General features: G+C 32.0%; 2 protein-coding genes across 8 annotated transcripts; both read right to left on the reverse strand.

Annotated features, from left to right (window-relative positions):
• Positions 1-9217: 9217 nt before the first annotated feature.
• Positions 9218-100257, reverse strand: LOC146538156 (uncharacterized). Of its 7 annotated transcripts, none has more exons than XM_085186435.1 (14): positions 99735-100256; positions 31396-31647; positions 30974-31134; positions 23285-23331; positions 22934-23073; positions 22736-22762; positions 18580-18738; positions 17386-17442; positions 15172-15238; positions 13577-14100; positions 13272-13467; positions 12815-12936; positions 12178-12547; positions 9218-11914 (listed from the first exon to the last, which is right to left on the reverse strand). In XM_085186435.1, the coding sequence occupies exons 1-14, from the start codon at positions 100182-100184 to the stop codon at positions 11454-11456; spliced, it is 3033 nt and encodes a 1010-aa protein (XP_085042561.1). In that variant the 5' UTR covers positions 100185-100256; the 3' UTR covers positions 9218-11453. The 7 variants fall into 7 exon arrangements, with proteins under 7 accessions (XP_085042561.1, XP_085042559.1, XP_085042560.1 ...); XM_085186433.1 differs by having other exon boundaries at positions 12815-12987; XM_085186439.1 differs by having other exon boundaries at positions 11791-11932; positions 12815-12987; positions 99735-100257.
• A 12859-nt stretch (positions 100258-113116) lies between these two features.
• Positions 113117-117517, reverse strand: LOC146538157 (clotting factor G beta subunit-like). Its single transcript, XM_085186623.1, has 7 exons — positions 117293-117517; positions 116568-116747; positions 115930-116158; positions 115504-115616; positions 114911-115072; positions 114160-114322; positions 113117-113846 (listed from the first exon to the last, which is right to left on the reverse strand). The coding sequence occupies exons 1-7, from the start codon at positions 117515-117517 to the stop codon at positions 113617-113619; spliced, it is 1302 nt and encodes a 433-aa protein (XP_085042749.1). The 3' UTR covers positions 113117-113616.
• Between the last annotated feature and the right edge of the window lie 26662 nt (positions 117518-144179).

Consider the following 144179-nt stretch of genomic DNA (forward strand, 5'->3'; position numbering starts at 1 on the left):
AAACGTCCACCTTTATGCTAATAACCGTATAATGAGTGGAATAAATAATAATTTCGTGTAGTGTTGTGCACTGTGTCGTTAGTGCGGTGCGTGATGCGTAACTGTTTTTGATATTTCGTGACGAACGTGTATGTATTGTTTAATTTATCAAACAAATGCCCTGCCTTCCTTATTCAAGCTTTCACGTTCATTTTCTGTCTTTGTATTTTTTTTATTTTAAAGTTCATAATACTTAATTTATAAATAAACAAAATTACACATAAGATAAGATAAATGGAACGTCGAGTGCAGTCACTTAACAAGAACAGTGTTGCATCACATTTTTTTACTAAATACTCATGGATAAAGACAGAATGAAAGAGTAGTTTTTTATCCTCTCTTTTTTCGCAAAGTAAGGTTGGTACTAAAACGAGACACTATATTCTCCGTTTTCTGAATAAACTTAACATTGCATGCATTGTGTGGTGGAATATAAAATATTGAACTTCCGGAATTTGAAATCGTTCAATTCTCTAATAATTCCTCCGAATGGGAATCGAATGGGAACCCACAACTATCGCGAATAAATATTTTGAGCTATCTTCATAAATTATAATGCTTTAAATTTAAATAAATATTAAATTTCCATTTCATTAATAAACCTTGTACAGTGTACATAAAACTCGCAAAGTTTTAACAACATATTTTGATATCATCCTCTTTCTACTATCTAAGCAGAAGTTTAATTAATATTGTAGTTTTAGCCTAGATTTTGTAAGCTTATAAGCTCGTATAACTGACAATATACAACCTTATTTGGTTAAATTGTAAATTCTAACACTATATAACAAAAAAAACATTAAATCAGCTTCACATTGCATCCCGCAGGCATTTGGCGGAATTCAACGCCGCTTTGCTGACGAAGAAATTTTTTTTTATAAATGTAGCTTGCAAATTAATATTTTACTAAAAGTATTGGTATAAAACTTTTCTAGGCGGACATGCCGATGATTCCATGTTTCAATTTGTGAACGATTTTATTGGAACTCTGCCCGAGCCCTGTCTGCTTTAGTTTTGGGATTGTATTTTTATAAATGTAATAATTGGCACAAAAATTTGTAAACTACACGTATTTCTCATAACTATAATATTTTCAGGATAAAGAACTCTCTAGTATTGATACTAGTCTATTTCTACTTATCCTGCTGTGGGGAATAAATAGTGACGCTAATAAAACTATATATGTAAAAAAAAATCAGCTTCACGCTGTATCCCGCACACAGCAGGGTAGGCAGAGGGAGCATAGTGTTAAGACACCCAGCTCCCCACTTTCTGCCAGATTCTGGAGGCACTCGTGTTGAATGGCAGAACTCAACGCCGCGCTTTGCCTCGACACCAGAGCGAAGAAATGTGTAAACAATTTGAAAATCTTTCTAAGGCCGTCGTGGTGCAGTGGCACAAGCGTGAGGAACGCGAACTCAAATATGAGGGTAGTGGGTTCGATTTAGACTCGAGAAATAAATATGTCGCATATGATTATTACTTAGGTAACGGTTGTGGTGATGTACTGCTTTTATCGTTAATATGACTACTTATTTTAGTATGTAGTATGATTATTAGAGTTTTTATGTTATTTATTACGATATTTTCTTTTGTGCCGCCTAGCCGATCGTCTATAGTCACTGTATGTAAAACTTGTAGGTAGGTTTATATTTCCTCATTTTAAGTGTAAGTAAATCCTACAGTAATTACAAATGTAGTATAGTGATTCAAACGAGAATATAAATTTAAATATAACAAACACCTTAATAAGAAACAATAACTTAATAAAAGTAACCACAAAAATAATAACAAAAGAAGAATAGTCACTTGTGAACAACAAAATTGAATAGAAAAGAAAATATACTATATATAACACTTACCTTCAGTCTCTAATGGGCGTTTCTCCGTCCAGTATTCCGCTTCTGAAGTGAAAGAAAGCTCTCCTCACTGGGTAGATCTATTATAAACGTTCACTCTTTAAATCGCTTCACTATGAACACTTTCTACTTAATACTGACACTTAAACACTTGGCACTTAAACTATCACTTAATAATTTTTGCTCGGAGCCTACTGGCAATAGTACAACGTTAGGAAGACTGCACTCAATTTTGCTTTCATGGTGTCAAACTAAGCATACCGGATGTAACTTACATTCATAAGGAAAATTTCAGTGCTGCCATCACTTATAACATATTTCATATTAAAAATATTTATTTGCTCCGAAATTAATCTTATTAACAATATTTATGTAAAAATTATAATATATATAGGTATATTAACAAAAGTATTCCATTTATATTTTTTTATCTACCCATACCAATATCATAACAACTTCTCTTTATTTAACACAAATTATTCAAATGTAGTACTCATATTAATATTTCTTTTACTATAAACTCATAATGAATACTACCGCTAACAACTGTCATAATATATTCGTACCATACACACATACCTCGTGTGATTTATTAAGTAGTTTCATATAAACAAACAGATAAAACCTTCGTAAGGCAATGATCGATAATGCCGCATTCGTATGGAAATAAAAATAAAGAAATCAATATCGCATTGCAGGTAAATATATCTTGGTTCACTTTATGTGGACATTAATGAGGGGACTAATGACAAAATGTATTAGTGCACAATATTTTATTAAATATATTTCGCACACTATAGGATAGGCAGAGGTAACCTAGTGGTAAGAGTTCCCCATTTTCCACCGAATCCTGAAAGTATTCCGTGTTGAGTGGCAGAACTTAACGCCGCGCTTCATTTTGACATCAGGGCGCAGAAATTAAGTTATTTGAATTCCTCGAGTGGAAATCGAACTCACAACCAGTCGTATTTACAGTCACACACTTGTCACACACACCACGACTGGCCTCTCATATTTCATATATCAGATTTCAGAACCTATTAAATTTGTATTTAAGTAAATTTCAAAAGATTACTTTATTATTAACAAAATAATTTAAATCGTTTTACTAAGTAGTATCAGTTACATTTAAAATTAGCCAGCAATCTATAAAATTAAAATCGTTAAGGCCAATTTATTATTCAATCTAAAATGGCGGGAGTAAAATCTTAGTCACTTCCATTTTCCTAAATTACCAATAGGAAATTGAAATGAATTACACGAAACCAATGTTTGAAGGCAAATAATACATCAAACGGTATACTCTGATTTAACACTGATCTATAGAGAGACTTCCAAATGAAATTAATGAAATTACAGCTAAGCGAAAAGTAAAGTTTACGTTGTAGATAATAAAAGCTTATATTAAATAAGGGTTCTTCAATTACAGAAGGTCGGAGGCGAGGCGGAGAAAGAAGCTGGCTATAGAACTAAGGACGAACGCTACAAGTGCAGGTGACATTGATTAATCTTACTTTTCAAGTCATTTTTTACTCATTGTTTTGATTTTCTGTTATTTTTAGAGTTCTGTTTTTTAAAACGATAAAACGTAACCCTTATAGGATCACTTTATTGTCGGTCTGTCCGTCTGTCAAGAGCATTTATCTCGGGATCCCGTGAAGTTATCAAGCTCAAATTAACATCAAATATTCTAGACGACGACGGTTCCTCCTGGAGCACAGAAAAAACAACTTCAACGCAAATTGTAGGTATATTAGGTATTACAGCACAGTATTTTGCCTATAAAAATACATTTGGCTTGGCAAACAAAATTTTGGCAACCTATATGATGCCACAAGGCGAAAATTGTGAATTATATAATAAGCTTACCATATGATTATTGTAATATCCAAAATGAAAATATTTTAGTATAATATAAGTTTTTATAAAAACATTAACTAAAGGCAGCGCAATAGACGGCGCGGCGGTGAGTTTCACCATTCGATGAAAAGCGCGGAAATGTAGTGTCTTAATGGGAACGGAATGTCTTGCCGCGTTTTACGAAAGCGAGAAAATGAAAATTTAAAATCCTTAATTTCTTCAAATAGGAATCGAACTCACAACCTGTCCTTTACATTCACATGGTACCCCTGCGACTAGGCTCAATAATGAAAAATATTCCATAATAATTCTACAGACAATCAATTTGAAGTCCAACCAGACTCAATGCAAGCGTCAGCCCTCCAATACGCGTTGACAGTTGTTCGATAATCGAACTGGGAACAATTAGCCATCAAGTGGGTAATATCCGTGGCACTGTCACCATTGCAATTCAACGGACACTCGTCGTCGTCGAGTGAAAATCAATTTTCCTGAAGAGAGTAGGTGGAAGCGTGATGTTAATTTTTTTTATATTTGATAATTCTGACGCTATTGTTGAATATTATACTACTCTATGAACAGGATTTTGATTTTATTAATGTTAAAATTAATTGAGAATTTTTGACAAAAAAAGCCGTCTTCAAACTATGCAAATTTAAGATTAACTAGGCCAAATTAAAATGTGACCACACGGAAAGCAACAACTTTTATACAAAAAGAATCATCAAAATCGGTCCACCCAGTCAAAAGGTCTGAGGTAGCTAGCTTAAAAAATACAATCGACTTGAAAACCTCCTTTTACAGAAGTCGGTTAAAATTTTTTTCGTGCTTTTTGTTTTCTCTTTAACTCTGCATGTAACGACTATGGGTAATGGTATATGGGTAAATAGTATGTGGTATATATAGTTGTCATGTGTTATACAGTCGAATTCTATAACCTCACTGTATTTGAAATTAGCTATAACAATGATTTACAATATAGACGTTACCATATTCAGCACCAGAGTAAGAGACAAACTTCTGCATTTTTGTACATCACCATATGATTTACCATATTGACCCGCTTGTAACCCAGCCAGGGAACCCTTTTTCATTTAATTTTACGAGCAGAGCGGCACGAAAACGTTCGTCTCGTATCTTTCGCAAGGTTTTTATTGTTTGTATTTTTTCACAACTCTACGGTATTCACGGTAAAAAGAGGAACGCCTATTGTTATCGTTTCGTACGTGGAGTCTCGTCCGTAATCCTTTAGTTTCCCGGGACGCAGATGTTCTCAACGTTTTAGATGTTTATCCGTTGCAGGCTTTAATAGTATTCATTCTTTAAGGAGCGCGCTTCTGTTATTTTGTTAGTCGTGTTGTAATTATTTTGTCTAAAACCTGGTTTATCCTTCATGTAAATGTTAGAGTTCATTTAAAATTAAATGTGTTTTGGTGTGAATAAGATTTTAAGACCCTTAAAGTACACAAATCATAAGTTTACTTTTCTTTCAATGTCTATAAAATAGCTAGAGACACTGCGTTTGGAGAACCACATTTTCTTTAGCCTATCTCTATATGTATAGCTTTATCTATAGCATTTTTTAATGGTCAGTCGGCCGCGGTAGGATATACTAACAATATTACTAAAAAAATAAAGAAAATATTGTATAATACCAAATTTATGTAAGTTAGAGAATAAATTATTGTAGGTATTTATTATTAAAATTATTAAAAGCACGTTGTGATTGTAAATTCATATGAAATTTTGAAACTCCGCTCGCCACTGCCATAGAATTTTCGAGACATTAAGTGGCAAAACTCAAACACCTTAACAAACTCAACGCCACGCTTTGCCTAGAACAATGAAAATATTAAATAATTCGTATTCTAGAGAGAGAATCAAATATAGTATTTTTATGTATTGTAAAAATATAAAAAAAAACCCACAACAGTGTTTACAGCTATTACGAGTCTCTCGCCTACTGTAATAGCAATCGATGCATTCTTGTATATCTAATTCCTACCGCGAGTGAGAACCTGGCGATTAGTAACCCGAGCTTACGAGCTCAGCACAAGCGTCAGTCTCACATAAAAATATTTAAAAAAGTAAATATTTTTTTATATAGAAATATAAAAAATATATATACCAAAATTTTAACATAAATCAATTTTTTGTATACTTATTCTATTTACTGAGAAATTAATTATTTTATTATAATTGTAAGTAAAAGACGTTCAATATAAAATCTATTTGTAAAAGTAAAATATAATCTATAGGTACAGAAATCTCTCTTATCTTTAAATATATCCTTTCTTAAAGAAGCACTTTACGATTTTGCTTTTTACTAGAAACAATTTCAACGTCGTCGTTAAAACATTGGTTATTAAGATCTTGAACTAAAATTATGGCACTCAGTAGAGTAAAATTTCTCGAGACCACCTGCGAAGAAACGCGAGAATACGCAATTACCTTCCTAGCGATGAATTTAATTTGTTACTCTGTCCTTAAGACAAAGCTAGGACCTTCAATAATTAGGATTTGTCTTAAAATATATTATATTGTCGACTTTGTATTAAAATTTTATTATGAGAGTGTAGTATTTTTTTTACTTATCGCTATAGGTACATCCAGCATTATACTGGGTAGGTTGAGGGAACCTAGCGTTAAGACACTTTGTTCTCGTTAAGACATATCCGTTCCCCACTTTCTGCGAAATCCTAGAGGCATTACATGTTGAGTGGTTAAAATCGACGTCGTGCTTGGCAAGAACGAGAAAATGTAAATATTAAATATTCAAGTGGGAATCGAACCTACAACCTATCGCTTTTACAGTCACACATTTGTGCAACTGCGCTACGACTGGACTTGTGTTTTATATTGAGAAAAATATATACATACTAGCGGCCCGCCCGCGGCTTCGCCTGCGTAAACTTCGTTATTATTAATTTCTGTCTCCATGAGTACCTACGTCCTATAAGTGACGTCCATGCAAAGTTTGAGACTCCTAGCATTTGTATTAACGAAGTTTCATACAAACTTTCAACCCCCCAAAACAACCCCTTAAAAGTCGAATATTGCAAATTCCCGTCTTAGCAAGTACCTACGTCCTATAAGTAACTCCTATGCAAAATTTGAGAGTCCTAGCACATGTAGTTTCTGAGATTTCGTGATGAGTGAGTGACCTTTCGATTTTATATATATAGATGTACAAATACGAAATTCTTACAAGAAGCTTAATTTAATTGACTTAAGAAATACCGAAAACAGTCTTTCAGTTAATGAGCTTGTCAATAATACTTTTAGGAAGTTAATATTAAGCATGTTTTCTCTACAAATATGTTTATTTATTTAATATTATTCGAGAACCTAAGCTTTCGGCAACTTCCAGGAAAGGCGTAAAATTAATATATTTTTTATTGTATACACATTTAATTTCTAAGCTGTCAACATTCAGCATAAATAAGAAAATGTACTAATAAATTCAGAACGAATCCAAGTAGGTATTAATTTCAAATTCAAATTATTCTAAACAAAATGTTTTTACACCAAAGAAGGTACTAAACTCTAACCAAAAGACGAACGTGCTGACTTCCCAATTCTGTATAAAGAAACTTAATGAAAGGAAATTAATAAAGTTTATATCTCTTTCCCATTCAACATCTCTTGTATTGTAAATCCAGTAAACTGTTATCTCCTGTTTAACGCCGTTCGCTATTTCAGAATAAAATGCCTAGAACGATAATATCGTCTTAACGACGTTTCGTTAAAGATCATTGCTGTTTACATAAAGGAAGTCTTACTCCTTTGTTGGGAAACAATATAGAGAAAGTATGTCGTAATACGAATTACTTTGTAGAACTATTAACATTTTCCGTTTAAAGTTGTTTCTTAAGGAATTTTAGTTGTCACTTAGTGTTAGCTCGTGGCTTGAAGCGGTGTTAGGTTCATTAAATATAACTATGTAACTATTGTATTACCATTGACTGCCACTCGTATGCCATCTCATATTTTGCATAGGAGTTACTTATAGGACGTAGGTGCTCGCTAAGACGGGAATTTGCAATATTCGACTTCTAAGGGGTTATTTTTGGGGTCGAAAGTTTGTATGAAACTTCGTTACTACAAATGCTAGGAGTCTCAAATTTTGCATAGACGTCACTAGGACGTAGTCATGGAGACAGAAATTAATAATAACATAGTTCACGCGGGTGTAACCGCGATCGGGCCGCTAGTTTTAATATATATTCCAAAGCTGTGGCATATAGAATCGTTAAATATTCTATTTAACTACTTCTAATCTTTACACATGTAAAAGTTCATCAACGATACACATCAGTACTTAAATATAATTTTATTTATACAAAGTAAGCCATCAAATCTGTGGGAAAGCGATAGCAGGAAAATGAAATGTTAATTATTGTACACGGTGTAAGTAAACAAGGCGGACACCCGCGTCGAGGTTTCTACGTATATTTATTTCTAGGTATTGATCTTCCAGCGTGCATCAGCGTCATGCGAACGTGGCATTTTTGAGTGATTTCATAATTACTGTGTTTTGTAAGGTATGCTGTGTGGCGCTAAACATCGTATTTAACCTAAGACCAAAGAAAAATATATGTAGGTTTTATTAATATTAATATTGTAAGTGTTTAACACTTTTTCCGCTTTCCGCCGTATTTTTTGATACATGAGTGGTGGCACTTAACGCTGCAGTTAACCTTGTTACCTGTGCCAGATCGAGGAAATGAAAATATTAAATGATGATTCAATCCCTTGAATGAGAATCGAATCAGCAATTATCGCCTATACAGTCACAAGCTGTGCTTCTGCACCACGACAGGGATAGACTAGAATTTAATTTATGTATTTTTATTTTGCCGTAGATTGTCTTAACTTTATTAGAATTCGAGTTTGAATCTTTTTTCATATTTGACGTACCGTCACAAAAAGAACATAAGGAAGTGGCTTTATAAACAATTTAGATGAAATTGAAGACTTACTTTGAAATTTATTCTTGGCTCCAAGTTAAATATTTTGGTTTAATATTGAACAATATACCGAAGTCGTAAAACTTATTACCTCTCAACATAAACACTCGAAGGCTGCGGTCGCGAGGTTGGGGCTATTTATATCATTAATGTCAAAAATGTATTAAAATATCACAACTTTTAGAAGGAACTTTTATAAACTATAAGCTTATAGTATCAAATAAACATATTTATTGAGTTACTAATATTAGGTACTTAAATAAATGATTTAAGTTATTTTTTAATTTTTATTAACAAAATGAATTGTATTTATGTATTTATATTCTCGTATAGTACTTAATTATTGTTAGCTATTATTAGAGAGAGCAAAGTCCATTTTCTTTTATATATGAAAAAAACTTTATTTTTAACGTTATATTTTACTAAGTTCATATCGTAGGTGAATAGATGGAATAGTTTTAAATGGAAAAATAAATGAAACTACAAACACACATTAATTTCGGATTTATTTATTTAGAATCCACGTTTGTAAAGTTCCAAACTTACACATAATGTTTGTTTAAAAAAATATAAATATGGCTAAAAAAGGACAGTCCTGCACATTGTGGCTAAAATTAAGAAAATTAAACTGTAGTTAAAGTTAAGTATCGCAATCACATATTCTTATAACAGTAAAAATTCACAAATCCATAAAAACATTCTACCTGAGCGTGTTAAACGTAATTTCACTATAAATAATAACGTTAACATTAATTTTAATAAAGAATGAAAATACTAAATATACAATAATTGTCAAAAGAATAATATTCTATCTACAATATACAGGTAACAAACATTTATCTATGTACATTTTATTCGGACTAGTACACGGTCGCAATCGAAGAGATTTTTAATAAATTTTTTTTACAAATTTCTTTACAAAAGTGAACACCGATGATCGCATTTTATTAATTAAAAAAAAAAACATCTGTTAAACAGAATAAAAATAGTAAAATATTATTTAAAATTTTCAAGCTTTCGTATTTTTAAATCGACTGTCATAAGTATGAAACATAATGTGTTGACTCGGCGCCAGGTGCCGCGCGTCTACAGTAAAATCTCTCTAATGTATGCAATAGAGATGCTGTAACACTATCCGCCTTAATGTTTTATAGATTTAAATTGCTTCCTTCATAAGAGATACGGACCATGAATTTTAATAAATAGCATTTGTTACCTCCCACAGTACCGAAAAATAATAATATGATAATTTGTTATTATTGCATCAGATTATTCTATTAGAAATTTATTTTTTTGAGTTATTATTGAAATAATTGAAGTTATTAATGCGAAATATATGAGGAGTTCACTTTTATATATAATTGCAAGTGAAATTCAAAATTTCACGTGTTACGTCACCTACACACTAACCGTTTATGTACATGCGGCATACCGCATAAAGCTCTCTTAAAAAGTTACAAAATTTTTTTAACATATAATAATTAACCTATCTATTTGTTTATATACAATTATTGCTATGAAAAATTGCGCTCAAAACGCATCAAACACCATCAAGTGGCTTATTGCCGATACTTATAAAATACAAATTAAATGCAACATTCAACATTTATACTCTGTTTAAGGGAATGTCAAAGTGACATATTGAAATAGTTGGCGGCATTTTTTTAATATATGCAAAAAATTATAAAAAACGTCAAATCTCTAATAAATTCATATATTTTCCAAATCAATATTATAATTATTTGTCTATTAATAAAAAGTAATCGGTATTTAATAAAAAATATATTATTATTTCGTTAAACAGAGAATAAATTGAAAGTATTAGCAACTAATACTATAACATGATTGGTTTTAACCATGATATGCTTTCATAATTGATGAAAGTGTCTACAAAGCTGAACAATGTTAGGTTAAACTAAATATTCACATGTTCAATTATCAAAATTCGATAAAAAAAACTTTGATATTAAGTTAGTAAAAAGCCTTAATAAATAAAAAAAAAGACAAATATGAATTTGTATAGGCCATAATATTACTTATTAGGTATAGTTATAGACACATTTGTTCAAAAGATTATCTTATTAAAGTCGAGGCTCTCTTACGTAGTACTAATACGTTTTAAAAAGTGAACTTTATATTAGCAGTAAATGCACATTACAGTAGCGTAACTTAAAAGTGATATTATTCTGATAATTCAGTCGTGTAGTGTATAAACTGATTGCTATTAAAATTGTATCTATTTAGTAATATATTAAAAGACATGAATTCAACTATAAAAATAAAATATAAAGCTGATCAGACGTTTATCTCAGTCTTATCTCTAAAAGTATTAATGTCGTAAATATTTAGGACACCTATTGGAGTTTCACCATTTATATTGGCAAATTATATATTTAACTATAGACTAAAATATCTATTCAAATATTAAATACATTTTACTTTAACGACAAAAAGATCCGTATAAAATTAAAGGAAAAGAAAAACGGCAGTCGAGTTGTATCACTAAATATTTAGGCCTTTCAAAAAAGTTCTGTAAATTAAAAATTACGAAAGGGTATTTAACTATATAGTTAATATATTCCCAGTAACATTTAGAATACTCTTCCACAGTTCACAAGGTGTTCTGATCAGAAGGTTCGTAGTCAGTGGAGGAGGCGGGCGACGGCGGCTGGTACGCGCGCGCCCGCGCTAGCGTCTATGCCAGCGCGGGCGCGGCGGCCCTCGCTCAGGGACGGTGTGGGTGTGCTGAGCTCAAAGAAGAGCTGCTGACACCAGAATCGCTGCTCTTTTCGGATGCACAAGGTTCGCCTCCAGCAACAAATTTAACAACATTTAATTTGTGGTCAGACTCACAAGTGTCGTCCCTCGCACCTCCTGGGAGCCCCCCGCTGCGCACGTTGGCTTTCTCTCCGACTGTGCCAGGATATCGCTCAATTCTGTCACATTCAGCGTCATCAGGCTGTCGACGTCTAATAGACCGTTTCGCTGTTGGAGCCGGCTCGGGTGGTCGGTGGGACGGTTCGTCAGTCCTGTGGACGAGTGGTGAAGTACGAACACGGACTCCACCTACGCCTACTCCCGCTTCGTAGCAACCAGAATCTCGAGGAAATTGACGTCGACCAAACGGTGAATCACCTCCCTCCGAGCTGGAGCCACCGCCCTCTCCTTCACCTTCGCCTTCGCCACCTAATTTTATAATTTACACTACTTTATTTATTAATAATGTAAATTTTGATTTAAGGCAAATATTAATAATTTAATTTTGGTAAAAGATATACAGAGCAGTTTGCAACTTTATAATCATAATTTATGTACTCGTAAAATGATAAGTACCAATGGTTTTAACATTAATTTATATTTTTTAATCATATTATACATAAATCGCAGTTTACAATTATAAAGTAAGGTTTATCACTTTAACAAAAGAAAAATCTATATTTTAAACTCACATTCAAGCTGGTGCAGCAATTGTACAGCGGCAAGGATACGCGTACGATGGTCAGGTGTCATGATCCCCAAATAGTCCAAGTCAGAAGGTTCAATTTCTTTAAATAACTCTATATCTTCGTAGCCATTACGCGAGAAAGCAACCATATACTCAGGTAAATCTATTCTTCTTAGCAGTTCTTCGACTGTTCTTGGTCTTGTTTCCCAAAGTCTTTCACGACTCTTGCACCATTTAGATGATCTTGACCTCATAGTATCTCTTTCAGATAGCACCTCAACATGTGCAAATTTGAAATTTCCAACTTTATTATTCAAAACACCACGCCAAATTCCGGAAGCGTTCATATTGATTACTTCTATAATATCTCCTTTCTGTTAACAAAATAAATAATAAATAGTTTAGTTAAAATTTCATAAGTAATTTAACTTGACTTTATTCGAAAGTTCAATTACTTTAAAGCAAACATTTCATGCGTGTTAAATGAAACTTATAACGCTTGACCGATTTAGATATTACCTATTATTTCTAGAAACATGAATTATTTTAATATGTACCTAAGTATTTTTAATTCTTTAGTGTATTTATTGTCTCGAATCTAATTATAAAATATTTGAAAAGAAAAGTTAATAAATGGCTACCTTATATTTCAAGGCATCCTTCTCATAAATGTTGGGCATGTAATCCACGAGTGCTCGAGCGCGGCACAGCATTTGCGGTACGAGCAGACTCCGCCCCGCCGGACTTAATTCTATGTTTTCTTCTGCCGAGAGAGACGAATGATTACTACCGGCACGAACCAATGCCTGGGTGCCTGTACATAAATATGAGTTTGCTTAGAGGCCTAAATAACAAGTTACATCTAGCCAAAATGATCAATGAAATTTAAATACCTGAAGTCACACATTAACTCTGCTATTCTTGCTGTTATTTAAAGCTTATTAATTAGTAGGAAATTCAAGATTAGCTGTAGGGGAACAATATATACATGAGATCTGTGACATAAATAATGGGCATTATGGTACATAGAAAGGAAAGACAAACTTATTTACAAATATTTTTATATTACACAGACAAAAACTTAATAAATCCACTCACTACTGCCTGAGCCGCTGGGAAGACTTTCAAAAGAACTATTAGAACATGGAAACGCTTGATCGCCACTTGTGCGTCGGTCGGGGGGTACGTCTGGCCCCCTTTCCTGTCTTAATCTTGATATTTTCCTTTGAACATCTTGCCGGAGCCCTCTTACTTTGCCCGCTAAATTTGAAACTCCTTCACATTCTTCGGCTGACTGGAATTATGTAGAAAACACATTAGACAGGAAGTGAAATCAAATGCAGCTGGATGTTTTTAAATTTTATTAAGGTAATGATCCCAAAGTTAAGGTAATTTACTGTTACCTTATGTACAGTTGCTATATGTTGTGAATCTGTTTCGCTTTCTTGATCTTCATAATCCGAGGACGCCGGTGATAAGGGATCGATGCCTATCCGATAGCCCGACATTTGCCTGTAACCTCTTCTACAGTCTCGTTCCGATCGGCTCGACTCTAGCGATATGGCGGATAACCGCGAGCCTATAGATTGTATATCGGACGCGGCGTAATCCCCGCTTTCCCTATCTCGCGCCGTCCGCAAGGGTATCACAGTGGTGGGGTAGGGGCCGCTTTGTGGAATTATTAATCCTCTCCGCGGGGCCCTCGCTAAACTTATATCTCCAGCGGTTCTTAACGATATAACTCCTTCGCCTCTCGGCTCGTTTCTCAGATTTAGGGTAAAACACACACGTCCATTTTGAAAAGAAGCGGCTGGAGCACCTCCACCCATTAGGAAATCTTCAGGATCGCTTTCGTATGGCGGTTCGTCATACCAATGCCCCCTACCAGAGAGACCTCTTGCTTCGTCGTCATACATGTACGTGTCGTCTGTAAACGAGTCCTCAATTAGGCTTGGAAGGCGCATAATTTAAAAGTGCAAAATAAAATATACGTGCTAACATAATATTGAAAAAAAGTTTACCGGTTAATCCCTCCTACAAAGTGGCGCTCTCACTGACAACACTGCGGGTAAGCTGTTTACGAACATCGTTAAGCCGTGCGTGGTTGATGCAAAATATTTTAAAACAACATGCATAACAGCATTTTGTCGCAAATTAAACATATTTTGTTGTTGGATGAAGATGATCTCACTAGCGTTTGCCGTTTACAATATGCAACACGTGTTTATGGGCAATCACTTGGTATATGAGAAACGAGTTTTCTCTCTTTTGTTTTCTTATTTGCATAAACAATTATAACATGACTGATGGAAGATGCACATCGAAAGCAGACCGAATGAATGATGCCGGACGATAAATCAATACACATTATCAATAATAAGCATTCCGCAACGATGACCAATAAATTAAGTGTCAAAACATAGTGCAAGCAACATGCTGTCATTATTCTCATCTAGAAGCTTCAATATTTTGACTTCTTCATATACATATATACATAAGAAGTAGTTGCTAGTAAAAAAGCGCCGAAAACAAATAAAAATAGCTCTTTGAAAAATAAAAACATGAATAAGTCAAAATATTACAAGTCTTCTAAATATACAATTTGTTCTAAAATAGTAATAATATTAACAATAATGTCATAATAATTGTAACTGTTTCATATTTTATTGCTAAAGATATTGCTCATAAAAGAAAAGATGGCTTTTAATAGAACATAAAATTTGATATTTTGTAGCTTCTATTAACTTTTGTTCATATTCTCGTATATAAAATACAAATTGAATCATTTTATTAAGCGACTACTGAAGTTGAGTTATTTATACTCGAATCTGTAGTTGTTTTTATAAAAAAAATATCTTAAAAAAATATCGAGTATTATAGCTTTTTTGTTGTTCCTTATAATTTAAGCTTTATTGAAATTAAATTTAATATTTAATGGTAATTACAAAATAACAACTTCAATGAGACTTAATAAATAAATAGTCAAAGCGATCGATACCTCCGAACGGGCCGCGTACTCCATCTCGTCCCATGTTCATAAGACCGTGTCTAATATCTCGTAAAATCTGAAACAAATACGATTATTTTACTTACAGCTCCTAAAATGGCCGCTCCTAAAATTAAATAAAAATATTTTTTCAATCCCAATTTGTATTCTTAGTCTTACAAAAAATATTTCAGAATCCCGCATATAGCAAGATAGACTGAGAGAACATATTGTTAAGGCACTCCGTTCCACACTTTCTGCAGAATTTTAGAAGCATTGCGTATTGAGTGGCAGAACTTAACGCAGAGCATTGCCTTGTTACCAGAGCGAAGTATTAAAAATACGAGTCAGAATAAAACGTCGCGCTGTGCCACGAAGGTATCACATTGCATTTAATTTCAGATATTATTAAAGTAAAATATTCCGAAAATTTTTTAAAACCCCTAAACACAAAAAACGTCGACATTATGATTTAGGCGTTAACTCTACTATATTTCTCGGTAATGAGATTATAATTTTAGGCCAAAGTAAGGTATCTGATTTGCATAATCACTGAACGTTGAAGCTCAAGCGATCATTGAGTTTATTTGCCGGAATTTATAATAAAAGGGGTAAATATTCAAGGCTTTACGAACCATAATTTCATTTTCAACCGTTAATGATCAATATATAAATATAATATTTATATATATGCATATAACGAAGATTTCATAGAAATGTTGATTATATCTATCTGCCTTTGATGAAAACCAATCATTTGCTTCTTCAATCTTTTAATATTCTACTTAAAAAAGATTGCAAGGGAGATTTAATTATTTAAATAAAATATTTATATTAGCTTGAATTCTATTTAATATATTTCTATAATTATCTATGCAAGTATTACTATGTTATAGAAAATGTAAGAACACTATTTAAAGGAGAACATATCTTTATAATATCTTTGCTCAGTTAATGTACTGTAAAAAATATAGATAAGAAATTAATAATTGAGGCCGCAGCAACACACGAGACGGTTGTGCGTTCGATTCCCACCCGGGGGAAATAATTTTTTTTTGAAGAAAAAACTTTAACAATTCAAACATTGAGACAACTACCAATGTGTTTTCTTCATTGTATTTGTGAACACGGATATAAATATTCAGAAGCTGTAATAAAAACGACCACTTTCACGTAAGTAGAAAAGTATTGAACGTTAAGTTAATTTATGCACGTTCTGCCAGAGCCGACACGCCAAGCAAATGGGGGGATTTGCGAGGTTCGAGCAAATGAGAATTCATGTCAGGGAATAGAATAGGATTTTGTAATCATTATATCAAATTAATGTTCAGTTTTAAAAACCGTATCCAAAGTTGTGCAGCCGTTTTCAAAAGGGTTATTACATTAACATGTAATTTTTGGTTGCGTTCTTTAAAGAACGGTTCATAATTGATATTTAAATAACGTGTATATTGTTGTTTTTGCATATTTTACCAAATACTTGGTAACGAAATTAATAGGAAAATTTGTTGATGCAGTCAGCTTTCGATAACCTAAAGAAAGATAGATAGATATATTGGATTTCTATTTAACTACGAGTACATATTGTTAATATTATAACATTAAATTACAATTAAATTTTATTATAAAGTAAGTATTTTTTTATTTAGTAGTTTAACTAAAGCAATTTCCTTATTATTATTATTTGAAGCTAAGCTTACTTGTATTTGAGGTCACTGTAACTAGGCAAAATTGTTTATTACCTCTATAAAATTTCAATGATCGACTTCAATGATGAGTTTCATTTTCATTTCAAATGAACGACAATTACAGGAAAATGAATTTTAAGCAGACATATTAAAGTCGAAATTCAAGAGAAATCTAAAATATTTAAGTCCATTTAATATTCACGAACCGTAGATTTACGAGCGAAACGTACTCGGTGAAGGGCTTCCAAAGTTTTGTATGGAAGCGATACAACTGCCTTTAATAAGCTTAGCTTAAGATTAGGGCATGATTACCCGAAGGCTCGGCGCACGCCCAACGAAATCACAGGATTAAAGACTCTTTTACACTACGTTAATTATTCTAATGTGAGTGCTAAATCACTAAGTTTGCATGTTTTCGCGTGAAAAATGTTCTAAATTGCTAAATCGATTGTGATAAGATTTGTGATAGATAAATACGTGCGTCAGCGTGTATAATAAGGGAGTTTTTAAATTGCGCTGGAATCTTATAAAGTATTACCTCTTCCTGTTCCCTCGCTAATTTATCTTTTTTCTTCATAGCTTCCTGAACTTTTAACTGGAACAAACACAAGCTCATTAATCATTTAGCTGCTCTGGCTACTTCTACAAATTACATGGAAACTAAACGTTTGAGTGAGGTCACTCAGAAAAACAATCGAGAAACTTCTCATTTATATACACATAATACGTATGTACATAGCCTAATTAATGCGTTCTACGTGATAATTAGCATTTTCTAGTAAACTAACGTTTAACCAAAATTAGAATTAAAACATTGTTAATTATATTATGATTATAAATAATGTTTCTACCGTTATATATAACGAATTGTTAAATATCTGGCGTAGCTAAATGCAAATACTATTTAATAGCAATTGCAAATGACACAAACTAACGAATTACGTACAAAAATGCATATAAATATATTTGAACAACACAAAATTTAAAAAAAAACAATCATGCTGACATAAAAAAATGGCATGCCGAAAAACTGTTCGTGCAAATTCGTGCATTTCAAACGCTACAGACATGTGCAATGCGTGCTGTCAGTTTTTTATAATACAAAATACATTTTTTTATACGATTACATTTAGATATTAAAATAGGCAAATTATATATGAATTGTAAATAGATCCACCTCCTTTCTTTGAGCATACCAAATGGAAACCAAAAATGTAGGCAATGTAGGAATTTTGAATTTTGAATTCTGTTACAACTCTGTTGGCAAACGTAGTGTAAATGATTAAACATAGTCCGGTAAAAATAGAAAAAAAAAACTATTAAAATTGATATTATCATTTTTGTACCTATCATGAAAAAGACTGCAGTCTTATATAAAGATATGTATTTCAACACTAAATTGATGAAAATATATATTCAACCCCATAATAATAAAACTTATTTACTTAATAAAATATAGGCGAACGTATACTGTGAAAAATTTAAGAAGTTTGCCGTCCAGAGCGTAACAGAAAGTTTTCCTGCGCTGATGGTTTGAGAGATACTGTGTAGTTGATATAAAATTCACCTAACGAGGCCATAAATTGTATAGTAAGTTGGCTAGTTTTCAATGACAAAATAAACATATTACCCCCAATTCAATTAGAAAAGTTTCTTTAACTTTTCTTATCAACTTTTTGAATTGACACAGATTCTCTCAAATATATTTCATTGCAGGAAAACGCTGGCTCACCCTATGTATAGTTTCTTCGAAGGTGTTTGGTTGGGCGGCACTCATTTGAAAGAAGCGGAGGCGATCATAGTCTCTGGGGTCAACCATGGACCTCAAAACGGTATCTGGGCCAGGGCCGAGGCCCAAGCCACTTTGTAGCACGCTGTCCGGTGTGTCAACCTGGAGGAAAGGTAAATATTATCACACAAGTCCCCTATCGGGTGACTCCAGTACGTAGAATATTAAATGAACTTATTATGTAACATTTTCGAACACAGAATTACAAGAATTTATGCTTTAAATCTTCTAACTACGCAAACTAGATACCTTCTAAATTAATTGCTTAAATTACCTACTGATGTTTATCTATTTAATCTAGCTTCTGTAATCTAAAACACAAAGATAAACAATTTAGCTGAGCCTTGGAAATTTTTAAACTGTTAAATCATAGTGATTTTTTCAAAGTAAATATAAGTTTCAGTAATTTATCAATAACAGTTAGGTATTTTTCTTGCTAGCTCTACCCTCAATATAGTTAACGGAGTTAACTTTGCAGCAGCAAAACTTTTACACAAATCACGGCCTCGCCGTTGTATGATAAATTATGCAAAATTACAGAGATTGTGGATTATTAATTGTGCTTTTTGTATTTATTTTATGGAAATATTATTTATATCCGCTTAAACATAATTGATTCGAAACCTGAACGCAAATATTTAATGTATTGTGTTACTAACAAACTAGATGAATTAACGAAGCTGAGGTAATCATATTAAATGATTATAAATATTTTAATAGCATTTCACATCATAACATTTTTTTTCAGCTTCACGCTAAATCCCCTAAATACGAGGATAGACAGGGGGAATCTAGTGTTAAAACTCTCCGTTCCAACTTTCCCGCTCGAAGCACTACACTCTCATTTTTACATACAATTTAAGTTTAGCTAAGAAAACAATTTAAAAATACAGTACCATAAAGCAAAAATAGATAAGGTAAAGATATCCACAATGTTATGAGCGTAATGACAATGTATGTGAAAATGATAGGACTATAAATTTCCAACGAGTCCGAATACGGTTCCGGGTCCGTATAGGAACGGTCTTTGTCGCCGTCACATTATTCCCTTATCAAGTGCGAAGCTAATGGGCGAGCTTTGTACGACCTATGATTAATCGATCTACGCCTATAAAACCTCATTGTGATGCAGATATCCTCAACGTTTTTCGCTAAGTGAGAATGATTTATGATTTACCTACATTGTAAATATTGTTCTCAATATTATAAATTTAAGGAAATTATGATGGCCAGTCGTGGGGCAGGCACTAGCGTGTGACTGTAAGCGCGACAGGTTGTAAGTTCGATTTCCACTCGAGGAAATCTATATATATATCAAATCGAAAGGTCACTCACTCATCACGAAATATCAGAAACTACATACGCTAGAAATCTCAAATTTTGCATAGGAGTTACTTATAGGACGTAGGTGCTCGCTAAGACGGGAATTTGCAATATTCGACTTCTGTTTTTGTGGCCGAAAGGTTGTATGAAAAAACGTTACTACAAATGCTAGGAGTCTCAAATTTGCATAGACGTCACTAAGACGTAGTCATGGAGGCAGAAATTAATAATAACATAGTTTAAGCGGGTAAAACCGCAAGCGGGCCGCTAGTTAAGTATATAGCGTCGAGTCAAAGTTAATAAATATCTATTTTAATATTTTCTTTCAATATGAATCACAATCCATAACGCAAATGTAATTGGACCACACTTTGAGTTTTCGAATTATTCCCTACACAACAAAGGATATCTGGACAAAGTGAAGCCTTTAAAGTTGCGCAACTACAAAAGTTATTCCTTGGGGCGCATTTATCACGTTTACTGTAGTCATATTTTCAAAGCTATGCCACTGACATAGATTATTTTCTTTGTACGTTAGCTATGTGAGCTTATTTGGGTTTGTTTTACATTCATATTAAAACTTGAGTCTTATTTGAACGTTGCCAGGTCAAGTCCAGTGAATGTAATTAAAATATGGAACAAACTGAATATGAATACTTTGATGTGAATATGAGGAACGTTTTTTACAAAAAATTTCGGGTAAACTTAAAGGGTAACATTAAAAAGGTGTGCCAAAATATTAATGAAAATATATTTTTCTTTTCATTTAGCTATACGTTGTATCCCGCATGTACTAGGGTAGGCAGAGGGAGTCTAGTGTTAAGATACCCTTTGAGCGCTCCCCATTTTCCACCAAATTCTGGAAGCATTGTGTGTTGAGTGGCGTAATTTAACGCCGTCCTAGGTGCTAGGTCTCAGAGCTAAGTTTAATGACTAAATATTTTCTTGATAACGAAGCTCCTAATTTCGTTCTCCATTTACAAAAAACCGTCACCGACCACCGTAAATATTTGATAAACCTAAAGCAAATCGTCATAATCCGTCTCAGAAAATTCCAGCAGCAATCCATAAAGTATTCCCCTAATCCTCTAATCACAGCTGGACAAAGCCCCAGAACCCCAGAATAGTCGAAAAAAGCAACTTCTGACAGGACTAATCCTAAGTGCAACTTGCCCGATAAGGATTATACTCGCGCCCTAATGGCCTCCATCCCTTCTGCCAACAAACGGCTATAACTCAGGCGCCGTCTTGGCTCAACCGACTTAACTTTGGCAGCCGTCATTTCTCAACGGCGCGCGGTGACGTGCCCTTACGTCTCGAGATTAATAAATATGGGAGAACGTGGAAAAATGTAGCACTTAATTCGGTCGGGATGAGTTGCGTGTTCGGGAGTTCATGAAGTTGGTAGTTTGATGAGACGCGTGTGAAATTTTTTTAAGAGGTAAGAAATAATGATATCTTATCCGTTTTCATTCATAGATATCATTTATGAAAGAAAACGGCATCTCAAGATCGATCTCAGACTTGAGAACGGTTTAAAAATGAAGTTTAAATTACACACGAAGAAAAAAGTTATCGTAAAGTAAAGGTCGTGCAGCGTTGGGTTCCACGAATCATGATGCAATCACGTCCCACTCAATAGAGACAGCATAACGTATTCTGTCTACTCTATCGCGGAAGTTGCATAAATATAAAAAACTAAATTTTAAAGCGTTGGATTTGAAAGAAAATATTCAGTATATATGTATATTGCATATTCTTACAAGTACTGACTATACAAACACACCTCCACACTCCACGCACACTCCTAACAAGCAGACAGACAGACTCAAAGTTGTAATAATCACCACTTAGACAAACTATTCCCCAACTCCTCGCTCAGCCTAAAAAAGCTGGTCATGTCAGCAACGCATACAAATGGTTCCACGTCGCGTCATACTAATTGCTGCGAGTGCATGTCAAAGAAGGACCGGCGTCGCGCCGGATCGACATAATGGCGGATGGGGGAAGAGAATGTATGGAAAAAAGGAAGGCAGACGCCGAGCGAACATACTTTCGCTAAGATTCGGTTACGTTACCGTTGAGGACCTTTTGTTTCCATGAAGATATCGAGGTACTTCCCGTCCCGTTATTGTTTCATTTTTGTGGGGAACTTCGTTCTTTTTGTGTGTTAATGGAAGACGATGATATATCGGTGATGTGTTTTTTTGTCTAAGGTGTCTAAGGATGTTATAATATTGTGTTGATAATGGTCTGGATACTCGTTTGTTTTTCTATCAAAGAATCATAAAAAACCTAATTGATTACAAATTCATATAACACTTTAAAAAAGCTAATACTATTTATAGACTAATCGTACTATGAGAAAATTACAATCGTTAGTTTAAAAAAAAACAAATTATCAAACTATTCATTAAATGTCATCTAAGCTTTTCATCTTCTTATTTCTTCTTGATTTATTTCACTATAAATGTAAAAAATACTTCTTAACAGCTATTTCAAATAAATATATATAAATTTCACACACTTAATATAATTCTATTGAACTATTTTCCAGAACAATGGCGGGCAAAGCTAGCCATATACAAATACAACTATCACTCATTTGAACACGCCGAAGGCTTTCGTCCTTTGAGGCCTTTGCAGTCTAAGACCAAAACTTCGGGACATGCTATATTATTCATGGGTGGACCATGCACAAGTTTAGCATTAGTAGCTCTATTTTCTTCACACTCGTTCTAACTATATAATAATTGTACATAATATGTATTTTTACCTGACTCAAAGTTCTTTCAGATAAGACCTTAAAATGATTCAAAATGGTTTTCGTAAGATGAATTTAGTGAAATTCTATAGATTTGGGTAACAGTATTGAATGTTACACTCATATGGGTATGTATATTTCTAGGAAGCATGCATGTTTTTGCTTTTTAACCAAACGTGAAAACTAAACAAATATATAAACTTTTCTTACCCTCTGTGGTGGCAGTTGTCTTGGACTGTGAGAATGTTTGGGCGAACAGGAACCGTGTTTTTCTTTCCTATGAGATTTTAGGCCTCGTAATAGTCTTGAAAAAGTTGTTACTTTCTTCTTAGCCGTACCAAGGCAATTGTCTAATGAATCAGATTAGTTTACATTTAATGTTTTAATAAAATTTGTGAGAAAAGAAATTAAAGAAAAATTTAAATAATGTTTAAATATGAAAAATATTTGGAAAGGTAATTTTACTATGAACCCTAAATCTCTAAATGTCACTAGATTTACATTAACTTGATTAAGAAATCTCTAGACAATTGAGGCTGTAGGCTGTTTTTCATTACTCACCGCTAGGAGGGAACTCGTAAAAATACGCAGAACGGGGGCTGAGACAGCTGTAACAAAAACATATATATTTTTAATTTCACGCTTAAATATTACTATACGTTGAATTTTCATACGAGTGATTTTGAAAAATATAAAAGAAGAAGTACATAGTATTTCTTTTAATATTCATCTAAATAATCTTATGATTATTGATGATGATCCTTTCATCACGTTTACTCACATTATGGCTTTGCAAACAATTACAATGATTTTGGTCCATTTTAAATACATTTCATTAATATGATGCAGTTAATACTGCTGACAGCAAATGTCTAACTGGCCACTTCCTCTAATATTCTAGATGTAAAAATGGCCTTAATTAGAATGGCATCCTTAACAAATTACTTTAAGTCAGATACATTTCAATATTCATCTCATCTTCACATAAGAAAACAGAGACAGCGTAGTGTCAAGACACTCCGTTCCCCGCTCACCACACTGTGTCTTACCAGCTCAGGGGAAACAAAATAACTTTAATATAAACATTCACTGAGTAGAAACGATTCACCTAACAGCGCTTGCAGTCGTGCTATATGGTCTATAGTACTTATAATAACTATAGTTTCAACATTTATGATAAATCTCTCTCAAGGTAGATGAAAAGCAGTAAAAACTAAGGGTTACGCCCTTCGTCACTTTTTCATATTCATCACCGCTCTCTATCATCAATCTATCTACAAAGGAAGTCACCTACCTAGCGAGTTTGCATTTTTTTTGTAAAATATTAGACTAGCACCCCGCCCGCGTCTTTGACTTCTTACAATTATTTAATCGCAAATCTGGATTCTCTACTTTCGTTATCTAATAATATTATCAGTTTTGTAATTTTTTTTTATTAATATTACTTTTTTATTTACAATTCTATTTAAATAAAACAAATACAAAATGTTAATGTTTCTGCCTATGTCTTCCATGCACAGACTCGATCAGTTACAATTTTATTATATATACAGTTAATAAATTCTTAACAAGCTAGGTATATGTTTGTAATTATTTTTATTAAAGAAAATTTTAACGGAAATGACTAATTTTATATAATCTGTTTTACGCAATTCAAAGTGGATTTAATTTTGGGTTAATACCACTTTTTGCATAATTTTTTTACATTATATACAAGCTTAGGTTTTTTCTAAGATAAAAATTTGGTGTAAGTTAATAAATTACAAGATATGACTAATATAATTCTTTTTCCTTTTAAAATTGAAAAAAAATTCCCTAGGTAAAATTGAAATATTCGTAAATATATGTATCTACAATATACGTAAGTGCCTCATTTAGATTTTTTTTTGTGGGAAATTAGTTAATATTTTTTTTCAATTTCACGCTGTATCCCGCAAACCTGCAGGCAGGGTAGGCAGAGGAAACTGGGAACCTAGAGCTCCACTTCTGTTCCCCATTTTCCACTGAATTCTGGAGCCATTGCCTCTTGGGTGACGGAACTCAACGCCGCGCTTAACCTCGTTATTAGAGCGAGGAAGTAAAAATATTAGATATTTCTTTTCCTCTAATGAGAATCAAACTCACAACTTATCGTGTTTACAATCACGCTCTTGCCCCTGCACCACGACTGGCCTCATAATCCAATTAATACCTATAATGAATACGGGTGATATGCACTTTACATAACATTATCATTGGCTACCAACAAGCTAACGGCCTCTATACACAAAGGAACAACCTGAACATGTGCTGTACATATTAATTTAAGTAAAGGACACACAAAGTTGATTTAGAGCTCAAAGCATATGGAAATGATTCAGAGCAGAATGAGCATGAGCAGGTATAAGGCATTATAACCATTTATCGTACAACCACTACCACCACGGGACCCACAAAGGACAACAAATCAACACGGACCCTGTCGTATTGGTACCTATATGAAGTGATGCAATAAATATTGATTTTCGGTCCAATTGACTTCGCCGAATATAAATTTACGTGGGCAATCACATTTGCGAATATCAGCGCGTACGGTTCCGAGCGAAACGAATGAATGCGACGTAAAAGGCGAAAATTAAAAAAAATATGCCAAGCGAAAGCGAAGCTCACCACAGCCGCTAATTCCTTTGATTGAGTAAATCTATGATCGGATTTATTAATAAATATGTAATATATTCCATTACATATTGGAATGTCCTACGGTGTATATACACTCCTTATTTTTTTTAGCTTACCGCTGTATCCTGTAAACAGAAGAGTAGGCAGAGGAAACCTAGTGTTAAGACACTCCGTTCCAGATTTTCGGCCAAATTCTAGAGGTATTGTGTGTTGAGTGGCGGAACTCGACACCAGAGCGAAGAAATGAAGTTATTAAATATTTAATTTGATCAAATGGGGATCGAACTCACTACCTATAGCGTACAGTAGAGCCACGACTGGCCTCACACAGGTAAATATATTACTAACGAAATAAATATTAATCTGATTGAAGCTTACATTAATCTTAATTGCATCGCGTCGTTCACGGTTTTAATGCAAAATGAGGTAAAGATTGATGGTCTGTGTCAACGTTCAATTTTATTTTATGCACAAAATTGCTTTGCGTTAGTAATTACAGCCGTTTGATGTAATACACATATGGGGCGAAAAAAGTATAACAAGCTATAGTTAAATTACTTTTAAATTAAATATCCTGTGTGTTGAAGTTTAACACCGTCGCTTCTGGTGATTGCAGGTTCAAATTCTACACTAATATTTTAAATCTCGCTGGTTGGAGTTGAGAATTTGTGGCAACAGAACCGCGAAATTGTTTTTTCCTTCTAAGGAGAAGGCATAAACATTAAGCATTTTAATTAATAACAAGATAAGTCAGTATATACAGAAAAAATAAAAAATCTTAGATATAGCATTTCATAAATAAATATTTCTATGGGAAAATAAATACAATTTACAGTATTAGTTGAAACACGCTTGCATATAACATTCTTATCCCACCCATATAAGAAACGTGTTAACCTTCTCCAACATTGTCGGTCGGGTAATTGCTTTTAAAACAAGCAAGTAAGTATAACCGGTTCCAATTTGAGCCACCGACGAGCCATAGCCTATAGAAATAGATAGATACTTAAATTGGACTTTATAACTATCATCTTCGTATAATATTTGCAGACTTTTAAGTAACGTATATATATATATTAAACTTTGTAATTTTTTTTAAGTGCTAAATACGCTTCTCTAGAAATGCATGAACGTAATATGTAGATAGATATACCTATTAAATTAATATACTGTTTGAAATAGCTTATTTTATATTTTTTTCTAATAATGACGATATCTAGAAGTGATCTCTTCAAAAGGACAAAGTTAAAAATGTGATAAAGTTAAACTGCCAAATCAGTGTCGGAGTCGCTCACCGATGGTTCCGTATTACTTTCAGGATTGTAGCTCCATGGAAAGTACAACTTATAAAAGTTGACAAACTTAAGTTTCGGGCGTTTGAAATGAATGAAGAAGTACCATAATAATTTTACTGCAAATTCTCATCTATTTCTTTCTAAGAAGAGAAGAGAAAATCTCTTCTCTTTTTTTAAAATTTAAAACACTCAAAAAACCTTTAAATAAACAAACACCTATACGAAGCCGTTTCACATTATATGCTATGACGAAAGGAAACCCAACGGGTAGCAGATAGCACGAACGTAACGAAGCATTGCGCATTTATGCAGGCACTTAGATAAATCCAGGACTGTTGGAGCTTTTTCATGTTGATAGAAACAAGCTTAATTACTGATGATGCAACAAGCTTTATAGTGTCCAATAAAGATTAATGTGGACAGATTTACATATATTTGTATTCAAATAATGATTGGTTAAATAATTATTTACTAGGTATACTTCTCTGCGAAGTTAAGAGGTCACTCGTGGCGCAGGCGGCAGAAGCATGTAACTGTACATTCGACAGGTTGTGGGTTCGATTCCCAGTAGAGAAAATATTTAAATTTCCATTTCGTCGCTCTGGTTTTGGGGCAAATGCCTTCCAGAAATATAAACAAAAAAAAAATATATTTATATCCTAATATTTTTTTATAAAATCAATTATTTTAGTATCCACACTCATAAAATACGCAAATATAATAATTATAAATGTCCTTCATCTTGTTCTAGTTTCCTATTCAAAGTTTGAAAATGTCCACAGCAGCATAAGTAATCGAATTTGCAGATATGCCACTTCCTCACACCCGTTTTATAATTGGTCCGACTGCTATATTCGGTTTCTAATATCGGACGTCAGCAGTTTAGCTTTGTAAGCGCTTTAAAACTTAGACACAATTGACAGGACAGAAAGTTATAGAAACTTACTAGTATAGAAAAATAAAATATTATTTTTTGATGATTCTGCTTTTCTATTTGCAAGGATATTAAGAGATACAATAAAAACAATACATACCTAATACATATATTAATTCATTGGCAACAAAAAATCAATTGAAATGTGAAAAATAAATGGAAAAATTAAATAGGTCCGTAAATAAATAGCAAAGACTGGATATCGTTAATCAAAATACTATTAAGTTTCTACCTATTACTTCTTAAATAAAACTTTAGAAGATATATCTCATAGTACATACATACAGGAAACAAAAAATTGAGAAGTATTCTTACAATGTAAGGCAAATCCCAAAGCCCCACTAGTTGTTTTTCGCCGTTGAAGCGCTATCTCTCTTAGCTTGTTAGTTGGATCCAGCGTAGTGTTAATTGACAGCTACTATTTCATATATCCCAAGACACGAATATGTGTTTTACTTCGTACATATATTACATTGCTGTTTTCGTTTTTATAGGGAATTGTATGAAGAAGAAATTTAATATTATATTAAATGCATTTAGTTAGATGTTAGTATGGTAGTTAGATAAAAATAAAAATATATATTAATATTTTATTAAAAATAAATAAAAAAACTGTTTATACCTTTCATACAATAGCGTCCAAACCTACCTACACATCAGTTTATACGACACCCACCAATCGTTCAAGAACATTGTTCAGATGAAGTACTTTTGATATTACTGTTTATTTACGACACATACGACGCCCACTTAAATAAAAATACTCAAAGCCAGAAGCTATAAGTTAAAAAGTTTAATCTTAACATTTGTAATTTACTAGCAGCAAGTTAACTAAAGATTTCTTCTTTTCTTATCTAGACTCTCATTATCTTGTTTGTTTGACATTGTGACAAATAATGAAATAAACAAGTTAGGTGAAGTTATATTCTATTTCTAGAACTCATTCTTCTCCTATAAATAGTCTTTAACAAGAAAATTTAACGAAAATTTATTGTTTTATAGTTTCACTTCCCGCACAAAAAAAGATAGACAGGGGGAACTTGTGAACCTAGTGTTAAGACACTCCCTTCCTATACACCTGCTGCCCCTACGCCACGACTGGCCTCTAAAAGTTGGAGAATATAGAAAAAGTGTTATTTATTTAATTTGATCATTAATTTATTTGGCAAACCATTTTATTTGACCTAATCATAGACCACTAGCCTCATAAACTTGTCGCCGCCTTTTAAATAATTCAAATTATTATAAAACGTTGGAAATAACTAATACAAAGAGGAAACTGTTAACATAAATTAGAGATAAAATAAAACGTATTTCGAAGCAAAATATCAATTTACTCGTAATCTATATAAAATGAAAGCACGCCACAGATTTTACGAGGTAATTCATTAGCCGGGCCAACTTGTAGCGGACCTAATTAGCATCAAACAACTCAGAGGAGGATGCGTAGGCGCAGTGACAAGGTAAGCTTTGCCTGATTTTCTGCATATAAATTTATGGACATTGATTTTGTTTTTGAAACAAAATCGTTATACGTTGTACGTATCTTATAACGCGAGTTTCACGCTTTATCCCGCATTTAGGCCGAGAAAACTTTTGATATTATTTTGCGTGTGAGTGCCAGAATTCAATTTCATAATTTGTTTCACCATAGTAGGGGAATCAAAATGATTTAAATATGAATATATCCTCGATTGGAGGTCGAACTCCTCAACCTACAGTCAGATGCTATCTTTTTTTGCCTTTAAATTGCCTCTAACAAAAGTAATAACTAAAGTGTACGAAATATTAGATTGTAATAATCAAAAATTGCAAATTTTACCCATTTTAGCAAGTAAAGTCAAAAATAGGTTTTACACGTCCAAATACATCACTAACATTATATACATAACTAAATGTATTATTTAGTTAATTAGGCTTGACTGATATAATTAAGAGTAATTATAAATGTAAATGACACCTAAATGCTGTGATATATTAAATGAGCATAAATATCAATCACAATCATCATGCAGTATGTCAAACAGACTATAATAAACGATATTTCATATGTATTTATCTCTAATTGAACCCCGATATAGATTTCGCGTGAGCGTATTCGCCTTGCAAAATATTACCAATACTTAAATGAATCATAGAACTTTTATCTATTTCCTACAAATATATGACATAGATAAGCAAGATATTCCTTATTTAACATATATTGAAATATTTATTATCGATTTTACTTATTAATTTGATATTAATAAATCCGTTGACGTTATCTTGTATCTAATCGACACATATAGAGTTTCAGTTAAATAATTACTGCAATATCTTCTTCTTCGAACAAATATCTTGGAGTGTTAATTTAAATTTATTTTACCGTTACGAAGAGATAATTAAAAGACCGAACGGGTTTCCTCTTGTAACATACGACCGAGAATACAATGTGCTAACATTTTTAAATCGAAGTGCACGATTTCTTTGAAATTCCTGGTAATAACTAAAATATTTAATATCAATAACAATTTCCGTGAATTTGAATTATTTCTTAATACGTCTATGCATGTTAAGTTAATATTACACCTATTTCTGTATCGAAATTCAATTCAATTCAATTTAATTTTTGTATTAATCTTTATTTCCCTAAAGCTTTAGTTTACATTTGTAATGTAACGAAGATAACAAAGCTGAACTTCCATTGAAACTATTATATAATTTAATCCATTTAATCAAAAATAGCTTTTGAAAAATATTCATATTATTAAACATAAAAATTCAATAGAAGATTTTTCACAATCTGGCGGCACACTATAATTCTCCGTCTTAGCTTCTGCTGTCGCCATTCGAACGTCTGATTTCAATTTAGATTAGGCTTTAAACATGCATCGTAAAAGCTTATCTAATAAGTACACCTGTTCAGTCAAAATATAAAACATAATATATTTCTATTTCTGTTTACGGATATTCTATTATGTAATGTTGCTTGTCACGTACTTTACACGTAGTAAAAAGAAACTAAATTCAAATTTAAAGGGCTAAGTTAAATATATTTTTGCAAAGTGTTTCGGAGAGAAAGTGAACTTTTGATTGCTTAGGATTTAGTGACAACTCACTTTGTCTTCTAGTCTCTGCTAAATTTAGAAATATTATATAAGATCGATAAAATATCTACATTATACTCACAAGTACATATTTTCAAACGAGATTTCCACCATAAATTCAACCCGTCTTCCTCCTACATACATCCTAAGACTTAATAAACGAACTTAGTGCTTATTTTGCAAATTGTACTCGCTAAGTATAAATTAGGTTCAAACTTAATAATACTATAGACGTAGAATAATAGACGAGGTGGGCTTGTATTTTGTGTTGACTTACCTCTGGTAATTGTGTTGTTGGTTGTGCATCAGGGGCTGCGTGGGCTGCGCCAGTAGAAGCTGTTTTTGCTGTTGCTGCCTCTGCAACATTTGTTTTCCGAATACACCGTATCCAAATCCGTAAATCTCATCCTCTTCCTTGTCTGTTAGACAGCTCGAAGGCTGTAAACAAATAGTTTTATACTATAATCAATTTACTTTTTCGTTTTAGATATTGAAATTTACAATTTTTTTAAGTTTTATATTTGCTTTATTATTTATTCGTATTGTTTCGAAAAAATACCATTTATTCTAACAGAATTTTGCAAGTGTTTTGAATATAATTATACATATATATTTATATAATGTCTAATATATGAAGATTTCAAATTGAACGTAAAAGTTAATAACAAGTCAGTTCATCATAAACATTTTTTTTCTTACCGAATATTTTCCAGGCACATAAATTGGTTGAGAATGGGATGTTGTCAAGTTGTTCAAGGCTAATGTTCCAGGGCTGGCTGACGGAGGTGTTTGAGGAGTACCATTGCCCCCTAGCACTCTCATCCTGGGAGACATTTCATCCCATTCATGCCTTCTCAACTCCTCGAGATGGTCCAGAACATCTCCGTAATGTGTGGAGAATAAATCGGCGTAACGTGATGCTAATCCTTCAAGGTAGCCTCGATCTCCATCCTAAACAAAAAAAATGGAAATTAATAAGAATAGTAGACAAGAGGGCTTCCGACCCCGCAAGCATTAATTGTTTTTGATTTATCTATTTATGTCACTGTTACGCTTGTCATAGATTGATAACATTTTATTATGATACTAACGGAATCCAAATACACAAATATAGTTATTAATTTTCTACTTGCTCATTCTTGTCATAACTCTCATACAAATATAAATAAACAATAATAATAGGTAATCATAAATTTTATATAACTCCAAGAAACCAGTGTAAATTACTATAATTTACAACCATTTCTTTCAAACAATTGCGCATGTTTATTAGGGGGTAAAAACTTGTTATCCCATACAGAGAGCTCGTAAAGAATTTGAAGCGCGTACTATTACTGGTTTTAAAAGTAACATTCTGCTAATTACATTGCCTATTAAAGCCTGAACGCGGGTGAAGTATAAAAAACCGTAATTATCTGGCGCCTAGAGACCTATTTGCTTGGAGGTTGCTTCCTTCCACGCAATTTCCGCCAAACCCCAAAAAAGAAAAAAAACAGGAGAGTAATACTGAACAATTAAATACTGGGGGTCTAAATTATAGAAGGAAATTTAAATTAGCCATGCTAAAAAGATTCCTTAAATGAGGGTAATTAATTAAAAGTTTCATTATGGCGCTGGCGGCGTAGTAAGATGTTGGCTTAAGTAAAATATTTACACATGCGTAATATTTTGTTTGTTAAAATGAGGGTACTTTATCAATTATACTCTACGGACTGATTATATATAAGACATTATATTAAGGTATTAGTCATATTTAATAAAGTTATAAATTTTATTTAGTATTAATATAAACAAAAAAATATGTACGCAAAAATAACCTTTTTCCCTGATAAATTTTATGAGCTTCGTCATTAGATAAAAACAGAATTTTATAAATTGTAAAACGTATGATATTGAAAATTAAATTTATCTTAAAGATAAAAATTTTAAGATAGCCTAATAAGAATAAATGATAAGTAAACATATGATTGCAAAAAAATTGTACCGCACTGATGTTTAGACGTACTCAACTGTAAGCAAAGATTAGCATATCCTGCGCAGTTTCAGACGATAAATATTATCTTAACGGAACTACACAAGGTATTTAAACAAGACGATGTTGGTATGCGGGATCGAAGTTAATAGCACGAAGAAAGTTTAATCGACTGGCGTTGTGAACCAGGTAAGAAAATAAACGAAACGCCCACCCCAGTAGCCAAAGCCATTTCATTATGACTTACATACAACTAACATAAACGTTCGATGGGATGTTTCCATCTTTTCTACTTTCTAACAACTATATATGAAATTATAAATAAAAATAAAATTTTCCATTAAATTTTATAGTGAAAAATTTACAGCAATGTTAAAACAGAAAGGTAGTTTACAAAACAACATAAAATATCCTTCACCACACTTTCTTGGCAAAATAACAATTTGCCAGAAAATATATTGGCAACGTCCTCGTTCAGTCATTGTGAAAATATGGATGGAGATTAAGTGCACCACAATAAAGACAGTACTGCCATGCCAAATATCTGAAATGGACAATAAATATAAATAGAACAAAATCAATCAATACGCTTGAAGGGTAGTCAATACAGCTAAATGAAGATAGCTTGGAAGCTTAGACGTCGAACAGGATGCTATCCATCAATACAAAAAGAATCAGCAGCTAGCCACTGGAGAAACGTACTTAGAATTCAACCAGTCGCGCGTCGAGTCAAAGATGGCCGAGGGTTTATTTCCATTTTTAAATGAGAGCGGCTGAGAGCTTTGTCGGCACCGAGTTTGTGCTTCGCGTTTTAAGTGGATTAAATCGCTCTACGCTCGTAAAACCGACAAGTGGTTCAGCTAAGAATTCAAGTAACCGTTCGACTTTTGCATGAGAAAGTGCTCGCGGGGCCTCGCTTCGCACTTACTCTGAGCAATTTGATGCGACCACAGTTTGTTTATTTTTTTTTTACTGTGCAAATCGTGGCCGATTCACAGCGCTTCTAAGCGGGCTGCCGGTGCTTTGTGAATACTCAATGAAAGAAATTCATTACCGCTATCTCCCGATGAAGCTCTTTCGGGATTAACAGCCTGTCTGTCTGATCTTTAAGGATTATGTTATTTACACGTAATTGTGTAACATTTTATGTGGGTTGTTTTGTATATTTACTGGGTAATTTACTGAAATTAATAGTACTAACAGATGGTAGATTTTTGAAGACTTTACAAAAGTTGAATTGTATATTTTTCATATTGAAGATTTTTAACATTTTATATTTGTTTGAAAAAGTTCAATTTTTTTGCATGTCGTGATGATCGCGTCTGAATCACATTGAAGTATTACTACTAGGGGAGATACGTATCGTAAAAAAATTAAAATAAAATGGAAAATATAAAAGAGGCAGAAAAAGAACCTTATATCTTTCTTTATGGCTTCACGCTGTTTTCAGCAGGCAGAGGGAACCTAGAATCAAGACACTCAGTACCCATCAAAACACTTCCGTTCCGATACTTAATTTTTTAAATAAATACTGACAACTAATAAGTGCTACACATATATATAACCATAAAAAGAAATCGCATAATTTTCCATTTTTATGCATTTCTGCAAAACAATTCATTTCCATTTAGAATCAAAAATAGGTAGATATAGTACACATGAATGAAACTGAGTTAGATTTAGCGAAATAAGGGGCAGGTGATACCGCACATAAATCCTCTTTGGACGTCGCCTTTGCTCGGCACGCGGAACATTGTCTTATTGTGCTACCGTCTCTTGTTTTGTTCGTCGACTGCGTTATTTCGGATTTGCAATCTCTTTATAGGACCAGTACCACTTCTCTGCTTCTCCGATTGGAGAAGTGGTTTTCGTTTTGCTTATCTCTAAATTATTGATTGGATTATGAGGAATATTTGTATTTCGTTAATATGATGCTTAATTAAAATTATAAATTTTATTTTGATAATGTTATAAGTTGTTAAAATTATAGCAAAATCATTTTGGAGAAAAAATTAAAACTAATATCGGAACTAAATGCTCTATATTCAGTGGAAAATGGCGAAGTATCTGAATGGGAACGGAATGTCTCAACACAAAATTCCTAGGTTCCCTCTGCCTACCGTGCTACGTATGGAAAACATGGAGAAGCTAAAAGAAAATAAATTTAAAAAGTTCAATAATAATATAAACAATATTCTTAGTACGTACAAAAGATCAATGAGCCTGAGAAGCGTTGCTACGGCTTACCAATTCAAGTAGCTTCTATATTCTCCATTCATTTCCTTACTTTTTATTTTTTGCTCTTCGCCAATGGCGTGCAATGCTATTTTAGCTTTGTGATATCTTAATAGCGTTCGCAAGTTCGATCACTAAATAAACTTGGCTTAATGTATCGTTTTGTGAGATAATCATTTCTGACTATTAGTTAAAAATTTTGAGGCCGTAATGGCGCAGTGCCCAAAGCGTCAGTAAAGGGTTCAATTCCCACGAGGGAGAATAAATTACTATTTAATGTTTTTATATGCCATATGAGAATAGGAGCCATGATAACAATTATAAAGATTTATTTTTATTATATTATTTCATTCACATATTTTAGGTATCTACATCTTTATAAGAAATATTGTAGATATATATATATACATATACTTAATATACATTTAATTTTTATAAGGTTTTTAATTATAATCAATTGCACTATGACATTGCATGTATGTAAATATTTGAATGTTAAACAAAAGAATAAGGAGTTCCAACCATATCCCTTCAATAATAGGGAATAAATTTAATTGTATCATTCAAAATAAATTATAGTAGCCATTGAGGGCATCGAACCTAATGGTATAAGAACTGTTAATAATAAAGGGGAATGTATCATACGTTGTTTTGAAAACATAAATATGTCGCCGTGCGTGTTTATAATAGGTATCTACGTGGATTTACTTTGTTCTTATTAGAAAATACTTAGAAAATAACTTGAGGTTGAAGACCGTCTTGGCGCAGTGGCATAAGAATGCAACTATAAACATGATTGGTTGTGGGTTCGATTCCCATCTGGTTGAATGAAATATTTAACATTTTCATTTCCGCTCTCTTATAATCGCCACTATAGAATTGGGTGGAAATTGAGGAACGGAAGTGTTTTAATGGAAACGAAGTGTCTTAACATTAGATTCCCAGGTTGCCTCTGCCTACCCTGCTATGTAGAACTGCTGCTGTTTTACAGCGTGAAACAAAAAAAAAGAAAATAACTAAATTAACCTTTTCTTCTGTATTCTTAAAAGGAACATGTATATTTTCAAGAATAACATACATAAGTTTTTTTACAAAGCATTTTATTATAATTTAAACTATAGGTGTCATCGCTATCGATTTTGGATCTCCACCTCGAACTGCTTTCACATCATGAAATCTCATAATGACTCACGTGCATAAGAATGCAGCGTCGTTATCACGTTTGGTTAGCGGTACTTTTATTGAACATATAAATAAAAACATAACTTCACATACTTTATTGATATTATACAAAGGTTTGAAAGGGATTCAAGGAAAATAACTATATTAAGAAAAAAAGGCCAGTGCAGTATGAAATTGTTTAATTATAAATTAACAGCCACGTGAAGGTTGTCAGTTCAAATCTAACTAAGGGTAATGGGAACGTCTAGTGTTAGGTAATCACTGGCGAAATATACTTTTATATTTTTACCTCGTCCAACGAATAAAATGCACAAAGTATATTATTTTTATGTTTCAGGACATTTTGAAACACGTTGTTAACAACATTGAAAGCACAACATTATGATTGCTAAAAAAATAAGAGAAAAAGAATCTATTAATTTATAATAATTTCTATTTTTTACATAAAGGCGTTAAACATTTCTCTTTAAGTCTAGTGCATAAGCGTCACCGTAAACTCTTAAGACATTAACATTTAGATTGTCGGGAACGCAAGCGAATTTTCAAAGTAAAACTCTAAGAATTTCGCGTAAAGTTTTTGCTCCTACAATTACTCTTCTGTGCAGTCTTATGCATAATAATTAAACCTTAAACTGACTGAATACAGTCGTTTCTCATTATAATTTGAATTTTATTTAGAGTGGTACAAAAAATACGTTTATTGTTAGGTATAGGTGATAAAGATAAAGGCGAAACACGGACAACGGAGTGTTTTAAGGTGTTAAGAATCTAGTGAGATTCCCTTTGCATACCCTGCTGTGTGCGGGATAAGCGTGAAACCGATTTTTGATATTTTTTATTTAAAATAAATATATTTTTGTACAAATCTACATTTTAAGGTAAGTATGTTTAACAAACATAGAAACTCGTTTAAAGGCGATCAAATTCAAGAGCGAACTTGGTATTAAAGGATTAAAATGCAGAGATGCTAAAGGTTTAAAATGTTTCAGATACGGTTTTGAATACAAAAGTAATAATGAACTGAAAAATACAGTTTTCTATTTCATTAATCAACTGAAATTACAGTATGTTTCTTATTATAATATTTAAAATGATTCATAGAATAGTTATTTTTGCTAAATTAAGCTATTTTGAAAACTTTAAAATTATATTAAATTAATTAACTTAAACATAAAATTTAATTTGCAATATAATTGCAATATTAATAATAATTTAGAACACCACGTACGTCGTATTCAGAACTAAATTCAAGTTGTAATTTTAGCATTATGTTTTGGTAGCATCGCTTTTGTTGGCATAATCTAGCTAAATCCTATCGTTTCTATTCTCTAAGCGTATGTTAGTGGTATAAACATAGCATTTAAATTCAATGGCAGATGCTCTGTACCTTTTGTTGCCGCGATGGACAATTTACCGTCTGTTTTATGGTGTTTCTTTGACTTGTTTGGTGTTTATTTTTAAAAATTTATAGCTTATAATAACTATACATAATTTCATAAAAAAATAACTTTTTTACCTATGAAGTAAATATTAAAATAAAGTAAATTAGCTTCATGCTGTATACTGTATACAGCAGGGTAGGCAGAGCGAATCACACACACAGACACTCAATTCCTCACTTTTCACCGAAAGTTTCGAGGCATTGCGTCGCTGGGTTTTTTTTACCTTGGTGCCAGAGTGAAAAAAACAAATTATATAAAAATAAAAAAATTAATTCCCTCGAGTGGAGATCGGACCCACGACCGTCGCTTTACAGTGACACCCTTGTAGTCATGCATCACGACGCCCTCATAAAAAAATAACTGCTCGCATATAAAATAAAATAAATAATATTTTTTTAATAACTTAAATTAATTATATATTAAAAGTTAAATTAAACATTAACAGTAAAAACTTTTGAGCAACAATACTGAAAATAAAAGTACTAAAACAATCATAAACTCAAGTGGCACCGCGAGTATCGTCGCCTCGAGATCTATTCCAAAGTGATATCCAGAAAATCGCATTGTAAAAGTAAGTAGTTTAAGTGAAGCGGAAATGTAAAATCTATATCGGCGGAAATTGAGTTTTGAAATTCTAGATGATGCACGAAGTATTCCCACGATAATAAAATTATACGAACGTCGCGTCTCATATTCTATATTTGGCGGTAGTAAGCTAACACGTAAGAGAATTTTATTACAAAACTGATATATTGTATTTGTATAATATTAATAGAATATCATTTTGTTAAGTATTCATTTTTTTATTATTAAAAAGCTTTACACTGTATCCCGCACACAGCAGGGTAGGCAGTGTTAAAACACTCCGTTCTTCACTTCTCTTTTTCGAGGCATTGCAAGAAAATAACTCGAGTGGGGATCGAACCGACGACCGTCTCGTTACAGACACACCTTTGTGCCCCTGCGTCACAACGGTCTCATAAGTTAAGCATAACTAATATCTAACTATATTTTTAAATTCTAATAAAGGGGAAAGTTATCAAATACTGTGTTTTAATATTTAACAACAATTTTATTATTTTTTGTGTTTTTCACAAATAAAGCACTTGTCGAGTCAAATTAAACAAGCCATTCAGGGTTGACTATGACGAATGACTTTAAAAGCCACTCGATTTGACCGAAACTGTGTTCAATTTCGTGATAAGTTCACAACGTATTTTGGTTAATAGTAATTAAAGTTAATAGTTTTAAGTTAATGGTAATTAAGGTTTAACCTATAAAAACACTATAAAGCACGTTAAGTGCAAACAAATTCGTATTGCAGAATTCTCTCTTTCACTCTTTGGTTACACAAACAACAAGCATTCATAAATCAAAGTTTAAACCCCAATTTTTTAATATTTAAATATAAAAATATTTAATAAACTGAAATTGGCCGTAATAAATTATTCGACACCCACATTCAACTGTCAAAACGTTTAATTATAATTAAGAATAATATGTAGCATCGCATTCGTCACTCAATAATTCATCCGAAAATCCAAATAAAAGGTAGCTAGCTAGCTAGTCTAATTTTGAAACGTCCAATATGTCTACAGTTAGTTTAGCTTGTGCGAACGACGCCGACATCTGTTGTCTATTTTAAGATTTGTCACTGTTTAGACGATTGTTTGCGCCGGAACTTGAAGGGAACCCCTTTTTTATTACCGAATTCTTGGGAAAATCAATACCTTAATGTGTCATAAAGTTACTTAGGTGAGGCATGTCATGGTGCAGGAGCAGCGTGTGACTGTAAACGTGATAGGTTGTGGGTTCGATTCCATTCGAGGAAATTAATGTTTAATATTGTTATTTCTTCGCTCTGGTGGCGAAGCGTGGCGTTGAGTTACGCAATACCTCTAGAATTCGTCGGATTCGCCTCGGCTTTGCATTAACAACATAACAAATAAATAAATAAAATATAATATATTTTGAAACAATATAACACTATTCAACAGTCACGAAATTTAGTTTACTTTGTTAATTACTTAATCAACGCAGTTAATCAAATCGGTACCAACAACTACATAGCGCTTGTTATCTTAATGACGAGAAGGTTGTTCAATTTATATGTCACATAACTGAATAGGGTGGCTTAGTTTTGTATAGCATTATATGTCATTTCTTATTTTTTTTCCAGCTTCACGCTCAAATCCCGAATTAGCAGGGTAGGCAGAGAGAACATGGGAACCTAGTGTTAAAACACTCCGTTACCGACTCTTCGCCGAATTTTCAAAGCATTGCGTATTGAGCTTTTATTTTGCAATTTGCTGTAATTATAAGAATTATAGTAAAACAAATATAATAACATTAAGCACTTAGTAAAAAAAAGAAACTGTCTTTAACAAAAACCATCCGTAAAACCTTCATAATTCCAGACTAGCATCAATACAATAAAAAAACGAATAATTTGGGGACTGTTTTCGGAATTGAATTGCATTTAAGGCGAGTTCCTCCCATCTCTTATCGTCCCGCTTTGTCCTCTACCATTAAGCTAATTTGAATGGTGCACAGCCTCAAAAAGCTCTTGTTCGATAATACTTTTCCTTTATTCCAGTTGCCGCCTGTTCAGAGTTACAGGGATTGCATTTATTTGACGCAGCAGCATTGATGGCGGCGAAACACAAACCGTGTCGGCGCTTTGAGAATTATTATAAAAAATAATTAATCAAAAAAACATATCCCACTTTAGGGAATGAGTTATTATTTATTAATATTTCTTCGCTCTGGTACCAAGGTAAAACCCTGGTGTAGAGTTCCACCAGTCAACACGCCATGCCTTGAACAATCGGGAGAAAAGTGGGGAACGTAGCACCTTTCCCCTACTTATTCTGCTGTATAATTTGCCGAATATATTTTCTCATTTTAAATTACAGTTTTTAATTAAGCTATTTAAATAAAAATAACCCTAAAACTGTCTCCTTATTAAAGATACCGAGAATTAAAATTAAACTTCGCATTATCATATTACACAATATATCCAACTGTCAGTTAAAAAATGTGAAAATGTTAGCGTTAGGCGGACCCTAAACAATCCCAAAAAGATGGGATCAGATGAACGACGATTGCAACTGTCGACACATTAATTAATAGCAGTTTTTAGATGCAATACAGATCTTAAAGTTGAGATGTTTAAGTTTAAAATAAATATGGTGAGCACGACAGATCTGAGGAACGCCTAAGAAACAACACCGTGGGCGAAACCAGTGACAAACGACTCTTTCTGTCACAGCGGTGATAAATAACTGATTATGTTACACGCCATTTTGCCTTTATAATTAATTGATAACTGTTATCTATACACAATTAGATCCGCGACAGACTTTAATTAAACTCATTAAATTTTGTAGCTTAGAACGTCGTGGCGCAGAGGTATTCTGGGTTCGATTCCCACTCGAGTGAATGAATTATTATTTAATAATATTTTAATTTCAGATAAGATTCTAAGAGCCGACGTAGTTTCGCTATTTATCACGTAATGCCTCGAAAAATTCGACGGAAAGTGTGGAACGGAGTGTTTTAACACTAAGTTATCTCTCCCTACCCTTCTATATGCAGGATACAGCGTGAAGCTGATTTAAATTTTCTTTAAATTTAATATCTTTTCGTGCTTAATGAAAAATAGCACAATCATTGCGCAAATAAATGAAACACAATCCGTAGCTCCACATGCACCCCGCGGCTGTTATTTCACTTCTTTATTATTTTATTCAAGTTGCAAGCGTAAAGTGGCTTTCGTTTTTATAGTTTTACTTTTCGACCGGTTTTCACGGTAATAAATTCCATGGACTTTAAACGGACATACTTGAGTCCAGGGAAGCTACTTTATTTATATTAGTTGAGGTCATTTGTTACTGTTGAAGATTGAATGCTCATTTTTAATATTTAATGAGCGATAAGATATGTTCGGAAATATATGGACATGAGAGCTTTGAAGTTTAAACTTGCCTCAATACTGTTTGTTAAATGTTTCCGAAATTAGGCGGAAAGTGGTGTACGGAGTGTCTGGACACTAAGTTTGAAATACAGCGTGAAGCTGATTTAAATGTTTTTAAAATAACAATAACAATAAGTAGAGAATAATGTTAAACACTAAAATAGTTTGGTTATTTTTGTACCAGCAACGGCTGCTAGTTAATTGCCGCATTTTTTTCGCGCCTCACTGCCACGGGTTTTGTAATTTGTCTTTCTAGAAATGTGTCGCGTCGTCGATCGCAGGCGACATGTAGATACGGATCGTTTTTTGTAGACACCCCTACAATTTCGGCTGCCGTAAATAATGTTTAGGAGAATACCCCAGAGGGAAGTTAGACGAGCAATTACGGTTTTAACTGTTGAGACTTGAAACGTCAAATGTTACCTTTTATAGAATTTCCGCTGATATTTTTTAAATAATCCTCTACATGCAATGAATTGAAAAATTCGTCAGGTTCCCTCTAGGTTCCTACCTACTCTGCTGCAGCGTGCAGCTGATTTTATTTATGTTTGAAGTAATCTGCAATTGATTAAAAATACATTAAGTTTGTACCTGAATAATTGAATTCGGAAACGCATTGAGGTCATATTTGAGGACGACATGATACAATCAATAATTTGACGTAGACTGGGGTTACACTTACGGCCTCTAAAAAGATTTACGTTCGCCTTTTACTGGTTACGTTACTATATTTACGATAGCTCTCACGCATATTAAGGTTTGTTACGATGTTCGTGACCTCGCAGGCAGGTATTATTAAATTTCCGATACAAATCTTATATGAAAAGATAATATGTATAAATCGCAATACAAGAAATCCGATAAATATTTTTTTTGTATTTTCTGTTCAAATAAAACAACATGATCCCTTAAGCTAGTTCTCCGTTTAGTCTCCGTTATAGGTCCAAAAATGGAAAACAAAATAATAAGTCACTAAATTATTATACCTACCCTTAAAATACAGTACATACCTACCTATATAAGGATAGAATTAACCAGTTACAAATTACGATTCATCCATACAGAATGCATTCAGTAATAAGTCATTATACAGATAGTCAGACTTTATGACAGGGTTTACTGCTTGCCTGTGATGTGTCATTTGAAATTCAATTACATTGTATTTTTTTTAATGTTCATGTGACTTCATGTACTGGTTGAAATGCGGATATAGTTAAAGCACTTCAAAAATATTATTTTTTAATAGCAGCTTCACACTCTATCCCGCATCTATCATGGTGGGCAGAGAGAGTGTAGTGTTAACTCAATGTGCACTTTGCGTCGACAGCAGAGCAAAAAAAATGAAAATATTAAAATATTTCATTTCCTCGAGTGGGAATCGAACTCACAAGCCATCGCGTTTACAGTCACACGTTTGCGCCCCTGCACCACGACTAGCTTCGAATAAGGTTCCTTATATCTTTTTATGAGTACCTACCTACAAATATTTTTTTTAGGCCACTCGAGAATGATAGATTATGACTTTCAAGTGCCGGTAGTCTGGAATCTTGAGGCAATCTTATCTAAAAATAGTACTCTAATAATCTATTATGAGTCAAGTTAATTTTGCTTTAAGTTTAAGCATTAAGCTATTTTTACCGCGCGTTCTTAAGTATTTAATAAATAAGATTTTTTCATATTAGTCTAATCTTTTTAAGAATTTAACTCGGAAGAAAATTTCCGTCGTTCTTCTTTAAGTCGACTCTCAACCTCAAGACAGTAGCTTTGTGTAGATAATATAAGTAATTTTCCTTTAAATATGATATTTTAAGCAATAAGTTAAAATAAAATGAATATATATAATAGCATTTAACATATATTTTTGAAATTTATTAAACTTTAAGAACTTTAGTGATATAATTAATATGAATTTAGTAATTTACTAAGATTTACATTGTTAGATTGTTAGATTGTCAGTGCTATAGTAATTCAATAATGGAATCCGGTTAGAAATGCAGCCTTAACTAGCCTATTTTAGTAGAATAAGATAAAGTTAAAGTTACTTTACATGCGTATTACTGCTAATGTTTGAAATAAACGCCAAGCTGTTAGCACTATTACTTGCATTAAAATACCGAATAACCGACGTTAAAATAAGACTATATTATAATTAATTAAATCAATATAATAAGGTTCAATTGTGTACTGTAACGACGGCTATAGGTTCGATTTTAACTCGGATGAATGTATTATTAATATTTAATTCTCTTCGCACTGGTTTGAAATAAAAAGCGCGACTTTTAGATCCGCCATTTAACAAGCAATGTTTTAAAAATTTGGCGGATGTTTTTCGAAGACGTTTTGTATACGTACTTATAACTTAATAAAATAATAATTCACGTTATAAATTCAATATATTCAATCCATCAAAACAATAAAGATAATAATAAGTATGAAACCAATGAAATATTCAAATAGGAACATATGAACAACAATCATTATTTACTACGACAGTTGAATTGCGAAACGCGATAAGCTACTATCTATGTACAAACCCCGCTTACTTACCTTAGTGCTTTAGATAACAATCAGTGAGAAATAGCGTTTGTTAGTTAAGTGTGAAATATTAACTTTATGTCCAACTTTCTTTTGTATAGATTATGAAACATACAAATTGATGAACAAGGAAATTAAATCTTATAAGGATGTACGAAAAGAAAAGAGAAAAATAAAGATATGAAGTATTATTTTTTGAGGCTAGTCGTCCATTTTTATTATCTCGCTAGCTCTCGCAGTTGGCACGTACTGTCTCTCTGTCTGTCTCTTATGTTAAAACACTCTGTTCTCTAGATTCCGTCTGCAATCTACACGCGCGGTAGTGCGTCAAGCCAAGTTCTAGAAATTATGGGACAGGAGATATAATTAACGGAAAGCCATAAAGCCATGAGCCGTTTACCACAGCGAACAAGCGCGAACAATAAAAAATAACAGATTCCTTGAATTCTTGTATAACACAATTTAACAGGTGTCGAAACAGAAGTACGGTTTTATCTTCAGATATATTACTTTGTGAAATTAAAGAAAGATATAGAACAGAGTTACCGAGAAGGTTGTTTTTCTTCAAATATATTATTATTATCATTCCTATAAATACATCAAAAACTGTTAAGTAACTTAAACAAAACCAAAAGGAAAAAAATGAAGTAGCAAGAATAATAAATCGATTAAATGTGCCATAATAGAACACTATCAAAGCACCACATTATTCTAGCAATAATCGTAAAATGAAAGCTAAAACGAATGTAAAATATCGCAATAATTTTTACATTCTACCTACTATAAAATAAATTAAAACAAGTATAGTATAGGTAACAATTTCAAGTTTTATAGTAGTGCCATAGTCGTTCAAATAAGTCAGGGTTACGTCGGGCTGAAATAAAAACTCGGGATCCAAGAAACTGGATACATTTAATATTTATTGTTTAAGGTAGCACTCGCACTGAACGTTGTTGCTTAAAATAAACAACATTTTGCTAGTTAGACATTGCTTAGGCTGCCTATAGTGAATTTATTTTATTATGTTAAATATTTAATGAAATATAAATATTCCATTCTGTAAGAATTATTAGTTTTATTAATAGATTTTATAGCAAAGAAGAGCTTTCACTTTTATTAATGTCAGTAGTTTATTATTTCAATATGCAGTCGTCTAGTGGTAAAGCATTCCGTTCTACTCGTCTTTATATTGTTATCAGAACATCGAAATGAAAATAATTCATCCCCCTAAGTGGGAATCGAATCCACAACAGTCGTGTTTACAGTCAGACGCAGTGAAAAGTGGGAAGCAGAACTTTTTAACACTCCTGCCTATCCCGCAAATGCGGGATACAGCGTGAAACTAAAAAAAAGACTCGTCTACCATTGTGAGCGTCTTGTTCAACATGTGTAATATGGTATAGTAGCAAGGGAGCAAAAACCTTGCAATATTCAGTTGGAACTTGTCAGTCAGCAGCCTTGTAAGTTGTATTAACAATATTTATTAAAGCTACCTCTGTGTTGCCGTAGTACCCGTTTTCTTTGAGAAATAAAATATAGAAATAAGTAACTGAAATGGTTCTGTTGATTAATATTTTTATTGTTGAAATGGTATTTTAAATATCTTACGTGACTACTTTCTCAAGAGTACTTGAATGTTTTTATATGGTTTGTTTTTTTTTTATGCGTCCAGTGGCACAGTGTTTGAATTTACATAAAATAGTTGTGAGTTCATTCTCATTCATGAGAATGACTATGTTTTAAAAGTACTTTTAAATCAATTAAACCATCAAATATGGTATGTAAATATCGCGGGGTCACTTTTCGCCACTAATACGCAACGTATCAATGTCTAAGCGGAAAGTAAAGCAAAGTGTTTGAACACTAAATTATTTCTGCCTACTCTGCTACAAAAAAAATACAAAATAAAATAACAACTACTTTTATATTAATAATTTAATATTTAAAAGTATATCCATGTGATTTTACTAAGTAAGCCACGGTTTTAAAATGATTGTACATAGCATGTGGAGTCGCCAGAATCAATCGATGTACATGTAATATTAACGGGCGGTCCTTCGGGTAATACAGTTTTATATCGAGTGCTCATAACGTTAAAGGTTATTTGATTGCTAACGTTATTTTTAACGGTTGGAAACTTTTAAAACGGAACCTCTGGACTTATATTTAAAAGTTTTATGTTTTTGACTTTCTGTAAAGTGTTAATGTTACCTATATCGGTTAAAATAAAATTTATTGATGGTGCATCAAAATAAGAAGTGCTGATAAACATAAAAATTTAAAATATAATTTTCTTAAGTAAAAGTCTTAATTTATGTAAAATTTAAGTATAATATAACATTAATTTACTTTTATATTTACATATTTTTTGCGTATTATATGCTAAATAAGAACAAGAGAGGGTAGAAAAAAGGTCTCGACTAAACGCCCAAAAAGATATGTTACATTTATCTATACATATATAACGTCACTCTTCTTCTTAATTTCTTAATTAACTATTAAATTTACTTTGTTTTACGTAATTTTTTACCAAAAAAATCATATTTACATATATACACGACTTATTCATAGAAGAAAATAAATTAAATTCCACAATTATCCAACAAAAGCATTTGGCACAGCTCTTTAGTCGGTAAATAATTTGTCTCTCATATGTAGGGTAACATGTAGCCTAATACGGCTCTTCTGAACTTGCAAGAATAACTTGGCAGCCTTCAATGTCCTCGAATGTACCTAAAACCTAAGTCAGCGTAAGCCATGCCAAATCTCGAGTTGTTTCTGTATAGTCGATCCAGTCACCAACTTAACTTGGTATATATGCCAATGGATAAACTTTGCGGTTATAGTTTTATTTGGCCAATTCGTGTTATTATTACAAATAGGTATGTTTATGTTCTATGACTATATCTTTATATATTATATATTTTGTGGGTAGATATTGATTTCAGATCATATTTCATTTGTTTCTTTTTTCAATTTTAATGGGTGATAACTTGATAAGTAAGCAAATGCATTTTTACTAATATATATAAACTTATTAAGAACCGTATATCAATATAGTAATCTATATATATATATATATATAAAAGGACTTGTCCTCACTGACTAAGGTAAGACGCGCGCACAGCCGTAACCGCTGATGGTAGAAACGTGAAATTTGGACAGGTGTTCACTTTTGTAATCTGTACATCCACTAAGAGGGGATTTTGAAAAATTTTAACTCGAAAGGGATGAAATAGGGGTTGCAAGTTTGTATGGATTTTTTTTTTAAATAGGCACCGATTTTTATAAATTTTGAAATTCAGACTCTTAAAAATATTTAATTGAATACATGTTTCATGGTTTTCTACAATTCTCCCCCTAAGGGTGCAAATAAGGGGTTGAAAGTTTGTATGAAACAATCTTTAAATCAACATCGATTTTTATAAAATTTGAAATTCAGACTCTTAAAAATATTTAATTGAACACGTGTTTCATCGTTTATTAGAATTCATCCCTAAGGGTGCAAATAAGCACGCGAAGCTGCGCGCGTCCGCTAGAATCATATAAAAAATCATATAAAAAATCATTTGGTAGTTCTTACTGAGTAATTGTAGTGAAAGTACTATACAATTTTATTAAAACAAAAGTTGCACGTCATAGGTATGACATATATATAATGTCCACATAATATCGTGGAAACATTTCGAATGTAGACGCCATTATGATATGGTGTAATGGAAAAGTTGCCAAATTGTTTTGGTGCTTTCTCCGTGTCATTTGCAACTATCGTTGAGTAAGCTACGACGAATATTTTTCGTATAACTATTCCATGAAAAAAATATCTAAATACATGAATGTATACAAGTAAAAATAAATATATAACTTACAAAATCTATTATAATATATAAAATAAACAATATAAATATAAGATGAACACAATTAAAAGAAGTAGCTTTTAATCTAGTTAAATAAACAAAAAGGAATTTAAATTCCAATAAATATAACAAATAGTCATTAAAAGTCAATTACTAGCTAAGCGGACGTACGCGCCATTGCCGTTTCCGTTTAACGCCTTAAAATTGTGTTCTTCCAATAACCTCCCGCTCGTTAGATACTTGTAGAAGTGCTTTTTCATTTACTCCTTTGTTTACATCCAGGTGGTTAATTAAATTTAAAAGGTTTTGAATAAAACGAATCGATTAAATACGGATATTTATTGTAATTTATTTTAATTGTCCTAAATAGTTAAATGTTTTGTCGAGCGAAGCAGTCGGTTAACGCCGTGGGATGTCAGTTAATTGTTAACTAGTCAACTGTGTCTTAGGAACAATCGTCCGGAGAAATTATCAAGGGTTTAGATTTTTGTAGCTTCGGTGTTTTTTTTTAGTATCACGCTGTATCTCGCATGTGGCAGGGTAGGCAGAATGAGCCTAGAGTTTAAAAATTCCGCTCACCACTTATAGATTTTTATTGTATTGTATTTTAAACAAAAAAAAATGCTTCTTCAGTAGTTTATATCGGTTCGGTTCTTTATTTATGGCGCTTCGAGCGTGCCAGTTGAGCACTATTCACTTCGCCAATGTCACGTTGTATGGAGAACACACAAAGGAGGTTGTACGGTAAAAAAGAGATTATATTACACAATAGGAGAATGCATGTCAAAAAGAGTCCAGTAGTTTATATAATTACTGTATTATTTTACTTTGACAATTAACTGTCATGGACCCTTTAAAAACAACAAAAAGAAAAGAAGTTGACCCTCATAATAAGTTTCACAAACAATTTCTCCAAATCAAACAAAGCCGGTATTGGCTCATTAAGGCCGGGGGGTAGGAAGCGTGAATCGCTTCATCAACAAAAGATGCACCGGAACTCCGTGACAGTAACAAGTGTCTATCCATCTCCGAGGAGGGTCCGACGTGAGATAGCAGATTGTGTGCGTGGCAAATTGGCAACTTATTAAGGCTTAAAGATGGTACTGCTTGCTTATAGTATACAATTTTTCCATAATTGTATAATTAGAACTTATTTTATATTAAACTAGCGGACTCGCGCAGCTTCGCTTGCTTATTAAGGGGTGAATTCTAATAAACCACGATACATGTGTTCAATGAAATATTTTTAAGAGTCTAAATTTCAAATTTTATAAAATTCGGTGGCGATTTATAAAATTGTTCCATACAAACTTTCAACCCGTTATTTGCACCCTTAGGAGGTGTATTCTAAAAAACCACGAAACACATGTTCAATGAAATCAATTTAAGAGTCTGAATTTCAAGTTTTATAAAAATCAGTGGCGATTTAAAAAAAAATCCATACAAACTTTCAACCCTTATTTCACCCCTTTAGGGTTAAAATTTTTCAAACTCCCTTCTTAGTGGATGTCCAGATTACGAAAGTAAACATCTGTCCAAATTTAACGTTTCTACCATCAGCGATTACGGCTGTGCGTGCGTCTTACCTCAGTCAGTGAGGACAAGTCCTTTTATATATATAGATAACAGATTCTTTTTTTTTACATAATAGGATTTAACTTAAGTTAACTTAACTTTACGCTGTATCTCTAGCGGGGTAGCCAGAAAGAAAAGCACGAAACGCTACGGTAGGTCTTTATTTCATAGATTTGGCTTAATTGACGGCAAGACATGGCGTTAACTTCCACTACTCAACACATAATGCCTCCAGAATTCCACAGAAAATGGGGAACGAAGTGTTTTAACACTAGGTTCCCTCGTGAAGCGTGAAGCTGATTTAATATAAATTTCAAGAAATAGAACATAAGTTATAACAACATACATCAACAATAAAGACATCAATCAATATATGACTTCCCTTTTAACTCCACCGTACAGGCATACCAGAAATTCCACGGAATTTCCTCTCGACTGTCGCCTTTCCGCATATTGGCATAAATTAACACAAAGTGGGCGTGAAATCACAGTGTGGTAACATCGATACGCAATTTGCTGTCGAGTGGTGTGAGTGATTGTGCTTCGTAAGTACTTGTCATGTTCCGTATAATATATATAAATACTAGCTTTTAATATTCTTTTCGAACTGTTTTATTATTAAAAATTAATTAAATTTTATTTTTTATATAAATACTGAAATTCTATATAGGATAGATAAAAAGAACCTAAGCTTTACCTTTTACTGTTAATCTATTAATTTGTAGCCTATTATAAAATTTACTAAATTACTAAACATAAAACTTGCATATTGCAAAGCCTAATTTATCATAGACTTATAAAAAATTTAAAAATGCAAATTTTAAGTTAAAATATACGAATTTGAGGCTTAAATTTATGAATTTAATCTGTAAAAAGATGAATTTGTAATGTTAAATTGTAAATTTGATTCGTAAATGTATGCATTTCGCATATTTGTTTTATAAAAATAAAGTGAAACATGATCAATTTTTTTATCTGCTCACAATATGAAAATTCCTTCAGACTTCAATCAAAAGGGGTTTTGCGGTATGTCCGAACAAAAATAACCTCCCGCGTGTACTCGTGTTGGCCGCAAATTGACAGGTGACAAGAATCGACATCTTTTTTTTTTTTTGTGAAATACTATCCAATAATAACTTGTTTTGGAACATTTAGTATAATTTATTTATGTTTTGTTCTTTATTAAACTAATAATATTAAAAAAAACATTTTTTCATATATATTGGGAAAAATATAGATTTTTGAATAACTACCTACTTCATACCCATTAAATTAAAATAATAATTTAAAATTGCACCAACGAAAGGCAAGGCAGTAAAAATTCAAATTGAATTTCTGAATACGTCAGAAGTTTCAAAACTATCCGCTCACATTCCACAGAAACGATGCTTTATGTTAGTCACATTTTGATCATTCCATTAAGTTTAAAAAACGCCTATTTTAAACTACGCCTGTAATTTATTTTATGTTGAGAACCTAACGTGTTAACTAAAACTCCACTTTCTAATAAATTAACTTGCTACTTAAACAAAAACTATTATTTGTCACTCATTCCACAAAGTTTCCAAACAATAAATAACAGCCCCTACAGAGAAAGCAATTAGTTAAACTACTAAGTTCCATTTTTGTACCCCAAACTATCGTGGGACATAAAATATTTTGATATAATGATAAGAACAAAGGAACCGAAAGTTAACCTTATCTTATCCGGTAGTGTTGGGCCATTAATGGACCTGGGAGTCTCAAAGACAACTTTATTTTATAACGGCCTATTGAGTTCAATACATTTTGAGAGGGAAATCGTAGATGTTAAATAAACGATATTCTGAGATCGCCTGTTGAGCTTATAATAAAATGGGATTTATAATCTTTTAAGGCACTTTTTTAGATGTGATTAAGTAAAGAGATAACTAAATATCTATATCGCAGTTTTTCTATACGTACGTTTAATATATATTTATTTATATATTTTATAAGAATTGTAAGATTTCTAATAATAACTTAAGGTTAATGGGAGTTTATGTGCAACCCTAATCTAATAAAGGCATGGTCTAAAAACGTACATCTATAGGGATCAGCTCAGGTTAGCTCTGACGGTTGGGATTAACTCTGCTATAAATGGGATGTCTTGAGGTAGTTTTGTACGATAGTGTAAGTTATCAGCTTTTCTTGTTACTAAGAAATAAGTATAGGTTTTACAAACATTTTAAATAAAAAAAGATATTAATTTTATTTCTATTATTTTCATAAATTACAAAATTTATCTTTAAATAAGTAAAAACAAAAAAAAAGAAGTAGAAAAGAAAAGTTCTGAAATGAATTTCGTTTTACGTATATGACTTTTTTATACATAAATTTAAAATACATTTATTATAAATACTGAATATACAAGACAATAGTTAATAGTTAAAAATATATTGATATTTGTTTTTAAATAAAAGTCAATAGCTTTTGATTTGTACCAATATCCAATGAACGCTATGTAATCTTGAGAAAACCTAAAAGATTTAAGCGACGTCAACGGCAAGATGGTATCCGCTTTAATTATAATAAATAAATAATCTCATAAAAGTAATCTCTAAATGGTCGGGCTAACATTGAGAATTTCAAATATAACTAAGATATTTATGTTTCTCATTCTACTTCATGTTTCTTTTATTAGAACCTTTTTTTCTCGTAGCTTTGTTGCGCAATTTGCACGTTTTTGACTGTATACAAAGTTTGTAAGTTCAAATTTCAGTCGGAAGAATATTATTATTTATAATTTAAATAGGTATCAACTGTTTTGAATATTATAAATGGGTAGAAAATGTCATTAACTTATAGGTAATTCAGGATTTTTTTACATCGAGTTCTTCACTTGAACTTTAAACATATATAATAGTATTAACACCTACTCGTATGGATTAAATTTTAACGACAAAAAGAAAGGTTGAGTGTCATTTGAGTGAGAATTGATTTTGAAAACGATCGTAAAAATAAATCATTAAGTATATTTTCTTCAATGCCAGTTTTTATTCAATAAAAGCATTTTTCCCTCATTCTTCATTAAATAGTATTTAATTTTCATTATACTTGCACAGAGAAACAGAGAACCTACTTTGTTGGTGCTCAAAGTCAGCAAAACCTCTCAAACTCAGAGCTCACGTAAGCTACGTAAGTAAAAGTGTTATTCTCAAAGTTTATACTTCAAAAACGAAGGCCACTTTTTTTAAGCTTGCATGCAATTGGGGAATTTGGTTTTGTCAAGTTCACAACCCAACTTTATTATGTATGTTACACAGAAAGGAAATGTATAGAACAGTTTTAGAAAAAATTAACACTTTGAAGGACCATTTGTTCATATAGTTTTTTAACCGACTTCTGTAAGAAAAGGAGGTTATCAATTCGACATTTTTTTTTTATTTTTTTTTATTTTTTTTTTTTTTTTTATGTTTGTTACCTCATAACTTTTAACTGGGTGGACCGATTTTGATATTTTTTTTTTATTTGAAAGGTATAGCTTCCCGAATGGTCCCATTTTTTTTTGGTCCATGTCTGACAATGGTATCCATGAGAAAATCACATAAGTCTTAAATTTGCATTATGCATGTGCGCGACTAATAGCCGAATAACTCAATGTCGCGCCAACCGATTTTGATGATTCTTTTTTTATTTGAAAGGATACACTTCAAGGATAATTTGGTGAAAGTTTGGTTAGGTTTCGATTATGGAATCCGGAGAAAATTGAGAAAGTTTGTTTTTTTTGGTCAATAATTAATTATACTGTAATAGTTACAAGCAAAAACTTTTTAAATTGATGTCAGAAGTGAGATTCCTGATCGTTGCATTTCTTTTCAACCAACTTCAAAAAAGGGAGATTCCGAATTCACCCGAATACTTTTTATGTTTGTTCTTGTCAATATACCAAAATGTAACTTTGCACAAAAATAATAGCTAATTAAATGAAGTTTTACATAGAACAATCACAACCACTCGTTGACAACCACTACCACCACCATCACCACTCGTTCAAGAAGCATCATTTTAAGATCTACCCATCACTAAAAATCGTAAAATAAATTAATTTTTGAAGTCGGTGCCAAGTAAAACAAACAGGCTTAGTAATTAGATATTGTAGTAAGGGTGTTGTAGCATTAGTTTGACACCGACTTCAAAATTATAAAATCTTTATATAATTATTTTTCACTTTTTAGTTCGTTGTTAGAAGTCGGTTTTTGTTTTTGTTAAAAATTATAAACTTGTAAAATTAAAAATGTAATATTTCAAAAATGTATTTTCCAGAGCAAATTTCAGAGAAGCGACGACATAAGACGCTTGGATAACAAATGATTTATTTCTTTCATATCTGAGCAAACTTAGATTTGATAAGACTTAAGGAAGAATGCAAGAAGGCATTATTTGATTATTAATAATAATTATAACATTTCAGTTTCAAGGACTGTTAAAAAAGTAATATAATTTTCAATATTTATGTATTCAAACAGAATAGAAGATAAGTAATGAATATGCCACATACCTATTTGATTACTAACATTAATTTTATATGAATCTATTTATGTAGTTCCCACGAAGAGAATTGAGAAAACGCCATATAAAATTTAATGCATTTCAAACAAAACTAAGCTTATATATACTTTATGATTTATTACTCTTGAATGCCTTAATTTAATCATATTAACTAACAACTGTGACGAAGTGACTATAATAATTAAAATATTTACTTCGAGCTAAGCGGTTGTAAAATAGCAATTAAAATTTTAAGCGTACCAATAAATCTTCAAACCGTGTCTTATCAGAGGTGCGTAGAAATGCAGAGGATACAATTAAATATTGAATCAATTGGAAAAATAATAAAAAATAATTCAATATTTTAATGGAGAGAATCAATTACGATTTTTGTCATAAATCTATATCATATAAGATATTATATTTCTAGAAAAAAAAAGAATAAGACAACAATGAAAAACCATTGTTTAACAAGGGAAAAGGTCAAATGTAAAGTAATTAAGTAGAGCCTAAAATTGATCATTTATATCGAATAAAAGGAATATTAAATGAAAAAATTACAGTCCCTTTTGTACAGATCATTTGTCAAGCTGCTAATGAAAACAAAAACGCGATCGTAACGTGCCCATTTCCTCTCGGTTTATTTGTTTAAAGTTACGAGGACTTAGAACAGTGGACATAAAGTGAATATTTTTTTCAGTTTAACGATTTATTTCGAAGAGTCAAACCTGATGGAGTGTCTAGACACTAAGATCTCTGATTTCAACATTAAGCCATTGTGTATAAAATAAACTATAACTGAAAATATACTTATATTCTTTAGTGAACGTAACGAATATTCTTTGAGTTATATTCTTCATTCCTTCGAATTTCAATAAATTAAGACGATTTGGAATATTCTTAATTCTGTTTACTTATGCTAATAGCGAGATGTAATTGTAACTGAAAATCTTAATTATTATATATTTTTAGGCAGAGGGAACCTGGGAACCTAGTGTTAAGAGAGTCTGTGGCCATTAAGACACTTCCGTATCAAACTTTTCGCTAAATTCTGGAGACATTGCGTCAACCTTTACCTCGTTACCAGAGAGAGAAAGTAAAAATAATAAATATTTATTTTATAGGTTCAATATTTGACTTCAAAATATAACAACCAATGTTGGTACGAATATAAATTAATCAAAAAATAATCTTGATACAAATTACATATTTGCTTCCATTATTAATATTTGCCTATCAAATCATTTATGTTAGTATATTCATAAAAACCTCAGCATATACTTGCTAACCATATATATAAACTATGGAATTTACGACCACTAAACCTTAAAACGTTTAACATCATATTATATTGTTCTCATTTAAATTTTAAATTTATGCTCTCCATATCTATTCCATTAAACTCTCTGTTCTCTCTGCAGCCGACTAATTCACGGTCATATAAAGGCAAACGGTATAGTGACAAGTTTACACGTTCAACTTTTTATGTGTTCTACGTATGGAATTTATGGCGTTTGTCACTCATGCGGAGGGAAACCATAAAATTAGGCATTTATATTACGAGGATGATGGTCTGGATTGTTTTTGAAGTATGATTAAGTGTTCATTTATTTTAATTGTTCTCGTTTAGACTGCGGTAATAATTTTGTGTAATTTTTAACTTTGTTAATAAATATCGTTTTTAAAATATCTAATATAATAAAGCTGATGATTTTGTTTGGTGCTGCATTTATTAAATCAGGAATTAGTGGTATGGGGTCGAATTCTTTCACATTCACTAATTATTTACGTTATATGCTGCGTTTTGCTGACGTTATCAATTTGGTAGTTGGCGTACCCTTACTTCGCAAGGCGTAGTTATAGAGCTTACTGTAGTAATTGCAACAAAGTATATAGATTGCAACAGTCATGACAATGGTTTCGTGTAAATCCTACTAATATTATAAATGTGAATCTTTCACACAAAAACTACTGAACAGATGTAGATGAAACTTTACTAGAATAACATATAGGCTACAATTTACGTTTAAAAAAATGACTATTATATAATAATTAGTAAAAGCGGGCCAAGCCGCGTGTAAGTAATATTTTATATGATCATATATACAACTAACAAGTTCAATCGAAAGAAATTGTCAATACAAATAAGTTTGCCGAATGAGTCAAGTAAGTGATATCGTGTTGACTCATGAGATCCCCCAATCCCGTTATTTGCTCTCTAGATAATAAGATGCGACATACGTATTATCCCGAATAATCCCAACGGGATTGATGTAGAGGTATGTAATAATGTTTTGTATAATATATAAAAAAATCAGCTTCACGCTGTATCCCGCACACAGCAGGGTAGGCAGAGGGAACCTAGTGTTAAGACACTCCATTCCCCACTTTCTGCCGAAACGTGGAGGAAGTATAATATGTATAACTCTGTTCTAAAGCCCTCTTTGTAGATTAGAACTAACAACCACAACATAGTGTATGACGAAGACGTCTATATAAAGTAAATAAAACAGAAATTTGATTTGAAAATCAAGATAAACTACTAGATATACCATTCCATACACCGATATAGTAAATAGAACGAACGAACAAAATTCTTCTTTGTTTTTCTTTTAGTGGCGTTAACGAAGGAATGACAAATGTAAGTGAAAATTTTTTCGATTCGGATAGAGAGAGGTTTGAAAAATAGATTGCTATAGACGAATAGATGTGCTACTTTCGGCCTTTCGAATGATTGATCACTCGCGTCTTCTCAAGCTTGTCAGGAAAAGAATAACATTGTTGAGTCTCTTGTAAATGTTTCAATCTGGAGAAATCCTTTTAACTTGTCTACAATGTCGAATTACAACATGAAATGACTATTTCACATTTCGCCCACATTTTGGCGTATAGGTTAAATAAATTCTAACATTAGTTAAATTTATTATTAAATATATTCTTGCTTTATAATTTTACATGTAAATCTGAGAATAGTTGTAGGGGTACAGACCACAGTCCACATTATGCCTAAAGGAGAAATGCGGTGCCGCTAGGATCATTTGCATATTTAGTGGACTTTGTGGTTCTTTTCATGCTAGTCTGTCTAAATTATTAATAAGAACGCTGTACCGTTGTCTTAGAATAACATATTTATTCATACGTGCTCACAAAAAAAAGATTATAAATATCTAGAGTGTTAAAATTAAAATTAGATACTTCTTAAGTTAACAGCCACTTTACTTAGACAATCAATCTCAATTTTTGTTAAATTAAAAAAAATCTTGGCAAAGACTGCACACTGGCGTAGCTCCAAATACGCTAATAGGGCAGTTAACAGAGATCCCGAAAACTATTTTGTACAAAACAAGTTAAAAAAGTGTACTTGCATCTGAAAAAACTGAAACATGAATCCGTCTGCATAAAAGTAGGTTTAGCCTTTCCTGTAAACTTCTTTTGAATGATTATGCAATGTTCTTCAATTAAGCAGATTATTCTTTAATGAAATTTAAAGTGTTCAGATAGTAACAAAGGACAAGCACTTTAACAGCAAATGGAACGGAAGCCATATGTGAAATGTCGTCCAAAATAAAAGAGAACTCTGGCAGACCACCGACCAAGGCGGCAACTTCAAAGGTACATCTCCCCCAGTACACCTCGGACTGTATATTATACAGTCAACTCCTGACCAATGTTGAAATATTAATAGGTGCAAGGGACTAATATTATAAAAGTATAACTATCATTAGTCAATGTCACTTAAAAACGACTTGGATAATATCCAAGTAAAAAGCTTAGCTTTTAGTAAGAATATAACATAAAGATTAAGCGGAATTTGAAAATCCACTATCACTTTTACGGCATTAGTGTCGTAAGTCCTAAATTATACTCTTTAGCATATCATAAAATTGTTGAATGGACGTCGGAATAATTTATATAAGTTGTTAATTGTATTTTTTATATCTATTTAAGTTTTTCTCATTGTAGCTTTTAATGTTGACAACAGTTCAGTATCGTTTATATAATTATGCACAATTGTCGTCTCACCCATTATTAATATTTCCTACATTTTAAATAATCTTACCTACACACGTAAATGTTGGGATCAAAGGAAAATCCTTTATAGAGTTTCATTATATTTCCTGGGATGAAATTTTGTAGTACACTGGATTGAATGTATGGTTTCTTACCTGCAACAAAGAGAAATAGATATAATTAATACGAGTCCATATCGACAGAATTAATTAAATATCGAACAGCGCCATAATACCTCTACAATATAACAATAATTCAAAAATAATAGTAAAATAATGTTACAGTTTTAGTACAGTACTATAACATCAGCATTATTTTACTATTTAATTTCCATCGTAAATTTGTTTCACCATAAAATAAATCTAACACAAGCAAGATGCACTTTATGGATTTCTAAGCGAGTGACAAACGTCCCAACAACCAAAGGTTCATAACATTTAACTTCCACGATAGCCAAGATATAAACTTACACGTAGATAGCTACCTAGTAGTGTGGACCTTCAATTTCTTTCAATTTTCAACTTTATAATCCGTTCAATATTGGTTTCTACTACATTCCGAGCTGAACTCCCACTAAGATTTTTATGTGTCTTGTCGTCCATACTGTCAGGTGATATTTGTAATGGGGCTTATCTTTAAACTTCTTATTGAATTGTCACTGGTATCAAGATGTGGCCAGGAATGGTCGTAGCTTGACTTTAGACTAGATTTCAAACGAGTCCGCCCTTATTCCGTTTATGGTGTTCATGTTTATAAATATATTGCGTTGGTTCTATTTTACTTATACAGTGCCACTTGATTACAACTAGATTTTTTTGTGGATTCCTTACACAGGAGAAGATATTAAAATAATAAAAACTCTTAAAACTGAACTTGAAAATGTAATATTTAATACTATAATTTCTTGGCTCTGGTGTTGATTTAAAACGCGGCGTTGAGCTTCGTCATTCAACACGTAATGCCTCCAGAATTCGGCGGAAAATAAAGAGAGGAGTGTCTTAACACTAGGCTCCTTCTGCCTACCCTACTACAAGCGCGATATAGCGGAAAAAGTTAAAATACTAAATATATTAAATTTAACAAAGGTAGAGTGCTACATGTTTCATTTAACAAGAATAAAGTACCCCAAAACAAATTCGCCTTTACGTCTCATAAAAAGAAATTTCGTGAGAGCGTGCGGAAGTATTAGTGAATTCGTGCTGAAATACTCGTATATAACTAAATAAAAATTTTTACAACGCGTTATTTGGAATAATTCCGGCCCGAGCATGGTAGTTACGATGTCGCGTTACGCATGGAAATTAGCATAATACGGCGGGGGTTATTTTTCAATTATTAAATAATCGTTTTAACTTACATATAAAGTGGTCAAAAATGTAAGCTTTATATTAAAAGTAAAACGAAACTTCGTTTTTCTCTATGCAATGTCTCGAAAAATAGGCGGAAAATGGGAAACGTAGTGTCTTAGCTAGGTTCCCATTCCTATCCTACTATGTCTAATAAAAAAGTGTTTGTTTATTAGATATGAAGAACATTTAAACAAATCAAAAACAAACAAACATAATAAACTGTACCTGGGTCGTATTTGAGAGGAATGAGCGATCATTATCACATGAGATGTTCCGCGGTCATTGGTCAGACAAGCGTGTAGTATTGAAATGAAACGTGAAATTGCTTTATTGTCAAAACGATTAACTATCAAACGTGACTGACTGTTTATTTAAACTTCGTTAATATCTTATGATACGCCATCGTGGTTCAGTTCGGTCGTATTAATTAAATGTTTTGGTTGTAGATTCGGATCCCAGACAGGAAAATGTCACTATTTGGACAGAAAATCTACTTTCAAGAACTTTTATGACTAAATATACTTATTTCTCCATAAACTTTTTTTACGTTGGTAATGGTTTTAAATTGAATAATACGAAAATATATTACGACAAAATAAGTTTCCTTATTATTCCCGTTTAAAAATAAGTAAAGAATATTTTTTTTTATTTTTCAACATTGGAAATTGACGTCCTTCGTAAACTCGATATTGAACGATCTTAGTCCGTCAGGTAATTCGATTTAAAATCCTAATGGGCAGACGTCCCTTCCCGGATTTTGGGGGAATTCGGTAATATCCTGCAAATGATTGCATATGTAGGTACTTTAATCTTTTAATTCAGTGCGAACCAATTTAAAATTACAACATACATCCTGATAAGTATTAAGTTTGTCTTTGATGTTTAAAGGTTCAATTAAGATACGAGCAGTTTACTTTAAGCTAAATTAAACTGTACGATTGTATATACACAATTTCAATATAAAACACTCTTATATGATACATTGAAAATACCGCTTCCCGATAGACAATAAATATCCTGTATTCGGTCGGGAAGTGAAGAAAATAGTGTCTTGGCACTAGTTTGTTCTGTAATTTAGTAGTAACTTAAAAGTTTTAAAATGGCTGCTTTTTGCAGCTATGAGAGCAAGTGCAAAAATAAAAAATACAAATACCTATAGTTTACAATATTTTTTTCTTATTTTGGTTATAAATAAAACGACTAATATAATGCAATAATAAATCATATACTTTATATTATATTGAATCCAGATACAATGTTGTATCGTATAAGTAACTGATGCAACTTTACAGTATTTTCCAAGCTTTATTCCAACATTCATGAGGTGTTTATATTTGGTATGGATGCAACTATCAGATACCTATCTCGATGACACATGGTCGTGTACTGCAATACTGAATCTTGTTCCTTTCATGTTTATTTTGATTACTTCTTGTTCTTGTCCTTTTGTGATGTTTCAAGCAACTTTACGATATTACTTATAATTGCTAATTCAAAAGATAATACTTTAAAGCTAAATCCTCCATGTATTCATTATATTTAACCAAACCACTTCGGCTCCGCTGATACTTGCGCTAAAAAACAGCAAAAAAAATTCCGAAAGGCATCAAGGGAATGCGGAATTGTGCCAAACAAAAGGCGAACGGGACGCATTTAATCCTGTCCGGTCGTCTCGTTCCGACGGCGCGGAAAGAGAAAATTGAATTTATTATCGGTTGTATTTGAGTGACGTGTTATTTCACACGCCAGCAAAGGAAGGAATCCAATCAGTTAAGGTGATAACTGGAATGTAGTGAATGAACTGACTGAAAATGTCTTTCCGATTCAATTCTGTTTTCACGATTGCACATCGAAAATTGATGTAGTTTACAGCTTGACATAACCTTGTACGATCCAGTGAAGCATCAGCAATGCTGAAGACAGTAAACCGATATCCATTTAAGTCTAGATTATCGATAGAAATCTAGATTATTATATTTTGAATTAAAATTTACAGTAAGATATACTCGTAAAGCGAAAGCGTTGTTATTAAACATATGCGACAGAGTTACCAATCACTTGTAAATAATTAATCGAATACTTACGTTTAGTTTTAATATGGGGGCAGAGAGGAATGGTTGGTTTGAACTAAAGGGGTTGTACCATTTGAATATGTAAGAGTTTGATTGGCCAATACATACCCTAATATTGCTTATAGGTCAATAATAAAAGCTCAAATTGAATGTGAGCTGAGCACTAGAGCTAACTCTAATAACGTTCTTAATCGAAAATCATCGAACGACATACCTACCTATATGTTTTGTAATTGGGGATTTCATTGTGAAAGCTTCTTTAAAACCCTTATTTCGAACAAAGCAGAAGAAGAATAAAAATAAAAAAAAATCAATAATACATTGCGAAATAAACTTTTAATGAATGTTAAGTACTTCAAATTTACTTTCTAATCAAATTTGGGTATTGAACTTTTGTATACATTTATAGCGTTATACAATTATATTTCGTAAGACAACTGTCATGCCTTTTATAAAAGAAATAATTAAGAAGAAATGTTTTTTTTCTCAATTCAATCTACGATTTCGGTCCGGTTTTTATTCATTTACATAAAACTTGTTTAAATGTTAATGAGTAAGTCCGGATTCTGTGCTCTCTGACAAGGATAATAAACTAAATCTCGGTAAGGCACCTGCGCTGGGCTTTTTAAAAGATATTTAATGAGCAAAATAATTATGTGCGCACTTCTTATTCACAAAAATCGGTTATACATTTGTTTAAGAAAAAAATTAAATAACTTTTGACAGATATACCTAAATGAAATATAAGGATGGATATTTTATGAAGTTTACTTTATTAAACAATGGAATTATATATATTTAATGGTTAACTATATTAATTTTTATATAATTCATATAAGTACGATTCCCACTAAGGAAAAATGATTATTACTCAACACCCAATGCCTAAAAAATTGGGCGGAAAGTGCGGAACGGAGTGTCGTAACACTCGACAAAAACAATAATTTATTACAGACTTTACTTTACAATATTTACAGTGTGAAAATTACAAAATTTCTGCTATCAATTAATCCGATAAACACAAATTTTATTTTAACATGCATAAAATAACGCATAGTCATTAAAATGCCTATCGTACGCAATTAAAAACCTACGTTTACTTTTTAACGATTCTATTACATTATTTACTACTGTGTTTGAAAAGCTCTGTAAATTTTACAAACCTATCAATATTTTTCTAATCGTATAATTTAAGAGATGTAATTCAGGTACCTACAGGTGAATTCTATGAATTCTATACTAAAACAACAACAAGTGTTCGAAAATATATATAAATTTTTCATTGCGTTTTAAAGGCAGATGAAGCAACTTTATTAGTTTCGATATAGAATTTTAATAGATAACATAATTCTAATGATTTATAATACGATATTAAATTATAGATTAATAACAAAAAAATGCATACATTTACGTGTTGCTAGTAGAAACTCATATTATAAGACCTACACGCAGAAATAAAATAAAACATTATCTTAGTACGATAGGTACTTTAACACTAGGTAGACTTATCTGTAAAGGAGAATTCCAATCGCATCAAAGCTTATATCACAAGTAAAATTTAAAAGGTGACTTGAAGAGAGCTAAGTAAATAAATTTTCAATAATTCCTCACTAAGCACCCTCTAGTAAAGCCTGTGTTTACATTGAACATGTAAAGAGTTTTTATTACATTTGAAGATTTATCAATTACTTGCAAATTTCTCTAAAGGTTCAGCAATAGCCACTGTTTACTTTTGTATCGAAGTGTATGGTATGGTTCTTTAATTATGGTGTTCCGAGCGTGCCAGTTGAGCACGTATCACTTCGCCAATGTCACGTTACATGGAGAAGATTCGAAGGAGGTTGAATCGAAGTGTTAAATTGGTTTAAACAGGGTGGAGTTCGCGGATTCACTATAAAATATTATTAAAATTTTGTAAATATCACAAAAATTTTGATCTATTCTTGGAAGTAAAGAAGGTAAATTGTTGAGAATATTATGTAAATATTTTTCCTTATTTACTTTCACGCAAGCAGCCAAAAATACACTATGTGGACTTCTCAAAAAGATTTTATTTATAATTATTAACAAGTAGAATATATTTATTTTGGATAAGTTATGAACTTATATACTTAATAATATTTATATTGCAATTATTGTAAGCATATGCTTATGATTTAAAAAAGAAGCAGGAAGTAAAGACGAGAGATTCGCTCTATCTATAAATTGAGAGTGACTTAACAACGCGTTATTGTATAACAATGTTTGTTTATTACAATAATTTTGTAGCATCATAGGGTAGGCAGAGGGAACCTACCTATGTGGGAGGAGGAGACACTCCGTTCCCATTAAGACACTTCCGTTACCTACTTTCCACGCGCGCGTTGAGTGGCGGAACTCAACCTCGCACTTTGCCTCGTTAGCAGTACGAGGAAATGAATATATTAATTAATGTCCTCGAGTGGGAATTAATATTATTAATACAATATTGTCTTGACTATATAAATAATCCGTGTTTTCTATTCTCATATTTAATCGGTTATTCCATAAGTCATGTGAGGTCATTACTCAGGTCGTAAAGTTATTTTATCCATAATGAACACCTCACTGCTTATCTCGGGAACCTTGCGCCCTGACAGGTACCTAGGTAAGTTTTGATTTATTTACGTTACTCCGCTTTTGTTGTGGTTACCTAATATGCTGCTACGCGATGAACTGTTTACTTGTGGAGCGTTATTATAATGCGTTTTGAGATATTATTTTAGTTCATTAACTATAAGGTAATAATTTTAACTACAGTGACAGATAGTGGGTTCAATTCTATTTCGAGGATATTAAATGTTTAACATTTTTATTTCTTTGGTCTGATAACAAGGCTAAACGCGGCGTTTATTTCCGCCGCTCAACACGCAATGCCTTGTGAATTCGGCTTAAAATCGGGAGTCATAACACTAGGTTCCTTCTGAGAATGCAGCTTGAAGCAAATACTGAATTAAACCTTAAAACCGATACCCATGCGACGCATAATTTTTTTTGTCTATTGTGCTGTTATACATTCAAATCCAGTAAGTAACCATACGTTTTAAGATAAAGTTCGTCGCTGCTCACGTTTTCCTAGTACTCTTTGTTTACCTGACAAAAGGATGAATAGAAAGGTAAGGAAGGGTAAAAATTAAAAAGTCGACCTAGTGTAGCATAGAATAAATGATGCCTAGCACTACCGGCTTTTTAAATTCTTTTTTTTTTATAAATATCTATGTTAAGACGGTTATAATATTATTTTTTATGTAATGGGTTGATTATGTAATAATATACTTTAAGATGGCGTTACATTCGGAGAACTGAGTCAAAGGTAAATATTTATGTATGTCGATATTGTTAAAAACACACACACACACAGACACAGTTAAGTATCAATATTTAAGATAGTGAGATGATTTTGATTTACAGAGTGACATAGCACTAAGTTACCATTGCTTACCTGTGTAGATGTGTGAAGGTAATAGATATGATATATAGAATACTATGTAATAGTGTAAAGGGTCTTTAAATAATAACACAACTAGATGTTAAGTGGATTTTAGCATAGTTAATAATTAATATTATCATAGCATTAGTCAATTATTTGATTAATCAACATAACAGTCGTCAAGGGATCTGATAATGGAAATTATGTGGCCGTATGTACATAATATAACAATTATAATTTTGCAGTTAACCGTGAAATTAAATAAATTATACTGATTTGGATTTCAACACATTTACGTCAAATAGTTAATTATATCAAAATAATTCTTATAGACTACAACCACTAGGTTCATATGTTATTCAAGAAGACGCAGGTTCGAATCCCGGGAACTTGTGAGAACGCAGTGTTTTTCAATAGGTTATCTATACCGACCTAGCTATTCATTAGTTTTATTCAATATCGAACCTACTACCATCGAATTAATAGTCACACGCTTGTGTCAATACGCCACGACCACTTCGGAACTGTCATAAATTTAAAAAACATATAGTTATTGTCAAGCAATATTTAAACAATACGTTTGATATTTTCACATGTTATGATGAACTGACTCTTCTGTGGTGAGATATAACATGTGCATGTTTTGTGCCGTGACTACAATTAATGGGAGCGTGTTGCAGCGTGTCTGCGTGTACAAAGGACAAGCCTTGAAAGAGCCCTTAGGCAGTGAAGTGTGCGGGCTTAATGGAGATATGCACGCATCGCAAACACACTGTATAGTTTTTGATATAATGTATTCATTCTTTGTTTATCCATCAAAATTGTATGGGCACAGTACAAAGTTGCAAATTTTCCTATACCTTTGAACAGAAAAGTCTATCGAAAATTTATATAAAGTCTAGTACAGTAAGAATAAGAAAATAAAATTAATTTCAACTTAATATTATAATTTCATTTATAAGCTATATTTGACTTCTGTCACAGCAATAAAACTGGTTAAGCGAAATAATAAAACGTAAACAATTTACTGAAGCCACACACGTCGCTTAAAATGCTGAATTGTGGTCGTTATACTAAAACAATAAAAGGTTATTGTTTTTATTGTATTATAAATGCAATTATACTATTATACAGTTTAAAGAACTTTATAATCAGATCTCAGTTTACAGCTTAACTACAGCAAAATTACCTATTTTAATTAACATTGGAAGAAAAAATGCATGAACTTCACTTTAATAAAATGTATAATATTAATCTTTACTGATAATATTACTTGAAAATAAAGAATTATTATTATATTTTCTCAATTCTCCAGCTAGCCAGGATTATCTTGCAAGCGAGTATATATTTCAAGTATCATTTATATCAATTGACTTGTTTGAAATGCGACCAGACCGCGTCCGGTCGTTGCATTCATTCTTACAACTAACGATGTGGCACCACGAGCTATTCGATTTACTCCCAATATGGTGAAAGGAACGCTGTCGCAACAAAGCATAACATCGCCCTTACAAGCTAGTATGCGGAGCTGGCGATATTTTTGCTGTTTCACAACCACTTCCTTCCTTCTTACAGAGTTGAAATTTGTATGTTTTTTCAAGGTTTAGGGTGGTCAAGTGTACGTGCTCCGCAAATCAAGTGTGCTGAAGTATGGATGGTAGACGCGTATGAAAAATCGAGACGAGGGTGACAGGATGAGGGGTAGATGGGGGTAATATAGAAGGTTTAATCGGAAATGCGTGAGTACTTTGTCCTTGACGCGCAGGTTCTTCAAACTATATAAACAATCACCTCGCTGTTTCTCCTCCTACTCCCATTATCCTTGTAGAGGTAGTGTAAGCTTTTCACTATCACATTTTGCTTTTGTAACTAGCACGTTTTAAATCCGCTATACGTGTTAGTTTATAGTTTACTAGCGGCCCGCTCGCGGTTACACCCGCGTGAACTATGTTATTATTAATTTCTGTCTCCATAACTACGTCCTAGTGACGTCTATGCAAAATTTGAGACTCCTAGCATTTGTAGTAACGATGTTTCATACAAACTTTCGACCCCAAAAACAACCCCTTAGAAATCGAATATTGCAAATTCCCGTCTTAGCGAGCACCTACGTCCTATAAGTAACTCCTATGCAAAATTTGAGATTCCTAGCACATGTAGTTTCTGAGATTTCGTGATGAGTGAGTGACCTTTCGATTTTATATATATAGATTAATTTAATATTAAGTAATTCCACTATAGTTATATTTAGTCAGTGAATTTGCACGTAGATGACGTCGTGGTGCAGGGGCACAAGGGTGTGAATGTAACGCGACGGTTGTGGGTTCGATCCCCATTCGGGGTATTAATTATTATTTATTTATTTTTTTTCATTTCTTCGCTCACACACTAAGGCAAAACCCGGGCGTCGAGTTAAACTACTCAACCCGCAAAGCCTCGAAAAATTCTACGGAAAATGGAGAATAGTGTCTTAACACTAGGTTCCCTCTGCATACTCTGCTATTTGCGGGATACATTGTAAAGCTAATTATATTTGTTCACAAATATTTAGATATATTCATATTAAAATGCCATTTTAAAAGACACTCGAGACGGTGTCACTGGGCGTAACGCTTAAGAATTATCCCGTCAATTCTATCAAAGCGAGCGCCAGCTGTCAATTTGTAACTAAAGTGATTGAAGGGGTTGGTCCCTGCTAATTAAAATGGAGAAAAGGTGAAAAATACACCTTAATACCTTTTATTACGATTCAAAATTATCCACATATATAAATATAATATAAACAGCGATTTTATTTGATTGATTCCAACTTTAATGTGTCAGTTGCGTGCAAGTAAAGACTAATGATATTTTTGTTAACCTAATAGCGAGAAAGTTTGACCTCATTTATGCCGAATCTTAATGTATTAAATGTTTTCAAGATAAATTAAACGCTAAATGATTAAATCGTATCTTTATCTATAAATTTTATTAGAGATGTATTTTATAATCATTAGATTTAAAATCTTTATTATTTTATAATAAACAATAAAACTATTTATTAATTTTCTATGTAATTTCTAGTTTAATGAGGCTCGCTGTGATGTTATTTAAAAGAGATTCCAACATATATTACTTCGAAATACAATTTTTAAGTTAGAAATTATAATAATTTACTGCAAAATATAATTTTAAAAACTGTGTTTAAATTTAAGTGAAGCTAGGTCAAATACCTATACATTTTATTATAATTTTCATTACTAACCTCAATTTCGATTTCACTCCTAAACAAATCAAATAAATAAACCAAAAAAAATAACCACAACTCTATCAAGAAATATCATGTAAATTATTATTTATTTATGCTCTAATTTACATATACGAACATACATTACTTGGTAAGCGAACCTAATATTGTTTAGTGGATCCTGGCGTAGGCCGTCACGTGTTGCTTGCCCACAAACATTTGCATCTCAAAGCTATATCTAATACTCAATTAGGGTGTTCATTCTTTATAAGCTTTGAGCTAAACAATGTTAGTCGAGCTAAAGTGGTTAATTAGAACGTACATGCGTAGAATGAATAATGGTAGAGTTTAATGGTTTTTCTAAAATGTTTATTTTTCAGGTTTACGCTGTTTCTCGCAGGTGGCAAAGGGAGCCTAGTGTTAAGACACTCCGCTCCGAAATTCCCGTCGAATTTTGGAGGCATTGTGTGTTGAGTGGTGAAGCTCAACGCCGTACTTTGCTTCAACACCAGAGCAAGGAAATGGATATATTTTAAATATTTCATTTCCTCGAATGGAAATCGAACCCATAACCTGTCACGTATAGAGTCCCACGCTTGTGCCCATGAATCACGACTAGCCTCACAAAACGTTTTTGACTGTAAGGCCAATATTACAATCAAATAAAAATCTTTCCTAGATTCAAACGAGGACGAATCCTGAATATATGTTAGCAAAAGCAAGCATAAAGGTGAAAACCACGCGTTTGGCAACTTGCCACACAACGTGAATTATCTAGTTGTATTAAATTCATATAGCTTAAAACACAGGATTTCACTAAATTTCCATATTTAATATTGGATTTTTAGTACTAGTTAAATTTTTGTGCCTTTTTACATAAGCTGTTTCTTCTTTCATAAAACTCATCACAACAACACAAAAATGAGAATTTACACCTTGTTTCTTCTAAGGTATATTTTAATGACTCAATAAACAAAAGCAATTTTCGCATTTTAAGGGTCGTCGTTTAATTAAAACTTTAACGCTGAAAATACAAGAAGCCTTTATCTGCTAGGGGATTTAATCAATTGAGTTTTTATACTTCAATAACTAACTGCCTTTGTAATAAAAAATTTAAGTAAAAGTTGCGACTGCAAAAATACAGATTTTTGATGGTTTATCCAATAATATTTCTTAAAATATTCTTAACCTACAAAAGTAAATATCTTTGAAATATTCCAGCTAGGTATATAATCCAAAAAAAACTTTAAATTGGTCGAGTTTAGCTTTTAGAAATATTTTCCTTTCATCCCCCAGTCTAACTTCACAACTGTTACAATTACGCAGACAACGGATCGAGTGCCCCCACGGCTGAACCTTTAATTTGTCACGTTCCGTTCAAAGTTTCGCATGCAAAAACCTGTAACACAAACCGCGCGCGACAGTTGAAAGAAGCCCTACAGGAGTGAGTTGGCGAAAGTAATTAATCGCGAGCCGGGTGTCTGTCACCATGTCACACTATCAGCCGGGCGCCGGCAGCCCACTCTCCTGGAAAATTGGAACTGGCGAACGCTGCGAAATAACCTGAGCTGGTGACTCGGATGAACATCAACGGGCCGATAAGGCTGTCCGACATCGTATTATGTTATATAAATTATGCTAATCCTTTACCTTTTAAAGGAGACATCGATTTCCTAAGATATGTTTTTTGCATCCACTTCTATCTTGTAATAAGTAATATCTATGCAATATATTAATATGTCTACAGCTTATTTTACCTTATTATTTTTAGTAACAAGTTTATATTGACGAGGTGACATGTTGAAATTAGATTAGATAGCAATTTGTCCCTGGTATGTAACTTGGGAATTCTAATTTAGTACAGGCTTAAAGGTAAAAACCGTCTACCCTTTTGCAGCTTGTCGAGTGATGTCAGTTCTCTCAAGACATGGTCGGTTTACGTCTTTGTTACACGATTTTGTGAGCTATCCATCGTCACTCTCGTCCTATTCAAGAGATTCTCTGAGATGACTTTATATCATGGCAAAGTGCGGGTTTGATGATTTGGATGGCGGTGTGATAAACATGATAATCTATATCTGTAAAATATCTAATAATAATATTTAGAAATGAATAATAAATAAAATGATAGTGTCAATAATAATCCAAACGTGTTAATAACTAACTAAAGGCATTACTTTAGCAAAACTCAAGTCAATGTTCCCTTAAAATTTTATTACCAAATATTTCTAAAGGTTAATTCGATAATACGAACGGGGCGTTCAGTACCAATAACCATAATATATACAGAAATACATTGTGAGTCGCGAGAAGTAAGAATTAAATGAGAATATATCTGTGTCGTTTTATATTACTGTATCTTTCTTTTTCCAGACATTTTAAGCGTTGATTATTCAGCGGTATCACGACGTACCATCTGTTTTGTTTTACCGAGCGATTTGTGCTCCTCTTATTTTGATGGTAAGGTTGATTTTGCTATGAGATGAGAGTAAAAGAAGACCATAGTCTGCAGACATTATTTTGTCACAATGGTGGGTTCCGCCCACTTCGCGGGCTATAGTGAAAACTCTTGGTGATGCACCGCTTTTGGGAACGAATAAATTTAAAGACGGCCGAGACCGCAAGAGTAGTGTACACAATCTCCGTATCTCCGGAGGCTTGATTTAAAACACCCCAAGGAACAACAAGCGTCCGAAAGATGGAGCACTTAGAATATTAAAACAATTTAAGTTAAATTATTGCTCTAACTGCTTGAATATTATTATAAAAAGATACCGGAACGACCAAAGACATACTAAATGGTGGTTCCATTCCATTGTATAGTAACCTGTAACGGTAAACTAAACAAAGGATGAGGTTAACAAAAGGCAGATCTATAATATATATTACCTGTACAAGTGGAAATGTCATCTTTACCTGTGTTTTTATTATATTCTTGTTATTTATAATAGTATTAATGTTTTAGTTTTTTTTTTTTCTTAAATTAAATGTTTTGATATAACATAACATATATTAATATATATTATATATATAATCTAAATATTATTTAGGTACAAGTATTCAAACATTAAATGTCGGGCAAGTTTCGTACTTCAAACACAGAGACATTAATAGAGTTAATGACTCAGAGTTTCCTGTGAGATTCTATTTCTATTATACAATGCATGGAACGAGGGATTCAAATGTAGTAACTGGAACCGCAGTCAGCGTGAGAAGCACCTTAACCACAGTGCTCGTGGCGTCTCCACAGACCACAAAGAATAGGTAATCTTATACCACGAAGCTTATCGACGTACCTTTCATGGTCGCAAATATTATATTACAAAACACCGTCTTACGAATGGAATAAAGAGTTGGAGAACTATGAACCTTAATCCGACGAGGGAAGGATAAAAAAAAGTATCGGCTAGCTTGTGGTCGCCTCGACCGATTCATAGATTGCTTTTTTGTCGACACTGGTATAAAAATAAAAAAGCGGGCGGTCCACGTAGGTGGCTATCATGTATCGAATTCTATCTTGTGGAACGTTCGCAAGAATTGAACACTTTTCTTTTTCGACAAATCCGATCTAACTGATGGGGTTTTAAAGTAGCGATTTCTAGATTTATTTTAAAGTACACGTTACACTTTTTCTCCTTTTAATTGAAATTATAAGGAAACTGTATATGTAGTTAATAGCGAATAGAAAACTTCAATAATCAATTAACTTATATTGTTTATTTTTTATAAAGTCTAGATACTTAAAATAACTGAGATATAAAATATAAAGCAGATTTATAATTTAATTTTTTTTAACAATTACAAATCGTGAGGGTCTGAGTCGCGCGTGACTGTTGACGTGACAGCTTCTGGGTTCGATTACTACTCGAAAAAATAAATCATTTTTATTTCTTCACTCTGGTATCGAGGCAAAGCGCGACGTTAAGACAAAAATCGGCGGAAAGTGGGGAGCGGAGTGTCTTAACACTAAGCTCCCTCTGCCTACCTTACTATAAGCGGGATACAGCGTGACGCTAAAAACAAAGTATCTACCCCACACCTATAAAATATTAAATTAATGCAACTAAATGGTTTAGTTACAAAAAAATCTAAAACATGTACAATATACAAAACATGTATAATACAATAATATGCCACTAATACCTTTAATTTTCAGTTTACGTGCGCATATGGTATTTCCGTTCGACATTTCCATTGTTTTTCTGCATATACACAATTATGTCATAATGATGCATATCTTGACACAAAAAGCGTATGTTGACACAATTCGAAGCGCACTTATTAACGTTTTAATTGGCAATACGATGCAATTCTTCTATTTAAATATGGAAATTTATCAGATTCACGCTATATTTCGCACACAGCAGAGTAGGCAGAGGGAACCTAGTGTTAAGGCACTCTTTTCGTATTTGGCCGAAATAAATTTAGAAATGTGGATTAATATATATTTGCTTATCACCTGGTTAGAATTATCGAAATTTTACTAGATTTTATAGTGAATTCATTTTTGTGTTCTCATGTATTTATATAATAAAATAATTATTTAAATATATATTTTAGAATAACATAAAATATATCTAAAGTTGACTTTCGTGCAAAAATTTCAATCAGGCGGCGAATTTGTAAGTAGATCTCATCTCAATATGCGATTTGCAATGTTAAAGGGACTTTAGAGGAGCTCCTTGGGACGGTACTTTATTTTGCCGCAAACTCCCCTTTTATCGCGGGACGGAAATAAGATTAGAAGTCGTAATCTTTAAAGAACTGCTGGCTGAGGTGACCAGAAACTTTGTTTTTATGCCTACTTACTTACTAGAAAGAGAAACCTTTATTTTGAGAATAATTTCTCTAAAACTTAAACATATCTACTAATTATTATATAGATATTACCCATATACACCACATATACCTTTAATTATTTTATTAATACGGTTATTATTTGTGTAGGCACATAAATACGAATGTAAACGTTACTAAAACTCAACTGATTTTAATTAGACAAAAGAATAAGACATCGAATAATTTAAATAGTAATTACTAATTAATACATTGCAAACATTTATTATTTAGATCATATGTACCTACCTACAAAAATGTAATATTTAGTTTATAGAAATTACAGATAGGTTATTTATTTTATTTCATAAGCAATTGGAATTTAAAGTTGTTCTCTTTCCAATTTTATAGCCTCAGACTATTTTGAAACAAGTATTAGCATTATAAATTATTATAAAATAAATGCAATCAACTAAACTCAGCACTAAAATTAATGTTAGAAAAGTTTCTTTTCAAAGGTTAAATATGAAATATTGTTATATATTATAAATATTTCGAAGTGAAACTTTACCCCAGCCCACCCTCTTGTTAGCAAATTTCGGCGCAATGGTCAAGGGAACAATAGAGAGATCAAAGGGCTGGTTTCTTCACGGCGAGGGATGACTTTTGCATGTTAACAGAAGGGTGTTTTACATTCACTGAGTAGCCTAGCTTTTATTCAAACGTGTTTACTTACTGCGTTGAAAAAATGTATTTTTTGAGTTTTTAAAGAGGAATAAAGTATTTTTAGAGTGTATTATTTAAGTATATTATTTGAGTAAATAATATAAAAAACGTTACGTTTTACGATTTTTCACTTCAAGTTTTGTGCTTCAAATTCACAATTGTACACTTTAAATATATCCAAGTTACAAAAACTACTAATCTTATTGTTAATTTCATATATAAACGAAAAAATTTCAAGTGTAAAATTACGAATTTGATGCGTAGAACTACGAATTTAGAGTGAAAAACCTAGGTGTAAATGTAAAGTATTTAGCGCTAGTGTCATTATTATAAAAGTGAGCGAACATAAAAGCTTCAAAGGTTATTTAATATGGTTTTGAAATAAATATACGCTGTATAAGTATTTTCTACGTATTACCTTTTTAATTTTATATTTTTTACAAATATGTTAACATTATAAAATTTCCTTTACTATTTATCTCTATCTATTGCGGCGTTAAGTTCTGCCATCAACACGCAAACCCACGAATGTTAAACAGAAAGTGGGGAACGGAGTGCCTTAATACTAGGTTCCCTCTGTCTATCCTGCTAAACGATGAGGTAGAGCAATTGAAATGAAAATATTTTGAACATATTCTATAAATGAGATTAGAACCTGTACCCACAATACCTAAGCATTCACTTCTTCTACTTCTCAACTGCCTCATTATTTAACAGAACACTAAACTTTATATCCAAATCAAATCAAATGTATAATACACATTAATTAAATACACTTAATGAATCATATAATTGATAATTAAAATGTAAATGGCAGAATGCAATTTTAATGATTCAAGCTAATCTTTTTTGTTATAATCCAATAAAATCATTTATTATCATCATTTTATCAAAAACAATTTAACTTTAAAAATGTTAACCAATTTAAGGTTAAATACAGTTTTATAACTGTAAATCGTTAATATTTAAGTATATAATAATATCATTTTACTCCTTTAGTCTAAGCTATTGTTTTCTCATGAAGCCCTCATCTTATTTCCATCGAGTTTCCTATTAATTTTCCTTTATATTGCTCTATTCCACGAGACAACGTAGTTACTGTGAAACAAATGGCCGTATCGACCGAGCATTTTAGTGTAGAAATAATTTAAACTGCATTAAACTGTCCCAAGATACAGAAAGTTTTAGATAAAATCGGTAAATCATAAGGGTCTAGAGCGTACCAGTAATTTATATACGTCAGAGATAACAATCAAGAAAATATCTTTTGATATAGTGTTGGAATGAAACCATAAATATGTGACAATGAAATTAGAAGCATGTAATCAAGTTGCGCTTGTTAGGTGAATATGAGTATTAAAATATGTAAATTAAAATATGTTAAAAATGTTCTTACAATGTGTTACAGTAAGACTTCTAAATTATACATTTCAAATATATTAAGAGAATACTTTTTTTAGGTTCACATCTTATCCCGCAGATAACTTAGTGTTATGACACTCCGTTTTCTATTTTCCACCGAAAAATTTCAGGAATGGCGAATAAAAACTGGAAAATGTCAGTGAAAAAGAAGAAAAAGTGGAAAAAACAAGATGAGAGAAAGGTTTTTAACGTCCACGCCACATATATATACTGCTGCCCTCTTCAGCTAACACTCGTATCCGACAAAACTCAAAAGGCTAGTGTAAACGATGTTAGCGCTAAAACTCAGAACATTCCACAGGCGATCGATTTGGATTAGGCTACTGTACAACCCGACTGAATAAACAATGTGACTACCGCTCTACCCTTTTAACGTACCCTTCTAGACTCAAAGGAATCGTACTGTGCAAGTAACACACGTTTCAGTTATAAAATGTTACCTACATATATACTGAAAAAGCATTTTTTATAGGTGAAATTATCTAGTATTTTTAAACAATATTAGCCATTTTCTACAATTTCAAAAACAATATTTCTTTAACTTTAAAAAGAACAAGCTTATTTTACTTTAAATACTATTTATTTCAAGTAACAGCAGCTTGTTTTCTAAAGTTACAATATATTAAAAATGTAAAAAGCAAAGGAATTTAATTTTTGTTTTCTTACTGCAATTTTTAATTAATATTTAATGTTTTAAGTATAGACTACTACATCGTTTGATTATTATTATGAATTTTAATGAGAATAAATTTTTGATGATACAAGATTTTTAATAAACTTTTACTATATATGTAAGTATTAATACATGCGTTTGGATAAATATATGAATAAGATTTTTTTTTTCAGTTTCACGCTTTTCCCCCTTATACCTATAGTAGGTAGAGGGAACATGGTGCTAAATCACTCTGTTTACAACTTTCAGCCCGATTATCGATACACTTCTTGTTGAGCGAGATTCCCCCAAGTGCGGATCGAACCCAGAACCGTCGCCATTACAATAAAACGATGTTCCATTAAGCCACGACTGTCTCTTTACTATTATGTTTCTTTTTTAAATTATATTCTAAACTTCATGGCAGAAAACAAGTTAATGTTTATAAGTTGTGTCGTGTTCTCGTTAGCAAGTTAAATGGTTTGCGTTGGCATAATTTAATAGAATAAAAGTTTAAAGAAATCTCTGAAATTGTTGGTTACTTTAAAAAACTATGTTGCTTTAAAAAATTAAAAGTATAATTATCTTCTAATGGATATAAGAGTCAGATTTAATTAAATTTTTAAGTAGCGACCAGCGCGCTGCTTCTCTCGTTTGAACTAGCAATTATTTATTTTTTAATCAAAATTACTTCCGTATTCTAATAATATTATTATTAAGACAAAATCTATACTTTAGAAACTAAAGTTTTGCCAATTCAATGACCACAATAGTTATTTTACAGCAAAATACAAATAGTATAAAGTCAGTTAAAAATGAGGCCAGTCGTGGCGCAGAGGCACAAGCGCGTATCTGAAAACGTTCAATTGTGGGTTTGCTTCCCACTTGATGAAATTAATTATTATAATTTTCTTTTCTTCGCTACGGTGTCGAGGCAAGGCGTGGCGTTGAGTTCCGCCAGAATTCAACGAAAAATGAACAGAGGAGTGTCTTAACACTAGTCTCCTTTTGCTTACCCTGCTACATCCTTGATACTCATAACACTACTATATTTCATTAAGGAATATTTTCATTTTTTGTAATGTAGGTAATAATTTTTGCATACTATATTTCGAAACTATCATATTTCTATTAAGTATTCGTGATATAAGAACTAGAAAAAGAAATTGCTTTGAATTCATGAGGAACTTTTAACGTTCAAATAAAATATTCAAGCGACTTCCGTTTTCAATCAGGAGCTCATATTCTTGCAGAATATAAAACTAATGCTACACATATATTGCATAAACTCGCTTCAATATCAACTACTTGGATGTTTCTTCAAGATGTATAAGTAGTTATATTTATTTTAAAAACTCCACTATTTACTATGAAATTTACTTTATGATAGTGTAATTAATTCGATTAAAGTATCCAATTACAATTACTTTTCTATAGGTAGAGGAAACTTAGTGTTAAGACACTCCGTTTCCCACTTTCCTCCCTTATAATATTTTAACTTAACTTAACTCTGTGTCGTACAGGAAATCAAGAAAATATCTTTCATCAAAATTCAATTTTTCAATTCAGTTTACCAAAAAGGAATGTAAAAAATGTGTAATATAAAAAAAAAGATTTACTAACTTTGAATGATTTATGTAAGAAAATGCCCAACATAATAATGATAAATAACTTTACTACAACGATAACATCTATCGTTAAAATAGAACGTATTGCATACCTATCTACATATATAAAAGGACTTGTCCTCACTGACTGAGGTAAGACGCACGCACAGCCGTAACCGCTGTGCGTAGAAACGTGAAATTTGGACAGATATTTACTTTCGTAATCTGGACATCCACTAAGAAGGGATTTTGAAAAATTTTAACCCTAAAGGGGTGAAATAGGGGTTCAAAGTTTGTATGGAAAAAAATTTAAATCGGCACCGATTTTTGTAAAATTTTAAATTTAGATTTTTAAAAGTATTTAATTGAACACGTCTTTCGTCGTTTTCTACAATTCTCCCCCTAAGGGTGCAAATAAGGGGTTGAAAGTTTGTATAGGTTTTTTTTTAAATCGTCACCAATTTTTATAAAATTTGAAATTCAGACTCTTAAACGTATATAATTAAACACATGTTTCATGGTTTTCTAGAATTCACCCTCTAAGGGTACAAATAAGGGGTTGAAAGTTTGTATGGAAAATGGAAATTCTTAAGTCGCCACCGATTTTTATAAAATTTGATATTTAGACTCTTAAAAATATTTAATTGAACATATATTTCATGGTTTTCTAGAATTCACCCTTAAATACGCAAGCGAAGCTGCGCGCGTCCGCTAGTATAATATATAAATTTTATAGTTTGAACTAATCTTACGAGCCGAGCCGTTGAAAAGGCAAATATTTCGCAATCAACGTAACTCCATTATAGATAACGAATCGTGTCATAAAATAATTAATTCACATGAAACATGAATTTCCACTTGTATGTGTAATTACATTAAATTGAATAATTTATCATTTTTACTACAATTATGTGGAATGTTGAACATAACTCATGTTATGTGAGCTTATACAAACGGTATTATAAAATATATAAATTATTATTTAAATTGTTTTAACATACAATATGTTTATTTGAGTTATTTAACTGTCAATAAATTTAGCTTTTTAATAGTTTTAATTATTGTAGAAAAAGTATCTGTCAGTAGTCACCCAATCGCGGCTTCGCCTGCTTAAATGCAATTTATGCAAGCTCTTTACACAAATTATATTATAATTCAAAAATTATATATTTATTATATTCAAAAAATATAAATTATATATAGTTTAAAATTATATTAGGATAGTTGTGTGTATTTTTTATTAAGTTTTCTTTAAAATTGTATTTATTTTCCATCATAACAATTATGAAGAACATATTATAATTTTAGGTAGAGCAAGATTCATATTGTCTTACATCGACGTTGAATAATTGTTTTAAAAATAAAAAAAAATATATCAAAACCAACCACATCGTCTTCTCTACATACCATTCAGAAGATACGTTTGTTTATATCTGCATGTCTTACCTGCAATGAATAAATAAAGTTTTAAAGTAAATATATTAAAAGCAACATTTCTTTCTTTTTTAAAGATTGCAGCCTCAGACTTATGTAAGCCTACTTAACGAAAAAATATTTAAGCCAAATAATAATCAATACACCTACTAAATAAAACAGTATCATTGTCAATTTATTAGATTCCGCTCTATATACAATTTCTTACTTATTCTTATATTAAAACAGATAAAAAAAGTCTCTTTTAATGCATTTTCATTTAACAAAGACGTACAAAAAATTTAAGCAACATCAATAGCTACGTTTCTGTGAAAATAATAAAAATAACACATTCAATAGATTTATTTCGATTTATACAAACGAACAAAAGTTCTCACAAATTGATGTTTTGACTCTAAAACGTTAAAATCGTATCGTCAAACGATTCAAAATAAACGAGAAGTAATAAATACCGAAACTAGAAACTATCAAAAATATATGTGAAATTATTTCCATACTCCGATGTATTGGTAAATAATAATCATTAAGATTTAATTACAGTACCTACGTGATTTATTTAAATTGTAACATTTAAATATCAGCACTATTCTACATTTATTATATTTTTGGGGACTAAAATATGGCGATGTTAATATCAATATCATGTTTTTTTTATTAAATGACGTTTAATAAATTTTATAGTATGAATTTTATGTAGATTAATCATAATTGTTAAATGTTTAAATTTAAAACCCAATAAACTAGCCAAATTCCTGGTTGATATTATTTTATTGACTTTTTTATATAGTTTATCTAATGATGATAAGTAATATCTTAAATAAGTCAAATATTAAATTAACCTCGATTCATTGCTACAAAGTAAAAAAAAATAATAATTTATAAAAGATATCATTATAAAAACGAACTTCCGATAAAAATAAAAGAGCAGTTTATTGTAAGTTTCGAGAAGTTCTAAACTATAGTTGTCGTGAAACTTTGACCGTTAAAAGAATATACGCGTTCATCTATTAAGAAATATTATAGAGTTCCGAGGCTCGGGTCCATACAGTGGCATGTTTATATTCGAATCGCGTGAGTGGGATGCTTCTTACCTGACTCTACCCTCAGATGATATCCTAAAATATACTTTATTAGGCTACAAAGAAAATAGATTTTAGAACAACAAGTTGAAACGTGAACGCAAAGCTCTAGCCATTATGAACGTTGATTTGAATTATGTTGTTACATATGTAGGTAGTAGTGGGTACCATTTTTTATTATGGCAATCATAAAATGATTGGTTGTGCGTCTGTTGTGCGTAATACGAGTATGGGCGGTATAATTATATTTTATATTTGTGCGTATATATATATATGTATATGTTTTTCCATTTTATAAAGACATAATAGGCAAAAATATAGCTATATTTTCATACGAAAATAAATATTTAAGAGGGCTCTCATACAATTTTTGCTAGATATTGATAACAGGTAGACGCTTAAAATATTCACAAAATATTTATTTATATATACACTTTAAAAATGAATAATTAAATTAAAGTGAAACAAATATTAAAAATTCCCATACAACATACGTAGTTTTTAGCCGTTTTTATAGATAACGCTACAGAACCCTTTCTACGGGATACCGACTCGCACTTGGCCGGATTTTTTTATTTGGAAAAGCAAAAATGTAAGCTTCGGCCATTGACACAAATATTCTATGACATTTTCGAACAAAAACCCAACGAATTATTTTGCATAACAATTGTCAAGCGAATAGAATAAAGCGAAGCGCCAATCAAACGAATCTAAACTTGTTAGTAACATGTACAATACAATATAAGCGCAAAATCCTACCCTAGATACAGGACAATAGCCTGCGGTTTCCGACTGAAAACGAAAAAAAAATATACAGGAAGTGGTTGAAAGCTAGACCCATTAGTACGTGTGTATAGCGAAATGGAGGTTTTACTAAACTATTTTTTTTGGAAAACTTAAATCTGTGAGCGTAGTATGTTATTTTTAAAGGTTTTAGATAAATAAACGTTGTATTTTATTAATTATTAGTACAATTCTAAATTACTTTATAAGTAAAACAAGAATTTGGTTCGCAATTGAGAGATCTTCGTTACAAAATATGCGATGGCTCCCTACGCATGTATTATAAAGGATGATACAACACCTTACATTAGGCAAAAAAGACTGTATAGTTAAACAAAATCTATAAAGAAATTATATTATAAAAAACACTATATATATTGTTAGAAACTTTTGAAAATATTAAATAAAGTGGGAAAGGTAATGAATTAAAACAAGGCTTCAAATAATTATTAAACAACCAAAGGGGAATTATCTAGCAGTCTAATAACAATATCTGGTTCTAAAGAATCCATCGGGCAGAGTGACGTTAGCGATCCTTTTCTTTCGGTCGTCGTTGACAGCCCATAAAAGTGCCAGCCAGTAATTAGAGTCGTTCTTATATAACCCCTATGGTCATTATTTGATTATTTCTAACAATATATATAATATAAAAAACAATATAACAATAAAAATAAACAATATCATTAAAATTTTAACTATGTAAAGTTTATAACATAATTCCCTATAACAATTCAAGTCCAAATATCTCATAATTTTACCCCATTTTTTCACCAAACGCTTGTAGAAAAACAAGTACATTTTGCAAGGCGCATGTGCAAATATAATACTTCAAAATATATATAGAGCGATACAAGGTCTTGCCCCGCAGACCTCGCAGTCGATATGAATACTGTAGGTACGTGCAGGGCGGCGAGGCTTTGAACTTGGCCTCAAGAGATCGTTGCCCTTTGCATAGATCATTATAGGTGTTGAATTTCTTACACAACCGAGACGTAATTGATCCTATTAGGGTTATATTTAGTCTATTTTTATTTCTAACTCTTTGTTTCTTAGTATTATTGTTATTTTATTGTGAGATTTTCTATTGTTAGTTTTCTATATGTTGAGATTATTGCAGTGGTTAAAACTGTTCGATGTTCTTTTATAGACAAGTTAAGTAAGATTTTTTTATTAGTTTCACGATGTCACACACAAGGCAGGTTGTACAGAGGGAATCTGGGAACCTATTGTTAGAGACGAGAGAGAGCTAGACACTCCGTTCCACATAAAGACACTTTCGTTCTCCACTTTCAGCTGTATTTTTGTGGCATTTCTTGTTGACTGGCATTTTTTTGCGTGTTTTTTTTTTGGCTAATTATAATTTTCTTTAATTATAAAGTTGTATTAAGTACTAATCTTAATCAAATATTGACCAGTGGAGGTTCATCAAAGAGGCCGAATGTCAATAAGAGATAAGAAACACATTTCACATCGAGTATCCGAATTATCTCTTGAATGTTGACACAGTTGCGGCTGTTGCAAGTTTGAAGCGTGTAGCGGGGTAAAGTTTCTAATTAATAAAATATATGGTTCATACAAAATAGATATTGCGAAAGGAATGATGATTTAGTCATCATAACGTATGGTAACTACTTGGTAAATTTCATAGGAATGACTTTATTGCAATTTTAAATTATTCTAATAACATTTTGGTTACTAAAAAATCTTTAAATAATCTATTTCAAAGTAATATAAAGTCAAGTCAAGTAAAAGTCAAATAATTTTATTTAAAAAAAATTATAAGCTCTATTTTTTGAACGTCAATTAATTAACTACGAATGTTACTGCATCAGACCTGAAAAGAACTGGCAAGAAACTCAATGGGACTTTTTTAAATCAATTGATGCCAGATTTACTTTTAGTTATTAATGACAATGAAACTTTGAAATATAAGACTAGAGGGATCATTTCATACCTAAGGCGAATTAAATACAATAAGTATATACAATAAAAAATAAACTAGATTTCATAAAAAAAATTGACAAACTCAAAGTACACTAACTAACTAACTAACTAAAAACGCAGAACCACGCTCTCGTCTATTGTTTAGACAACACTACGACGAAACGAAGCGTCATACTATTTGTCCAACTCTGATTTCGGTACAACAGTACCCTGGCTGTGTCCACAAACGACTGAGATAGCTAGCGACCGCTACTTATTTGTTTTATTTTAATATAGGTATGTGTATAAGTCACAGGATTAAAAAATATCATTTGTTATTTTCGTATATTTGGATAGGCTAAATTAGAATTTTAATATGAATAGAGTTTTTTATTAGCTTTTGAAGAAACCTGAGGCTATATCATAGCTTTGTTGAAGTTACAAATCGTAAGTTGCTTATATAACATGGCTAGTCGTGGCCCAAAGTGTGACCGTATGCGTAACCGGTTATGGGTTCGATTTCCACTGGAGAAAATGAATTTTTTGATATTTTCTCCAGTTGGAATCGACCCCAACCGAATCAACCAATCTCAACCCAATCGAAATTTTTTTAGAAAAACGTACCGGAGGGTTTGTACACTAGGTTCTCTTTACCTATCACATTCCAGAATATATTGAAAGAAATATATTTTTAACATGAAGATCAAAGAGTAAAAAGAAAATGAGTATAAAAACCATACAGTATAACTATTAAGAAAAGACAGCCTTAGTGTATGACACTGGACCGGTCCATATCCAGCAATGGACAGACAAGCTTATAAATAAAAATTAACATTATTTCTTTTTTATTATTACTCTGAAATAGAGACATAATTTATTATTCTAAAAAAAGAATTTAATATAATCGCAAATAAAATAACATTTCAAGGGAATCCAGTTTTTTTAATCAATTCTCTTTGTACAAACAGAGTCGACGAAACAGTTACTTAACCGTCAAACAGAATAGATGTTATCCTACAAAAACAATTCGTTTAGACTAAAGCGGTGCCATTTTCTTTCAAAAGGAAAAATGGTAGGCCAAACAAGCGAGCAACGAGTTAGGTTGTAGCGAAACCCAACAAAGGGGATGATTAACGATTTTTCACCCCTGAATTTATTCAAGCAGTTTCGATATTGAATTCGTTAGACAGTGTAAAATGAAAGTTTTCTTTTCTTGATTCTGACATATGGCTTTTATGTACACGAAACAACATACGATTTATCAATTCCATGAAAACAAATAGGTATATGTTTTCATTATTTCTTAAAAGAATTGAAATTGGTTCATATTATACTCTAAAGTAGGGTGGGATATTGTCAATAACAACATCTCGAGATGCCGTTTGTATTTGTAGATATTTATGTAATTTATCTATGAAAACAGCATCTCAAAATTGATCTCAGACTTGACAGTGATTTATAAATACGGGCTTAGGTTTATTTAACTAACATATAATCTCAACTAATTAAGATTAAAAAAAAAACAAATAATAAGTTCAAAATATTCACGTTAGTATAATTATTATCAAATAAATACGTTATTCGAAATTATTGTGGATCTTTTAATTAATGAAATGTGGTTGGACGAGCTTAATCAGATTCATTTGGGAATTAAAACCACGTAGGTACATAATATGGATAAAGTTCTAAGATGAATTTAATATTAATAAAAAATATTTTTTTGGTATGTTTAAAGATTAACAAAGATATTCTTTTCACTTACAAAATATGGTAAAAATATTAAGATTAAATAATAAAAATAATAATTAATTACGTTTAAAAATTTATAAAGATATTTGTTTCATTGTACTTTAACTGGAGCTTTATTTACTTATGTTAGGTTGTCGTACACTGAAAACAAACAAGGTGGCAAAGTTTGTGAATTATTAAGCTTATCTGTTTAAATATGAAAATAATATAATTTTACCGTAAAATGTCCTCGTAAAGAAATCTAATAACCAGCTTTTTCTTTAAAATAGATTTTATCTATATATATAAAATCGAAAGGTCACTCACTCATCACGAAATCTCAATAACTACAAGTGCTAGGAAGTTCAAATTTTGCATAGGAGTTACTTATAGGACGTGGGTGCTCGCTAAAACGGGAATTTGCAATATTCGACTTCTAAGGGGTTGTTTTTGGGGTCGAAAGTTTGTATGAAACTTCGTTACTACAAATGCTAGGAGTCTCAAATTTTGCATAGACGTCACTAGGACGTAGTCATGGAGACAGAAATTAATAATAACATAGTTCACGCGGGTGTCACCGCGAGCGGGCCGCTAGTACTAATATATAGAATAAATAAATAAATTATTTCATCCTTTTCCATTCTATGCAAATGGTATGATATGCGTGCATTTTTCAACCCCTTGAAATATTAGAAAAAAATGACAGTAAAATCTGTCGAGATTGTGATTAAAACAATAATATCTCTTCCCTCTTCTCCTACTCTAGTAGATTATTGGAATAGGGATTTTCCCTGTACGCTTTATACTGGTACTTATAATTAAAAATTCAATAGCCTGTGTAAACGGCTCATCTGTCTTCCGTGGTCATAAGAGTTCTCGAATTACAATTTATTTTTTAATTCAAAATTAGCATATTAAGTTTCGCGATGTAAAACGCGGCAGGTGCTAATTCACCTGGCCTGCCTGGCGTATGTTCAAAACAAGTTACGTTAATTACTATGAAAGGTTAATTTTAATGCTATAAAACTGGAGTAAGAACTAAAAGTTTATTATTAAATAACCCTAGGGACAAAGTTAGATACAAGCTAAAGTTTTGTCCTTAAACTTATATTCCAGACAAAAATATATCTTACTTACGTTTTATTAGACTAGTGGCCGGCCCACCCTGATTTATAGTTACGCACGGATAAGGATGGACGACGGTCTAATTTTTTCTTATAAAAATATTATGAATTTCATAATTTCATAACTTATTTCATGAACTGTCTGAACTCCTCCAATTTCCGCCGTATTTTCGAAGCATTACGTGTTGAGTGGCGGAACTTAACGCCGTGATTTACACCGCGTTACTACAAAATACAATTTAAATCAATTATATATTCTAACATAGTGAAAATATTCAAAATAAACTTTAAAACGACCGCTATAGTCATTAAAATTAAAATCAATTAATATTCATACATTTATTGAAAGCTTAGAACATTAGATGAAAACAAGTCTATTATAGAAGCTTCAGATAAAAGGCTATCAATAATTTATTCCTATAAAAGGCGATCGCATCAGTTGTTTATCAATTTAGCGAAGTGAAACGAATCAAATACTTTTAATGGAACATTTTAATATCAGTTTGCAATATTACTTTTATAACGGGAAACATCGTCTTCTTTTAGATTTTTTTTTATATATGTGATTTTATATTTATAGATTGTATTGCTACAATAAAAATAAGTAAATGAGTCTTGTATATATTTGAAAGTAGTAATTAAATCTGAGATTGGGGAACCAAGACAAAATCGCGGCGTCGTTGAGTTCCGTAGTGTCCCTCCACTAAACACGCAATACATTCAAAATTCGGTGGAGGGTGTTGCAAAGAGTGTTTTAACTCTAGGTTCTCTCTGTTTAAGCTACTATACGCCGAATATATCGATGTAAATGAAGCTGAAAACAAATTTAAATTGGAAAAATCATCCTCCCTAGATACCTACATTCTAATTTATAACAAAAATATCGTAAAAACCTTACTAATATACACAACTTCATCAAACGAGTGTGAAACTTTACACACAATACCGAACTTTAGTCATTTATTCTATCTCGGGACCAAAATGTTTCACGAAAACCATGAATTGTTTGAAAGACGTCATCGCACCGCACACATATTACACAAGTTTTATGCCGCATAAGCCACCTTACCTTACCTTACCTCACCTTACCTTATATAAATAACAAAGCGTGCCCTTACAGCGATAAAACTACTTAATCAGTTTGTTGCACGCGGGCTAGTTAATGACATAATTAAAAATCCCCCACTCGCGTTAAATAAATTTCTAGTATTTAATATAGAAATGATAAGTGGAAAAGAAAGAATGATAAGTAAATGAGTCGAGAATTTTAGTTAATCTGAATAGATTTACTTTTTATTTTTTCGAAATTTAGAACTATACTTTCTATTGAGTTCTGCTTGCATTGAGTTCTCCCGAGTGGGAGAACGTGCAATGTCTCTAGAATTCAGCAAAAAGTGGGGAACGGAGTGTCTTAGCACTAGGTTTCCTCTGCCTACCCTGCTGTGTGCGGGATACAGCGTGAAGCTGATTTGGTTTTGATTTTTTACTTTCTATGTATACTTAAATAAATACTAATCAAAAACATATTTCTAAAATTTTCAACAATTATATTAAAGTCACATACAAATACAATATAAGTTGACACGAATTCAGAACAACTAATTAGAAATTGGACCATGCACTAATGATAGGTTGGCAGGAAACTACTAGATGCCACACTCAGGTAAAGCGGAATAATGAGTTTTGTTGTTAGTCGCAACCGGATTAAGGCACTGCATTTACCAGGGTGCTGGGGAACTAGAAGATCGATGGGAGTTGCAAAACAATTGCACTCACCTATAGTAAACTCTTGCTGTAAGGTTATGAAGTTCGCGAGGGGAATTCGTATTGGCTTTGAACTTTAGAAAATCAATATGTTAACATTTTCCGTTTCGTTCGCGTATTAACTTGTGGTTGATATCAAAAGGAACCTTCGTAATATAAGTTTGTATTATGCTAGCTTTGTTTAGATAATTTCGTAAATTAATATATAAAGAAGACTATGTAATGTGTAATATTCTATAACGCTTATAAAAACAGATAGGCCATAAGCTAAAATTAAATCAAATTGATATTCAAGTTCAACTTAGGAATATTTCGATGATATTCTACAGAAGAATATTTTAATACAACCACTTCTATAAGCCTGATCGTTCAAAATCAAATAAAATATTTAAGATATTTAAAATTTTATTACATCATTGTTTTATTCAACACAACAAGCAAGCCAACAATAATCGCGCAACTCAAATCTTTGCTCCTTGTAATTTTCCAGTAAAATCATGTCTGTAAACAATTAAGGAAGCCTCAGACAGATTGGTCCAGTCCCGGGACGATATCCAGCGAGGAATCTTAATTGAACCCTTCGACAGGGTCAACATCGGACGTTTAAGACATTGCTATCACCAAATGGAGGTTGGAACAAGTGGTTAAGCCGTTGTAGTATAGAGTGTTTATTAGCAAATGTTAATATTTGCTTAGTTATATGTGAAATTGAGGATTTGATTAGTACCTAAAAGATGCAAGAATATTATGTATTTAGTAACTTTTTATATATAAAATATCCATAAAAGAAAAATCTATTCAAATTAAATACTTAGCTAAAAAATAATTTTAAGTTATTATAAGACAATAAATAGTAGTTTAGTAGTTATTATTCACGTACATTTGAGGTAAAGAGACAATATAGTACAATGATAACAGACTTACATATATCAAATCAATAAACGACTACAGATAACGATACACAAACAAGCGGACGGAGACGAGCACTTCACTGCCAGGATGTTCATACTTTATAACGCTTTAAAGAAACTACCAAATCAAAACAATATACTACTGTAGGGTAATGTTAGAATTAATATTATGTATATAGTAAACATATATTATGTGAGGTATAATTTTTTTTTAGGATTTTGCGAAAAAATATCTTTATTGAAAGATTTTTAGGCGGTTCGAAGTTATTCATTTTGGGTCAACAGTTTTAAGAATTCCACTCATAAAATTTTTATTTTATTACGTGGCGTTGTGTAAGTTTCTCGTGATAGTCGTGATGATTACTTCACAGGCACCTGACACATCCACCACATCAACATATTAGCATTTATATAGTTCATACATTTTTTTATGTATACAGGATCAAACTTCAGGAAGAGTCTCATACAAAATGAGAGTGCAGTTTTAAAAATTATCAAATTTATGTCCTCACGTAAATACATTTAGTACTTAAAACTCGCATAACATTAATGTATAAAGCCGAAACTCCTATCACGTTCGCATCCTAGTCGTTTAAACTGTGAAAACAGACCGTCTTGTTTGAAACTGTACATTCGGCCACTTTTCAAAAGCATCTATCTGCACCTATTTTCATTCCTGGCAGCCTGGCGCTCGTGGTGTGCGAAATAAAAACAAAAACTAAAATAAAATCAGCTTCCTTGTTTAATTTAGCGGGCTGTTGACAAAAAACCTTAGCCCTGTTGAGGTATTCGGTGAATGAACGTAACAACGCAGGAATGCATTGTTCCCGTTATTTCGTCCACAGTTGTAAAAGTCTATATTTTCTGTCATTCCTGACTCACTGACATTATTGGGAGTTATTTAATATAGGAATTTACTATGACTCACGAGATAACGTTGTAAAATAGAACGACTGGGGCGATAACGTTAATTATACATTTTATAGATGAATAGATTATATAGTATTATTGAGGAAACAGCTTAACTAAAATTATAATTAAAATAATATTAACAAATAGTTTTTTATGTACATACTAACATATTTAAGCCTCATCTTTAAAAATAGATAATTATATTAAACATATTATAAGTGAATAAGCTTTTCATTTTACGATTTTTGGATTAAAGAAAGATTTATATATTAGGTTTAAATCAACATTAATACGGATAGTGAATAGTATGGAATGGACTTAAAATATTTCGTTATATATTTTCAGTCTCGACAAACGTACTTGCGTGTCGTACTTTTAAAATCAAATCAGAGCGGAATCGAGGGAAGCAAAGTTAACGTGAGTTGGAATAGCTCACATAGGTATATGTTTATATAGCAAAATATATTCCAATTTTTAGTTGAATGAAAAACCTTAGTAAAAGCTGAACAGCTAATGGATAGTGTAATTGAAAATTGAAGGTTATCTCACATGGAACTTGAAGACTACTAACTGCAATTTATAGAAATGTCAGCAAGACTATGTGATATGTGTAATGAGAGCATTAAAAGTATATGGATATGAAGATAGCAACAGTTTGCACCTAATATATTTAGATGATAAAGGGTGGTAAATGGAATAGTCAAAAAATCGAAATCGAATCGTCGAAACTTTAGGCACTTGTTTGCTGTACTTATATGTACGAGTATTATATATATATATATATATATATATATATATATATATATATATATATATATATATATATAAATATTTAAATCACGATTCTTAACAATACGAGATTTGAATCATATCTCATATTGTTAAAAACACAATAAGGCAATGGCTGCAAGACTTTTAGTGAAAAATATAAGAGAAATATTATATTCAATGCAACCCAGTATTTAATTTCAACATAAATTTCATAATAAATGAATTGTTTACGAGCAAGGCAACCATAATCTACCGCCAAACATTTGAAGTAATAAAACACTGAAGAATATCCATAACAAAACAAAAACATTGGAAAGTCGTGACAAAAAAGGGACACAATTTAGAGGTAAGTAATAAATTAAGTGAATCACGGTTGTACTGGGTGACGCCCGCTGAGAAGCAGCGTGCCTTAGGCGCCTCGGTTGACGCTTATAAAAACTGGTCTGCAAAGTGTTCGGTGTACATACAGTGGACGTGCGTGGCCAGCCCACGTTGGCTATTAACTCTTGGACTTTATCGACCCATTCATACAATTGATGGCTTTAGCATTATGTCAATTACATTTTTGGTGACATTGTGCAACTTATTTGTAAATAGCTTTAATTAATTTCACGCTGTATTCCGCACGTAGCGGATAGGCAGAGGGTATCTGGGAACTTAGTGTTAAAACATTCCGTTCCTGAAAATTCTGGAGGCATTGCGTGTTAAATGACGGAAGGTAAGAAATGAAAATATTAAACAATTCATTTCCTCGACTGGGAATCGTACCCCCTACCTATCGTGACTACAGTCACACAGGTGAGTCCCTGTACCACGACTAGCCTCAAACCACAACCCTGACCGAAGTTTAATTAAATATTATGCCAATAATCATCTATAAGTCTTGTTTGAAAATTTTTAAGCTTTTAGCAACACGCTATCGAAACTGACTTCTACTAGAGAATTGCAACATTTTTTTAGTTTAAAAAGTCATATAACATTGGTCTTGCTGTTGTCCCGCGAGAACCACTGTAGTAGCAGTAGCCTATGGCTCACCACAGACTTCGTTGCGTGCCAAATTCCATCGCAGTTGGTTAAAAGTGCTCTAAAACTCATAAAGTTTTAAGCTCATAATATTAACCTAGGCATATTAAACGTTTTTATATGGCTAAATTTATTTATTTGTATTTAGCATAGTTATTCTATAAACTATAGAGAGAGATATACATATTTTGCACATACATTTAATGTAATGAAAAATTAACGAAAACAAACCCTATTCCATCTTTAAAAGGTTATTTTATGTAAAGTATGTAAACTTATACATAACCTTAACGTTACCTTAAAATAATTTCTCAATGCATTTTATATGTACATATATAATATACCCCAAAGTTGCCTCAGAAGTGTCGGACTAATGAGCGCTCCTAAGAAACCTATAATGACTGTAATAACCTTTGAAATCCCAAAAGTAATTTAAAATGAACAGGTAGGTTGCAATGATTACATCCGGAAACCTATCATTACTGAGCACGATAGTTATTTTTAGTGGTTTAAATCAATACAGAGTTAATATGAAAATAATCGAGTTCGCTTGTCGCTTATTACAAGCGGAAATGTAATTTGGATGCGCTTAAATGCTAAATTGGAGTAGGTCACTGCAATCACTGAACGGAAATTAATGGAGTACCAAATGAGGAGCAATTTGAATCCTATGATTAAAATAGTTGCGGGTTCGGACTTCGCTATATCGGAGCTTACAGGGGTTTAAAGCGTAATTTTAGTCGGTAGCTATGCGTAAAACAATTGTGGACTAATTTGCTTGTACAGAATTGTTATTTTAGTATAAGTATTTGCTAAAATATTGGCATATATTGTTGATGATTTAAAAGATTTGCCTTTAAAGTATGCGATTAGAACTATTTTTATGTATTGTTGTAGAATAAATGAATACAAACACAAAGAAAATCGTAAAAAGGTAAAAATTTACTCATTTTTTTCATCTTATTTTTAAAATTGTCATTTCAAATTAATATAAAAAGTATACATACCTCGCCCTACCATTTTCTCTATCTAATATTTACTACATCAATGAGTTCTATAATCACAACATAATTCAAATATATCTCGAGACGTTTTGTTTTAAAGTATTTACGGAATAAGCCACAGGCCCACAGCATGAGTATTTAAGATTTAAACGTAAAATATTGATAAGATATGAAAATTGAGACGCCGCGGCCTTTTAATGGTGCGGCTCGGACGTGTCTTGCCTACGCTTAGCACTTCACACAGTGGTGCGTTCGAAATTTCAAATTTTGTGTGAATGGAATATATTTATATAATATGCACTTTTGTATATTATATAAAAAATCCCTTTAATGGTTGAAATGGAAAAAAGACTGAAATAATATTTTAAAATATAAAAAAAAATATGGAAAACTATCTATCTATAGAAAGCGATTTTATCAGTGATATGTCAAATTTAAGTTAAAATATTAAAAGTTCTATGCTAAAAACAAACTCAAAGCTTAAAATTAAAGCAATACCATAATCATACATTTCATTATCTTAATACCAACATTTCAAAATAAGAGAAAATGTATTTAAGCTTAAAATAAACACTTTTTTTCAAGCACACTGGTTTATTTAACATACAAATAAATTCCTTAATTTACATAACGAGTTCATTCTTTTTTGCTGTCATGCTATAGGGGCACAAGGATGTGAGGGTGAGGTGAAGGTTGTGGATTCAATTCCCACTGGGGTGAAATTAATTATTAATCGAAAGAAGCGGCGAAAAGTGGAGAACGGAGAGTCTTAACACTACTTTCTTCTGTTCTCTCTACCTTGATATATGCGTGCAGCTATACATAATTTAAATATTTAATTTTTAAAATAACATTTATGTTATATAAAGAACTACGATCTCACATTTCTAGGATTTAACTTGCACAATAAACTACGAGAATCTTGCCTTTTTCTCTATAAAAAACCTTCAAAAATCATTGAAGTAATTAAATAATATTAGCTTTAAATCTGATTACATTTAACCTTCATACATAAAATGAACGACAAATTGGAATAAGCCACTTATATAATCTAGGCAATAGGTAGAGGTACCTATGCAGCGTTGGCCACAGCCGAATGTTTGAACTGCCGAATTGTTCGATGCCGAAATGATAAAGCTAACACGAAGTGTGAAATTTGACTCGTTTGGTCAAATGAAAAATTTCCAGTGCGTTTATTAATTTCGCTATTGTACCAATTTGTGGCGCTCCCCAGGGCTCGATATTTCACTTTTTAAGTCTTTTTTATTGTTATTACACCATTCTTTTTTTCTAAAAACTGTGAAGATAAACAAATGAAAGTCAAAAGTTATAAAATTCAATATGTTTTGTAAATAAAAAACGGTATAAATACAGTAACGATAGTAAATTATTTAGAAGCAACTGTTTAATAATAAAAAACGTAGAAAGTGCCACCTAAGAAGCCAAAACAAAGACCCTGAACAGTTTGAGTTCGGTTTCTTGGAAAGCTCTTGTATGTTTGATTGAGAACTCTTATAAATAAACCTCGGCGCGCCTAAACTGGTGGACTCGGTATGAATAAAACATAGCACTAAAATAGTATTGATATCGTTAACTATTAAATCTTATTCTTGTCTCATCTTTCGTTTATCTTATGTTTTAATGTTATTTTTATTTTATTGGTGTTATAGTGGTGTTCAATTTAGTGTAAAGTCTGTATTTTTATTATAAATAAAATTTTTATTATAAATAGAAAAAAACAATTATGTATATAAAAAAACCAATTAATTGAAATTCCATATTAAGGCATCTTAAGTTAAAATTATGTAGATAAGATCCGTAAGGGCCATAACTGGTAACCAGAACCCAATCAGAGGAGGTACACGGAATAAGAGAAAGTCGTAACACATTCTGGAATCAACGAGTAATTATAAGTTACTTTATGGCTTACGCAAACAACTAGTTTCCCATCAGCCATAAGTGCCAACTAAGTAACTGAGAATTTATATTGCCTTTCATTGAGATATGAGTGCTTTAAAAATATTGTATGTATTTACATTATACTATGAAAATGAGGCCGGTCGTAGCGCATGGCCATTAAGTATGACGCGACAGGTTGTAGGTTCGATTCTCACTGGAGGAAATTAAATATTTTGTATTTACATTTTCTTCGTTCTGGTGTTAAAGCACAGCGTTGAGTTCCGCCACTCAACACGCAATCCCCTCCAGAATTCGGCGGAAAATGGGGAAGGGAATGTCTTAATTCTAGGTTCCCTCTGCCTATCCTGCTGTATACGGAATACAGTATGACATTGTATGTTAGGTGTTAAATTAACAATTTGCTTACACCGCCTACTCGTAGAGTATAGGTCTGTTTATGTTTTACGTGTTAAATGACTTAAAAAGTACTAAATGGATGTTGACAGTTTTTATAGTCATGCTACTTACTCTTTAAGCGGCATGGTCGTTCGATACGTTGTAAAATATTTGAATGAAATAACTTGAAATAGTTCCCATGGGAAATTTTTGTGATATTATTTTGGTGTGGAACAAAGAAAATACAGACAGAGGAAAATTACAAAAAATTGCAATTCAATAAGAGAAAAAATACAAATTTCGTAATCAATAAAGCATTTTCTATTTAATTATCAACAAAAATAAACATCTTGCATCAGCTTTAAGCTTATTCAATATAATTCAGTGCACAAATCCGGAACCTTACAATCACCGATTCTAATCTCCAGAGCGGGCACGAGAGCTTTCAAGTTAGCTGACTTTAGGTCTGGTCTGTGTGCCCAGAACAAATATTCAAACACTTCAGAGCAAACTTTATCGTCTTGCACCTGACGTACTATAAATTTTACATACATATATATTGCTTAGTTATCCTTTGATCCGTATGGAAATGTTTTAACGTCATTATAACGTCTTTCATTGATATTTGTATAACGATGATAGAATGTAACAGCAATGAGGAGGCCAATGGTGGCGCAGGGGCAAAGGTGTGTGACTGGAATCGATTCAGGTTATGGGTTCGAATCCCACTCGCAGAAATGAAATATTTAATATTTTTATTTCTTCGCTCTGGCACCAAGGTAAAAATCCCGGCGTTGAGTTCCGCAATTCAACACGCAATACCTCGAAAAGACTCTGCCTACCCTGTTACAAGCGGGATACAGCTTGAAGCAAAACAAGTGATAACATGTTAGAAATTCACCATATACCCAAATATAGGGACGAGGCAACAAAAAAGAATCCACGAATACAAATTAAACAAGCATTCCCAACCGTTCATGATAAATGAACGCAGTAAACTTTGTTGAAGTAGAAAAACGATCAACAGAAAACGTTAAAATACCATAGTGTCTTGACGGACGTCAAATTATCAACTCAATCCTTAATGCTATTGTGTAATACTTTTATTTTAATTTAAAAATCCTTTTACTACTATAATTTAATAGCTTTCAGGATATAAATAACTTAACGAAAAAAACATTAAAGATAAAGAAAAAATTATGTATTGAAGGAAAAAAAAATGGACAAAAACAACAATATTTTAAGGAATTTTAGGGTATGTATATGTATAGTTATATAGGCTGCAAATATTTAACGAAAAAAATTAAAACGTAGCAATAAATGAACACTTTAGTCAATTTCGTATACACCAAGTGGTTTAATTATACTTTTGATATTTTATGAAGGCCATAAAAATCTTTTTTGGTAGATTCCGTACATTTCACTGGTTCAAAACAATAATTAAGGTTTGTTGCGTGCAGCCGTTCAACAGTAATAAGAGGAAAAGGAAAATAGCTCACGAATGCGTGATAACGTAACTTACTTCTTATTCAATTTAAAAATATCAAATGATCTTTATATAGGTAGTTTTAATTAAAAAAAGAAAATAGTCTAACTGAAAATAAACAAGGCATATTTTTAGTTTGTAGATATAATTGATTCATCAAATATTACATATTTTTTATTATTTATGTATGTTAATGTCGTAAAGGGCGACGTTCTACGTTCATCTACTGAGAGCAATGATTTTAAGTTCAAATCTTACCAAGTGAAATTATTTTTTTTAAATTAAATATACGAATGCATGCTTGCTTATTATAGAATTTAAAAATTTAACTTTTCTTTTAGATTCCTGGCACGTATAAAATAGTCAATTGAAAAATAGTGTAACCTAAACTTACACACGTAAATGTCATCATATTGAATCGATTATTATTCGATAGGAAATTTTGTGTCATTGTTATTTATCTCTTCTATCAAAAGAATCCATTGAATCAGACATTTTGTGCATCAGTATAAAATCCGATCCATTAGAGGGTGTTAACGTGGATATAATCCGTAGCATCCGTGCACAAACACCCTCTATTAAGGAATTACTAACATAGATGAAATAATGATAATAGTTGCTAGCTAGTGTGTAGTCGATTTTAGTACATACTGAAATTGTTAAAGATATGAAACTTTTTATTAAGGCTGTTGTTATATTTAATACGTACTTTATATTTATGATAGCTCGTTTCACATTCAGTTCTCTCCAGCGAAGAAATTCTTAAACAACGTATGAACTATGCTTTTAGCTATTTACTTACAAAATACTCTGTTTTATACTTGTTATTTTTACATTATCCAACTATATAACTCAAAATTTAATAATAAAAAAGTTAAAACATAAAAAAAATATGAAAAAGCTCCTACAAATTGAAACAAGGTCAGTACCAAAAATGCTACATGAAATTTAACAAAATTGCAATTGTAAAATGATTTTCCAATAGCAGTAACAGATGTTGGACACAATACGCGTCAACACGACATAAATATTGGCCTAATAGTCGGCACTGTGATATTGATACGCGGATGAAATTTGTCAAGGCCATTGTGAGGAGTTCCTGCAGTGGTGGTAAATGAAATGCAATAAAAACTTCTTTGTTGGATGGAATCTGCTCATAGATAATACAATTGCTAATGGTGCAGGGTTTGTGTTGTGTTGAAACGATTCCAACCGGTAATACGGAAGGTGTAAAAATTGAAAAAAGGTGTTTTTTGTGGGGTAGGTTAATTTGTTCGTAATACTCTTGGTTCACTATAATATACCTTCCGATGGAGAGTTTAATATGTGAAGTTGAATGTTTTTCAATTTAAAATAGATCAAATAATGTTTTTAATAGTTCCAAACTACACTTCCTCCAAAATGTTAACAATATCGAAAAAAGAAGGAATAACTACACTTAAATGTTTAAATTTAAATGGGATTTATTGTGTACTATAAACGTAATTTTATATGGTAGACATACCACATCTGTATTCCGCCTTAACTTAAACTTGAAACAGGTTCGAGCACGGAGGAAGGTTGGAACCGGTAAAAATCATCACAGATAATTACGGTAGACTAATCGTTTTACGAAGAGAATTTTATTGGAAAATTGAGAAAAAATGAAATTTATACCTATTAAAATGTAGGGATATTAATGTACCGTAGTTTCCAGTTAAATAACCTGCAACACCTTACACATAACCGTACGTGTGGGTACAAATTTAAAAAATTAATTATATATAGCAAAACATAGACCAGTGGTACTGAAGGGGCACAACGTGTGACTGTAAACGCGACTGGTTATGGGTTCGATTCCCATTCGAGGAAATGAAATATTTATTATCATTTCTTCGCTCTGGTCTCCACGCAGAGGTCGTTGAGTTTCGCCACTCCACACGCAATGCCACCAAAATTTGGCGGAAAATGGAGAACGCAGTGACTTAACACTAGCTTCCCTCTGCTTACTTTGTTGTGTGCGGGATACAGCGTGAAATTTAAATATAGATTTTAGTGCGATTTTAATGCGACACATGACATGTAACATAAAATTTAAGTTTTATTCATATTCTAAAGAACTAAACGTAAAATATGAACTCGGATAGTAAATCACGTCAAAATTCTCCCTTCAAAATATAACTTGTACAAGTTACAATGTATTTTTCTTTCCACTAATACAGACTTCTCGTTAGTAAAATTATTAAGCACTGGTTATTGCGCGCAACTAAAAACAAAGAAGCTAGTAAAATGTAGAAGTTGGTACAGCTGGAATGCTGGAGCCCTGCATTGACCACAGTAATAAGGACCACGGAAAAACAATGAGAGTTCTTCCATTTTTAGTAGTAATTTCACATTGTTCGTTTCCGTTTCCTATAATAGTAAATGAAACGTGGTAATGATAATGTGTAATTGGTTTTGTCAATTTGTATATTCGTGTTGTTCTTAAATATAATGGAAAAAAAAATTCAGGAAAATATGTAAAATTATTATTTTTTACAATAAGATAATTATGATTGAGTTTGTTTTGGAGATAAATTTTAAATGGTTTTTTTTTTTGGTAAAAATCATGTTATTATAAAAAAAAATACCTTACGTGTCTGAAATAAGCTTAAGCGAAGTTTGTGCTTAGAATTCGTCCACATAAGTTTATAGTTCAATTAATTCAACTAAAATAGAAACTCATGCCAAGGCTCGGCTCAAAAGCTACGAAAATATTATTCTAGTTGGACACAAACTCATATTATTATCGATTTCAAGTATATGTCCACACACGTGGGGCACTTGAAAACTGATAAAACAATCTCCAAACTGATAAATCATCAATGACAAATGTTATACTGACGTAATGCAAGGTATAGGGCGTTCCTTTCCAAAATATTCCGCCTTCTCAACCACCGCCGCCCCAAATAATTAATAACTCTTTAATTAAAATATCGAAAAAGTATCTCTCTCTCTGTAATTAAGAAGATAGCGCGGAATGTACATTTTTATTATCGTCGTTTTTGAATAACTGTTTACTTGATGGATTGCGTAAACAAATATTTATTGGAATAAATTCAAATATTTTGCGAAGTTTTTTGGGAATGAAATTTTGATAAAAATTGAGAATTAAGTGTTTTAATTGACGTGGTGCTTCAGTAAGCGTCTGAATGTAAAGGTATGGGTTGTGGGTTTGATTCTCACTCAGGGGAATTAATTATTTATTTTCATTTCTTCACTCTGGTTACAAGACAAAGCTCGGTGTTGAGTTCCGCTACTCAACCAGTGTTAAGTACCGTCGTAAGAACAAAAGTTATGGGATTTTGAATTTCAATAGAATTTACAGTGGCACGAAGTAAGATAGTTCCTATTGGAGACGTGGGTACAATTTACGCATTTAAATTAATTATTTATATGAACCGCAAACGTTTCTTTAAATGTAGTTATTGCTTAAAATAATGCCTAACAAAAAATAAAGTGAATTTTATCCAATTTTTATAATAATCAAAAATGATTATTGATATTGTTAAAATTAAACTCAGCATTTCATCGGTATTTGTGAATATTTTTTATATAGGGTGTATATTTTTTATATAAACAGCAATTTTCAAGAATTTAATGATTTTTATGTTATATGCAAAGCTCTTAAATTCAATTTATATGAAATTAATAGACCGTGTTATTAAATTTTATATTTGAGCGAGACGATCGAGATTCATAATATTGAAATTTGAGTTTAAAAAGAGAAGTTTTTTTACCAAACATTTGGTTAAAAAAAATCGAACAACGTAAACGACTTAACGTATAAAAGCTATAATACAAAAAAGTTTTACGTTTTATTGCTATAGTCCGTATTATATTAGTAATTATGGCCTTAGAAATCTGAAAGAGGTTGTGCTTTAGTTATCGCAAAACCCAATTTAGAGCCAGGAGGCATGCGATTACAATCTTCTCACGACAGGAAAGGCGCGCGAACTTCTCATCTCCAGGGAAATCACGCACGCAACAAACTTTATAGACACGTCCGAGAAATCCGCCCGAAGCGGCCAAGACGCTGTACCACACACGAGCTGATCAAGAGAAATAACAAGGCAGGGCACTGCCTCTACGCGGTTCCTTACTTCTTACGATCGCACTCAATGCACTTTTGAAATTCTCGTATTTGCAAAACACTATCACATCACGGTAACCGCTAGAAGCAATGCCGTTGCCATACAATAAACACTGACCGTGGTGGAGTAGGGTTGAAGACTCAGACGGATGCCGTCCTGAGCCAGGCGCTCTCGAAGCAGTCGTTTCAGCTGGATTCGTGGTATCTTCACCAGCTCGGCCTTTCCCTCCTCATACTCATCCGCATATTTCGCCGGTTCTATAGCGACCGTGGCCTGCTCTTTACGCGTTTCCTCCTCGCACCGACAAGAGTCTCGAGCTGCCGCGGCCTCCTCAAGAGTAAAGTATACGGCTGCTGCACCCTCCTCCCTTAGAACTCTTATAGAGTGCAGCAGCCGTTGACGGTGAGCAGGGTTGAGGACGCCGATAGCGTCGAGGTCTGGTTCTCCGACCTGCTTACATATCTCCAGGTCGTCATAGCCGTTGTCAATGAAACTCTCCGCGTACTGGCCCAGGTGGAGCGAACGCAGCCACTCGACTACGATGTTGCCGGCTGTCGACGAGGCCATGTCGCGTCAACACGCGGAACGCATCACAAGGCGTGCTCTCAGCGCGGCAGTCGACGAGAAACTGGCGGCCACGCTCCCCTTTCCCCCTCCTCCCCATCCTTCGCGAGCCGCGGTCGCCGTCCCTAAAAACTACGTGCTTTTGCTTTTTGACATTTTGTAGCCTGATCGTTTTATATCTTAAAATCTGAGATATGAACAATGAGATAGTGATTCTATTGTAGTCAAGATAATACATTGTGAAATTTTAATTTTGTTTAAACAATTTAATCGAATATTTCAAATTTAGTTTTAATATTTACCCAAAATAATAATTAGACAATGCTATAGAGATAAAACTTTTCTAATACTATTATTATAAATCTAAAGAAATGCTTTTTTGTTTATTTATCAAGACATTATAATAAAAATTTAGAACATTAAACTTGAATTTCGGGCCTTTAAGATATAAAATTCTACTTCGTGGGTCGGTTATTCCATACGAATAACAAATAAATAAATCCAGTATTAGCTAAATGTTATAATTATTTCTGAATTTGACTGAGCTTTAAAATCAAAAGCTCTGTTTAAAATCGCTCAGGCCACAGGCTAATAGCTTAATGCTCAATTTACTTTCTGGTTCTGAGAAAGCGACGTTATTTTAAAAAACTGATCCTTCAGAAATGCCAAATGTAAATTTTACGTGCATGTTAAGACTAAATAGTTTATAACAATCATGTCGAAACCGTTATTTTGATTCAAAACCAATTTTACAAATAACAAGAAAGGCTTGTGAAATAAATTGAAATAAATAAATCTCTCCTACCTCTCATGTAGAATAGATTATATACTAATAATATTTGAAAATTGATTTTAAACATTGTGGTGCAGTGAAACGTTGTTTGAATGTTAACGCGATTGCTGTGGGTTCGGACCGGCGTCGCCTATCCTGGTGCGTGCGGGATAATGCGTGAAGCTGCTCTTAATAAAGGCATTCAGTAAAAATCTCAAAATCTACTAAAGATCCTAACCATCGCCACAAATATCTGGTGTTTTTATTGCCAGTATCTTATAGAAATGAGAGCGAGTGTTATCATAGGTCACCCTAATACTATTTTATTAACTGCTTAAAAGTTTATTATATATCAGTTGTAACACTTTAAAAATTCAACTCGACTTGTTTACTTTATAAGGAAAACAATTAATGATTTATACCACAGTTTGAATCTATCTCAGTACACTCACTGTTACTCACAGTTTATTTTTTCACGCGGTATCTCGCTGGTAGTAGGGTAGTTAGAGGGAGCCTAGGGTAACCTAGGATAGCCTAGCTTGTGGCGGAACTCAACGCCGCGTATTTGCCTGGAGTGGGAATCGGACCCACAACCGCGTTACCCAGTAACACGTTTTTGGCCCTACGTCACGACTACCCTCCCTTATATTTATAATCTGTAAATTAAAAATAATTTAAAACGTTATTTAAAACGTCCTAATACTTATTAATGTTAGCAGTAGTATTCATTATGAGTTTATAGTAAAAGAAATGTTAATATGAGTACATTTGAATAAGTTGTGTTAAATAAAGAGAAGTTGTTATGATATTGGTATGGGTGAAGATAAAAAAATTAAAATGGAATAGTTTTGTTAATAATTTTAATTATATATTATAATTTTAATATAAATATTGTTAATAACATTAATTTAGGGCCAAATAATATTTTTAATATAAAATATGTTATAAGTGTTGGCAGCACTGAAATTTTCTTTATGAATGTCAGTTACATCCGGTATGTTTAGTTTGACACCATGAAAGCAAAATTGAGTGCAGTCTTCCTAACGTACTATTGCCAGTAGGCTCCGAGAAATTATTAAATGATAGTTTAAGTGCTAAGTGTTTAAGTGTCAGTGTTAAGTAGAAAGTGTTAATAATAAAGCGATTTAAAGAGTGAACGTTTATAATAGATCTACCCAGTGAGGAGAAGTTTCTTTCACTTCAGAAGCGGGATGCAGAAGGGAGAAACGCCCATTAGAGACTAAAGGTTAGTGTTATATATAGTATATTTTCTTTCCTATTGAATTTTGTTGATCACAAGTGACTATTCTTATTATTATTTTTACTTTTGTGGTTACTTTTATTAAGTACCTGTTTCTTATTAGGGTATTTGTTATATTTAAATTTATGTTCTCGTTTGAATCTACGCGACTATAGGATTTGCCCTACTAGTTTTACATACATTGATTATAGACGTTCGGCTAGGCGGCACAAAAGAAAATATCGTAATAAAAGCAAAGAATCTCATAAAAACTCTAATTATCATGCTATGTACTATTTAACTATTTATTATTTATATACTATTTAACATTTCTTTTACTATAAACTTAATTATACTACTGCTAACATTATCATGAAGTACTTTGGTGCTTACTCGTGCCTAGGCAAGCACGTAGGGCCGTTGGTCTCACACCTGACCTCTCAAGTCTCAACTCGTGTCGGGTTACCGTCCAATTCGATTATGAGAGCAAAAGATCGAAACCGATCGAATTTGTGAATGCATGTGAGCTTCTATATATATATATATATATATATATATATATATATATATATATATATATATATATATATATAATATTAACAAAATATATATTTATCTAAAGCTATATCTATAGTAAATCGTAAAGGATCGGTGTCTGTACATTATTAAAATATAAAAAAAATAGCGATAAAATAACTGCAGGATAAAAAAGAAAACCTGCTAAAATTAGTTCTATTTTAGAAATTTTCTAGTGCGAAACGTGGGTAAAAAGCTTAAACTAGTATCTTTATACGTATTAGCTGACATAGCTAAGAGGTATGGGTGGTCACGTCTCGGTTTCGTTCACCTCACGTGGTTAGAATTCTCGTTGAACTGACACGGGTGCTTCTAGACTTCTATAGGGTGTCGTAATTTCTTATGACGTCGGAAAAATGTAGAAAAAGTTAAATATTTTTAATTATAGATAACAATGTTAATCATTTATTATGGTTTTCCAATAAACTTAATATTTTAGTATAATCTATCTATCTAGAATAAAATAAGATTATAATATTATATGTGCATCTTCAGCATTTAAAGAGATATAAAGATAGAGTTTAGACATAATTTATTCCAATTTGTTTTTCCTGCCCGTAAGTTCCGCCACTCAACACACAATGCCTTGAAAAATTGGGTGAAAAGTGGGGAACGGAGTGTCTTGACACTAGATTCACTCTGCCTACCTTCAGCGATTAAGCGATTTATGGAAAATGAAGAATGTATCGTAGGTTAAATACTTTTGCTTACAAAAGAACGTGAAGATTATAAATATTAATATTAAAAACAAAATTGTTCTGAATCACTGTACATAAAGATAACTGTGAAATAATCGTGAACTTTGACTTTCATACACGAATGAAGACAATGAAAGTTGATTGAAAAATTATTTATCAATTCTTGCATCATTGGGTTTTAAAATCATTCACCAGTAAATCAATTCACAAAAACCGCATTTATATATTTATTTATTTAGGATCGTCATCAGAAGAAACATTATAACTTGGTCAAATTACATGGAGTTCTATTTATAGACTAGTGTTTTTTTTTTTCAATTAAAAAGGAGGAGCTGAAAAAAAAAGTAAAAACAAATCATAATTACTAACATCTAAAATCAAAAATCTTTCTTTAAAATAAAATCTAAAGATCATCTTTCTTCAAGAATGTCTATATGCAACATTACTATAATAATTGAAGTTCTCATTCCGAGACGAAAGTTCGCTTAAAGAACCGCATATTCGAAAATGTGTCTACAGAATATCGTTTTATTTCGCCTATAGCCTTGAGAAAGAGAGATAACAAGACGCTTTCGTTGATAAGAAGGCCTGAGAAGCCTTCAAAAGTATATTAGCCGAGCCCTGCGTGCCCTTTATTTCATATGTCGTTTATCCGTATTTACCCGCTCTGCCCCTTGCTTAACGAATCTGAGAATGACAAACAAAGATAGCAATTTTCGTAATTTGAAAAGGTTCATACTTTTTTAGATTATGAAAATATTAGATGGATTTATAAATGATATTTATTCCGCTTCCGCTTTTTCCGCTTTCCGCATATTCCGCTTTTTTTATTCCGCTCCCCACTTATTGTTGAATTCTGGAGGCATTGCGTATTGAGTGGCGGAACTCAACGCCGCACTTTTGCCTCGATATCATAGAGCAAAGAAATGAAAATATTAAATATTTCATTTTTAGAGCAGGAGTCGAACTCACAACCCCCTAAAAAATTAAATATAACACATATTATAATGATATTTACTAACCATATCTACACATACTGCTTATGTATATGTATTTAACAAAAAGGGAAAACGTGTCTATGAATGCAAAAATAAGTACGGTCACGTAGTTCAACACAATGTCTCCTTTTCTTCGGTTGCCCTTAACCGATACAACAAATCTTCTAAAGGAACTATCCCGGGCTACAATATTTCGTTTTACGTCCAATTTCCATACGCGGTAAGCGTGAAGGATTAAATGGGGCAAAAGATTGCTCCGACTCGACCGCCGAAAAGATTTTTAAACTCTCATAAACTATATCCTCTTAGGCTTAATGTTCTTGATTCATTTTCTCGGTTAGGCTTGATATTCAATAAACTGAGTTAATATTAGTGTTTTGGTCATGTCGATCTAATGAAAGTATAGTTATCTTAATATAATTACAATGGTAATACTTTCATTTCTGCGCTCTGGTCTTGAGGCAAAGCGTGGCGCTTAGTTCGGTGGGCAACGGAGTGTCTTAACACTAAATTCTCTCCTTTTATTTACTGCATTCTTTTATTATTTTATTAATAATTCAAAAATAACATAAATTAAAGTATATTTTTGCTGACCTTCCAAATAAGTTTTGATGTAACACCGAGGAAAGATCACGTAAATATCATGGGACCTCCCGGAGGACATGTATGAGAAATGCCGTGACTATAATTTGCACTCCGTTCAGCCTGTTTACCTCACTAAAGACACCTTATAATTTTACGCATATTTTAGCAACCAAAGTGTAATTAACTAATTTGTATTATTTATTTTTCGAATTTTTCTTGTATTGCACTAGTTGGTTCAATTTACTATAATAAAACTGAAGGATAGATCCCGATATAAATAAAAATTTGGATAAAACTCACGCCTCACGCTTACAATATAAACTGGAATTCTCATGTTCTGTCAAATAACAAAAGCTCGAAATAAAAACAATTTATATCCTTGATTCCTCTAGAAGGACGATAATATATTCCTCCCGAAATCAGTGGTGCCCTTAGATGCGGACAAATGTCCGTCGTCTCGCGTGCTGACACTTTGCGGAGTTACAGAGCGAATAATGACCTAGTGAGCCTTTCAGCTATTTTTGTGTCCATTTAGGTCAATTGGGACTTGAGGGCTTCATGCATGTTTCTTTTTAACAGTTAAAAGCTTTTTAGACCGTATTTTTAGGGTTCCGTACCTCAAGGTAAAAGGTGAAAACGGTACCCTTATAGAATCGCTTTAAGTATGGTATTTAATTTCGGTCCGTCATTTAATCAAATTAATGTAATTAAATACAAGTATTTCATAATAAATACCATTCAATTCGTAATATAAATGTTTATATTATAAACAGTAAAATTGAAAGAGCTAAATTTATATTTTTCAACTGCGGTCGCAGAATGATTTGGCCTTTGAAATATTTTCTTTTATGGAGAATTTCACTGAAGAAATTTCTGTAAATAAAATCTATTCTCAAAAGGCTTAAATAAGTATATACTCTGGCTTTACTGTAGACGCCTCGAAATGACCAGATTATATTTGTGATGTGCCTTTAAACCGACATCCACATTTATTTTAATGGCACCTCATACGAAGGTACAACGTTACCTTTATTATATCGTTTTGGTAAACTAATTAAAATATTATAAGGATTATTACACAGCATAAAATTTTTACTGGGGTTGTCGTGACGCAGTTTGACAGCTTTCGAGTGGCAACACAATATTATGTTTAAAATATATCTCGAAAATTAAGTGGAAAGTGGGGAAGGTCGTGACCTAACATTAGGTTCCCTCGGCCTACCCTTCTTTAAGTACACGGCGTATCTAAACCTAAAATACTTATGGTTATATGATAATTTGTGTATAGCCTTTTTAAAAAAATCTATTATGCAAATATTCCCGATTAAAAAGAATTATAAACATTCAAAAATCCTCATATATCATTTGCATAATTTTCAAAGAGCCAAGAGTCAGACGTCTGATTCTGATCCTTCTGATGATCTGACGGTTAAGCCCCTGGGCAGACCGTTCCGCTAGAGTTGGTATAATATTAACAATTAAATAATATTTTTTTTGTTAGCATATTTAATAGTAATGATTAAATAAAAAATAAATAATTACTATTAAAGATGTTTGAGACCAGTCGTGGTGCAGGGGCACAAGTGTGACTGTAAACACGACAGGTTGTGGGTTTGATTCCTGCTAGAAGAAATGAATAATAATAATGCCTCCATAATTCAGCGGAAAGTAGGTAGCAGAGTGTCTTAACACTATTCTTCCTTTCCTTACCCTGCTATATGGGGAATACAGCATGAAGCTAGAAAAAATTGATAAGTTTTATGTGTAAAATAACACTGCCGATGGTACTGATATTAGATTATGTACTCTAAATTTGAAAATTGTGGTCATTAGATGAAAGATTTTAAATTTAATCTTATATATAGACTTTCTATATTTGTAACAGAGAAGATATTTTCTTTATAGATCACCTATTTAATATTCTAACAAGATAAGCAACTGTTGTAATGCTTGTAGTATATTTACATTTAAGAATACACAAATCGTGTTTAGGATACGTTTGTATGAATCATGAATAATATAACACGTTTCTTAGTCATGTTAACATTTATGTAGTTCATTAATTAACATAAAACATAAAATTTTAATTATAATTTGTTATATTCATTTTCTTAAATATGCCATGCTTAAAAGTCCATTTATCATAATTTTTAATTATAATCAGCTTCACGCTGTATCCCGCACTCACCGCTGGTTAGGCAGAGGGAACCTAGAGTTAAGACACTCCGTTCCGTCACACTTTGTGGCCCTGCGCCACAACTGGCCTCAACAAATAACTATAATTAGATAAATTCTATTAATAATAAATTATATTATAGAAATTGAATAAATATCGACACATGACATCACTAAAGTACGGCAATGCGGACAATCCGGGACGTAGACGAATGTGCCCAACGAGTCGCCGTGACGCGTTCATTGGGCTTTCATTTGACCAATTTTCGACTAAATCCCACCAATCGAGATGTGTCAGCTACTTTACTTGGTCTGCGTCATATTCGTCTTGGAGAAAACAACTTTATTATATAATCATACTCTTATGATTATATAGTTCCAAACTAGGATATATTTTTGATTATTTATTTAAAATTATGTTTCCATTTCTTTGATCTGGTGTCTAGGCAAAGTGCGGCTTAGAGTTCCACCTTTCAGCACGAAATGCTTTCAGAATTCGGCGGAAAGTTGTAAACAGAGTGACTTAACACTAGGTTCCCTCTGCCTACCCTACTGTGTGCGGAATACAGCGTGAAGCTGATTTTGATATTTTTGTTTTTTTTTTGGTGTCATTATAATTGTTTTTTATACGAGATTATGATAAAAAATAGGCTAAAATATAATTGAAATTATCATAAGATGTTTTTCTCTTCTGCAGTTTAGCCCACAGTTATTTTTATTCCATTGTTCTCTATTTAATTTCACTAAAACTGTATGTCAAACTCTACGTCTAGGGAGTTCAGATAACCAGCGAGCGTAACGTAAGATAAACAATTCAAGAGAACCACGAATTCCATATTAGTTGGAGACGTTATTTTTCGCAAGACACGAAGCTTTATCAAACATTGGGACTTGAACATGATTATAAGCGTACGTGCCCCGAATGCCACCAGAGCGGCAAGAACGCTGGTACATCAAAGAAAGGCGTACAAATACTTCGAATATAATAAAAAGTACTCTTGTTATCGCTACGAATAAATTTCTTTCTTATATTATTTATGTGTAAATCCAATCTGGGTTTGAATCTTGTTGAGGGTTTGATTTTTTTGTTAAATAGGTAGGTAGCAGCTTTCACTCAGTTTTACCAGACAATATGAGATAAAATTAGAGTACATACTCGTAACGATGATATTCCAATATTTAAGTAAGATTTTTAAATAAGTTAACACTACTAGTAATTAACTATTAATAATATCAATTATATATTTTAGATATTTATGCTCATTAATTTAAAAAAATAATAATAAGAGAATTGCTTTATTAAATTAAATATAATATCAATTTTACACAGTAAATTTAATAAATTCCTTTATTCTAAATTAACATTACTTCATATAATAATTTTAAGATTACAAAGGAAAAATACCATTAATGTAAAATTAACATGTGAAGCAAATAGAATTGTTGAATACGAAAGTTTAAATCTCTTTAGCATGAAGAGGATTACAAGTCAAATACTGGCGATAACAAATTTTCGGGAGATGCCCGCGGCGATGCTTCTGCGATACAGTCTATAGAAAATGTCACCAATATTTTGGTTCTGTGCTTCAATGGCGTCTATTTATTGGATTGCTTACTGACGTCACAACGTAGAATTAGATTTTGAATGAACATGATAATTTGTTTACTTTTATATATGTGGGTACAATTAATAAATTATAAATAATATAACATATTAAATTTACGGCGACGACGGTTGTTGGTTCGATTTCCACCAATTGAATTAAAATATTATAACTGAATTAACATTATTTTGCATAAAACAAAGGAGTTCATTGATTTTTTTTCGATTCCTCGTTGATTACATGTTAATTACATGTAATGTCAGGTTCACAAATTGTAACTGTAAACGCAACGGCTTGTCGGTTCGATTCCCACTCGAGAAAATGAAATATTAATATTCCCATTTTTTTTGCTTTGGTGTCGCAGCAAAACATGACGTTGAGTTCCGTCATTCAACACACGATGCTATAGAATCCGGAAATGGGGAACGGAGTGTCTCAACACTAGCTTCCCTCTGCCTATCTCACTGTGTGCAGGTACGCTTAAAAAATAACATATTCGTCTTGCTCTTTATATTTTTCAAAATTAATATAATTATAGCGCCACAGTCGCTCAGAGCTGAGTAGAGTGCATCTAATTAGAATTCTGAAGGTGTTTTAGAATTCCAACTAAGGCAAGAATTTTTATTTTTATTTTATTATATGTTCTTATTATTTTATTATATAAAATTAACACTGTTAACTTAATATTGCAGGCATTGTTATTTTTCTGAACCGGTGACCATTGAACCAAATCGCGAGTAGCTTATAACGTATTAGTTTAACATGTGACATTAATTTTGTAGCCAGGTGTGAATTACTCTACCGTGACATCGCGATAGCATTTTCAAAGGCCACACCCTATTTATTTCTAACTACATATTTGTATAGTTACAAATGATAAAGTTAAAGAAAATTAAACTGGTATATCTAACTAGAACCGCGATAGTTTTGGATTTGATTCCCACTTGAAGGAATCGTATTTATTACGACTTTGGTAAGATATAACGTTGAATACTGCAACACTTACGCAATGTCTTCATTTCGGGTGGAAAGTGAAAAACGAAGTGTTCTGACACTATCTGCAAGATACAGTTTTAAGCTAAAAAAAATATGATACTTTAGTTATAATTGAACCTTTTTCAATGCGTGCAACATGGCCATCAAAAACTCATTGTTTTCCTATACCAATATTTTTGTTCACGCGTCATTAAATAACTCCTAAAGCACCATCTTGTTCCAGGAAGGAGCAGTAAAATGGCTCGCCGCCCTCCGGAAAATTACACCATTTTATTAACTGATAGACGTTATTCTAAAATCAATCGCTTTTCTAACACTGTAGTAGGGAGGGAGGTTCAAGAGAAGCTGAACTGTAAATGTTGCAATCTCACGCACTTATGTGCTTTGAATCACGTCAATATGTGTTTTAATTTGAAGGAATAAAAGACAATACCTTTTTAAATTTTTTTTTTCATTTTCACGCTGTATCACGCTTATAGCAGGGTAGGCAGAGGAGACCTAGTGATAAAACACTCCGTTTCGCCATTTTTTACGTAGTGTAACGTCGTACAAAAATAAATATGATGAATTTTAAACCAATCTAAATTACAGTAATGATTTAAATAATTACCTATTAACTATAAAATATATATAAGAAATAAGCAAAAAAAAAGGTTCATCTTTATTCTCTGCTATATAAATAATTGTATTGCGGCAAATGTTAACAATAGGAACTAGAATAGTTTGTTGGCTCGAATAATACACACGTAAAGTAATTACTTTCAAAGCTTATCAAACTGAGTGTAGCTTTTACAATTACTACCTACTATTTGTTAACTATACGTTTCTCTGATTTGCTGACATACATATAGCTTCATTAATAAATTTTTGAGGCCGTGATTCTTTTTAGGAAAGAGGCCAGTGGCACAGAGGCACATGCTAGTTGTAGATTCGATTCCTACTTGAGAAAATGAAATATTTAATTTATTTATTTCTTCACTTTGGTGTCGCAAAGTGCGACGCTGTACACTCAACCCTTAGTGCCTCGAGAATTCGGTGAAAAGTGAGGGGCAGAGTGTCTTAATAGCTCCTTCTACCTACTCTGCTACATGCGGGATAGGTGAAGCTGAAAATCAAATGTATCAAATTTTGAAATTGTTTTTAATTTATTCTTACATTGGTAAGACAGATTTTTATTAATAGTACTATTTATTTTATTATTTAAATCATAGTAGCATAGTTGACACGGTTTTGTTTGATATAACGATTGTAATGAATTCAAAAACTACTCAAGAGATATTTTTTTATAATAGATATAGATATAGGTGTTTTATGGTGGCAGTAGGTAAACCATGGCTTAGCACGCAGTGCCTCCAATAAGACAAGAAAAAATGTCTTGTTAGATTTTACTAAATATTTAGGTACTGCTATATTCGTAAGCAGAATACAAAATTGTTCATTATTTGAAAATTCTTGTAATTAACTTAATTAGAGTAAGTAAATTGTTTGAAGCTTCGGCTAGTGCTTAGTTTTACAGTAAAACTTTCACATTTAACCAAGTAAATTTCGTTAAAGTAAATTATAGGGTGACTTAAAAGCCCTCTTCGGTGACCTTTTTAGGGTTCCCAATCCTATTGGCAGAAAACAGAAGCCTTATAGATTCGTAATATCTGTGCGTCTGTCTTAAAACTAAATGTAAGTAAACTATGATTATTACTTTATTATTTTCGATAAAGTAAGTAAACTATGAATTTATTATTTTCGGAGAAATATGATATTTCAGACAGAATTTTCTGAAATATAAAATTTGGCTTTAACCCTTCTAAAGAGATTTTGATTCTGTATCTACCTATACTGTAAAGTCCATAATTCTATATTTTTTAATTTAAAAATCTTACAAAATGAAATATCTCTAGAACAAAACCTGTCGACGTTATTACGTCGCGTCGACTCGTGTCACTCGATGGAGCAGCTTCTGCATAATTAGGTTTTTCTTATTAAAAAATGTTAGTGAATAATAACCAAGCGACTCTATTGAATTTTCGAATATTTACATATTATTTTTAAAAGCTGCGTCCCCATATTTCATGAAAATATATAATTATACAACTTGGATATAAATATAAATTATTTAAAATTTTTACTTTTGCTTTATTATAATAATATCTTATTATTTAAATAAACGAATATGTTCCGAGAACTAAATTTCACAATGTAATTGAGGGATGCGTAATGGCGGTTAAGCGATATTAAAGAAACGCAACATTAATTTTCATTTTACACACACATTTATTACATCGACTATTAATTCATTAAAGTTATATAATTTAAAATAATACTAAGGTACTCGTATACAACTTATTTAAATTTATTTATGAAAATATCATACTTAAAATTTAGACTCAACCATGAAAGTAAAGAGTTTACGTGAAGCAACTTTTTCCGCAACTTTCACCTATAATTTCTCTCTCTCCGGTAAGGTAACGTGAAGTATTAAAAGAATCGCTATGAACAAGGGGGGAACATGAATTACTCTGTAAGCGTACCTATGATAAAGTTTAGAAAAAGAGAATAATTTTCATAATAAGTCGCCTGGAGCGTAAGGGACCCTCTGTGTGAAGATATTACAATGTTTACTCTTTGAAATAAAAAACGGTCCTTTACCTTTGGCCTTGTTACGGGTCTACACCCGTACGCAATTTAATCATATAAATAATTTAATAAAATATAACATAGATTCTTTGTATCAAAGGCAATTGAATTGATTGAATACCAATTTTATTTAGATATCTTATATAAACAGAACGGAAAATTTTCAGGATTTGTACCTGCTACATATTTATTTTTATAATACGATGTCGTCATTTTGAGACCGATAACTAATTTTGGCCTTTAAATTTTAATTGTCTTTTAAATCTTAATTATCTTAATTACATTAAAATAATTTAATTATTTAAATGTAAGTTCTTCGAAAATTTTAAACTTTTATCGAATAATAACCCGCTATGGCATATCTCCGATTCGTAATTGTTAATTAAGATTAAAATTATCGTTCGTTGTACCTACAATGTTTTAATCTAACCTTACCACAGAATCAAAAATATTATTTCGGAGGATTTCTGAATGTTCTTAAACGATAAAGTTACGTGAAAAATCCCATTAAACTTATTAGATACAGCGACTCGATTATGCCTTCGCCCGCTTGATTTAAATTAAAGGAATTCAGATTAGCAAATAAATAACTGCGTAGTAGTTCTCAACATATGTAAAAGATATAAGATGGAAAGAAATGAAAATAAAACAATTTTATATTTTCTATTTATTTATTATTCATTATAGCTTAAAATTAATTTATTACATCTAGTTTGGTCTATTTTCCAATATTTCCTACAATGTGTAATATACTATGTACATTTTATTAAAGATTTTTAATGTATTTTAGAAAACACATTAAATTGTGAATCATATAACTTACAAGAATCTCTTCATTAAATATTGTAATTTTTTTTATATAGTTCTATTAAAAATAAATGTTTCCCGTTGTATTCTTAAGGGAGCCTAGTAATAAGAGGTTCCCTTTACTACTCTCCCATGCAATGACATGTGAGTTGAGTAGCGGAACTCACGCGCTCTTACCAGGACGAGAAAATGAAAAGAAATTACTGCGTCGCTACGCCACAACGGCCTCAAAGCTTGTATGTGGTTCTATGAAATTAATAAACAACGAGAAATCGAATCTGTTATCTTCCAAGTAATAGAGTAAAATTAAAAATTTGAGACTACAATTCTTACAGCTTATTTTCTAAAGGAAATCATGAAACAACGTTACTACTGTATCGTAAGCCGCCATGGTGATATATCCATCCGTAATGAGGTGCGACATCTGTATATATTACATAGAATTTTGGATCACAAAGCCTTTCCCCGGTCACTAAACCGCATTTTGATAAAACCCCCCGGAGGAACCAACTGACTTTATGGTCTGGTTGCAATGTTGGTAATGTTAGACCACCTCCGCTATCACCGTTGCGAGGATTGATGCCTAAAAATGTAAATAAGGATTTTTTTTTAATATTTAAGAAATTCCATAAAAATCACTCGTTATTTAGATAAACCAATAAGCGACACCTCTAATGTAATAAAAGGCTCATAACTTAAATCACTTTTCAATTTAAATTTTGTACAAACAATTTTACCAAAATCCAAAACAAAAAAGTTTCAAACAAGGACACAAAAACAATCATTATGGATACAATCAGCAACTGTAGGAAAGATACATATTCAAAAGGAACATAAGTTAAAATTCCATTGAGTCTTGGAAGTCATACAAAAAGTGGGAACAAAGGGATACTTACCGGCATTAGGACCAAAGCCGACGCAGATTGTAAATTCATTAAGCAGTTCCGAATACAATTTGGGTGAATACGCAATGCAAGTGGCGTCGTTCTGGATCACTGTGTCGGAGGCCCTGAGAGTGTCTGACAGAACGTCTTCTTCTGTTGTACCGAATCCTGTCACCTAATAAAATATACACAAAATAATAATGTACGTAGATTACATTATAAAATTGGCATAAAATATGTAAAAATGTTTAGGTTTAACTTTTTCTGGATATCCATAAATATAAACCAGTTGTTTAAATATTCTCACAGTCATATCATACATTTGATTAGTTATATATTAATATGCTAGGATTTTTTTTCAGTTTCATACTGTATATAGAATCTAGCAGGATAGCCAAGGAACCTAGTGTATACACACTGTTCCCACTTCCGTCTAATTTTCGACTTTGACATGTTGAGTGGCAGAAATTACACCGCGTTTTGTCTCGTTACTAAAACGAGGAAATGAAAATGACCCCAAATGGGAAACGAGCCCACAATCTTTGCGTTTACAGTCAAAAGCTACGTCGCTGCGCCACAACGGCATCTGGTAATATAAAAAAAATCGCTTATTTGTAAATACCTCATATATTTACAATTTACATACTCCCCGCATAGCAAAGGTTAAAATAAAATCCTTTTAGTTTCCGTTAATGGAAAAAATGTGGAAATGTAACCCGCATACGTACATTTCGTTGTATAGATTACTTAAATGAATGTTTACCACAGCCCGCTTGCCAAAAAGCGCAGTTTTGTCGTACACTGGCCCCCAAATACAAATGGGTTGGACGTATTCAGTATAGCGCAGCTTATTTACAACTACAATAGCTAGATCTGAGGTAGCCTGTTCTATTCTGTAGGCAGGATGCAGAATTACTCGCTCAGCCTGGAATGAAATAGTATAAAAGATTAATATAAAAGCAACAATGTGAGCTTAGGTATTAGAGATAGTTGCTGAAAGGATAATGTTGGCGGTTAAATGCTTCTCTTTTTTATAGTTACGCATTTTATTATTTAGTCTGTTTAGAACGTAGGCAGACATAATGATGAACATTTTATTTTACTCACACTGAAGCTGTGCCACAGCAGGGTAAACGTGACTGGTTATAGGTTCTATTCCCACTGGAGGAATGTTATATTTAATATTTCCTTTTCTTCGTCCTGGTGTCGCCAGGCCAGTCACCAGCCAGGCTCCGCGTTGAGTGCTGCTACACACCACGCAATGCCTCCAGAATTCGGAGGAAAGAAGGGAGTGGAGTGTCTTAACTAGGCTCCCTCTGCATACCCTAAAGATATGTTTTACTTAAATATGCTTACATTTAAAACTTGTCGCCCAGTTTCATTGTCACTTCTTAAATTCGAAATACCTGCTTCTATAAGCAAACGATTTGTTTCGATTAGATTTTCATCTACGAACATGCAGTGACCAGCTGAAAATAAGAAAATAATATTTACACTAAATAACGTTAAAGTTAGAGAACATGTACTGTCTTAAAAATATTTTTGTCAATATAAAAGTTGTTATAAATTGATGACGGTACTTCGTTGTGAAATTAGAGACCTGGAGGGCGAAAATAAAAGAATTTATGTAGGTATCTTTGTAGAATTTGAACCCATAATCTTCTCGTGGAATACACATACCAACCTTATATTATACGTTATAACAGAAAAAAAGTTAATATGCAAATTCAAATTATTTTTTCCTCTGAGGAAATGAAAGAACACGAAGGAAATTATTCATACCCGTTAGAATAGCAGTCCTGGATATAACGCTTCCTCCACACTGGTAATTGGCTAGGTATGTGTTTGGGGTTTTTATTAAAATTGCCACATGCCAAGGCCAGTCCCCAGACTTGGAGTCAGTCCTCATAGAAGTTAATTCACCATGATCCATAGGCCTCCTTCCACAGTAGTGAAGAACATCTGCATCGTTTGGTTTTGAAGCATCTAAAGAATCTACTGTCAGTTTTGCCTAAAATAGTAATAATTTATTATATTTCCATTCTAATGTTTCATTATATTCCATGTTAATAATACTTTTTTACACAATTTTTTTATTTTTTTGTTTAGTTAAAATATGTTTACTTATTTACATTTATATTATCATTTTTCGTTCTTGTGTAGAGGCAAAGCGCGGCGTTGGGTCCCGCCACTCAACAGGAACAGAGTGTCGGATACAGTGTGAAACTGATTTAATTTATTTAAATATTTTTTTATATAGTCTAACATCAACTTGCTTGCAACAATTAATGCTTGTTCCATTGGGAAATGATATAATGATAAATGATAATAATCATTATGCTTTCACCTTCTGAATTTCTTCCACTTAAAAACATAAGACTAAAATTAAGGGCTAGTTTATAAGAAATAAATATAGATACCTTAACAAGCTCATTGCAGAGAGTCATATTATTCAGTCTGAAGTTCGTCACAACGGGCACTCCGGGTGTCGTCGCATTAATTGATGTAAATATATAAAATTTCTTAGGAACATCTCCCTTCGGTTTGAATACGAAATTGTGGGACTTGTTTGTTATAATAACAGTGCTATTGTGAGATACCTGTGAATGTAATGTTATATTGTATTTACAGTTGAAAGTTTATTATTATTTTAAATGGAATTGATAAGTTTGTTCGTATAAATTTTGTTGTTAGATACGAGTACATTTCGAGAGTTAATACTAAGCTTTGTTATTGTTTTAATTTATTTTATATGTTCAACTTTAAATTATTTTGAAATACAAAGCGATTTTTCATTTTATATTTACTCTATTTCGATTCTTATGAAGAAATTTAAAATCTAATATTATATTTAAATCTAATATTATATTTAAACAAAATAGAAAAATACATTTATAATGTACGGAGAAAATTATAACAATTAGAACCTGAATTTCTCTAGGATTTTAATTTGCGCCCCTCGGAAACTGTCTTAGGGCTCAAACTACTCAACTATACGTTTTCATAAATCGTTTAAATTCTCATACTCTTATTATAATTTAGAAAGTTATTACAAATTGCTATTGCCCAAATATTATCATTTGGCAAAAAAGAATGCTATTTCTTAAAAACTGTTTTTTATAAAATAAAATTAACTATCACTTACCCCGAGCAGTCCTATCTGCTTTTCGAAACCAATTTCAATTTCAACATTTTCCAATTTACGGTACAACTCCAGATCGACTTCCCCCCTCCACACCAGGTCCGTTATTTTGTCGAAATGGATCACACCAAGTTCGCACGGCCGGTATCTTGTTAGAACTGGTCCCGTGAGCGCCATTGAGTGCACTTGCAAAACGCATAGAGATAGTACTAAATAAATTGCATTCATTTTGATATAACTATTCTAATAATTTACTTCTAGACAACTATGTTCAATATTTTGCGCCTATTATCACTATAATAATACTGTTTTGTTTTTAAAAAATATATACAATTCTTATCAACAATTTAATATAATAATATTATACAGTATGTTAATTTTTATTCAAAACAATCACTACGGTAAGCAACAATGAACTTGTGGAAATGTGGTAAATTCAAATTTTCCAGTGCTTATATAATGAAAGTGTTTTATGAGGAATTAAGGTCAACTATGTTTAAATAAAGAGAAATTCACATAATTTATGTAATGTACAATCGGGTTACTATTACTCAATTAGTCATTGAAGAGAAACAAAGGATTTAATAATATTAGTTAGTACACAATGCCATATGTGAACTCATTACCTACTGGCCTTTTACTAATATTTGCTAACACGTGTTGGTTGTGAATATTCGGTTTTACTTTCGTTTAATTATTATTTTAATTCAAATATTATTGATATAGTCGTGGCGCAGGGCACAAGTGTGGCACAAGTGTGGCAGTGCGATAGGTTGTGGGTTCGATTATCACTCGAGGAAATGAAATATTTCATATTTTAATTTCTTTGGTGGATAGTGGGAAACGGAGTGTCTTACCACTAGTGTATCAAAGAGTGTCCTACCACTAGTGTATCATTATGATTATGATTTTTTTTGCTGAGACGGCTAAACTGATGACCAAAAAAATATAGGAAAAGAAAAGAACTTAGGTCATAAACAAAACACATAAAAAAATATACATTTAATTTCATAATCAATGTAAAGAACATGCTGTGTTTGATCTGGTGACCTTTACTTACACGAAACTTTTATCTAATCAATATTCGTAATATTTTGTTGTTATATTAAGTTCCTCTGGTACCTACGCAAACACCATTACTCAAAAAATTAGGCGGAAAATGGGGAAGTGATTGCTTTAACACTAGGTTCCCTTTGCCTACCCTACTTTAGGTGCTGCATCCCACACTCTATATCCCACAGAGAGAAATTAAAAAAAAATCTTACGTTCAAGTTACTTGAAGTTAGTATAATTAATTTTTGAATAGAATATAAAGGTTTTATTTGAAGAATTTCATAAAAAAAAACATTAAATAAAAAAATTAAGTTAGCTCCCTTTCATTTAAGCTGAAATTAAATAAAAATACGAGACATGACAGCGTTGTCAAAGCATACCGTCCATGCCAATTTAGGGGCAAAATTAACATAACATTTTTAAGAATCCCAAGTACGTATAACATTTTACTTTGTCTTTCACAAAGCTCCATCAACTATGTTTGAAATACAAACATACGTTTAAATTAAATTTATATATTTCTGTACGTAGTTGATAAATTTCTATATTTGTAAATGTATTATGTATTTATATTAAATATATATATTTTTTGTTAATTACGAGAAAACTAATATTTCTATAAAAATATTTTTTAGTCTGCAGTGTGGAAGGAACCTGGGAACCTAGTGTTAAGACACTCCGTTCCCCCTCCCGTTCGTTGCGTACTGAGTGGCGGAAGTATCCGCCACGCGAGCAACGCTACCACAGCAAGGAATCACTTATAATTCGATACTTATTTATTATTCGATGTTAACAAATGGCAAGAATGAAAATCTTGTAAAAGAATGTGCTTACTGCTTACGTTAAAACGACTTTTGTCTTTAGTACAGCATTATGCAAGAGTATTTATTTTTGTGTAGCAATAAACAACCGAATAGACACTTCAGCTCTCCTTCTTTCCTGTTCCATACAATTTTAATGAATGGCCGAACATTTCTTTTTCGTGAAGAGATCTTTTGCTGGTAGTGCATTCGTTTTAAAGATTTCTATAGTGTTAAAGAAAATCTGAAGGCCTAGGTTTTCTACTTTATATTCCTTTTGGAAAGCTTTACAAACAATCTCTTTTATATTGCTAAAAATTCTGTAAATTTATTTTGAGTGAGCGCTACCTGTAATGAGACTGCATAGTAAATTTTTATTTCGTTAGTTCAATCGGTTGGGTTTTATATACCCTTTATAGAAATATAATTAATAGGATATTTCATATAAATATACAAGAACATGTAGAACCAACAATAATAATTGATGCCTTACAATAATATATTATTAGGTTAAAAAAATGTCCTTTTACTCTACGATTTACGAAATATAAACAAAAAGCATGGATCTTAGAGTGAAAAATATTTATATGTAATTAAATTTTAAAGCTTCTTTTATTTTTTGTCTTATACATAACTAGCGACCCTCTTGCGGCTTCGCTCGCTTTTACTACTGGATTATTCGTACAATGTATGTTTGCAAAGCACTTAAGATAATGTGAAAATTAATTAAACCCTAATGCAACCCGCATTTTCGTACTTTCAATAAGGATTTTCCAATTGTTTTAAACAGCAAGGATTTTTTAGTAGGTACCGTAATTTTAAATCTGTGCTACTAATCTTTTCAAGTACTAATTAAAATATATTTAAACTAGCGACCTTATTGCGGCTTCGCCCGCTTTTACTACTGGATTATTCATATAATGTATGTTTGCAAAGCACTTAAGATAATGTGAAAATTAATTAAACCCTAATGCAACCCGCATTTTCGTAGTTTCAATAAGGATTTTCCAATTGTTTTACACAGCAAGGATTTTTTAGTAGGTACCGTAATTTTAAATCTGTGGTACTAATCTTTTCAAGTACTTATTAAAATATATTTAAATTACTACTTTTAGATAGTTAAATGACATTGGCATCTAAATCTTCGTTGCTATAAAGGCGATGGCGATGGCATGGCGAGTGGCGAGCCGTTTCGCAGCAAGGATCTTTTTGATATTGTAACAACTTCTAAAGTACTTATTAAAATGAAAAACAGTAAAAGACAGTTTTGGTCTACATTAAATGGCCAACGTAACTAATGTACTTATTTATATGCTGAGAGTAAGGGATAAGTGAATCTTGAGTAACATACAGCTGATGTGTCAACGGCGGGATGTGTCAACAATTAAATGCATTTTTCTGTAAAACTATTCGCAATTTCGAAATATTGTAAAAAGCAAATTTTATCTTCGTGTAACGTAGAAAATTAATAAAGTATTTTAAAGGATAAGGATTAATACCATTATAGAAAAATATCCCTCACAATAAAAAATATATTGAAATTATTATTTTTAGACAGAAATATGATCACTACACGTTATTCTTAAAAGATACGAATATGCTCTCGCGGACTTTTTTGTAGATCTTATTAAGAGGAACAATACTCCAGTACATTTTTTTCATGTAGTACTTACCATTAGAGCAGCGCATGCGCGAAAGTGTCTCAACGGGTAGGACTTTATACACATTTATCGTATTTATGTTAATTTACATAAGAATGTACAAATAATAAACTATATATAAACCTTCTACGAAAAACACCCGACTTAATGGTGAAGACCGCATCAAAATCCGTTGGGTGGTTTAGAAGAAGAAGAGTTAGAAACAACAGACAGACACGAAAAGCGACTTTGTTTTATAAGATATAGGATAGGATAGGATAGGATAGGATAGGATAGGATGCAGAAGAGCGGAGAGGAGAGTCAGTAAAATATATAAATAAACTGATCAAACGTAATGACATATAAAACATTCCTCTAGTGGAGAATCGAACTAGCAACCATTGTGTATACAATCCGACACTACTCAATTACTCCTAATAACAGTAAATAAGTTGCAATACAAAAAATCTTTTTGTCACAAAATGAACTACTTTGATATCAAACTATGTATTTTAAATTAAATTGAAAATGAATAAATTGAAGTGTGCTCCAGCTCCTTATGTAAACAATGCCATAAAGGAGAGGAACATCTTTCTTGTGATCAAAGCCTTATTCTTTCCAGAAAACAAACGATCCTGTTCTTTCTTACATAACAAAGACGAAACTTTCCCGAGTCGTCTGGAAATATTTCTCTTGTATAACTTTAATCACAACTTTTGACTTTGCACGTTTCTAATTTTCAGCATTGCTTAATGACTCAACTTATTGGCAGTTTTTTTATATGTATTTAAAATATAAGATACAAATATTATATATGTAATTTTTGTAAAATTATAGAGGTAACTAATGTAATTCTATTATCCCCCTTTTTATTTTGGATTTAATATTTAATGTAATTAAATATTATTATATGTTATTAAAATAACATATTTTAATTGCAAGAAAATGACAACTATCTATAAGAACAGCAATTTTGTCCATATAAATAATAGGAAAATTATTAACTTTTTTCACACGATTAAGATTTTATCTCTTGAAGAAAATATGTCCATCACTTAGAGAAAGGAAAGGGTCAACAACGATTGGCTTAATTCCTTCAAATGACATAATGACACGAAGCAACCATAGCACTTTAATCTAAAGACCTAGATCGGCCAAATATATTATTGGTAAGTATTTTTATTATTATTTTATTATATTAATAAATGATGAATATTTCTGGTATTTAAAACAAAGTAAATTCATATTGTTTATTGCAAATATTAAAAGTTAATAAAAATCTTAACTGAAATTCTTACCAATGTAATGCTTCGAAAAGGAGAACTTAACTTCTATAATATAAATTCAATTAAATACATTAAGTCTTACGAAGATCATATGGTATTTATTCAACATCCAGAAAATGAATTACTTTCATTTTCTAGATCTGGTAATATCAAGCGAGCTTGGAGTTCCATCATTGACCGAATTGTCCGAATCGTCTGCACCAAATTCAAGGTATTGATGGTATTGTCTCAGTGCCTTGAATTTAGGCTGTAAGTGGAGAAAAAATTCGGCACTAGTTTCTCTGCCTAACCTACTAAACGAGGGCACGAAACTAATTGAAATAGAGTAACTGTTTATTTAACGTTGTTATATATTAAGAATGCCTTCAAAATGTGATACCTACAAGATTTATTTATTTAATTTTCAACTTCACGTTATATGCTTAGTGTTAAGACACTGCGTTTTAAATTTTCCGCTGAATTCTAGAGGCATTTTGGCAATTATGTGGTGGAACATAACGGTAGTTATAATATTATTTTAACATACAAATTCGTATCATATATTATTTATTTTAATTTATCCAATTCCTTTTACAATATAGCATAAGTTTATAAATTGAAAGATTTTCAAACAATAGATTGAATTGAATTGAATTATGTAATCTATATATATAAAAGGACTTGTCCTCACTGACTGAGGTAAGACGCACACACAGCCGCAACCGCTGTGCGTAGAAACGTTAAATTTGGACAAAACTTTCCTTTCGTAATCTAGACATCCACTAAGAAGGGATTTTAAAAAATTTTAACCCTAAAGAGGTGAAATAGGGGTTCAAAGTTTGTATGGAAAAAAAATTAAATCGGCACCGATTTTTATAAAATTTGAAATTTAGATTTTTAAAAGTATTTAATTGAACACGTGTTTCATCGTTTTCTCGAATTCTCTCCCTAAGGGTGCAAATAAGGGGTTGAAAGTTTGTATGGAAAAATCTTTTAAATCGCCACCGATTTTTATAAAATTTGAAATTTAGACTCTTAAAAATATTTCATTGAACACATGTTTCATGGGTTATTAGATTCACCCTTAAATACGCAAGCGAAGCTGCGCGCGTCCGCTAGTATAATATAAATAATATTATTTTTTAAGCTACTTCCAGATTATTTACAGAAAAGATCATCTCAATCAAGCTGAGGCTCTGACACTGTCCTTAATAGATGTTTTATGTCTAATACACTTGAACAGATGGCCAGCAACAGCGATACGTTTAACGAGTTTTAATTGGTATAGTTAGAAACACTTTGTGTGGACCAAGTTTGACCTGCGGTGGTACCCGGTACGATTCTAATTTGAAATATTATGTTTATTTTTGTTATAAGTTGATGTTAATTATTAATTTAATAATAACTGTTGTTTAAATAATTTTATTATTGTAATTATTTGAATTACAGTATATTTACTTGATTATAATTTTTAATCGCTGTAAGTATTTAGAAATCTTAGTAACTCTACTATTTTTTTTATTGTATGAACACTTATAATAATATGTCTGTCTATGCTTATTTTTCGCTTATATATTTTGTTCTATTAAATATATCGTCGCTCATTCTCCAAACAAAATACGAGATGGTGAATGTTTTAAGTATTTAATTATAAATATTCCCAATTTAAATATACGTTACAACTTTTAACTTTTAGCTTCAGCTGTATCCCGAGCAGGGTAGGGAGAAGGAACTTAGTGTTAAGACACTCCGTTCCACATTTGCCGAATTCTGGAGACATTGTGTGTTAAGTGGCATAACTCAACTCTCTCTCGCCTCTTCACCAGAAAGAAGAAATTAAAATATGAAATATTTAATTTCATCGTCTAGGAATCGAACCCACAGCCTGTTACAATCACACACTGCCACGACCGGCCTCAACGTTTTAACGTTAGATCTTATTTTATACTTTAGTGGACCAGCAATGGAGATAAATCACAAACCTGACACCATAATTATAAGCACAAGTATATATAAACAAGGGATGGCACGGTGCGGTCATTTGTTATTTATTGTCAATTCGCGTCCCAGTCTGCGAGCGTTCGTTAGCGGTACACTAATAATCTTATTAAAAATTTGCTTGCTTTCACACCGTTTCATAGTTTCAATTGAACTATTTTAGTTTTATATTTTATATTTTTCTTCTTTATTAATTTATCTTCAAAACTGTTAATGCATAAGCTAAAAAAATATCAGAAATGTATGGATGTCCTTTAAAAACCACTAATTTAGTAATACACCATTTTTTAAATATTTTTTCTATATTCTATAAACAATATTTCTGTAAATAAATACTAAGTAGTATATAGAGGTTTTTACTACAGGTTCACATTTCCATTCCTTTTTGTATAATTTAAAATAAATAGGTATATACAAAAGAAGTTAACACAAATGCGGATGCGGTCTTCACCATTAAGTCGAGTGTTTTTCGTAGAAGGTTTTTATATAGTTTATTATTTGTACATTCTTATGTAAATTAAGATAAATACGATAAATGTGTATAAAGTCCTACCCGTTGAGACATTTTCGCGCATGCGCTGGTCTAATGGTAAGTACTACATGAAAAAAATGTACTGGAGTATTGTTCCTCTTAATAAGATCTACAAAAAAGTCCGCGAGAGCATATTGTTATCTTTTAAGAATAACGTGTAGTGATCATTTTTCTGTCTAAACATAATAATTTCAATATATTTTTTATTGTGAGGGATATTTTTCCATAATAGTATTAATCCTTATCCTTTAAAATACTTTATTAAATTTCTACGTTAAACGAAGATAAAATTTGCTGTTTACACTATTTCGAAATTGCGAATAGTTTTAGAGAAAAACGCATTTAATTGTTAACACATCACGCCGTTCACGCATCAGCTGTATCGCGTCAAGTTTCACTTATCCCTTAGTCTCAGCATATAAATAAGTATATTAGTTACGTTGGCCATTTAATGTAGATCAAAACTGTCTTTTACTGTTTTTCATTTTAATAAGTACTTTAGAAGTTGTTACAATATCAAAAAAATCCTTGCTGCGAAACGGCTCGCCACTCGCCATGCGTCCGCCGTGCCCGCTTGCCTTACACGCATCGGTGGTTCAGTGGTAGAATGCTCGCCTGCCAAGCGGGCGGCCCGGGTTCGATTCCCGGCCCATGCATTCTACTTAATTTTCCTCACAGGCAGTCACGTCGTGCTTGCTTTTCATCATGGACAGAATACCCCCTTCAGCATTAACCACAAGCTCGAAAAAAAACCCCGTCTGCCTCTATAGCAACGAAGATTTAGTTAGATGCGTTTGCACGTATTGGATAATTGGTGTTGAATGTATTATTTAACTATCTAAAAATAGTCATTTAAATATATTTTAATAAGTACTTGAAAAGATTAGTAGCACAGATTTAAAATTACGGTACCTACTAAAAAATCCTTGCTGTGTAAAACAATTCGAAAATCCTTATTGAAACTACGAAAATGCGGGTTGCATTAGGGTTTAATTAATTTTCACATTATCTTAAGTGCTTTGCAAACATACATTATATGAATAATCCAGTAGTTAAAGCGGGCGAAGCCGCAATAGGGTCGCTAGTTTTAATATATACCTAGTAGACGAAATGTTAGCCTATGGTGTGAGCACTACACAGTACAACCTAAAAAACATATTCGAATCCCATTTATAGTAGCTTCAATTGTTCTTTAAGCTTGAATTTAAGCAATTTAAAATAACTTCCATTTTATATGTAATAGTAACATAAATAATATATACTAGTATTTTAGGAGTCAAGAGTATTTTATATATTTACAACATTTTTCTCTGTATAATGCGACATACCTACTTCTGTATTGAGAATAGTGCCAATGTACGGTGAGTTTGCATATCATTACCAAAAATACTATAATTGTTCACTATAAAAAGTATATAAAATAATTTTATAATAAAAATACCATTCCAATAAATGTTATCTTGGAACTATTAAATACTTGCGGTAGAGCTCAAGTCAAAACATTGAAATATAACAAACAATAACAATAAAAATAAGAAGCATTACGAAAGTTCTCGTCACCGCACCATCAAGTCTATCTGTAAACATTACTAAAATGTAGAATTCTATTTGCAAATGCTTCCTACGTTTTCAAGAGATTAAACTTAAGATGGGTAATATTTTTCAGTCGCTCGAGTTGGGAACTTTCCTTTGTCGCTGGAAGTAAGCAAAGGGTGCCGTTTATCTAACGAGAGGCTGTTGGAAGTTTGTTAATGTCAATGTCTTGAATGTGGACTTCTGAAATGTTCGGGGAAATATGATGTAATATTATATCCTTTGAATCATCATCAAAGATACATGAGCGTTATTAGAAATACTTTTTGGATAGGGTAGATTAGTAGGGTAAGGGCACGCGTTTGTGTCTGTAAATAGTGGGTTCGATGTCCACTCGAGATAATTAAATATTTATTTAAATGTATACTTACATTTCTTCGCTCTAGTGTCGAGGCAAAGGGCGTCGTTGAGTTCCGTCACTCAACACGAAAATCGGCGGAAAGTGAGGAACAGAGTGACTTAACACTAGGTTCCCTCCGCCTACCCTATAGAGATGGTTAGACTGTTACCTACTTTTGGTGTAATTACATATTATAGTAATAGTATGGGACTATTGTTGTTAATTAAAATGTTTCATTTTGTAGGATACAGTCTAGAAATTACTCTGCTTATGAGACTAACTTCGGTACTATATTTATACTATTATTGCCAAAACTAAACCAGAGTAGAGTGAACTTACACTATGAAAAAGCAATATACATGGTATTTTCCATTTAAATTTCAACCCGTAAATGTAACATAGAAATAAATTACCATTTCCAACACAAAATGGAGCTTAAAAATATTTTAAGCAGATTTATTGGTTATATTTGTTCAGTTCAGTACCTTTCAGTGTGGTCGAATCTGGTGCATGAATCAAGTGTATCGGATGATCCCGCAATAGCGAGTGGTTTCGTGATTTATTGGCTCGTAGCGGATTTGTCTACCTGTCTGTGGAGCTGGCTGTACTTGTTAGTTGTTAAAGTTAAGCTTAATACTTTGGACTTAATCAAAATAGTATAGGTGTTTATCTAATGGTATAATCAGCTAGAAGGCGAATTGACAAGATGGAATTTGATTTTTTTTTAGATTTCATGTTGGTACCTATAGAGATAATTAGGCGCAGTTCACATATTCTCGATTGATGAACAATTTTAATAAGGCAGTTTCCGTATTTTTTTTCTTAGTTTCGCCTTGTAACCCGCATGTTGCAGGGTAGATAGAGACACTCCGCTCCCCACTTTCGGCTGATTCTGAAGCCATTTTCAATGGCGGAACTCTATGTCGGTCGAAACTAGAGCGAAGAAAGTGAAAATAATAAATATTTCATTTCGAGCACACAACCTGTCGCGTTTATAGTCACACGCTTGTGCTCTTATTAACATTATTATAATTATATATTAATAATTAAAATATGCAAAATTAGGTAAAGTTTGATGGTTTAACGAAAGAAATTTAAATTAATATGAACATTATCATAGGAACAAGAACAGTAAAATAGAATTTCATTATCATTCCAGCAAAACTCCTTCCAAAGCTGCTAAGTGTGGTATATGGGTATGGCTCGAGTTTGAACAATCCGTGATACCGAATAGTTCATGATTTATCGGTCCACGGTGGTAACGTACCGTGTACCACCTGTCTGGACCTTGCGAGTTATAGCTGTCGATGTTCTTAAAGTACACTGTTGGAGTTCAGATAAGCTGAAAAGCTTTTTGTAAAAAAGTTACGTTCTCACCATATTATTATTGTCTTAATTAAGTGACGTAAATATTGGACGGAAAATAGGAAATAGAGTGCCTTAACACTAGGTTTTCTTTACCTACTCCAAGAAATTCGGGATACAGCGTGAAAATAAAAAGGATCTTAGTTAGTGATAAAGAAAAAATATATATTGAATATCTATATCCTTTAAAATTCTGTAATATACTTATATTTTTACCCGAACAGCTTATATAACACCTGTCAACAGCTACATTTATCAGAGCATTGAAATTTGTCAATTTATTGAACAAATATGCAAAAGAATGCACAAATCCTTTCACATTTTCAGTGTGGTTAAACTTGTCAAGTGAATCGAAGTCTGGGAAATCCTGAAACGTAGTTTATTTCAAGATTTACCTATTCGTGGAATAATGGTATCGCGAAACAATTTGAGTACAAATCTAATATTAAATATAGAGCAGACTTTCTAATTGTAGTTCCAGCAAGTAAAACTAAAATATGTGTATATAAGTTAATATCGACCTGACTTGTATTTGAACCCACAATACGCAATTCCTCTAGAATTCAGCGGTAGATGGGTAACAGAAGTGACTTAATGGGAACAAAATATCTTAACATTGGATTCCCTCTGCTTACCCCTATTATGTGAGAGCTACAGCGTGCTAAAAACAACTAAAGATTTTCAGAATTAAAAAGTATATTCATTTAGTCACCTATCAGTCATTCCATCGTTCATATCACGGACTTCCTATTAAATAACCCCTAAGCTTCTGTTTGCGAATGACAAGATCCCGTTAATTCTAAGACACGGCCGTGCTCTATTAATTAAACCTATTTGCTCTTTGACAGTCTGTATTTGCTTCCAACTTAATTAACATTCTAGCTAGCTAATATGAGTATATATTTACCATGATTTCAGTATACAATCATTGTGAAGTTAGATTATATTCTAACAGTTTTAATTGTATACTTCCCTTTGGTCTTACTTGGAATATTTCTTTTTAAAAAGTAAAAAGGACATTTTACTGTACAAATGAGTGATACGGTCGCATATTTAAGTTTTTCTACTTGTAACTTGTTCTTCCTTTTGACCTACAATTCTGAAATTAATATGAAACCATCAATGAGCGATTACGACTCGTAATTGACCGATTTTTTTATTTTTTTCTCTGTCGTTTGCTTAAGAGCTGATAATATCTTGCTTTAATATCAGCAAAACAAAATTAAAATAACAAATCTGAATGTTCACAACAATGACAGGAAAATGCATCTTTTTTATTTATTATAATTAATTTACTTGGCTCGTTATAGGTTAAATTTAACTATATAAAAAGTAAAAATTCTATATTGCCAGTATATATTAATTAGGAACATAAATGTACGGCATTAGTCAGCCTTTGCAGAAATCTTAGTACTTAAATCTTAGTACCTATAAGCATTCACCTTATTAATTGCTTTTTGTAGTGCGTCATGAGATTCGTAGATAATTGAGCGAACTCGGGCGAAGACGCGACGGCGACGACTTAAAAATACATTTCCTTTATTACAAATGAAGATAGTTACAGCCGAATGCTTTAAGACATTGCATTATTGTTTTACTTCCATTCTGCTGCATAGCGGAACTGTAATGGCTGGTGATGAATTTTGTAAAAAGGTGCATTAAAATTTTTAGTGCAATCACGGTTCGTTTTTTAGTATTTGGTTTTCTTGAGAGGAAAACTAATATTGATTCTTCTAGCATTTAAATAAAGTAGATTGGAAAATCAAAATAATTATAGTAGGTAGATCAAGTTTTACTTATAATACGTATGAAACAAAATCATAACATACCATTCTCCATGTGATTTTACGTCCATATAATCATTTGTCATCTCACATTCACATATGTGATCTCACATCCACACATGGATTCAAACATGTGATGTCACGTCCATATACGACATCTTAATTCCACATATGTAATCTTACATATATGATTCTAGTTCCACATGTGGTCTTGCGTCCACGCACCTCATTTCACATACATACATGTGATTTGGTATCCACACATATGATCTCACTTCCTCTTACGTGATCTCATGTCCACCGAACCCGCCGTAACCGCTGTTACCCACGAGATATACGACGAGATAACCACCCCTGTAATATTTTCTAAAATATCAACAATCAAAATTAATAAATAGTTTAAGAAGTCTTGTTTATTTAAATGATGATCTCATAATTTTCAAAATACTATATAATTTCCAATGAAAGTGTCCAAATAAAACGTAGAAAAGTTTAGTGTAGTAAATACACCTACCTAAAAATAACTTAACCCATCCTTATTGACTCGCAGATAAAAAACGAAAAAATCCTCACATAAGGTAAGCCTTAAGAGGATCTATCACTCAATAGGTTATGAAAAGAAATAGTTTTTTTTATCGAGAGGTTTCCATCCGGCGGATGTCCTTTGGCCTGGTGAAAATACAGCCAATGCAATTACCGTTTCCCTTCGCCAAAGGCATTTCTGTTATTTTCACTCGAGATAGAGTGAGGGAGTCCTGCTATGAATAAGCGAATTAATTAACAACAAGGCGAGTTTATTCGTTCATTCATAGTATTGTGCGTATTGTAGTAACAGATACAGTGCAGCGGTGACAGTCGACATCTATTGTTTGAATTATTGTGCAAAGCTGAGCCCAAGGCGGCCTAGGCTGTGAAATTATGCGAATAAATATATTTTTTTTAAATATTTTCCACTTGAAGATTTTTCTTTTTACATTTCTTAAGACTTTATTGTATGGGAGCGTCTGTTAAGTTTTTGATTTTAAGTGTGATCGTTTTTCAGAATGAAATTATTGATAGATATCTATAGAATATAATAATTTTTAGTTTTACTTAAATTTTAATTTGAACCCATAACCTATTGCGTTTAGTCGCACCCTCGTGCCACTGCACTAATAATACAATAATATCTGTTTGTACTTTTTCAACTTGGAAGTTCACAAGATATAAGGTAATTTTCATATGAAAATAAAAAAATAAAATAAGGATGGTAATATGCATAATAACATTTTCATCATAAAAATTCAGAATAATGTTCAAGAAAATTTTCCTTGAAAATTTAGCAAATTTTACATGTGGTTAATAGCACGTAACAGAAGAGTAACAGGAAACCCTTCCCTTTGTTCTTACTTAACTTTGCCTTATTACCTGTGGAATATGTTCCAATAACTTGAAAAACATTGAAACATACAAAAACGAATCTTGTATATCGGAGTTTTATTACAATATAAAGAAGAACATATAGAATGGGGATAGTTATTCTTATTTTACTTTATAATTATTAAGCTACTGCTACAACACCTTTACTACAATATCTAATTACTAAGCCTGTTTGTTTTACTTGGCACCGACTTCAAAATTATAAAATCTTTGTATAATTATTTTTCACTTTTTAGTTCGTTGTTAGAAGTCGGTTTTCTTTTTGTTAAAAATGAATTTTTAAAAATTAAATGGCCGTCCCATTTGAACTTTAATAATTGGAAAAAGTCGATCACAATCAATGCAGTCGACTTTGCGGAATAACCGAATAGTTTAAAATGCCTTTTCTTTCTAACTGAAATAAAAATTTATTTTATGACATTTTCTTCAAAAAAGAAATTTATATGTTGAGTATTAAAAAATGATTTTTAGTTATAATAAAAGTTTAAATTGAAACATTTTATTTGAATATTTATAATAATAATATTATATAAATATTTGAAAAAACTTTTTAATATGATTTTTTTTAGCTTTACGGTGTATCCTACGGGGTATCCTCATGTTTTTTAAGTGACCTTCCTCCAATAACTCAACTGAGGTCTCCCTCTACCTCTCTTACCGCTCACTTTTTCTTCATAAATCTTTTAACATCTGAATATAGGAATGCAATATTATACGTACTTATTTAGATATAGCTTACAATTACATTCTGTTGAATTTTTATTATCATATACAAATACATAGTATGTATATATTGCCAACGTTCTTAGAAAGCGTAATGTAAAATTGCTTTCTCAGAAGTCTTTACATTTGTTATAGTTTATAGTCAGTTACTCAGAAGGAACAATATGAACTATTATTTAGTACTTTGTTGCTTACTTTGTGTTTGGTCTATTTTTTTCCGTTACGTTATAGTATACAATCAAATATAAACATTAGTTGTATTATTTATTATTTATATTGTATTGAATTCCTGCACAACATCCATTTGACTTGCGGAAACGAATAAAAAAACTTTAAATATAACATTAACGTTGTAATTTTAGAGTTCCGTGCCTCGTAAGGTAAAAACGGAACCCTTATCATGAATACCCATCACGTTGGCCGTCAGTCAAGAAGATCGCACGTGGAGGAATAAAGCTGAAACAATATGAACTTAGATGCATCGGTTTGCAACACAGTAAAAATCACGCTTTAACGTGATTGCAATCAAAAGATTTTGCTGCATTTTATATGAAATTCGCAGCGTAATCAAAACTATGGGGTACTCCCCATAGATCTAGTAGAGTTATGAAATTTGGTTCGAAGTGAGAATTTACAATACAAATAAAGGAAAGTGAACAAGTGAAAAGTTTTGCTTCCCTTTGACCTTCAATTCTAAAATTGATACAGAACCTCGGTGGGCGACTTCGAGTCACACTTAACCTTCTTTTTTTATCTTTAAACATCCTGCATGTTTGCGAGAAAGCAGGATCTCTCCTGCTTAATAGTATTTTACACTTATTTTTCCATTTTCCCTCAGTAATAAATTTCCATATATTACCTGAAAACATCCTGTATACACAGTTGTCTAATTATGTAACTGTCCTGCATCCGTCCGTCCTATGATAACGCAACATCAACAAGTGTCTGTTGATTTAATTCTAATAAGCTACGAGCTGTCCGAATATCCTGCTGGAGTTAGCATGCAAAGCATATAAACGCCAGTTTGATAGTTTTATTGTCTGAAAGTAAACGTTGAATTTATTACGAAGAGTGGGTATGTCGCAAAAAAACATAAAATAGAAGTTATTGATACTGACTTTAAGGTTTAAAAAAATAATAATTAAATCAGCTTCACGTATGTATTACGTGTGTATCTCGTAAGAGGTAGGGTAGACAGAGGGAACTTAGTGCTAAGACACTCCGTTCTCGATGACGAGTGGCGATACTCACGTTGCGCTTTGCCTCGATACCAGAGCGAATATTTCAATTCCTCGAGAGGGAATTGAACTCAATACCTGTCACATTTACAGCTTTTTTTTTACATAAAAATCTATAATAATTTTTAAAAATAATTCACAATTTGACAATTTACGTTACCATTTTTCCATTTCATTATTAAATAGTAAAAAATACTCGTTTTTATTTCCAACCAAATTATTGTTTGAATCATGCAGTGATCAAGAATTGTTTCCCCTAGTCTATTATAAGCTAGAAATAAATTTTCCCTTTATCCCAACAAAAACGTTCCCCTAAAGGAAATTTTGAAATGGATGCGGAAATCGTCTGTCTTTATATATGTCTACTGACCATTTTCTAGTTGATTTGTTATTTTTCCACTATTATTGTCACAGACTTTTTATTGTTTTCCATTAAATATATTTGTATTTACATGAAAACTCCTAACAAATATACGTAGGCATACAAAAATTATCTTAAATATGAAATTTCGAACTTTAAATAAATAAATATCTGTCGGTTAAATCAATCTTGAACAAGTCCATAATATCTACTACGAATTACTACGAATATTTACCATAATAATTAACTTCAAAGAGGATTATTATAATATTAAATATTGGACAAACACACGTAAAAAGGCAGCCTTGAACTCCGAATTCAATTCAATTCTTGAAATTGAAAGTGAGAAGCGGAAGTGTGTGAATGGAGAGCGGAGTGTTTTAACATAAGGTTATCAGGTTTTTCTGTGCTAGAGATACAATGTAAAATTGAAAACCAACATTTACATAATTACATAATAACAAATAACGATACACATATATTTACATAATACAATGTTACATTTAAAAATCCGCCCGCTTCATCCAAATATCCATTCAAACAAAACGCTACGCGATGACACAACGCATTACCTACGAAATCGAACCGGAAAATACTCCTGTCGATGGCAATAAAACACTTGCCTGTATGCACCCAAAATGCAACGAGTCGAAAAATATTGGAATCCTTCCAATAAGTTTTGGTAATGGAAACAAGTTTACAGAAAAGCACCCAAGAAGTCCGCTACGGAATCTCAGTACGTTTTATGATCGAGACAATGGATGTTTGCTGGTGCTCGTGTTGGCAGAGGGCCGGGGCGGTGATGCGGATAACTCATTTTACGCTCCACCTCGTCAGACCGATCAGGCTCCGTATTCTGAATCAATCCGTTGGAACTTAAGTCGACGTGCTTTCTCCTATATCTGGGGCTTTGACGAATTATATTGCAAATTAGTGTGATGACCTAAGTTAGCCTCAAGTTAAGAAAAACTATAGAAGTCAATAGAAAATTATTTATTTAGGAATAGGTTACTAATTACTAAGCATTTTCTAACAAGATTCGAAGTGTATTAAAGCTATCGCAAGAACGCTGTGTAACAATGTCTGGAATATTGGAAGAAAAGTGCAAATGGAGTGTCTTAACTCTTAGTTTCCTCTGCCTACCGTAATACGAACGTGATAAATCTTCTTCTTCCTTTTATTAATCGCGGCGTATGTGGCCAGGGTCTTCCTGGTTAACCTACTCCACTTTGCACGATCTTTAACGTCCTCGGTGGTTGGTCCATTGGTCCGTATGTCCTGTATCTCGATATCCAACCATAGCTGCCTTGAGCATCCGGGGGTCTCTTTCCAGAGACAAATATAAATGAATGTGATAAATATATTCATAATTCATACAATAAATAGATAAAATAAAACAATTCTTACAAAAAAATTGAAAAACAAAACTTTTTTTCGGTAAATTACAGCACGTACAGAATATAGCGAGGTAAGCCTGAGTACGTAAGATAATTCATTGCGCACACGTAAAGTTTTCGAAACTTCTAATAAAGTTAAACAATGTTAAACTTCGCGAACTCATAAGTGCGGAAAATATTGTTGGAGACTCTTTCATTTTGAAACATTGATGACAAGGAGAACTATCCGGTGTAAGCTGTTTTATTGTATTTCTATTTATTTTGTTTAAAACAATGTAATAAAATTGCGGAGAGACAGAGACAGTGTACATGTAACTTTGTTATTTTTTTTCTTATAAGACTTCAATATTTTTTTTCTTTCTACGGCATACATCTTACAAGTGTCTGGAACGTCCCGTGGTAAATAGATGAATATTTACTTTACTTTACGCCTAATTAAGACATTGCAAATAATATGTAAAACCCAACACTGCAGTTCTATTATTAAATCAGTTCTCAAATCAAATAAAACTCACAATTCAAGAACGCATTCACTTGTTTTATATACGCAAAACTTGAAAAGGCACAGAGGAATGAACGTGCGACTGTAAACGCTACAGGTTGCGGGTTCAATCTTGAGGAAATGAAATATTTAATATTTTTATTTCATTGCTCTTGTATCAGGCAAAACGCGGTGTTGAGTTCCGGCGTTCGATTCGGCGGAGTGTCTTAACACTAGGGTCCCCTCGCCTACCCTGCTTCATGCGGGATACAGCGTGATTGTTAAATAAACACATAAAAGAAATAATCCACTTCGAAAGCATTTAAAAAACCTGATAATTTAAACAGTAGATACATTTTTTTCACCGCCAGAAAAAAAAAAATTTACCAAATGATATTCCCGCAAAACAATGTCTAAAATAACAACATAACATAAAATGTATTCATCTAATAAAGAGGTCTCTGAGATCAGAGAATATGTGAAATGTGTGAATATAGGTTAAGGGGAGCAAGATGGCGCGGGACAAAAAAGAAAGGGATAGGACACAAAGGCGAACCTTATTAAGGATAAGGCAAGAATGATGAATGGTTTTGGGTTCATATTGAGAAGAATATATAATAAGCCCCTGAAAAATAGAAACCATTTCGAAAGTAATCATAAAGTGCGCATTAAATTAAAATACTGTAAATGCGGTGGACGTTTGAACTGACTTCCACATGTAAAGAATATTTCAAATTTTTTTAAGGGTCACGCTGTACCCCTCACACAGAGGGAACTTAGTGTTAAAACTCTCCGTTCATCGAATTTTTGAGACATTACCTGTTGAGTGACAGAACTCAACGCCACATTTTGCCTCGATACCAGAGCGAAGAAATGAAAACATTAATTATTTTATTTCCTCAAGTGGGATTTGAGCCCACTACCTGTCGCACATGCCAACCATCACACTCTGTGCTCATAAACATACTTATCTTATACAATTTTTAAAAAATATTGTTTTTATCTAAGATGCTAAAACCAGAACAAAAGATTCTTTGGTGACGAAATATAAAAGAAAAGCTCTACAGAGCGTCGACGATGGCAAATGACGGAACGATCTGATAGGTTTCATTAGTGTAATGACCCATTAATGTTTGATGGCGTCGTGATTGACCCTTGCATGTGTCACAGCCCTGAGCTGCCGTCAAACACCTTTGAAGCTAAGCCACCAGCTTATGACACGTCTGCCGGCTTGAGATGTTAGCTTATGTAAAAGTGATATACAGCTTAGAATATACCTACTTGGTTTTTTTTGAAAACTTTAGAGATTTTTTATAACTACCACGTATAATAAACTATATATGAATATAATGAAGCATAAGGCTAAAATACACTCGTTTTGCCTCACAGCGATGCTTGACCCCGCTGTTCATTAGATTATTTACCTATTATCCCACCTGTAATATGATCTAAGTTTTCATTGTTATAGATGGTATGGTAAAAGACAACAACTAATACTATTAAGTAAAATATTGAAGCTAATAATTCGACGGAAAGTGGAGAGCAGAGTGTCTTAACACTAGGTACTTTCTACCTATCCTGCTACATGCATGATAAAGCGTGAAGCTGAAAAAAAATAATGTAATAAATAAAACAAAATGTATATATTTGGGAAAACATATCACAATTTAATTGATAGTTTCATTTGTTTCTATTTTTAGTTGAACGTTTACAAAAGGAAAAATCCATTATTCCAGCTGTCTGAACAAAGGCAATTAAGTATGGTAGCTGTGGCTGTAACACGTACATGTTAGGCGTGTCGATACTTACATGTGTAGATATTATTTATTAGAGATGTATCAATATAAATATACATATAAAAATATAAATAGAAGTATAAAGAGTGAAGGGGTCAAAAAGGAATAATGTAAATAGCATAATTATGATTTTTCTGATTCAAATGTCATATTGGTTTCATTTAATTATATTTGCAGCTTTTTAAGAAAATAGAAACTGCAAGAAAATCGCGGTTCTTTTTAATTGTAGTTCGTTCGTTCCGGCGTGAAGCTGTAAAATTTATAAAAATTAATAATTACAAATATCTGATTTTAATAACCTATGATACGTTCAAATCATAAATATTATAATATTATTATATTGTTATATCCATTGAGGTAAATTTAAAAACTATTTTATAGATAGGTCTTGCGATTCTTTTCCTTGTATAAGAATTTCCATTAAAAATATTAGACTTTTAAAATCTCTCATCCCTCCTACACAAATGCTGTTATAGACAGCTAAAATTATTCTACATAGAACCCCTCTGAGGGGTTGAAAGGGTTCAAACCTCAAGGGAGGTGTCGAATCATTCAAACGAACTTACTAACACGCTCCCTAGAGTTTTATGCACTTGTTAATAATAGGTACAAGTAATAAGCGTTTTGTCTTAGTAAATACTCAAAATAAACATAAAAACAATCATATTATGTAAAACATTAAGAACATTTCTACTATTACTACTTCATCAGAACACAACGGCCTGACAACTATTCTCTTAAGCACTGAAAATTGGGCCTATGTTCCTATGTTGGTGTACTCCCCATATATATTATTAGAAACAAATAAATTAATTCACGCTTCACGCTGTATCCCGCACACAGCAGAAGGTAGGCAGAGGGAACCTAGTGTTAAGAGAGCTTAGTTGTTCGCTCTTTCATCCTCAGCAATGTTTGCTAAGCAGTGCATATGAGGAGTGCTTTATCTGATTTATTTTGGTTTCACATTAAGTAATCCAGACTTCAATTAATTTTATAAAAAAATATATGCAAAACAAAAGTATAAATATTTATCAGTTGTTTTTAAGTATTCTACTTTATTGTACAAAGCTTCATGATTAATAAAGTCACCATTTCTATATATTCTATTTTAGGAAGTACCATATTTAACATAAAACGTATAATATTCAATTATGAAAATAAAACACTGGTTATCACAACCAGGAACAAAATATATGTAGGTTGTTACATCCCCAAAATCAGGTGAAGAAAATGAAAAATGAATATGTCTGAATAAACGCCACCCGCTTTCAAATTAACCCCAAATATTAATCCCGCGTACTTTGTAAATATTACAAAACTGCAATTTCCGTATCAACGCGTATATAAATACGTAATACATCACTGTTTTGTTTACAGGAGATACCTTCTGGTACAAATCCATACCTTCCATACCTATGTTATAAATTCGAAAATAACTCTGTCTGTCTGTCTGTTTGTCTGTCTGTCTTTTACGCAATCAGGGCTAAACCGCTAATTTAATTGTGATAAAATACTCACATAGGATACTTTTTTTTTTTCATATTTGTAATATTTTCGATATATACCAATATATTAAAATAGTTATTTATTTGACATGCAATTTATTCCGCCATGTTAATAACAACCGTCGCTATGCGACGACCGTTGCTAAGCAACGATTTGCAAAGTTTGTTAGAAAACGTCACCCAAAGTGAGCTTACTTAACGCATCTCTCTATTGAAAGCTGAAAATAATTTCATAAATATATTTAATAAATATTCATATAGTTCAAGCGGGCGTAGCCGCGTTCGGGTCCACTAGTTGTCTATATATTTTAATAATAGATAGGTACCCTATCTGTATATACCTACTACAAGTTATTACTATTATTTATTGTATTTATTTTAATTAATATGCTGTCTGTGAAATTTAGGTGTGCCTAATATATATCTTCATATAAGGGAAATTAAATCACTGAATAAAATATACAATATTTTAAATATACTCGTATACAATTGGATTATTAAAAATATTGTGATTATATGTATCATAGTACAAAAATATTTTTTTTACTTCTCCAAATAACACAAAAAAAAACCAAAAATAATGCTTCCTAAATAAGTTTATTCATTCATTTAAGTAATTCTCCGTATAATAGATACCCAAGCGTCGTAGCACCCATTTTCCAACAGTTTAAAATTGTATATAATATGTACATATATTTACATAAAATTATATCCTATACAAATCAAAAGCACATTTCCCTCCTTCGTTGAATTAACAATATATCACCAAGAAACTACATTCTATGAAGCGTCCAACCTCAATCGGAAAAGCGCTTTCCATTCGGATGTATAAAGCGCGGTATCGGTAGGAGTATAATTCTCCATTCTGAAATATTTATATCGTGGTCTCTGGTGCTGGAGCTTGGTCGTGTAGTCGTTTTGTTTACACTGTACGACCTGGGATACGGAAATAAAATTAAATACAAGTTACACATAACATAAGCCTTTATTTACTACCATTTTACATTTTAATGAACTTGTTTATATGAATTGATATATGTGGTGTAGACTCTATATAGTGAGTTTTGGGATATTTTTATTTTGGGATATTCTGTTCTTTTTCTATAAGATACTTTAACTTGTTTAAAAAGTCATTTTTGCAAAGATCTTATTTATTTTTAATAGTTTTTAAAGACAAACTATTTGTTATCGTTTATTTCGAGATTAGGTTCGAGTAACTTCACAACCTAATCCATTTGTCACATAATGTATCTATAAATGAACCATAACGAAGAAAATGGAAATAATAAAAACCGATTATAGTAATAAGAAAAAAATCAGAGCTTCTCATTTAATTCTTATAATAAAAAAAAACAATATTACAGCTTTACAAAAATCGTATCCGTGCCGAAAGCACCTTATATCCCCAAAGTGATGGCGGTTATACTGAAATCTACGATGTTAAAACTAACTCTCGAGTTATGGAAATAGCTTTGGCAAGCATTGAACACCGATTGTTACAGCTTTAGCTATATATTAAGGCTATTGCTTAATAACATGTTATACTTAATTGCCCATCCCATTCTTAATATCCACTACAAACTGTCATAATCCTTTGAGCTGGGTAATACTTCGCGTGGTGTATGAAAAAAATTGTGTATCGATATCGAGATGAGTTTTAGTAGGCAGAGAGAAACCAAATGTTAAGATACTCCGTTCCCCACTTTCTGTTTAGGCTACCCTGCTGTGTGCGGGATACAGCGTGAAGCTGTTTTAATTCTTTTTAATTTTATGTAGTATTTTCAATTTCTTATTTAGATCACATTATAAATCTGAATAAGAACAATCATGGACTTATTTATGGTCGATGTAAAATAAATGTTTTTAGATTTATTTTATTGTTTTTATTGTATTCGTTTTGTAAAAACGAATTTATATTTTCATTTCTTCGCTCTGGTGTCGAGGCAAAGAGCGGCGTTAAGTTCTGCCACTAGACACGTAATGCCCCCAGAATTCGGCGGAAAGTGAGGAACGGAGTGTCTTAACACTAGTCCGACCATGCTGTGTGCGGAATACAGCGTATTTTTTTTCAAAAAAATCTTCAGACAAGCCGTGTGACACGAAGTGTCGAAACTCAACACTACGCAGTCTTACTAGGCGAAATGAAAATAAATCTACTTTGGAATTAAACTTAACTGGTACGATCAACTGGTACGATCATTAGGCACTCATACTAAGTAATGATGATGATGTATCAATGTAAATATGTGAAAAAAAAATGTAATTCTATGAAATATTATTTCTAATAAATTTACTAGATTTTTATGTTTATCAAATTATTTTTTTATTTGTACCTTTCAAAACTAGATTACTGAAATATAACATGAAAAACGTAGCAATGGGTCTACGTGACAACTAGGGAGGTTGCGGTCTTCAAAGGGATTTATTCACGGTAGTTTGATAACAACTAAATTAATATTCTAGCGAGAGAATATAAGAGATATTTCAAATGCTATTTAAAATAATATGTATTTTTATTATATTTGATATAAATATAATCAGCTTCTTGATGTGCTCTGCATATAAAAGGGTAGGCAGAGGGAGGTGTTAAAACACTCCGTTCTCCATTAAATATGAAACTAAAATCTAAAATTATAGGAAAATCGTAACGGATGTCTGTACATGAGAAATGTAGAAGAAAAAATGATTTTTTTTGGGGCTCTTTTGAATGATTTTACAAAGCAATCATTTTTTATATATTTTTATAAACCAGTGCTTCAAATGTAAAAACTTACTTATTCTAAATACACATTGAATTATAGATGTAGAATAGAATAAAATCACGGCGTTTTATTGACATCACGAAAAAACCTATTTACTTTTTATTTGAAGTGTATTTCTGGAGTCGTCGGTAGTTTCGCAAATTCTCGCAATAAACCTCCTTTTGCCTACCATTCAAAGGCTGTCTAAATATAAAGCGAACTAGAACGATATATATTATTCATGATTCATCTAGCTTTCGCAACAAAACTTTCGCAGTAAGTAACAAAGCGCCCGGTGAAAGGAAGCCTCAAAACTAACTTGAGGTATCTTTTTCGTCTGAACATAAAGAAATCAATAGTCGATGTTAAAACATAGGTATATTTGCATAAATTTCGCGTTCCATATAGCGAGCCGTATAAGACACGGCTTGTCAACTCTACCGGCGTTTGCCCTGTTTATATAATGAAGCATGCCATAACATTTTTATAGTAAGACGAACCATAAAACAGGTTTAGTATAGCGACATTACCTCGGAACCCCTCTTCGATATCTTTGCATAGGCTTGTAAAGAGGGAGAGAGGGAAAGAGTGACGCTTGTGCCCGTGTGTTAAAATAGACATTGGAGTGACAGGGTGTTTATTTCAAAAGATGCTAAATCAACAATTAAGGGGTTTCTATATTTTAGAATTTTCATTCATGCCACACGCAAATACTTAACTAATAATAATGTTATTTTGTAGCGTTTAACAAGTTTAGTTTAAGTTTTTACCCCAGCTTCACGTTATATCCCGCATGTAGCAGGCAAAAAGGCAGGCGAGCCTAGTGTTAAAACACTCCGCTTCTCACTTTCCGTTGAATTTTGGAGTTATTACGTGAGTGGCGAATTTCAATGCCTCATTTTGCCTCGACACCAGAGCGAAGAAATGAAAATAATAAATATTTCTTTTCCTCGGGTCGAAATCGAACCCACAGCCTTTCGCATGTACAGTCACACTCATGTACCACGAAAACCCTCTCAATTTTTAAAGATACTTTCATTCCTAATAAAAAAACAAAGCGTGTTCATTGCGTAATTCAACCCCGACGTACGTGCATGTCCTCTGACAGTTACGCTTTGATTTATTGGCACGCCACTGTGCCGCGATTCTGTCGGTACTAGTTAGTTACGTCGAGTGCCCCACTCAAATGCGGTAATAGCTGGTGGTGGTGAGTGTAATAAAATACTATATGAGTATGACCCATATCGTTTAGGATATTAATTGCTATATTCGTTTATTTTATATAATACTAGCGGCCCGCCCGCGTGAACTACGTTATCATTAATTTCTGTCTCCATGAGTACTTACGTCCTATAAGTGACGTCCATGCAAAATTTGAGACTCCTAGCATTTGTAGTAACGAAGTTTCATACAAACTTTCGACCCCAAAAACAACCCCTTAGAAGTCGAATATTGCAAATTCCCGTCTTAGCGAGCACCTACGTCCTATAAGTAACTCCTATGCAAAATTTCAGATTCCTAGCTCATGTAGTTTCTGAGATTTCGTGATGAGTGAGTGACCTTTCGATTTTATATATATAGATATAGATAGATATAGATATACAATGCTACAATTGTAATGATTTTATATAAATAGTTTTTATATTTACGATAATTTGTTATAGAAAAATGTAAATCAACCTCTTTGTTTAATAAAAAGATATATTTGAAAATTTATACATAGAACTAGCGCGACGCTTGATGTGTTGAAAATTCTGATGCGCATTATTAGATTTGGAGCTGAAGAGGAAAGTGGTTCTCTAGAATAAAATATTGTATTATAATTTAAGATATACATTGTACAAGCCTAATGGTATCTAGCCCTGGAAGAAGTATAAGTTCTGTAAAAGTCCTGAGATATAAATTGTACAAGCCTAATGGTATTTAGCCCTGGAAGAAATATAAGTTCTGTGAAAGCCTCGAGGTGTTTGATTTCTTTACACAATTAGTAATTAATTTAGAAGAGGTTAACTTTTGTATGTACTTAATTTTTTCTTTTTAGCATCACGCATCCCATACAGCTGGAAAGGCAGAAGACACCTAGTGGTGCGATACTCAGTTCCCCATTTTTTGCAGAATTATTAACAAATACCCAAAATAACCTTATAAGCTCTGTTAACTTGACATAATTTATTAAGTCTTTCTAAATGAAGGCTTGAACTTAGGGTTGACCTTTTAGTATTTTCTGTCAATGATAAATTTATTACATGTATCAATAAATATCATCACACATCAGCCTGTGTAAAAGAAAAAGAAGGAAAAGATAAATAAATCTTTTTTCTTTTCTCCAATACAATATCTTAGAATGAAACATTAACAATATCTATCATTACAAATAATAAATTCCAATACTAACCCTAGTAAAAGTGGTATAACATTAAGCCATTGAAGCCTAACGTCGCAATGGTGCATGGGTGCGCATTAAATTAGCGAATAACAAACGCTTACAGTGTCCAACTACCACCTAGGTACGGGAATTAAGACCAAACTTCGATTAAATTCAAACCAGTTTGCATATTTCACAGGCATATGAATAATTTTGGGAATCCTATCTATTTCGTAGTTTATTGCGGAAAAGTTTCGCTTTAATTGAAATTTAATTTAAAATATATTTTTTTTTAATACATCCTTAGCCTAATACAGTTAACACATTTCTTACATTTAAAAATTTCAATCAAATTTCGATTGTTTACATATAACACGACTGTACATATATAAAGTAGGTAGATGCTATAAGAATTAGGAAAAACAAAATTGAATATATAGAAACAGGCACTATAATAAAAAACTAAATATTATAAAAATGAACCTGTTACTCAT

Source organism: Heliconius melpomene, chromosome 6, assembly GCF_056956725.1.
Source record: "Heliconius melpomene rosina isolate 202511_hmr_F chromosome 6, ASM5695672v1, whole genome shotgun sequence".
Classification (NCBI taxonomy): domain Eukaryota; kingdom Metazoa; phylum Arthropoda; class Insecta; order Lepidoptera; family Nymphalidae; genus Heliconius; species Heliconius melpomene.

Bases quoted from the DNA above. Each gene is read 5' to 3' on its own strand.
- LOC146538157 (XM_085186623.1), bottom strand. From the start codon at position 117,517: ATGAATGCAATTTATTTAGTACTATCTCTATGCGTTTTGCAAGTGCAC. The intron at 116,159-116,567 runs GTATCTATATTT...TTACTATTTTAG, and splicing joins TCTGCAATGAGCTTGTTAAG to GCAAAACTGACAGTAGATTC. The intron at 115,073-115,503 runs GTAAGCATATTT...ATTTCATTCCAG, and splicing joins CTGGGCGACAAGTTTTAAAT to GCTGAGCGAGTAATTCTGCA.
- LOC146538156 (XM_085186433.1), bottom strand. From the start codon at position 100,184: ATGGCCTCGTCGACAGCCGGCAACATCGTAGTCGAGTGGCTGCGTTCG. The intron at 23,074-23,284 runs GTGAGTAATGAA...CTGATTCATTAG, and splicing joins TTACGAGTTCCCTCCTAGCG to ACAATTGCCTTGGTACGGCT. The intron at 17,443-18,579 runs GTGAGCCAGCGT...TGTTTGTTCCAG, and splicing joins TCGAAGAAACTATACATAGG to TTAAAAGTTCAGGAAGCTAT.